Source organism: Haliotis rufescens, unplaced genomic scaffold, assembly GCF_023055435.1.
Source record: "Haliotis rufescens isolate VD_foot unplaced genomic scaffold, xgHalRufe1.0.p SCAF_13, whole genome shotgun sequence".
Classification (NCBI taxonomy): Eukaryota; Metazoa; Mollusca; class Gastropoda; order Lepetellida; family Haliotidae; genus Haliotis; species Haliotis rufescens.
In genome coordinates, this window is record NW_025963813.1 from 6,043,998 (window position 1) to 6,188,176 (window position 144,179).

The following is a 144,179-nucleotide window of genomic DNA, read 5'->3' on the forward strand; positions in this document are numbered from 1 at the left end:
CAATCCCCGTTACAGGCATTCGAATCTTTATATTACACCAGAGACCATAAAATATAGTCTATTCTATTCTCTGATTATACTATGTGTAGTTTAAATGTCGGAGGGTGTTGAATAATATTTTTTGTTTGATTGTTGTTGAACGCCACACTGAGCAATATTCCGGCTATATAACGGTGGTCTGTAAATAATCGAGTCTGGACCACACAATGCAGTGATTGACACCATGAGCATCGATTGGGATATGTATCAAGTCAGTGAGTCTGACCACCCGATCCCGTTAGTCGCCGATTATGACAAGCATGGGTTGCTTGGAACGTATTCCAACCCGGATCTTCACAGGTATTTTCTTTAAATAATAAGGTATCAAATTTAGTATAAGTAAGTATAGCTGTTGTATATATTTAAATATGTTTGTCATGAACCCAACCTTGTTTAAATTATATGGGAAGATGAGCGGTAACAATTTATGTCATTATTTCAAATCAGAATGATAGCATTGTTTGTAATAATCTGAAGGAATAACAATGACAATAATATCCTAATTATTTCAAGATATAATACTAACCCTTAACTGAAAACGTCCACTACAGTGTACACTCGGTGAAGAAGCCTATGAACATATGAACTTTTTACATACACTAATGGAAGTTAAGTTTGTGAAGATAGCAAATGATATTATTCGGTCGAACGTCAGCCAGAACTCCTTTATGGAATTCTGAGTCTACAGTCTGGGTGCTATGTACAAGGCTACTCTAATAAAGTTCCTGACGTATTTTAGGCCAGGGGTGGACACTCGCATTAATGTGGTGACTCATCATTGCATTAATTTTCTCGATTTACAGTATTCATGAAGAATATTTTGTATGGGACCAGACGCATGGTGGAATAGAGAAAATTATGAGGATAGACTTACTAGTAAGTATTTTATGATATTCATGCCAGCTCAAAATAAACTTTGATTTATTTTTATGGTATCCACAAGATAAGCAGGATTAAACTAACATCTTAAGATGACATTAAACTGAATTATATTTGCTGTTTACATATCAAAGTTTCCGAAAATGTTTAACTTACAAAAATTGTTTAGCCACAGCAAGACTATTCATTCGTGACATGTTTCATCTGATCTGCTGATTTATTTTCAACACTGTCAAATCTCCCTCCTTGTTTCGAGAGAATAATCACTCGACCTCCGGACATGGCACATTGAAACTTGGAGGTCAGGGATCACACCTCCCCTTTCTCCTAAAGGAGGGGTGGGGATGTATTCGGGATCTGTTAGTCATCAACCTCGTGTGTTTCAAGAGTTATGTGCGGAAGATTCAATGTTAAACAACAGCGACGCAGATGGTACTGAATGCAACGGAAACAAATCATTGAAACGTTGCCAGAAAACGACCAAAGGGAAGTCTCACCCCTGCTCGTCCATTGTGTTATAAATCCAGGGTGTCGAGGTGAGGCCTGGCGGTTGTTGCGAGACTTGGTTGTGTAACTGGAGGGAGGGTGGGGGGAGAGGTACGGTGGTAGTGATTGTTGCGAGACTTGGTTGTGTAGCCGGAGGGAGGGTGGTGCGAGAAGGGGAGAGGTAGGGTGGTGGTGGTTGTTGCGAGACTTGGTTGTGTAGCTTGAGGGAGGGTAGGGGGAGAAGAGGAGAGGTAGGGTGGTGGTGGTTGTTGCGAGACTTGGTTGTGTAGCCGGACGGAGGGTGGTGAAGGAAGGGGAGAGGTAGGGTGGTGGTGGTTGTTGCGAGACTTGGTTGTGTAGCTTGAGGGAGGGTAGGGGGAGAAGAGGAGAGGTAGGGTGGTGGTGGTTGTTGCGAGACTTGGTTGTGTAGCCGGACGGAGGGTGGTGAAGGAAGGGGAGAGGTAGGGTGGTGGTGGTGGTTGTTGCGAGACTTGGTTGTGTAGCCGGAGCGAGGGTTGGGGGAGAAAGGGAGAAGTAGGGTGGTGGTGGTTGTTGCGAGACTTGGTTATGTAGCTGGAGGGAGGGTTGGGGGTAGAGGGGGAGAGGTAGGGTGGTGGTGGTGGCTGCGAGACTTGGTTGTGTAGCCGGAGGGAGGGTGGGGTGTAGAGGGGGAGAGGTAGGGTGGTGGTGGTTGTTGCGAGACTTTTTTTGGTTATGTAGCTGGAGTGAGGGTGGTGGGTAGAGGGGGAGAGGTAGGGTGGTGGTTGTTGTTGCGAGACTTGGTTGTGTAGCTGGAGGGAGGATGGTGGGTAGAGGGGGAGAGGTAGGGTGGTGGTGGTTGTTGCGAGACTTGGTTGTGTAGCTGGAGGGAGGATGATGGGTAGAGGGGGAGAGGTAGGGTGGTGGTGGTTGTTGCGATACTTGGTTATGTAGCCGGAGGGAGGGTGGTGGGTAGAGGGGGAGAGGTAGGGTGGTGGTGGTTGTTGCGAGACTTGGTTGTGTAGCCGGAGGGAGGTTTGGGGGAGAGGTAGGGTGGTGGTGGTTGTTGCGAGACTTGGTTGTGTAGCTGAAGGTTTGTTTCCGGTTACATCAGCTTGTATGTCTGACTCTTAGTAAAAGAACTGATGCATTCTGTTTGGAAGGACATATGAGTGTTGATAGAAAAGTTTTGAGGTGAGGGGATGTGAAATAGGGTTAAATGTCGCGTTAAATTATCGCGTGTTTGTGTGTGTGGCTGTTGGTACAAGTCCTTATATTGTATAATGCTAACCCACCTATATACCATGCCACAGTTGAACATCAATACCCAACTCAGACACAGTATACTGACTCTGAGACGACCTGTCTTTGTTTTAGCCCCAAAGAGTAAGGCAGGGTAACAACAAGTACTATCTTATAATAACGTCTTTTGGTATGACGCGTCCGGGGATCGAACCCCGTCCCATCCGCTCTCCGGGCGGTAGCCCTACCAATAGACCACGGCAGCGATTAGAAACGTTTGGAGCCTCACAAGGAATTCAATAATGTTTTGCTGCGGACATCACATAACGACCAAGTTGCGTATCCTTGTCAATGAAGTGAATTGTTTGATGGTAATTTTATGGACGTTAAACGACTATTAAGTAGACACTTTAAAAGGTGAGGTGAAATAGGGTTTGCTTGCACGTCCAATATCATTGCACTTATATTGCGACGTGCTTGCACGTGTGTGTGTGTGGCTGCTTGTACTAGTCCGGACTGATGTCGCTTTATAGTGCTATCCCACTGAGATACCATGCCGCAGTTTAACATGAATACCCCACTCAGACACAATATACTCCAAGCCGACCAGTCTTTGTTTTAGACCCATAATGCCGAGCGCCAGACAGGGTAACAACAAGTATCATCTTTTAACGTAGTTTGATTTGACGCGGCTGGGGATCCCCGAACCGTCCGCTCTTCGGGCGAACGCTCTACCACTAGACCACGGAGGCGGTCCCAATTAAAAAATATAATTGTTGTGAATAGTATACTCAACAACAAAAGTTCCTGTCACACCAATATATCAGTGTATTTTTCAAACAAGTAAAGTTTGGTTTTCAATATTGTAGTACATGTATGGAATCAAATCACAAAATCGCAACTGCTACAGAAAAGTATAACACGTCCAATTTTAATTCTGGAAACCCAAAAGTCAAGAAACTCTACGGTCTTTTCCCAGTCTCGGTCAAAGGTATTTACAAAAATAAGCATGCTGTTTTCATGGGAACATACTAAGGAAGAAAAAAAGAAGTTATAAAACTCAATATTTACACCATCTCGCCCATGGGCCTGCCCATGGGCCTTTCCATGGGCGAAGTTTGGCCCGGGCGAACTATTTCAATATCGCTATTAAATCGTTGAATTAAGTTAAAATGAGTTAAATTTTGTGTATGATACTTGATGGAATAGAAGTTAAGTAGTTGCGAAACAAAAACATGAGTTTTGAGTAAAGGAAAATATTCTCGCCCATGGCCCTGCCCATGGGCCAAGCCTTTTTCTCGCCCATGGGCGAAATGTTTCAATATCGCTATAAAATCGTTGAATTAAGTTAAAATGAGTTAACTTTTGTGTATGATACTTGATGGAATACAAGGTAAGTATTTGCGAAACAAAACCATGAGTTTTGAGTAAAGGTAAATATTCTCGCCCATGGGCCAAGCCTTTTTCTCGCCCATGGGCGAAATATTTCAATATCGCTATAAAATCGTTGAATAGAGTTAAAATGAGTTAAATTTTGTGTCATGATACGTGAAGGAATGCATTAAAATATGTTTGTGAAGCAAACACATAAGTTTTGGGTAAAGGAAAATATTTTCGCCCATGGGCCAAGCCTTTTTCACGCCCATGGGCGAACTATTTCAATATCGCCATAAAATCGTTGAATTAAGTTAAAATGAGTTAAATTTTGTGTATGATACTTGATGGAATACAAGTTAAGTATTTGCGAAACAAAACCATGAGTTTTGAGTAAAGGTAAATATTCTCGCCCATGGGCCAAGCCTTTTTCTCGCCCATGGGCGAAATATTTCAATATCGCTATAAAATCGTTGAATTAAGTTAAAATGAGTTAAATTTTGTGAATGATACTTGATGGAATACAAGTTAAGTATTTGCGAAACAAAAACATGAGTTTTGAGTAAAGGAAAATATTCTCGCCCATGCATGGGCGAGAAAAAGGTTTGGCCCATGGGCGAGCATATTTTCCTTTGCTCAACAGTTTTAATTTCGCAAATACCTTAAGGGATTATAAGCATGACACATGATTCAACTCATTTTAACTTAATTCAACTAATTTTTGGCGTTATTAAAATATTTCGCCCATGTTTTCGTCAGTCCCTTTAAAGAATTAACTAATTGTTTACAAAGTATATTGTATCATGTGAAACACACTTTGTATTTATCATTACATTACTATCTTAAAAGGGCCTTTGGTTGGATGTTTCCTTTGCAGAAGTTTTACAAATTTCACCTTTTTGACATATTGCAACGATCTTTAATGAACCCGGCATTATCTCTCAAAACGTTTTGACAGTTTATCATACAAATTCATGCGCGTGTACACCAATTCATTGGCGTTATTTTTCAACGAATTAAAGTTTCTTTTTCACTTCCCATGTTATGTCTCGTTAATACATCACACTGGGAGATTATATGCGGTGCGATGTTTACAGGCGATTGGGTGAATATTATGACACGAAAGCAACTTTTAAATGCATTGTCTCTTTTGGTATGAAAATGGTAACAGTTCAGAAAAAAACAACAGCCTTCTTATGATAATTCTCATATTCTCATTAGTACGTTGTATCTAATTACAGTGTCGGCATTATTTACAGGTGATTCTACAATACCTGCTCTCGGTCAATTACGATCTACCACACCACGTGCGAATAAACAGTTATGCAGGTGTTGCTGCGGGCAAATACCTAGCCTGTATATGTATATTTTTTTGTGGATACATGTATTACATATTTTCGTTGATATGTGGATATATTAAGCACAAAGACAAAAAAAAAGTTTTATGAAAGATGAATTAGTGCCTTGATATATTCAACGAGATGTGTATCATCGTTTAATGGGTCATTCAATAAAAGTATGTTTGGAGGAGATATCAAAGGAGCCGCCCAATATACACAGTGTCGTCCGGTGAACTACCACCCCACCCTGTCCGTAAGAGTTATGTAATCGGTACACAAATATATTTGATGCGGTGTCAGCCCTGTTTCTGAAAATATATACAAGACATAAGATTTATAGACTAATAAAATCAATTGTAAGACCGCATAGACCATAAAACCGAATTAAATATTTCTTGGTATCATCTCTTGTGTATTAGATGATGGTAATGACCTGAAATGTTTTAACGTTAGATTAGGAAGGAGAGACATAAGTGTTTTATAATACTTGGGAACATGAGCAATAAGATGTAGCAACATAAACATGCATCGAATGGAAATGGGAAAATGGTGAAAACAAATTGAAATAGATTTTAATAAAACATTATTGTAATAAATAACTTGCAAAAGCGGTGCCCAAAATTGTTTGACCGTGTTATGTGCGTTGGAGACTGACGACTAGCAAGTAATTGTCATGCTGTACGCATGGTTCCATATACAAATTCAGAAATACAACCGGTATAAAACTGAGAACTGAGATGCCAAGTATTACCTGCATTCACACACGGAAGCAAAATACTTGTATGTATGCCCTCTCCTCTGAAAAGTCTATCACTAAAGTATTTGCATTGTAATAAATATAGTAATAATAAATCTGGGTAAATATGGTAGGTCTCCGACAGATATGATTTTCAGTTATTTTACACCTTTGATTGATACGGATTACGTAAATGTAGTCTTGTCACTGTCTCTAATGTATCTGCTTGGTTAGAAATTTCAAATGTCCTGATATAGCACTGTTCCTAAAATAAGCCAGTTTCTTTTATCGGGTATAAATAGTTGATTTGTCTTGTCACGCAGCCTTTTTTACTTGATCGAATGATTTCCACGAAAAATTCCGGCAGAGAGTTCTGTATTTTATTATATACATGTATTGTTAATTGTAGAAGATGCTTACATCACTGTATCTCAGAACGCAAAACTGATAACATTCAAACATTCAAACATGTAATTAGTACACAGTTAATTGTTACATATAATTTCCTGCATTTTCCTTTTTAAACAAAAAGCCTACATGTATACTGAAATCGGTGTCCACTGTTAAAAGGGTATTAGTGCAGTCAGCCATGGTAAATGGAGAGACAATAATAAGGTGATTAATTATTGTCTGTTGCAGAATATGCGGTAAAAGTGTAGTCATTTATACATATACACATTACACATATACAGATGAAATACACGATATGATACAGTGCAAGAACAAACTAAGATACGGTTTCTATTAAAAAGAATTATACGATTATGGGTTTAATTAGCATGTTCAATTTTTCAGGCCAACACGGTTGAGATACAGCATTGGCATACTCAACTGGAGTTGTTTTCTGCCGGTCGTAAGTTCATCGTTTGACTGAGCACACTTGTGTCGAGGTTGCGATATTTACTTCTCTTTGTTGGCAGCCTGCCACCGGCCTGAATTTTGAGAAAGGTCTCAGCATGGGACTGTTAATTTCTTCTTAAAAATGTCAAAAAGCTTACAAACTTGTAGATGTTGGGGCGGTTAGGACCAAACTTTTTTCAGCTCAGAGTGCCACTCTTCCCAGTGTTAGTGGTCCTGGAACCAATAGTGTCAAACAGGTTCTGCACAATACGTCCATCAGATTAAACTGTTCAGCAACATTGTCACTGAATTTCAGGTGAACGAGGGGAAAGGCAGACGCACGTGGATTTACTCTCAGATTATTATTGTCTTGAGTTCACATATTGGGGCATTTCATATACTAATTGAACAGAGTTCACCTGCACATGTCCACTTTCGTGAGACAGACTGTAACCAAAAATGCAATGAGCTGTAGCTCCCAATCCCTTATAACAACGACAACAACAACCGGGGTGAGGGCACAGTAAGGTTAAACCGTGTCCACCAGACAATCTCAGGTGGCTAACGCCATATCTCCCATATTTTTCAGCGCATAATTATTTTTTTACATTTTGAATAAAAGGAATTTTAAAAAATCATATTTTACAAACCTACACATTACCAAATACAAAACTTTATCATCCTTTCTAGACTTCGTTCCAATTAACCTGGGTCATATAACTCGCTCGCCAAGGTCGTATACGACTTTAAAGTGAATACATCTACAGTGTACAAGTAACTTTTAACTGTATCATATATACTCATGATAAGCAATTATTTTCGTTCTTAATTCGAATGAGCACATTCTGGGGCTAAATCTGCAAAAGGACAGACAAAATGTTTCTTTGTACAATGCAAACGATACAAACGTAGCGGCTGATAAACGAGACAATGACTTAATAATCTGCAATATATCATTTGTTCTCGTTTAATCTATTGTACATATTGAAGTGATTGTAAAGTTTCAAGGAGTACTTAAATGTTGTGGTATTATGAATGAATTTAGAATATCAATAGCGAAAAACAGTCACCATATGGGATGTACATGTATAACTTGTCTTCCAGCACCACGCTTGTGTCGAGGCCCGTGGGCATAAAACTAATCGGTCCTATAAAAGGAGCAACAATCCCGCGGTACTTGCTATGGTTCAATTGTCAGACGCCCTAATCATCGGACAGACCAGGCAAGTGTGACCAGTGTACCTGCCTGGTCTTACCTCCTAATTACTGAGCTGCCCGATACTGTCATATTGAGTGATAGAGATTAACCAGATTATGATTGTGTTTGTAAGTTGCGTTTGATCTGTGTCGGGTTGCAGTTGTTTTATTAGGCAAGACCAGGGGTAGATTTTTCAATGAAACCTTTCAACCGTTGAGTTTGTTTTGCATTCATGTCATTAAATACATTGTTAGGTAGAATAATAACACGTTATATAGATTAAACATCTCCCTAACCTGAGTATAATCTCACATGTACTCTAAGTACCGTACTATATTACTTTGAGGAGACATTGAGTAGGCATTGTATTCTGTCGGAATGACTTCACGCAAATCCCTGCGTCAATGGACCCGTGAACATCCGGGGTAGAACAGATCTTTAACAACCCATTTTTGGCGTAAAAGGGCGACAGCGCTTGTCGTAAGAGGCGACTACCGGGATCGGGTAGTCAGGCTCGCTGACTTGGTTGATGCATGTCACCGTATCCCAATTGCGTGGATCGATGCACATGATGTCAATCACTGGATTGTCTGGTCCAGACTCGATTATTTACAGACCGCCGTCATATAGCTGAAATATTGCTAAGTGCGGCGTTAAACAACTAACAAACAAACAAAACTTTGAGGAATTCACAACAATCACAAAGACAAGGTATGCATATCTTGCAATCAACCTGAATCCAGTTACTGGAATGTCAAACCCGGGCTTGGTTAAAACAAGAATTGCAGTTAGATCCGCTACATGTTGTAGATCTCCTGTAGTCAAGAGATGCAATACCGAGGCAGCAATGTCAATTTATGCGGGACAGACAACTACTCCAACATATATAAACAGAGCAGCCAAAGATAAAAATGAAACCATATCATGTACGAAAATAGAAATCATATCAACACAAAAAGAGAAAGTGTATGAGTACTAAAACTTGCAATAGATATGTGTACCCTACGTACACACATGAGTCCCATTCGACAGTCTACAACACCCAAATAACTGTCAAACAAGTTTGGGTACCCCTTGTGTTCAGGCAAGTTATTTAATTCAATAATTTTGTATTAAAATCCTTTTCAATTTGTTATTTAATTCGGTTTTATGGTCTAAGCTGTCTTACAATTGATTTATTAGTCTATAAATCTTATGTCTAGTACATATTTTCACAAACAGGGCTTTTAGCTGATATAAGGAAGATAACATCCAGTTGAATTCCTAGTTGACGTATTTACTATTTTTGTATCAAATATGAGGACTGTATACGACATACGTTAGTCTCTCAACGACGTTTCTACAATTAATATTTTGAATAAGCCGTTGATATGCCAGTTGTGACAGGGATGATGGTATGGTAGCTGTAGCAGACAGATTGACAGTCGTTGTTACGCTTACTTACTTACTTACTTTGGAGATTTAACGTGCGCTTTCCGACTGATGCGTATTTCGCACACGGGCCCGGCCCGGCCATTTAATGTGTTTCCGAAAGGGGCGAAAGTGGTCTGTGCAACCCAAGAGGGGGGTTTAGGGGTTGCTTATATAGAATTTGGGAATTTTGAGATTTGGAATAGATGCCGATGGGGTTGGGGAGAACTAAGGGAGCTGGGTATGGTGGATGTTTGTTTGTTTATGTGATTTTGCTTTGGTAGGTTATTGTGTTTTTAGATGCGTTTTATTAGTTCCGTTTTTATTAAGAATACGCCAAAGGCCTTGAAGATGTGTTTACACTTTTAATTTCTGATTTTGAGATGGGTAAGTTTAAGCTTATTTCTGGGATTTTGAGGGATAGTTTAGCTGTCTTATCGGCGTTTTCATTACCGTATATTCCTACGTTGGCGGGTATCCACAAGAAGGTTATTTGTTTGCCTGCCTTAGTTAGGTCGTTGGAGCTTTTAAGTATTTGATTTATTAATTTAGGTCGGTTTTTGGTATTTTTGTTTTGGAGGGCTTGCAGTCCACTTAGGGAGTCGGTAAGTATTAGGATTTTTTATTGTGGTTTTTGGATTCTTGATTATGGAGGGCTGAGGCCAAGCCCATTAGTTCTGCCGTGAATATTGATTGGTTGTTTGGGAGTCGGAAGGATTGTGTGGTTTTAGTTGGTTGTGTGGTATGGACTCCGAAACCTGTGTGTTTGGAGGTCGGATCTGAGGATCCGTCCGTGTGAATGTGACATCAATTTGGCCAATTTTCGTGTATGTATGCTAGTGTGGTAGTTTTAGCTATGTTTGGGTCGGTTTGTTTTTTTATTTGGCTAGCTAGTGTTGTGTCTATTTTGGGTATTTTAAGTTTAGGGGTGAAGATATTTGATTGTTTGCAGTTTTGTTTAAGATTTTTAATTTGGTGTTCATTTAGGTAGTTTGTTATTCTTTGGGATATTGGGGTAAGTAAGGGGTGTTTACGAGCTAGAGCTTGGTTTTTGGGGCTGATGTTTTGGTTTATTAAGTTTTGGATGAGAGGGTTTGATTGGGACGCGGCCCAGAAATTTAAGCTTAGCTGTTCCCTGCGTAGACTTAGTGGCATTTCTCCTGTTAAGGCCTAAAGTGAGGTGTAGGAGGTGCCATGTTGGGTGCGTGTAATTAGTTTGAGAGCCTGATATTGTATTGAGTCAAGTTTTTTAGATAGAGAGTTGTTTAGGGTGTTGTATATGGCGCAGCCGTAGTCTAGTTTTGATCTAATTAGTGATATGTAGAGAGAGAGGAGGGTATCTTTGGAGGCTCCCCAGTTAGAGCCAGTTAGGCATCTTAGGGTGTTTAGGTCTTTACTGCATTTAGTTGTTGGTTTTGGATGTGAGCATCCCAAGTGAGATGTTCATCGAAAATAAGTCCTAAGAATTTGGTTTGTTTTTGAAATTTGATTGTTTGATTGTTTAGCTGGAGGACTGGGCAGGCGGGTTTCATGTTTTTATGTTTGAATACTATTCCTGTTGTTTTTTTCTGAGTTAAGGGAGAAGCCCCATTTGTCAGCCCATTGTTGTATTTTATTAAGAGATTTTTGGAGTAAATTTTGGACCATTTTCATGCTTTTAGTGCGGATCCAGATGGCTCCATCATCCGCGAATTTTGATGTGTTTACTTTAGGGGATAGGCCCTCGAATAGATCGTTTATCATTATATTGAAGAGGGTCGGGCTGAGGATACTGCCCTGTGGAGTGCCATTTTCTAGGAGACATTGGTCCAATAGAGTTTGGTCTATACCCACGGTTATTTTACGATTGTTTAGGAAGTCCTGGATGTAGTTTATTATCTGACCTTTGAGTCCTATTTTTTTTGTATTAGCCCATCGTGCCATACCATGTCGAAAGCTTTAGAGAAGTCTAAGAAGATGCATGTGGTATATTGTTTATTTAGTTGTCCTGTCTTAATATCTTGTTCTAGTCGGGCGAGGTTATCTAGGGTTGAGCGGCCAGGAGTGACACCGCTTTGATCTGGGTTTATGATGTTATTTTGGGTTAAGTAATGTTGTAATCTTTTTTTAGCCATTGATTCCATTACTTTACATAAGTTTGAAGTTAGGGATATTGGTCTAAATGAGTTAGCTTGATTAGCTGGTTTATTAGGTTTAGGGATTGGTATGACTAGGGCCTGTTTCCAGGGAGTAGTAACCTGTCCGTTTAGGTAGATGAGATTGTATAGTTTGAGTAGTGCCTGGAGTAGTTTTAGGGGGAGTTTTTTAATTATTTGGTAAGAAGTTAGGTCTAATCCTGGGGCTGTGCCCTTTTTCCTGTTTTGGATTACGTAGAGGAGCTCCTCCATTGTGTAGGGTTGATTTATTTCTAGATTGTTATTGTTTGGTTCTTTTGTGGGTTTGTTTTCTGTTTTAAGTTTATCTTGGAATTTTTGACTGAAGTTGGTGTTACTGCTAACGGCCGAAAAGTGGTTGGCGAGATTATTTGCTTTTTGGGCGGGGTTGGTTGAGTTGTCAATTTTAGGGGGTTTTTTTATGTCGTTTTAAGCCTCTGATGGCGTCGATTTTGCGCCAGACCATTCTGGCATCTGTACGGTTATTTATACCTTCGCAGAATTTTTTCCAGTCTCTACTTTTGGCTATTTGGACTAGTTTTTGAACCTAGTGGTTTAGTTCGTGGGCTGTGTTTTGCTTTATTGAAGGCTGATTTACGTTTTCATCTAGTCTGTTCTATTTCCTCATTCCACCATGGTACCGTCGGTTTGCCTGTCTTAGATGTTTTGAAGGGGATGGAGGTTTTGGCTGCGTTTATTATATAGTCTCTTAGGTTTTTACAATAGGTTTCTGGATCATTATTTTCTATTTCGTTTAAGTTAGCTTCGTAGCAGATATCTTTGAATTGGTCCCAGTTAGCTTTATTGTAATGGAATTTTGGTTCTTGGTTTTCTGTTTGGATTGGTACGTTTGTATTTCCTATGGTTATGTTTATGGGGAAGTGGTCACTACCTAACGGGACGTCGTGCACTTCCCATTGAGTACTTTGGGCTAGATCTGCGGTGCATATGGTTAGGTCGATAGCCGACATTTTTTGGTTTATCTTATCGTACCTCGTGGGTTGGTTGCTATTAAGGAGTACTAGGTCGTTTGTTTCTATCCATTCGGAGATTAATTTGCCATGATTATCTATTTTATCATCTATGCTCCATGTAGGATGGTGAGCGTTAAAGTTTCCTAGGAATATAGTAGATTTATCGCTTATTTGGAGTAGTTTGTTTAGATCCTCAGGTAGGACTTTTTGTTCCGCCCAGTGGTAAATATTTATGATGTTTATGTTTCGGTTTCGGTTTCGGTTTCGGTTTCGTTGTTACGTGCGTCACTAGGTAATTAGTACGGCATTGACCTTGATGAGGATTACCTCTGTGGCCAGTGGCGGACGTATTTCAAACTCCTTACACACAGACACCACATCAAATATATTTGTGTACCGATTACATAACTCTTACGGACAGGATTGGGTGGTAGTTCACTGGACGACACTGTGTATATTTGGCGGCTCCTTTGATATCTCCTCCAAACATACTTTTATTGAATGACCCATTAAACGATGATACACATCTCGTTGAATATATCAAGGCACTAATTAATCTTTCATAAAACTTTTTTTTTGTCTTTGTGCTTAATATATCCACATATCAACGAAAATATGTAATACATGTATCCACAAAAAAATATACATATACAGGCTAGGTATTTGCCCACAGCAACACCTGCATAACTGTTTATTCGCGCGTGGTGTGGTAGATCGTAATTGACCGAGAGCAGGTATTGTAGAATCACCTGTAAATAATGCCGACACTGTAATTAGATACAACGTACTAATGAGAATATGAGAATTATCATAAGAAGGCTGTTGTTTTTTTCTAAACTGTTACCATTTTCATACCAAAAGAGACAATGCATTTAAAAGTTGCTTTCGTGTCATAATATTCACCCAATCGCCTGTAAACATCGCACCGCATATAATGAAATAATTATTTCGAGATTTCGTTAGAATGTGAGATATTCAGCTAGTCGTTATGCAATAAAAGACGAATCGTTTTTTCCCCCATTAAATACGCGCACGTGTACCTGTATATTGCATATCTATTGTCACTTAATTTCCCAGTGTGATGTATTAACGAGACATAACATGGGAAGTGAAAAAGAAACTTTAATTCGTTGAAAAATAACGCCAATGAATTGGTGTACACGCGCATGAATTTGTATGATAAACTGTCAAAACGTTTTGAGAGATAAGGCCGGGTCATTAAAGATCGTTGCAATATGTCAAAAAGGTGAAATTTGTAAAACTTCTGCAAAGGAAACATCCAACCAAAGGCCCTTTTAAAATAGTAATGTAATGATAAATACAAAGTGTGTTTCACATGATACAATATATTTTGTAAACAATTAGTTAATTCTTTAAAGGGAATGACGAAAACATAGGCGAAATATTTTAATAACGCCAAAAATTAGTTGAATTAAGTTAAATTGAATCATGTGTCATGCTTATAATCCTTTTATGTATTTGCGAAACTAAAACTGTTGAGCAAAGGAAAATATTCTCGCCCATGGGCGAACTATTTCAATATCGCTATAAAATCGTTGAATTAAGTTAAAATGAGTTAAATTTTGTGTATGATACTTGATGGAATACAAGTTAAGTATTTGCGAAACAAAAACATGAGTTTTGAGTAAAGGAAAATATTCTCGCCCATGGGCCAAGCCTTTTTCTCGCCCATGGGCGAACTATTTCAATATCGCTATAAAATCGTTGAATTAAGTTAAAATGAGTTAAATTTTATGTATGATACTTGATGGAATACAAGTTAAGTATTTGCGAAACAAAAACATGAGTTTTTAGTAAAGGAAAATATTCCCGCCCATGGGCGAGATGGTGTAAATATTGAGTTTTTTAACTTCTTTTTTTTATATTTTTTCTTCCTTAGTATGTTCCCATGAAAACAGCATGCTTATTTTTGTAAATAGCTTTGACCGAGACTGGGAAAAGACCGTAGAGTTTCTGGACTTTTGGGTTTCCAGAATTAAAATGGGACGTGTTGTATGCATTCCATGCAAAATTGACTTTTATGCAAGATCCATGCATCTCACTACCCAAGAATGGGTATGAAAGCATGTGCGTGAACGGAATTCCATATGCATTGTTTAGCATCGTGCTGACAACCACTCAGAAAAACATCAAAATTACGCAATTATTCAACATTGCGAAATGCCAGGCCTGTCCGAAAATGAGCGTCTTCGAGCAATTGGAATTCTTGAAGCAGGATCGAGTCAACGCGATGTTGCAAGACACCTTAATCTTCACATCTGATCTTCACGGGTCTCAATAGTACGGATAATCTCTGTTATTTTTGTTGATATTTCAAACGTAGAACATGGGATAGCATACGTTATTAACATCGCCTTGATCTCACTTTAAGTGGTGAACCACCCACAACAAGTTTCAATCACACTCACAAACAAGGTACATACAGGTGAAGACTAAGTTATTGTGTGCGCTACAAGCTACTGATGATTTGTCGAGGGACAATGGTCTTGAATGTTGATCATAGTTCCATTGGAATACGCAATAAAAACACATTACCCTCTGCGTTCAACATTGGTAAAAGTCATTCGTTGCTGATATGAATGACTGTATAATAATTGCTTATTCAGTGGTCAAGTACAAAATTAAAGAGAAATGAATTTCCCTCATATGTACATTAACTGTTTGTGTACATCAATCATTTTTGGGTCATGTTAGGCTTCAGGGATGATATTTTCACCGACAGTTGTACTATTCAACCATAACAAATACTGTGCAAATCACAATAAAGCTCTTATGGTCGTTGTTTACGCTTTGAAATGGTCAACTATTGCCAACTGTTAAATTCCACTTATCTCTGTATAAAGAACTCGCTGCATACATGGTCCATGTATAGGTTAATTACTGTAATTGGTTATTTGATATTCAGTTGCGTGATATGTCACAGAGGTAAATCTAATTCATATCAACTAATTTATTTGGCTTCTATCTTTTATATGAAACAAATGCTATAACATGGGGTGATAAACTTCATTGGCAATAGACGTAGCATATAATTGTCCGCATGAACAGTCTACTCTGTTCCAGATATGTTTAATCATTTTGTCAGCATTTAAATCGTTGCATTCCTGGCTCAATGATTCATTTGACGAAATCTTGTTCCCTGTTTTGAATTACCGTCAGATAGTTCCAGACCAATTATAAAATTTCCAGCCCTATGTGTTGCGCATAATTCCGAGATAATTCGAAGTTCATATTCTTGTACGAACACTTATCAAAATTCATTTATACCTAGTACTATGATGTACATATGTATATTAGTTCAAATTATAATAATGACTCCCTCTCTTCTCGAAACGGTCTTTGTTCTACGACAACCGTAAGTCGGTATGGGAAAAGAAAATATTTGTTTAATTGCTCAAAGTTCATAGTCAATGTCATATGATTATAGACAAGGAAGATAAGAAATTAAATATAAAGAGTAGCCACTTTAAATGACAGAAATTCTTTTAGTTAAATTTGCTCACAATTTGGTCTTTTCGCCGTAAATAGCGCCAAAATACTCTTAATTATTTACTTTCATGTCATTACTAATCTCACATAAGGTCAAAAGTTGTACAACGTTTAACAGATATGATTATGACATGTTGTATCCAAACATATCCAAACAAATCCAAACAAATCCAAGCTTGGAAATATGACCTTGACAAATTTTGGAATGGTCATATTTCCATTTGGAATGGTGGTATTTCCAAGTTTTGGATTGTTTGGAATGGATGATATTTTGTTCAGTGATGATTAGTTGGCGCCAGTCTAGACTGTCCAATCAACGTAAACCGTGATTTTACTTGACCAGTTGATGACACGTGTCAAACTCAAAGTGCCCCTGGTCCTCCACCCACCATGTGTAATACTTTAGCGTAGTTGATTGTTTAATTTGCAGTTATATCACTGTTAGGCTGAGTGATGAGAGAATACATTTTGTTGTTTTTGTTATCGATCGTTTCCATTTTCAATGTGGTAACCTTATAAGTGACTAACTTTTATATCATGATGAAATGAAACATATTAAAATAATCAGAGGGACTGGCGATCGCATTTTTCGCATAAATGTCATGCTCGCATAAATTTCATGATTTACTGAAGATAGATTTGAACATTTCTGAGCAACGATCATGTTTTGGTAAGGGAAGTAATCTTGTCTCCGCTTGCAATTGGATTCAGTTCCGAGATCGCAGCTTGACTGTTCGGTACGGCCGAAAGGCGGCATCCGTGTTGTTCACGGGGCCTCATTTGTCTGTATTCTGCTTATGAGCCGGGATGCGCATGAAACACGGGTGTCAAAACGAATATATTTACCAAATATAGAAGAAGAAGAAGAAGAAGAAGAAGAAAATTGTTTTATTAGAGTGTCACATGCTGCAGTACAAAATATATGGACATATAAACATTTCATTAAAAAAACAGCACCCGGCCAGTTGGCCTACGAGATACTAATTACATAATGGTACATTTAAAATATATAAAAAAAGAAAAGAAAAATTAGTTGTAACTTTGTATATTACTACACCCACACCCACACCCACATTCACATCCGCATTAAAATCCCGCTCAAAGCATACAAACAGGTAAGCATACAGACAGGTAAGCATACAGACAGGTAAGCATACAGGACGCTCACGGCAATCTCATACAAAACACTCACAGCAATCTCATACAGAACACTCCCAGCAATCTCATTCAGAACACTCACAGCAATCTCATACAGAAAACTCACAACAATCTCATACAGAACCTTCGCAGCAATCTCATACAAAACACTCACGGCAATCTCATACATTTCATACATCTATACACATATGCGTCCATATACACACAACTTAATTCATCAATCGTGTATACTAGCCTACATGTATAACCAGCCTACATGTATAACCAGCATACATACTAACATACCAACCTACATACATACCTATATCCTATCAAACATAAATCAATCCGTATTATACATACACAGGTCCATCCATACCTATGTCCGTTCAAACACACCTCAATCCAAATATACTAACACACATGCAACCGTACATCCATACATATCTATATCCATTCGAACACACCTCAATCCAAATATACTAACACACATACAACCATACATCCATACCTATATCCATCCATACACATATCGATCCATATATACATACACACATACAACCATACCTATATCCATCCATTCACACCTCAGTCCATATATACATACAACAATACAAGAGTCGTACTAAATACAATATGAACATACATTAAATACAACAGATAATATAGATGAGAGGCACTGTATACTTACGTACATAAACACACCCGCCTACACACCTACGTGCATATATTAGACAATGCATAACATTATGGATGGGATAAAAAGTAATTAAAATAAAAGCTAACAGTTTATATAAAGTTTACGGCGCCTGTACATTCTGTAGACAAGGGAGGCTAGGGGTTTACTTATACATGGAGTATTCATTAAATAACAGGTCTGTTGCAGTAGAGAACAGGTCGGGAAGGAGGGCTCCAAGGAGGTAATATAATTCCATAAATCATATCTTAAATCAGAATAAAAGTTACATTCAGTTAGAAAGTGGATTTCATCTTCGATTGCTTTAGAGTCACACATTTTACATATCCTTTCTTCCAAGGGGACTGTCGGTCGTGAAAATCTACCGGTCTCCATTTCAAGAGGTAAAGTTCCTGTACGTATTTTGGCGAGTGTACTTCGATAAGATCGGTCCATTATAAGTTGAGCATATGGTTCAGTGTTAAGCGAGCCCTTAAAGAGTCTATATGTTCTAAGTTTGTTACCGTTTATAAGCCCTCGATCGTCCCACAGCTGACGTAGCCAGTCGTGGTAATCATTGGATATAAGCCAAGTCTTTATGTAGTCCATGTCAGGGGGTGTTAAATTAAATATATCCAAAATAGGTAGTTGCCACGACTTGATAAGTGTAAAAACCTTATAAGTCCATGATTTACGATCATTACGTGACCATAGATGGACTTTACTACTCACTCGAATGTTGTCACAGTTTTGTAGACGATACCATAGTTGTAAAGATTCAAACTTTTGCTTGGTATAAGGCGAAGTCCAGCCCATATCCCCTCGAACTGACAAGTTTGGTGACTTACAGCCCACTCCGAGAAAGAATCTACATGCTCGGTTTTGTACAGCATTGATACAACTGAACTGACGTGTGCCCCACACAGCAGCTCCGTATGAGAGAATCGGTTGCACAAGGTTTTCATATAACTTATTAAATACATCGTAAGCCATTCCTCCACTTTATATGTACGGTCAATTAGCCAGTCCAAGAGACAATACCCTGGTTCTACCACCTTTAGGTGTAATTACGTCGCATGCCCCTGGTTCACGGTTCGTCTGATCTCCCGTCATAAAACCACAATGTTTATTTACTTGGAGCCTTAGACAGCGCCGACTTCCTGTGTACATGTACGTACATGACAATAAATGGTTTGACAGTTGTTTGACGGAATCAATCAATAATTATTGACAGAGTGATGTAATTTAATTTTGTCACTATTCACAACTCCTATTTTGATTTTCTATTGTTCAGCTGTATTTTCGATCAGTTTTATGTGTATAAAAAAAATTCTCTAGTATTTATAAACCAAACCTAAAAACATTATATAAGAACAATTGTGTTTTTAAAACGTAAGTTTTGTATTAAAACAATCATGCAAGTAAGATTTCAGCCGTAATATTACTTTAGTTACTCCACAGATTACACATCTTATATGCTGCAAACGCAGCGAATGCAATGCTACTACGTCACAGCTGCCTCGGTAATTAAGGGCTGGAATGTTTTTGTGAAGGCGGTTAGAGCAGACGAATTCCCCCCCCCCCCCCCCCCCTCGCTGTATAATGACGGTCCCTAACCATATATATATGTATTTTTCGTGTTTTTTGGCTTGATTTGATTGTCCTTTGTTGAAAACAAATGTTCAATTGTGAAAGCAAACCCCTTTCCCCTGAACGTTAAAAGACAGGAGACTTTGTTTTTGTCTGAAATATCAACGTTGAAGTCGTTTATATATTCGGAAATCCATATTATGGTAATTATTTATTAAATGCATTTCCTGTTTTGTATATATGTATATATTATTATGTTAATATGGACAATGGTAAAATTCATTATCACAGTTTAAGTGCTATTCACAAATGTATGTAATCTACTTCGTGATGAATGAAGCATGGCAATAAATGTATGCATCTGATTCTTCATTTGTTCTGTATTCTTTGATGAGAATGAGTTTCGTTAATGATGATCACTCTCACAGATTTTTTTATAAGAGGATAGGACTTTAACTGGAGAATAGTTATGAAAAATATATATATATATATATAAGTATAGGCGGTCTGTGCACATGTGGTGAAACTGATACCTCATTGATTTGATAATCGGGACTTGGAAATCATAGTGTGTCATTAAATTGATTTTAAAATATATGGTTTTGACTGTAGTACGTCCTGACATCATAATATTATGTTGTAAACAACTTATCTTTTCTTATGTTAAGTAAAACAATTATTGATAACTTCCTGAATTCCAATTGTTCAATGAACAGAATTATTCACAGCTCTGGAGTGAGACAATAAATTAGATGTTACCAAAGATTGTCCATTTTATGATCTTAGGCACATGTCGGCGCACTTACATGTGAGCCGTCTAGACGACTGTCTGTTTTGTAATTAAATGGCAGCTGCCATCCAGCCGAATACTTAATCTTGAGACCTATTAGTTGTCTCAGCACTACACAATCAGCAATCTAAAAAACAACAAAAAATCCTCATCCTAACCGACTCCATCAGTGGACTACAAGCCCTCAAAAATAAAAACACTAAAAACCACCCCAAACTAATAAATCAAATACTCAATAGCTCAAACAACTTAACTAGGGCAGGTAAACAAATGGAGTTCATTTGGACACCCGCCCACGTGGAATCTTTGGAAATGAAAAGGCAGATAAAGCAGCAAAATTATCCCTTAAACTCCCAGAAATAAGCTTAAACTTACCCAGCTCAAAATCAGAAATCAAAAGTCTCACTTAACAAAAAATCAACAAAAAATGGCAAAATATATACCAAAACTTAAATAGCCAAATCAGGAAAGTACTAAAACAACACCTAAATAAACACAAAATACTACACCCATCCAAAAAATCGACAGAATAATTACTAAACTACAAGCAGGCCACACCAAACTAAATAATCACCGTAAAATAGCTAATCTACACACAACAGGAAACTGCCCACATTGCAAACAACAAGAAACACCAGAACACGTACTCATTCACTGCACACACTACCGAACAACACTACAGACCACCTTAAATCTTAAAACCGGACTTACACTTGAATCAATCCTAAATCCAGAAAATAAATGAGAAAAATCAAAGCCTTAGGTTTATACCTAATTAAAACAGGACTAATTAGTCGCATTTTAACCCCAAATAAAATAATAAAACCAAAACTACCTTATCTAACACACACAGCTCCCTTAGTTCGTCCCCCACCCACTCTTGGCATTCTTTCCAAATCTCAAAATTTCAAAATTACTATATAAGCAACCCCTAAAGCCCCCCCCCCCCCTCCTGGGTTGCACAAACTCACTTTTCCCCTTTTTGGAAACACATTAAATGGCCTGGCCGGGCCGTGTGCGACATACGCTTGCAGTCGGAAGGTGCACGTTAAATCTCCAATATAAGTAAGTAAGTAAGTAAGTAAGTAAGTAAGTAAGTAAGTAAGTGTCTTTTCGAGTCAAGTGCGGGTCTCTCTCTCTCTCACCTTAGGGAGAATGCGACTGTAAAAGCCTCTCGCTAGACAGACAAGTAGTGAATGTTTGAGATAAATTTAATATTTATTATATATAGTTTAAACTCAATAAATAATTCATAGTCTTTTTATTGTTCAAATTACTGATAAAACATATTTTAACTTGTTCCTTCTAACCATATTTCCAAACAATTCCAAACTATTCCAAACCATTCCAAGCCATTCCAAACATTTCCTGTGTTGGAAATATGTATGGAAATGTTGCCATTCCAATTTTGGATTTTCTGGAAAGATCGATCCTTCCAAGCTTTGGAAAGTTTGGAATGAGCGATCTTTCCAAAGCATTCCAACGTTCATTCCAAATTGGAATTGACGCTATTTGGTCTTGTGAATCCAGTGATTAATATCATGAGCATCGACCTACGCAATTGGGATACGATGACATGCATCAACCAAGTCAGCGAGCCTGACCACCCGATCCCGTTAGCCGCCTCTTAAGACAAGCATAGTCGCCTTTTACGACAAGGATTGGTTACTGAGGACCTATTCTAACCCGGACCTTAGAGTGGCATTAGAAGCCCAAGTAACCGTTGTATCGAACTGATCAAAAACCCTACCGAATGTTGAGTAGTACAAGTAGTTTTCAGTACCTCGTTCTTAACCTTGTCATTGGCATGACATTTCTGCTTGGGTTCTCAATGACATTGAGGGGCACGACCCTGCTGAGTTCTTCGCTGACCTTCAATCGTTCTGCTGGCGTTAAACCTAGTACATAAATGTAACGGAGAGTAAGTCCTAGATCTGACAAATCGTAAGAAACATAAACAAATGCAAAGGCCTGTTTGTTTGTGGAACTGCATACATTCTACAACAAATACATGTCATTCTGGTCACAGGACACTGACACCATACAATGGATATTTCTGGGAACATATATATGTAACACGATATCATTTCAGACAGGTGTTACTGATTTTACTTCTAGCCATCTATATAATCAGGCAACAAACCTTCTTTGTTTACGATTTAGAAGTTTCGAGTGTGTTAAATACCTGTAAATTACACACAAAACCGAACACGTCAGCCACGGCTTTTGGGAGACAAACACACATACAGTTCGGTCATCGCTTCACAACATACATTCTTTTGCTCTGAATCCAGTAACCGAACCTTGTTTCACAACCCATTCTTTTCATTACACGCATTGCGTCTAACAAACAATATTTTGTTTTATAAAAGCCTACGGAAATTATTTTTCCAGTATATTCTGGGGCAAATTATTAAAGAAGTGTATGATATTTCCATCAAAGGAATATGGAAAATAAATAAATAAAATATATCGCTGCATTTGCAGGTGGGATTATTTTCAATATAGATGCTTTTGACGAAACTACATGTACATGGCCAAAGTTATGTAGCACAAAACAGTCTGTTCCCCCAAACGCTAAAAACTCTTTTGTCCTCAGGTTTTACCCACACATTCAATCGTTCACTGGACATGCTGTCAGTTCTTACAAAATAGGTGGATAATCAAAATATATTTCTTTGGCCCTACTTTCAAAGACCAAATGTTATGTTTTGTTTGTTTGTTGTTTAACGCCGCACTCAGCAATATGGTGGTCTGTAAATAATCGAGTCTGGACAAGACAATCTAGTGATATATATCATGATCATCGATCCACGCAATTGGGATACGATGACGTGCATCAAGAACATCACAGCGAGCCTAACCAAGCGATTCCGTTAGTCGCCTCTGAAGACAAACATGGGTTCCTAAAGACCAGTTCTCACCCGGATCTTGACGGGATTTTTATGTTCCGTAGGGCCGAGTGCAAAACCTTTCTGAACAAAAATCCCAACCCCAAGACGAACAAAATTCCCTGCCCCGAGAAATTAACAAGAAACGAACTGACACAGTTCGCATACTATTGTGAAATATATCCGTCATGCTTATATTCGACTTGCATTTGATGCAACTTGGTTAAGCGGCTTTCCCCAATCAACGAAAACACAAATAATTAGGAATATTCATACACCTCACTATTTAAAAAAATAAAGAAAAAAAATTGAGTTAACGCTGAGAATATACTCAAAGTAAAAATAGTTTATCATTAGACCTTTTTTCAAACATGCTTCAGACGTGTGGGATAATTGTGGTGTACAGTATGCACACAAACGGGAACCACTGCAACTTGATCCAGAGCGAAGAGTACCAATATGTATATCGAGAGAGTGTGTATCACGAAACTAAATGGCAACAGGTATTTTATTGAGACGAATTAATTGTACCTGAACATTCTGGAAAAAAATAATTCTGCCTCATATTGCAAATATTTTGGCTCATAAATTTGACATGTCCAGCAGTTATTTGTTCAGAATGCTTCTTTTCGGTGTATTACCAAACTCCTTCACATGCACCCCGACCTATCACAGTCCGCTCCACACCTCCATATTCTCCCTCCATCTCCACATCCACCGCCATGAATTAAAACCCCTCAACCCTCACACATCAACCCCAACTCTCCACATCCGAAACAATCTCATACCTCCACATCTACCCCCACCCAGCTTTCCATATCCCCCAGGCCACAATCACCTCAACCCACCCTACACATTTCACCCTCAGCTTTCCAATTCCCCCGGGCCACAGTCACCTCAACCAACCCTCCACATTTTTCCCCCTCAGCTTTCCATATCCCAGGCCACAATCACCTCAACCCACCCTACACATTTCACCCTCAGCTTTCCATATCCCCAAGACCACAATCACCTCAACCAACCCTCCACATTTCACCCTCAGCTTTCCATATCCCCCAGACCACAATCACCTCAACCCACCCTACACATTCACCCTCAGCTTTCCATATCCCCCAGACCACAATCACCTCCACCCACCCTACACATTCACCCTCAGCTTTCCATAGCATTCACCTCAACCCACCTCTATACATTGACTCTCACCATTCCACATCCACCCATCCCACCCCACCACACCCATCATATCCATCCCATCATCTTCATCCACCCCAACCACCCACATTCATTCCTACATATCCACCCTCACCATTCCACATCCACCCATCCCACCCCACCACAGTCATCACATCCACCCCATAACCTTCACCTCATCCCACCACAACCCCCCAAATCCATTCCTACATATCCACCCTCACCATTCCACATCCACCTATCCCACCCCACCATGTTCACCCCACCCCACCACAACCACCCAAATCCATTCCTACATATCCACCCTCACCATTCCACATCCATCCATCCAACCCCACCACACCCATCACATCCACCCCATCATCCTCACCACACCCCATCACAACCACCCAAATCCATTCCTACATATCCACCCTCCCCATTCCACATCCACCCTCATCATAACACCCACCCGACCCCACCTCATCCATCCCAGCCAGCATCCCTTCACCCCCGTTTAATCCACCAGTGCAATTGGGTCGGCGTATATCGACGTATATCATCACCCTTGTCATAAGTCTGTTTCGGTGCAACAGGACCAGAGTGACATTTAATCCTTTCCCTTGCCAGCATGAATTCAGAATTCTCGAGGAATTGCAACGTCAGGGTAAAATCAATTCCTCGCGCTTTTTTCGCCCTACGTCACTGATACCGTGCTTGACACACTTATAAGTGTCTTGACGTTATCAGTATTTGTTTGAATGTTTGTGTGAGCGATGTTTTTTTTGCATTAGTGTTTTTTTTTAAATTTCTCATTTTCCAATCCAGCATTGCCTTTTTATTTTGCACAAATAATTCCAATTTTATATCTTGCAAGACCATCCACCATGTACAGCTGTGGTTCCGTATCCCGCCATCCCTTTCTCGTTTATATCGTCTTTTCTACAACCTTGGGGCTACGGATCATCACAAAGAAAATTTTCGAATACAAATCGAGAATCAAATCCTTTAGGGTCTTTGGAAAACAAGTTGGCGGCCCATTTGTTTCAGATCTGGAATCCTTTTTCAAAGTTCACTTTCGATGCAATGGAGCATACTTATTTCGAGGTATGATATTAGTGGAGAGACTGGTGTATAGATTTTATTAATATCATGTATTCATTGTGTCCACTAATCTACTCTATATCAGATACAGAAGAAACTTGACCAGGTATGCTACAGTTTAGCTAAAAAAATATATTTGTCACGTTTCTATCCTGAATGGTTTTAACTCAAATAACTGTGAACTGCTTTGTTTAATAATGCTGAAAATATATCAAAATTGAGGTTGCTGGAGTGTTTATAATTTGACAGAGATCTAACGAACAGTAGTAAGCTTAGAACATACATGCAATTTAAGAATACTCTTTCTGTACCCTTGTGTACACATTAAGTTTTATGTATTCATTGTCTTATTGTGTCCCATAAGCCTTTAAAAATATGGCTGGACGTTACTTTTAAATTATATGTCATTTTTTTCTATTTACACAGCTTATGTTATAAACCATTTTTCTCTCTTATTATTCATGGGTCTCAAACTAGTATGTTTGCAAATTGTGAAGATGGTGTTAATCTCACTGCAGATAGACACGATCATAAGTTTACAGACTGAAACATATTGTAAGAATTTGTGTTTAGCGGTGAAATTTGAAAGTTATGACATCAAGAAATGTGTGTGTAACGAGCTGGGCACGAAATTGTTTTTTGGGTGTGGTCAGTTTCATTTTATAAAAAAATATGTATACTTTTTCAGTTCTTTGTCATAGAGCATACATTTCAGACATATTACTAAAAGGCGAAACGGGCATTATTAGCTGTACTTTGGATGCGAATATCTCCAGCTGGTATTTAATTTTTTATATGATTGTGAAAATTGGGGATTAAACATGAGTGAAGACAAAGAAACTTGTAAACGTTTTTTTGTACAACTGTCAACTGATGTTATCTGAAGAGCTCTTGAGAGATATACACTTATATTTCGCATTTATACGCTGTGTTAGATATTGGTTTAAACTGTTCGACTTGTCCTCCACACGCTGAAATCATTTAACATGTTATTACATGCACCAGAGAGGGGTAAAATTAACTGGGTTTCAAAATAACATATGTTCATTTGTCGACTTGTGAAAAACTCAAATTGTTCCCCTTTTCCCCTCGGAAACATCTTAAGGCTAAATATGAGCAAGACTGGCATCGTGCAATTTTCGGTGGTTCTAAAACACTACACACATAAATGTTTCAAATAAATGTTTAGGTTTGAAAAGTGCGTCAAAGTGATTTCACTTGATACGTTTAGGATAGCCTTGATATGACATATATCATAATTTAATAATTGACACCGGTAGATATTAGGGCATTGTCAGAAATGCCCGATTATGTCTATATTGTTATTGGGAATGTCCAATGCAATTCCCTATTTTGACTTGGAAAAGGGTTTTTTTTACTCTGAATCTTTAAGCATAGATCTAAAGTTATAATATGAAAGAGGTGAGACTTTAATTAGTTTGTTTCAAAATTAATATTGCAATGTGTTGCGTTCTCATGATAAGTACAATCATGTATGTGACAGGGGATATTATTGATAACAACTCATTTATTATACATAGATGTAGTAAATATGGCTTGATAAGTAGTGGTTGTAAGTGTGGTTGTAAACGCACTACTGACTGAGGCGTCACTTCTCAATAATTGACAGACAATTAAAACCAGGGAAACCCTCAAATAAGCCTCTTTCATACCACCCCATCTCCCTAAACCCATACAATCTGCAAAGGTATGGAAACAACTATTAATAAAAGTTTCCAATTGTGAATGTATTTTAAGGTCCAAAGCGGCTTTCCGCCAAACCGGCAACCTTTAGACCACATTTTACTTATGTAACAAGGAGTAAAAACAGTCCAAACCCAAAACAATACACATTGACCATATAACTTCTGTTAAGATTTTGACATTGCTTGGTATAATGGCTTTTTACAACAACAAAACCAACTCCAAAACAAGGCCATAGAGGGAAAAATTCTTAATTTCATACATTCATTTTTAACAGACAAAAATATAAAAGTAACATCAAACGTCTTGTCTGTTTTGTATGTACGCATTCATTGTTTTATTCTGTCTCATAAGCCTTATGACTGGACGTTACTTTTTAATGATATATCAATGTTTGTATATACACAACTTATATAACGTATATAATGACACTTAAATAAATTATTTTTCTCTCATTATTTGTAGGTCTCAACGTAGTATTTTTGCAAAACAGATGCGTGACCAATATACTTCAGATGCAGATCTTCACATGAGTACCTCATGTCTGAATAATAATCACAGCTTGTTTACAAATGAAGTTAATCTTCAATTGTTACATTCACAGCCAAACGCAGTAGTAACTGAGCGCCTTGAATCAATTTTACTGAAGCTGTAAAACCGTCTCCCTCTGTTGATATTATTGATTTGAGCGTGAAATATGACATCAGGGATGTAAATTGGTATCGTATAGAGAGATGCAGACGCAATTTGAAGTGCTTATTTATCAGCTACGTGAGTACCAATCCTCGGAAAGTTTTCCACGTGATCAAAATCATCGTCGAGTCACATGCCACATCATATGACAGATAAATGCTCGCACTCAGACTAACCTGACAGTCATCTGAAATATTTTGTAATCTGTTTTGTTGATCATTGAATAGAAATTGTTTATAACCAGGTAAATGCAACACGTTAAGAAACAATTGCATGTCTATTCTTTCACAGTTCCTCAGAAAGACTCCTCCTGGGCCCAGTCAATTCATAATCATGTATTATGGGAAGTAAGTTAAATGTATGTCTATATTTTATAAAATAATAACAAGACAACAACATCAAAGTGTATGCTTTATGGTGAATGTGGTAGATACCCATTATATATTTACTCTCAGATTAGATGTTTAAAATACAGGTTTAAAATTCTTCATGTGTATAAAATTAGCTTATTACATGCTTTCACATATAGATAACATTGGCAATTAAACATGGACATCGCATATAAGACATATTTTATTTTCTAATCGTTTTGGTTTTATATGGCTATGTCAGTCAGTTGGAAATGTAAATATGTTTCTCCAAGAATGTCAAGACTTTAATTTAGCCAGATATGTATACTCTGGAAATAAATAAAAACAACAAAAAACAACGGAAAAGTAAAATATAATCGTAACTATCTGACAGAGTGTTATCGACATGCGTACAAAATTAATACCAACAATGAATTGGTCATTTCTGCATGGATTGGGATTGATTTGTTTTGGTAGAATGAGGTACTGCAGAAATATGGTGAAACGATGGAAAAATCGCGAAATCACAACCGCGCTGAATCGACGTGCTACATCACGTGTTGGGCTATAATAGCGTTGGGTTTTCATTAGTATTCCTTCACAATCTTACAGCAAGTGAACAGCGAAAACATGCCACGATTAAAGACCAACGCAACAACACCACTGGCCGACTGCAAATAGGAGAATCATCTTCAGCTGTAGCCAGATTTTTCCACGTAGCACCAAGCACCATTACAAAACTGTGGAACAGTTATAAGACACACGGGACAACAGATCCGGCCCGGTCGACTACGTATCACTACCAGAGCACAGGACAGATTCATACGGCTACGTCACTTACGTGAAATAATAACCACGACCACCTCCACAACTACGACAAACACCAGGATTGCGAAGGATATCAGCCCAGACAGGTAGCAACTGATATGTTTACTCAAAACTGGAGGTCGTCACTAGATAACAGTGCACCTTACGACTTCTATAAAACCTTTAAATATTGTCTAACACCAGAGGTTTACCTGTACACTATAACAGACAGAAAAATTAGAGACACATTTATTAAACTTAGGCTAAGGTTAAATGATTTGATGTGCAACAGGGGTCGCTTCTCCTCTATTCCCAAGGATGTGCGTTTTTGTCCATTCTGCGAAAACCATATTGAAAACGAATTACGCTTTTTGTTTATATGTCCAATTTACGACAACCTAAGATTGAAATATATTCCTGATATCACTACGAACCACTATTCCATGAACAAAATATCATCCTTTAATGGTATCCCTAGTCAAATTTAACTAAGATATTACAATGCATCTATCAAAGTCTACGAGTGCGTAGTAAATTACTTAGTAAACCGGATATGTCCAGAAATAATTAGTTGTTTTGAAACTTTCGCATCTAGATCAGGAGATTCTACATTTCATTTTGTTTGTTTGTTTCTACTAGAAATGCATATACATTTAAATTGTCAAATTGTCTTGACATGATGGGTATATTACTGATAGATCCTTTTGTATTGAACGTCGTGCTATGGCTGAAAGCCTTTGCGACGTAAAACTTCATATTTCCATTCCATTCCTTTTGTATTCCTTTTGTATTTTATACTACTACTTCTGCCACTGTGGTTATTACCACTGTTATTACAATACCTCTATTACATGTCAAGCATCATATTAGTTATCCAATAATTATATAATGCGCTGTACAGCTGTAAATGATATTGTTTATCTGTGTGTGTATATGGGCCAATCGCCTTTCATACAATAAAGATTGATTGATGAAGATTTCAGCTTTAAATAACACTGGTTTGGGTATTTTCTTAAACTTAATCTAATTTATCCTATCCAATATTTAATAAGTCTTACAAAATATACTTATAAGGTCGATATCAAAAGCGACAGTATTGGGGAATCGACATACAACGCCTAATAAAAATAAATACTGTGCACTTTTTCAAAACTATCTCTCTGGTCAAATAGTCCTCTTCTATCAAGGTACTTAATGCAACTTGGGGAATGTCAAATTTCTTTATTACTTATTTTTCCTTTACAGTTTGTTCAGATATTTTATATAACAGACACTTGTCCAAGTAATCTTGATTGTCACCATCAATCCCATGCTTGTACAGTATTCACAACCTCAAACTGAAAGATATTCATTTCTAAAAACTGTTATGTTAGTTTAATCTGTATTAAATTCCATATCCATTCATAACAATTCAATCATATTTTGCATTTTTTCAGATACAAAATGCATCTTGAAAATATTTATTAGTATATAAATGCAGTACTTATTCGTTACTAAAAGTGTGAAAATGTATCAGGCTTAATCCGCATCCTTGTCTGACAACGCAGGTACTACCCAAGAAATATAATATGGTTTGTCATTATTACACACAACCGATTGCTTTTATTTGACTATATATGCGATATAGAATACATTATGCAATTATAATAAAATAAACAATATTTTCTGTATATACAATTTCTGTATTTACCATGACGAAAACCATTCTAAATTTCATATAATTTATTAAAATAAAATTAGTAAAGAATTAATAACATTAATAAAACATCACTGACATCATAACGTAAAAACGTAAAAAATTGATGTAAATAAATGGGTAATACATGCAAAGGCTTGCCATAGCCCCATGCGAGACTGAGGACAAGGCCGTATCCGACTGTGCAACGATAAAAACATAATGTCATGTCATGGAAACCGTGTCGCGTTGCTATTTATAGCTCAGGTTCCTGAATAACACAGTGTCGCTCTCAACTAAGAGAAACTGCCTTTCCCGTGAACTGTTAACTGCACAGGCTTGTCTGATGCAATCGGTAATATTAAAACTAGACGACGTGTGAGTGGGACGGCTGTTTTGCAGTCAACTTCAGGCGAGTCGACACGACCATGAGCACCGGTGAGTAAAACCACACAACTTCACATCAACATTCTCAGGATTTACTCGGTGATATTGCGGGATCGGGTGGTCAGGCTAACTTGGTTGATGCAAACCATCGTATCCGACTTGTGGAGATCGATGCGCATGATGTCAATCACTGGATTGTCTGATTAAGACTCGATTATTGCAGACTGGCGTCATACAACTGGAATTGCGACGTTAAATCCAACAAAACGAAACTACTGATTTAAATTGAGTTTGGTTTAACGCCGCTTTTAACTGTATTTCAGTTATATCACAGCGTACTTGTCAGCTGAAGGGGTGTAAGGCCTGGGTGACGCAGGGCGTGGGGTGTATAGTGCTGACGCAATCACTGACAAAAACCGTACGTTTTGGGATTGTTATTTCAGGAGACATCTACACGTCAGAGAAGAGGGGGGACGACAAAGGAGGGGATGGTACAAAGGAGACGCCCTTCAAGACAGTTCTCCAGGTAGACTTTATGTAAATTTGAATTATATTCAGATAATTTGAAAGGTAGTGAGTGAATATGGTTGACAATGTATTTTGTGGGAAGAGAGCCCGACGTGATGCAAGTGTTAGACATTACTGTCGTTTATTATCAGACCGCCGTCATTTAGCTGGAATGTCGCTGATTGCGGCGTCACACACACACACGCACGCATGAACTCGCGCTCGTTCACACACACACACGCATGTCTCAGAGCAGGTAAGATAAGTTAATTTAGTCTGTTATTAGAATGACACTTGTATACAATAAAGAGATGATTATTACCATCGTGTGGCATATGTTCGCATAATGTCATTTTATTACGAACATATAATATAATATACTAATATTAATACTATTTTATAAATAATATTTAATATTACTCATAATTAATAACACTCTGCTTATGATCTCTATGCATCTTCATGTATATGTAAGCATGTTTGTACCATATAATAGTCATGTTAATATTTCAGGCTATGCGCCATGTCGGAGGAGAGCCGTTCCCCACGATACACGTGGACGCGCGAGACGAGACGAGATCGACTGAGGTGAATATACTCATACTTATTTATAGATATAATGTTTAACAAAACAATTTTTCTCGTAAATATGAGATGATACAGCTTAATCTACAACGATTATAAAGACACAGATACTGTTCAACATGGATACTGATGCTAACTAACAAAACAGGGCACAACTGACAGACCCTATAGTTCCTTAGGATATTAACAAACACACCACATGATAAGAAGGTATGTATAAACAGAATGCAGATCTTAAATAAATATTTGTCATTTCAGGCTTATGACGTCATTTCCAAGTCTCAGTACAAAAAGTGTTTGAAACTTTGGCAGAAGGAGCAAAGCAGCGCAGAAAGGAGATCGACCAAAGAGGTACAGTATTGCTTTTGGGCAAATATTAACTCGATTATTAATACTGTATGTTACTAGCACTTAATAGAGACACCGTAAAAAAACTAAAATTGATAAAAAAACTCTTCCCACTTTAAATTGAATCGGTATTTAAGATTATTCACAAGCAAGTATGGTCTAAATTTTTCATTCAAACATACCCCATCTGACTACATAGTGCAGAATGTCATCAAATAATTATGAACAATGGTTAAACTTGCGATTTTACACCAATGTTTCAAAATAATAAATCAACAAAAGCGAATGTAATTACGTGTACAGTGACTGCTGAGCAAATCTGCAATAAATATTAACTAACCAGGTTTTGAGAAAATCCCTCGAACCTCAGAAACAACTTCTGTGTTCAAACGTAATCCAATACTGCCGCGGGCGACACTTGTGTGTTGGGTTGTTGTTCATTATTCAGACATTACCTTGCCAAGCGTTAACCGTAGCATGTGACAAAACACACGTTTTGCATGGGAACAGCAGTCTTCAACGTATATTTCCGTGACCTACAAGAAGGCATTGGTATTCGGCAAGTCCAGGAATGACACGGGTTGGTGGCGAATGTGGATTTTCCGTGAATCTGGAAAAACCCAAATCAGACTGCATTCGCCACCACCAGCATATTGCCACACACAACACGACGGCATCTTATCGGGTCTGCAGACACGAGCAGACAATGTCTCGTTCACATCCGCACTGGGTTATATACAGTGTGATTGAACACATTTAACTGTGTCTTGGGTATATTTTTAGATGCAAGACATATGTAAAATCAAAAATTATTTCTGAGGGATTCTTTGACGAAGTACTTGAAATCATACGCGCATTTTGATTGGTTTGTCGTATTTTCGCACATAACATTCATCGATAGGGGGACGAGTCTTCTTGCAGGTTACGGAAAGGGGCGAGTGGTGACGAATGTGGGTCACCGTGCATTCGTGAACAATTCGTCCCATTCCGCTACAAGCGGATGTCCTTGTTGTATGTCACGGAAACATGCGAGTGTTGACGAACGAATGCGTGGGGTGTTCTGATCCAGCTCAAAATTGAAATTCAGGTACCTGATTAAGGGATTAGGGCTGGGGGATTATAGTCTGGTAGAATGCCCTACTCATAAGATTAAGATCACGGTGAAGGTCTGTGGCAAAGCATGTTTGTCCTTTTCAAAAAGTCATATGTCATATTCTTCTGCATCACATGTGATGAGAACATGATATCAGTAACATGTCACGGTTACTTACGTTCAATGAATAGTATACCTATATTTTCCATCTCTTTTTTGACATTCTCATTAAAATCAGATCTTAGTTCTCGCTACTGCTAAACAAAGATCTGAGGACATCCCATTACGGGCCACGTCAGACCGATCTTGCGCGAACTTTGACCGACAAATGGCATGACCAATCAGAAGGCAGCTTTCTCGTGCTTTACGGCACTAATTTCAAATTGGCGTCTTCGCTTCGAAACGTATTTTGACAAATTCTCGATTACAAATTTGAAACCTGAACAAAAGAATATTCTTGCATGACTAATAGATGGTCTAGATTGTATGGATACAGTCGTTAAACCCGTAACTATCGTTCGGAGTTAAAAGTCTCGAGGCTGCATGATGATTGATCAGAAATCACATTCCCACTGTCACTTTCATAATCTGGTAAGCGATGCTCTGATTAGTCGTTCTGACGTGAGCCGTATTGGAATGTCCTCAGATCTTTGTTAAGCAGTAGCGAGAACTGAGGTCTGATTTTAATGAGATTGCTTTTTTGAATTCCACATGTGGACATCATATTTTTAATTATTTGTTTCAAGAATTTTCGGGAAAGATTTATTCCTTAGACACTGAAAGAACGATTTTTTCCTAAAGTTGTTCCTAAGACACCGTTTTCCCTAACCGGAAGTGTTGACATTAAACCGGATGTACATGTAACTTTCCTATATATAACGTTAGATGCATGGGACTTTAATGTAGTCTTGCATTGGACACATATTTCCCCAAACCGGTAGTGATGTCATTAAACTTGAAGTGCAAATAATTTCTTATAATTATGCAGTCAGAGGCAGGAGACTTCCTATTTTAGAGTAACTTTGGTGAAACTCTTGTTATGGTGTTGCTTCTAGTCTTGTAAGTACTTGCAAATGAATATTTCGTTTGATAATGGGGTCGTCGCTGTAATTGTACTGGTATGGTGCTGACAAACCAAGACTCGTACTGTGGGCAAATCTGGTATTGAAGTTCGAACCCACAATCATGTTGTGGCATGCCGGAATGCACAGCGACTCTAGTGTGTTGAACTGATGGTCTGACTGTGTTGCAGGCGGAGGACGCATTGCGGACGGAGAGGAACCTGGCAGAAGCCAGAAAGGTGACAATAAAATTGGATGCCAGTCTTCCAAAGCCGAAACAAGTGAGTTTAGATCACGGACTAGGTGCTTCACCACTTTGATAGCAAGGGCATAATATCAGTTCTTGGCTTAACTCTCGGAGAATACGGTTTGTTAAACCCTCGCACGGGCCTACAACTCATATTAACGTAATTTTAAAACAGACTGAGGTTGAGATGGGAAACTGTTGTTTTTCCACACATTGCCAGACGACAATTTGTTTAACGTTTCGTCTATTTGCGCCATCTACATGTGATGTCAATGTTGATAAAGTTTACGCAATACCGTTTCGCTTTAAGGAGTTTGAACTGCTGAGATTATAGAGATCGACGAAATATCTTTCGACATGTCGGCAAGGGATTTGCTTTAAAAAACAAACAAAATATATCTCGAGAAACTGGAAAAAACTGTTGGTTGTCACATTTTACTGAAAATTTTGTTTGCTTAACATGTTTGATGTCTTGCAAAAAATCTGCCCTGAAAATGGTTTGAGCACAGGCAAATTATATTTTGAAGCAATGACCTGTCTCAAACAAAACTCAGGCTATGTCATAGGCTTAAACTATTCGTTACCCCAGCTGTCGAAGATACTGATGCTCTCCCATGTGTTATCTGCAGTGTCTTAACACCATGACCCGTACTGTTGTCCGCAGCTTGTGTATTCCAGTCTGTTGTTGCAGATACGGATAAGGGAGGCTACTCAAAACCGCAATAAAAGGGTCAAGGTTCAAGGATGGGTACATCGCTTGAGAAGGCAAGGTATTATGTGAACAGTGGAAAACAAGATAATTGTATAAGATTATCGTAAGGTTCAACTCATTGGCAGAACTTGAGTGTCGGTGGATAGTATGTTTTGTTGCTTAACGCTGCACTCAGCAATATTCCAGCTACATGACGGCGGTCTGTAAATAATCGTGATTGACGAGCATTGATCCACGCTAGCCTGACCACTAGATCCTGTTAGTCGCCTCTTACGACAAGCATTGTCGCCTTTTACGGCAAGCATGGGTTGCTGAAGACCTATTCTACCCCGGATCTTCTCGGGTCTGGATATTGAGAACATTGAGTAAAATGTATGTAAATAATTAACACTTGTTGCATCTTATAGAATGTAGTGTTAGGTGAGGTGAGGTTCAGGTGAAATGGGCTTAAATGATGTGTTCAAGATCATTGCCTTTAAACCGCAACGTGCCGGGGATCGAACCACTAACCTGTCACTCACAGGGCAGGCGCTCTACCACTAGACCAACCTGACAGAACATATTTACGAACAGAAAACAATTTGTTCCATTTCAGGAAAGAACTTGATGTTTGTGGTGTTGCGGGATGGAAGTGGGTTCTTGCAGTGCGTGCTACATGACGTACAGGTAAGTTACTAGCTAGTGTCACACAGTGTGGTATAAAGGTGAAAAGACGTACTGCCTACATGACGTACATGTAAGTTACTAGCTAGTGTCACACTGTGTGGTATAAATGTGAAAAGACGTACTGCCTACATGACGTACATGTAAGTTACTAGCTAGTGTCACACTGTGTGGTATAAAGGTGAAAAGACGTACTGCCTACATGACGTACAGGTATGTTAGTAGTTGGTGTGGTATAAATGAGAAAAGACGTACTGCCTACATGACGTACAGGTACGTTACTAGCTAGTGTCACACTGTGTGGTATAAAGGTGAAAAGACGTACTGCCTACATGACGTACAGGTAAGTTACTAGCTAGTGTCACACTGTGTGGTATAAAGGTGAAAAGACGTACTGCCTACATGACGCACAGGTAAGTTAGTAGTTGGTGTGGTATAAAGGTGAAAAAACGTACTGCCTACATGACGTACAGGTAAGTTACTAGTTGGTGTGGTATACAGGTGAAAAGACGTACTGCCTACATGACGTACTGTGTAGCTTGACTTCTCCATGTCGTACAGGGTCGCTTGACCTCTAGCAGTCAGGAACTTTTGAGTAATATTGGTGGTAAACATGGTATTAAGTTAAGCATACATGGTGCAATGGCTTGCTTAACTGCTACTAGTCATGGTACATTTAAAACCTTGCGTACGTAAAGATAAGCATGACGTGCCCATAGACATGCCGTACAGGTAAGCAATACTCAATCACCGATACTGATAAGCATGACGTGCCCGTAGACATGCCGCACAGGAAAGCATGATGTACAGGTAAGCAATAGTCAATCATCGATACCGATAAGCATGGCGTGCCCGTAGACATGCCGCACAGGTAAGCATGACGTACAGGTAAGCAATAGGCAATCATCGATACCGATAAGCATGACGTGCCCGTAGACATGCCGCACAGGTAAGCATGACGTACAGGTAAGCAATATTCAATCACCGATACCGATAAGCATGACGTGCCCGTAGACATGCCGCACAGGTAAGCATGACGTACAGGTAAGCAATAGTCAATCATCAATACTGATAAGCATGACGTGCCCGTAGACATGCCACACAGGTAAGCATGCCGTACAGGTAAGCAATACTCAATCACCGATACCTATAAGCATGACTTGCCCGTAGACATGCCACACAGGTAAGCATGCAGCACAGGTAAGCAACACTCATTCACCGATACCGATAAGCATGACGTGCCCGTAGACATGCCGCACAGGTAAGCATGCCGCACAGGTAAGCAATACTCAAACACCGCTACCAATAAGCATGACGTGCCCGTAGACATGCCGCACAGGTAAGCATGCTGTACAGGTAAGCAATACTCAATCACCGATACTGATGAGCATGACGTGCCCGTAGACATGCCGCACAGGTAAGCATGCCGCACAGGTAAGCAACATTCAATCACCGATACCGATAAGCATGACGTGCCCATAGACATGCCGCACAGGTAAGCATGCCGCACAGGTAAGCAATACTCAATCAACGATACCGATAAGCATGACATGCCCGTAGACATGCCGCACAGGTAAGCATGCCGCACAGGTTAGCAATACTCAACCCTCAATACCGATAAGCATGACGTGCCCGTAGACATGCCGCACAGGTAAGCATGCCGTACAGGTAAGCAATACTCAATCACCGATACTGATAAGCATGACGTGCCCATAGACATGCCTCACAGGTAAGCATGCCGTACAGGTAAGCAATAGTCAGTCATCGATACTGAAAAGCATGACGTGCCCGTAGACATGCCGCACAGGTAAGCATGTCGTACAGGTAAGCAATAGTCAATCATCGATACTGATAAGCATGACATGCCCGTAGACATGCGACACAGGTAATCATGCCGCACAGATAAGCAATACTCAATCAATACTTGAGACACCAGACTCCATATACTGTGTGCATGTCATGATTATCATGTTACTGTAAACAGAACGTACTAGTGAAAAAGTGGTATTGGTTTGATTGACGTGCTGATGTTTAAACGAATGTGAGAAGGCATGCATGTTTATTATATGATGTGTATTTCTAGTGTCAGACCTACGAGGCATTGACTTTGGCGACAGAGGCTACCGTTGCTGTGTACGGCGTCATCAAAGAGTTGCCACCTGGAAAGACTGTAAGCATCAAGGCGTAAAACCCCACCCATCCTTCATTTTCATGTTACAGATGTAATACAATAACACATGCACACATGCACACGCACACACCGTTTGTCTCTGTTTACTAAACGATCACATCACCTACCAGAGTGCTAGGGTATCCCTGTTGTCCATGACAATTAACACTCTTAATTCTTGAAGTCTTTCATTGCTGTGGTTGAGTGAAAAGATGAAAACTGGTGATATTGTTGTGTGTCTGTTGGTTGTTTCTAATTTTACCTGATTTGATTATCATGATGTAGAGAAATGATATTTTTGACTCACTTGCTTCCGTAGTGAAGGCAACGTTAAGTGTTCATACTCTCAAGCATATAAATGATAAGACATCGTGGTCCACACAAGCCACATATCTATTGGTGTTCCCATTGCAGGCACCTGACAGCCATGAACTGGATGCAGACTATTGGGAGCTGATTGGAACATCCCCGGCAGGGGGCGCTGACAACCTACTGAATGAGGTATAACAACAGACTCTGCTCATAATGTACACTCTTAATCAAACTGAGGTTATACAATATATACTGTAACAAAGAAATGAAATAACACTTTCATGATACTTTAGTAAATCTGTCGTATAGTACAATGAATAATCCTTTGTTTTTGTAACTTCTTTTGAGTGGAATATACCGTATAGTAATATTTACCGATATTCAAGATATATTTGCAACATAAAAGAAATAGTTTTCAATATTTTTGAAATCAAAGTACCGAAAACATCTGTTGAAATACAAATAATACACAACCACAGCTTTTTACTCTCATTTGTATAGGGATAGGCTTGTCGGTCACATGTTTATCATGAATTTATCTTGTGTTTTTATTATTTATATATTTAATGTGTTTAATGTGTGTTAATTATATATGTTTGTTATATGTGTTAATAATATGTTATATGTTTACTGTGTGTTTGTTATTTGTTAATTAAATGTTTTATGTGTTAACTTTCTTTTAAGTGTTTATTTCTTTTCTGTTTTATTTTATGTGTTTATTCATGTGTTTATTGTTTTGTTTATTATGTGTTCCTTGTGTAGTGATTATTTGTTTAATAGTGTGTGTATATTATTTGTTTATTAAGTGTTTATTGTGTGTTTCCCCCAGGAGGCCCACGTGGACGTACAGCTGGACAACAGGCATATGATGCTGAGGGGGGAAAACGTGAGTTATACTAATTGCGAATTTATCCACCTTTTGATTGATTTCTTGTTTTGTGGACGACAAGATGACAATGGGTTACTTGGAAAAGCCAGAAGGGATGAAGGGCTCAGATGTTTACCACTTGTGACACCCAAGAGCAGGCGCATGGCGATGACAATCCTAGAAACATAATTAAGACTAACCGGGATTCGAACCCACCATCATAGGATTCTGACAAGCAGGGGAAGCAACTATGTTGATGTATTTCAGGCAGCTCCTTAAAATAAGTAATTAAAGATTCCACTTTTAAAAGTAACTGTAGCAGCAGTGGTAACATGGGAGGCAAGATGACCCTTCTTGTCTTTAAACAGGGGTGCCTTCAGGTGCAGGGTGTTTTTTGTTTGAAGAATTTTACTTAGTCTAACAAGTAGAATGTTGCCAAACATTTGCTGACTGAACCCGTATTTATCCCTAATCGTTATGGTGAAAATGCGACAAGAGACACACAGACACAGACACACACACAGACACACACACAGACACACACACACACACACACTCAAACAATCACAAACAACAATGTCCTGCAAAAAAAGTAGTTTGGCTCCACTATCTCTTTAAACCAGGGACCCCTACTCCCACCACACACACACATACACATACCTTCATCTGTTTCAACACCATTTGCTGTTGTGTTAAGTGTGCACCATTTCAGTTACTCGGCACTATGTTTCAGACGTCTCGGGTGATGAAGATGCGCTCTATCATCATGCAGTGTTTCAGGGACCACTACCAAGATCGGGGCTACTTTGAGGTTGGTATATCACTGCAGAATCTCAGTGATTGTGTTACTTATCGTGTTGTGGACAGACCTGCATATAAATTCACAATGAGATCGGCATTCAGACACAGACAAGATTCATTTCACTGGGAACGTGGAGATTTTACAAATGTTTCCAGCAGTACGGATTTTGCACTCTGTGCCGTGAAGCCCCCATGTCAGTCATCCTATCCTGAACGCAGTAGGTCGTCCTCGTCGTCTTGACTTCATGTGATACAGGATGCTGTGATATAGATGCCTGACCTCTCACTCTTACACTCCTGTGGGTGAGAATCCCATTTGAGAGTTTGTGATAGGCTACTCCATGGTGATGACCTAAGGTCAGAATATGACGGTCTACTTTCCTGATTATAATTCATTGATATATTTCTCGTGCTTCTGTCAAATACACCTTCGTCTGTGTCGAAACGCTATGGTTTTAGAGCGTTTAATACTTGTTCTTTGATCTTATCTAGTTAACTTTTTGAGCAATCGCCTTTATAATCCACAGACGTGGCTAAAAACGTTTTTTGTGGAGGGTTACGCAAGGTATGAGTAAGCAGTAAACCGGTTGACGTCACTCATGTGTTATGTATTAGTGCGCCACTGCGATCATTATGTAGCGGCCATAAATTTTCGAGTCCCGTGATGGGATTCGAACCACGGACCTTCTGATCAGAGGTCGGACGCCTTGTCCACATGACCAAAGAGGTTAACCCCGTCAGCAAACTGACAAGGTAAGGATGTCATCTGTGAGATGACTCCACGCCCTGCTACATACTCCCCTGTCAACAGAAGGCACGTCCCGGGCCGCATAGTAGGGTACTGAGGCTTATTTTGCTCAAATTTAATATGAACGTGCTCAGCCCCACGTTGGGCGCCAATGTAGCGGCCATAAAATGTCCGAGTCCCGTGATGGGATTCAAACCACGGACCTTCTGATCAGAGGTCGGACGCCTTGTCCACATGACCAAAGAGGTTAACCCCCTCAGCAAGCTGACAAGGTAAGGATGTCATCTGTGGGACGACTCCACGCCCTGCTACAATGAGAAAAGACAAAATGTGCATCGATTCGCTCGTTAGATTTGTTTTGAAACTACTCTTGAAACTAAGATAAATGGTATCTGACAGACACTCGTTTAATAATGTCTATCTATTTATCATGCTCCAAATTGGGCCTCCAGCACTGTATGCCAGTCGTATAAGGCAACTTAATGGATCGGTTAGTCAGTGTTGGTGATTTGGTTGAATGCGAGTCATCAACACCCCGACATCGTGGATCCCTGCTTATAATATCAATCACTGGTTTGTCTAGTCTCGATTAATTAATGGACGCCGTCATATAGCTGCCATGTGTACTAGTGCGGTGTTCAACAACAAACAAACAAGCTTCTTTGTGGTATTACAGGTGACTCCCCCGACCCTGGTACAGACGCAGGTGGAAGGAGGGTCGACGCTTTTCAAGATCCCCTACTTCGGGGAGGAGGTTCGTGCTGTACAGGCTTGTAAACTTGTTTTTACCTGACGAAACTGAAACTTTCTGATTGTACGGAGACATGAAAACAAGCATCAAAAGTGTCTGACTTTGTCATTGTATTAGATGTACAGATGTGTCTGACTTTGTCATTGTAATACAGAAGATTATAGTTTATAGCCACCCTACTATTTGGCTGTAGGGAATTTCAGGATTAGATTGACCTGATGCAAAGAATAAATCACCCACAGACCAAGTTCTGAATGACAACCAATTTGACCTAATGACCTATGTATAACAGTGTACAACTTGTATACACTGTTCCAAATAGGCGATGATGTAATGTCATTAAAATGGGTACATAAGTAACTCTTTTAATATTGAAAAAATGTACGAAAATGAAGTAAACCTGAATATAATGAACAAAGAAAATTATGAACAAAATATTTCTTATCTCTGTCGGGCAAAGACTGACACTGCATTGTTCTCCAGGCTTACCTGACCCAGAGTTCCCAGTTATACCTGGAGACATGTCTGCCATCTCTCGGGGACGTCTTCTGTATCGCCCAGTCCTACAGGGCAGAGAACTCCAAGACAAGACGCCACCTAGCGGAGTGAGTACCAGCTGAGTGTGAGAGTCTAATCATATTCCTCCATCGCTGCACCAGATTTTTACCACAGTGACCTTTTGATGCGAGTGTATCTTACAACGCACCCCTTGCCCGAGGTATATCCACATGCCTTTTGTCTTCCTGAGTATTTACAGCACCAAGTCATCATAATAATATATTGTTTCCACATTTCCAGATACACATGTCTTTTGTCTTCCTGGGTATCAGCACCCAGTCATCATAGTATTATATTGTTTCCATATTTCCAGATACACACACATAGAGGGTGAATGTTCCTTTATCGACTTCGATGGCTTGCTTGACCGACTGGAAGACTTGGTGTGCGATGTCGTGGACAGAGTGATGAAGGGCCCTCACGGTCAGATTGTATACGAACTGAACCCAGTAAGTAGCTGACGTTCATATGTCAATAGGTTCATGCTTGACACAACGTAAATGAACGTTTCTGTTCAGTAAGCCCTGTCCCTTACCTTATCAACATGCTACATGTGTTTTTTCATTCGTGAAGGACTTCAAGCCGCCAAAGAAGCCATTCCGGAGAATGCAGTACACTGAGGCTCTGACGTACCTCAAGGAACACGACACCAAGAAGGAAGACGGCAGCTTCTATGAGTTCGGAGATGTACGTAACACACATCATTGCGTTCATCTTCGTCTGAAAGCAATCAGCATATTTCAAGAAAGGTATTTAATAATTGCACGAAACAGGGAAAAAGCAGAGACTTCTTTTGTCGTAAGTTTGAACATTTACACAAAGTACTATGTTCTTTCCACAGGAATCCCAAGTCCTGATTTAATGTCGAAAAGTAATTCTTTTAAGTGTCAAACACCGCTCACTATGGTAGTTTCATGGAGAGGGGTGTTTGTCAATAAAACCAACTACCCCTCTGCAGCACTTCCATTCCTCAGTGTTGACAACAGGCATACCTCTATGTTGACAACAGGCATACCTCTATGTTGACAACAGGCATACCTCTATGTTGACAACAGGCAAACCTCTATGTTGACAACAGGCAAACCTCTATGTTGACAACAGGCATACCTCTATGCTGACAACAGGGATACCTCTATGTTGACAACAGGCATACCTCTATGTTGACAACAGGCATACCTCTATGTTGACAACAGGCATACCTCTATGCTGACAACAGGCATACCTCTATGTTGACAACAGGCATACCTCTATGTTGACAACAGGCATACCTCTATGCTGACAACAGGCATACCTCTATGTTGACAACAGGCATACCTCTATGTTGACAACAGGCAAACCTCTATGCTGACAACAGGCATACCTCTATGTTGACAACAGGCATACCTCAATGTTGACAACAGGCAAACCTCAAATATCGACAAGCATGACTCTGTGTTGACAAATAGTATTATACATTTTTAAGTGTGTGTGAATCTGAACCTGAGCTGCGTACAGAGAGTTATTTATTGTATAAACGTGTTTGGCTGGTGGTGTCTTTGTGCAGAGTTACGCCCCCTACCTGCCAGGATCCGCTGGTTAGATGTATCGATTAAAAGTTTTGGTTTGTTGGAACCTTGGTGGAAATTTGGGTTTCCATCAAAGTGGTGGTGATAAATGTGGCTTTCCTCGACATTTAACTGAGATGCAATAATATAACTGAAATATTGTTCAAAGTTGAGTTAACCCTACTCACCCACGTCATACACGCAACATACCAGGATTTTTCTCCGTAGTATTTCCAGTGCAAGCTATAACCCTTGATCATCTGTTACCCTCTAACCATCCATATTTTAATTAAAAGGAAGCGAGGTAGCCCAGTGGTTCAAGCTATTCTGAGTTCTGTGTGTGGAGTTACACCGATGCTAAAACACTAAATCCGTGTACACCCCCTTTCTCCCATGTTTAGGATATCCCAGAAGCACCCGAGAGGAAGATGACTGACCAGATTAACGAGCCCATCTTCCTGTGTCGCTTCCCAGCTGAGATAAAATCCTTCTACATGCTGCGAAGCCAGGGCGACCACAGACTCACAGACTCGGTAAGGCCACAGCGGGCAGTAGGGTGGCCAAGTGGTTCAGTCGTTCGCCAGTCACACCAGACACTGTTTTGATTCTAACAGCTGCAGTGGTGTGATTGCAGCGAAATGCATTGTCTGAAAGAAATATGTTTCCAGTCATATTTGTGTTTATTTCTTGTTTAAAAAGTTCAGGATTGATTGGGTAAACCAGGTTAGCTGTCAAACTCACCAAAGCTTCCCAACGTAAAAGAGACATGTTTAATAAATAATATTCCGTCAGCTTATCATGCCATCGGCTGCAAGTGAAATTCGCGGGCATCAGGAACCTGCATATGTTACGAACGCCTTACACTACGACTTTACTCTTTACCTTTACTCAGGTTGACCTCCTGATGCCCAATGTAGGGGAGATAATCGGTGGGTCCATGAGGATATCCGGTCAGGATGAGCTGGAGGCTGGGTTCAAGAGAGAGGGCATTGACGTCACGCCCTACTACTGGTACATTGACCAGGTGAGACAGCACTCTGGCATTATGTTTTCCCCATGGGGACCCACAGAAAGAATGTGAGAGTCAAGCAATCTATCATCACAGTAATGTAATTGCCTCAGCAATTTGTGAGGAACTTTGGAATGTCTGCTGACCACACGTGCTGAAAGTTGTATTACAATCAAGATCTTTCTGGTCAGAGCCGACATTTTCGGCGAATAGCACTGGGGTAAATATGTTCTCAGCACACTGCTGGTCGTACGTGGCAACAAAATTAGATCGTGTGGTCAGACTGGGTGAAGTGTTTTGATTCCGTGTCATCGTTCCCCGATTGCCTGGATCGATGCTTAACTTTCATTCACGGGTTTTCCTGATCCAGATTTGATTATTTACAGGCCACCGTCATATTGCTCAAACATTGCTGAGTATTTAGTGACAGCTGAACGTACTCATAAAATGTCCAACAGTTTGTGGTATTGTTTTAATTTGTATGTCTTGTATTGACATTTTTGTCTCATGGTACATGTGTTTACACATGATTTTCAAAACAATTTCAACTGGGTAACAAAAATGTTTGGTGTTTTGGCTTGTCATAAAAGGCGACTATGCTTTTCGTAAGTGGCGACCTATGGAATCGGGTGGCCATGGTCAGACTCGCTGACTTGGTTGATGCATGTCATCGTATCCCATTTGTGTGGATCGATGGTCATGATATCAATCAGTGTATTGTCCGGTCCAGACTCCATTAATTACAGAACGGCATCATATAGCTGGAATAATGCTGAGTGCAGCGTTAAACAACAAACAAAGTTAATACCTGTGTCACACATGGCCGATGTGACAGGAATATCATAGCGTGTTATGTATTTGGATGACACTTGCAACACCTTTTCCCCAGAAGATATTGCCTGGAATGTCCAAGTGAGACAGCCGGTGTATTTTCCCGGTGAGGACGCAAGTTAGAACAGGTCCTCAGCAATCAAACAAAATAAGATCAGGTGGTCAGGCTGAAGGATTTGTTCTGATTTCGTGTCATCCCTTAAGATATTGCCTGGATTGGTGTGCCCATCGCATGTTACACGTTTCTGGTGAAAGTTCACACTACCAGAGGGGTACAATGTGTTCAGCTGATGTCTCCCGCCGTGATATTGCTGGATTGTTGCTTAACGTGGCATATAGTAACTCATATGCACCTGTTTCAGAGGAAATACGGAACCTGTCCCCATGGGGGTTACGGTCTGGGTCTGGAGAGATTCCTGTGTTGGCTGCTGAACAGATATCACATCCGGGAAGTCTGTCTGTATCCCAGATTTGTCGGCAGGTGCAGACCTTGAGCGAAGTGACATTGGAGCACAGATATATGCAGGACACGTTTCACAGCATTCTGTTTGTTTGTTGCAAGTTTGTGTCATTCTGGTAATCAGTACACTGTTTGTAATTTTTAACAGCTTCCTTGATGTTTACATTGGGAAAATACCCCCCATTATATTCTTATACATCTCAGACTATTGGTTACCGCTCGCATTGTCACGGTAACCTACTCGGCAAGGCGTCAATGATTTATTAGTATTTCATTTCATTAAGGTTTTGGTTTTTCCATTGTTAAATCTTAATCACTTTGATTAAAAAGGGGGTTATAAAATATCGGCCTAATTTCATAATTTTATTTTCTGTTCAGTCAAGTCTTCCGAAGTATCTCAATGAATGCACATCAAATATTTAATCCTTTTATATACTTTAACTTTGATATGTGGTTTTAAACATGATAGAATATGAAACAGATAAATTTCTTATCAACAGATACTTCCTTAATATACATATATTGCAATAACAATTAAACAATGCTTTGATTGTGTGTCAGAATCTGTTTAAACACTGTGGTGTTAAATTATCTCCAGGCGCTCTCAATACAACTGTTGCCTACATAATGTATTGTGACCCTATTAAATAAACAATAAACATGTTTATATCACAATCAATCTGTGTTTGTGTGTGTGTTTCTGTCAGGTGATAATGGATCGGTCATTTATTACAGATGGTGATTGACCTTCACCCCTCCCCAAATCCCTAACGAAACTACCCCCCTTCACCATGTCCCGGCGTGGATCATTGTTCTCGCCATTGTTTGGTTTCTGGTTTCCCGTTTTTTTATCATTTATAACGAGTCGTCGCCGAAACGTTGTATTGTGGGCAGCAATGTACAGTAACAGTAACATTCACTAACTCACTCAACCACTCGGAGATGATGGCTCACGTAGCCAGTGAGTGCCGCGTTAAAAAAACTTGCGCCCTATTACTATCGGGTCTACATTTTACTGAGATAGGATTCTCCGGGTGTAGGGCTTGGTATTGCCTATCTTGGAACATAAGAATGTTAAAAGATTATTGCCTCTATGTAATACTCCATGCATTCAGTAACTATTTTTGTATTCCTTGTCTGCTGAATCGGGCTCTACTGCACACAATCTTTTGTTCTTGAACCGTCGATTGGTGAAGATGGGCACACGTCCGAGACACAGCTCTTTAAAGCAAGTGTATGACAGCCTGAATGTGAGTGAATGAATTTGGTTTTATGCTGCTTTTAGCAATATTCCAGCAATATCACGGCGGGGGACACCAGAAACAGGTTTCACACATTGTACCCATGTGGGGAATCGAACCCGGGTTTTTGGCGTGACGAACGAACGCTTTTACCACAAGTCTACCCCACCGCCCCCATGAGTGCCTAAAAAAGGTCACATGCAGGTGTGACTGCCTGTCAGTGGACCAGGCATTTCTGCATGTAATTGTAATATACTTGTTATCAAATGACATCAAATGTAAAAAAAAAAATTAAACGCTTAAATATGGAGAGAAATGTGAGAAATTAAGGCGAAAATTAGCCGATTTTGTACAGCGAATTACTCGTACGTAACTGTTTTTTCAGAAACATAATTTAAGTATCTTTTTAAAGCTTATTCATGTGTGCCATCGCTTTGAAATATGTCTACTCTTTGGTAACTAAGGTGTCACGCCCTGGGAAGGAGCTTGTTCGGTTTAAAGTCAAAGGGAGACCACTCAATCAACTCAATCAAGCATATGCATTTATCTCTGTGTTTTGTGGTGAGCAGAACACACGCTGATTGATCACTAGCGATTTCAGTTTCATTCAGGTCCACCCGGCGTTTTCCGTTACCTTCATACTACATAGATACGAACTTAGGATAAGATTTATGGATGAACAACTTCTTCATTAAAATTAGGAACCTCGTTTCGGTGTAGGTTCCAACACCGTTATAGGCTGTGGGCTAGGTATGACACACGAGCACCCCCCCCACATCCAAACCCAACTAATTTTTTTTAAAGCCCATAAACATACTAAACATGATTTTGTATGTTAACAAGAAAAAAGTTGGGACGAACTTGTTGTTACAGCCTTTCAAAGTATGGTACCCTATATCGTGTTTTCGCCCGGTTTTGCAGTATATCACTTGGGGGTATGATTATGTTTTCGGTTGTCATCTCACTAGTGATCCACTGATCTTCAAGTGTGATATACCACTGGAAGCCATATATAAGTACCTCTCCAATGAGGTATCAATAGTTGGTATTGAGTGAATATTGACCAACCCATGGCAAATCGAACGTCATATATCCCGACAAAACCAAATTCTTCTCGCAGAAACCTTTAATCCGATATATGTTCTAGGTACGTGTGCCTGATTCCACTTTAATCGTCTAACACGTGTTCCAGTACATCTCTTGAAGTACTTCTTAACATGTGATGTTACCAGGAGAAAATCTTTTGCACAATTTGGAACAAATTTACTCTTATAATATCAGAGTAGGATACCCAATATTGCATTCTCGGCTTAGCTACATCGGAACAACGCTTGGATGTATGCTCAGGATTTGGCTTGTCATCTTGTGTGTTATTCACCGATCTCGATGTGTTATATATACCACAGGAAACCATATATAAACACCATAATTTGATGTAGGCTGATTATTGATCTACTTGTGGACAATCAAACAGAATACTTCTTGACAACTCTGATATCACTCACTTTTGTATGCATATAAGAGGTTCACAGTATAATGCTCGAGTCAATTTCAGAACTTTGAATGAAATGGACCTATGTGTAACATATTCAAGATGGCAACTATAAAGCTGTGCAAAAAAACTGATCATAATGTTAATGTAATTTTAGCAAATATACAAATCAATTTCTTGGACGCTGGCTTGATATTTTGACAAATTTTGCCATTTCAAGTTGAGTTTCAGATTCTTTAGTACAGCTACTAGTTAAGGTGAATTTGCAGGGGGAACCACCGAAAGTGAAAGACGAATTCACTTACTAACATTTAATTCATACATAACTTAGCTACTTAAGTTTCCAATTTACAGAAAATGTCCAAATGCAAATCGTCAAAATCGTATATGAATGGCTTGAAATGAACAGGGACCATGCATTCACAGAAATAAATTATATTCCAATTACATACTTAAGATTCTCTTACAGAATACCCAAGTTAATATATATGGAAATGTCCCACCTTGTAACAATGTCATCACCGTGATTATGTGTCTTTTGAGGTTGAACTGTTGTGACTGAGACCAACATCTTATACAACCGGGAACAACTCAAAGACAGCTTTGACATGTCAACCTAAACGGAAACATATCCCCAGTGATCCAGAGCCAGTGTGCATCATACATGTACCTGGCTTGAAGTATGGCCCACTACAACGTCTGAGCAAAGCCATAGAAGATCGAAAAACTGAAGGAGAGATCAAGCGTAGAAGGATGGCAGAACCTCCAGAAACGCCAAATCAAATGGAAGTGTCATGTACAAGCCTGCTGGCAGTTCTGGAAGAAACCCATGGCTATCACAGAGAATATTATCAGCGTTTAACAATGAACCTTGACCGTTTGAAACAACCTGAAATTGAATCTTTGGAACTAGCTGGCCGCCCAATTCGGTGTCCATCCTATGAGCCCATCATCTTCCAACCTGAGTGCATCTTTTGTACTTTGTATTCATGAAAGAAATTCACACGGTGGTGCTTGTGGGTCATACCTAGCCCACGGCCTATTACCAAGCAAGTGAAACATAGATGCGACTCTTTGGATTTGAGAATCCGTGCCGTTGATGGTCAAAGGGAAGTAACTGTATATAATGTTTACCATTTTCTGAACAGATTTACCTCCCTTTGGGACAGGGGATATAATTCTTGATTTGTTGTACGCGGTAAGCTCCCTTTGATTGATGACGGTGTGTGAAGTTTTTTAGTGAAGACACTGTGCGGAATTAACGCAAGGGAGTGAATTCTTTTACAAACACGATTGCCTCCCTTTGACTATCAATATAGTCACTCCCCGACTGAAGTGAGATGAGGTGAAATGGGGTTTAACGTCGCGTCCAAGATTATTGCACTTATATAGCGACGTGTGTGCACGTTCACGGAAGTAAACCAGCTTACTTGCCGCACTGCTATCGGAAGAGTAACGGAGGTGACACGGGTTGGGAAGGACCGTTTTCGGTTACAGGTCAAAGGGAGACAACCCAATCAACGGTTGCGTGCACTCTTCTCAATATTTTGTAGTTATAATTTGGAGAATATATTCCGAGGGACACGGTTGTGGTTTCATTGGCTGAGCACTGATGATTGTAGGTCCATACGGGTCAACAAAGCCTAATTCGTTACCTGAATACTGCATCTTGACACACAAATCGGAGAATCAGTGCCGTTGATGGTCAAAGGGAAGTAGCTGTATATAATGTTTACCATTTGCTAAACAGATTTACCATTTGGAACAAGGGACATAACTCTTGATTTGGTGTACGCGATTACCTCCCTTTGCGAGACGGTATACGCCGTGTGAGAAGTTTAGAGACTAACACTGTATGGAGTTGGGGCAAGGGAGTTAACTCTTATATAAACTTGATTACCTCCCTTTGACCATAAACAGAACCGCTACCGCTATCGTGCGTTGAGCTTTAATTCGCGTAAATGAACATGCTGAGCGGAGATCCCAATGAATTGAAGTAGAGGGCTTAACAGAGGGGGGTTGGGGTGGGGTTGGGGTGGGGGTGGGGAAGGTTCATGGCCTTGGGCATCATTTTTGCCACAGAAATTGATTGTCATGCAGAAAGGAAAACATGACATATCATATTCCACTGTAATTAAATTCTGTATTTCCTCCAAAATTGCTTTCAACATTAAAGTTTGGATTTGGCTTGAGATCAATTAATCTTGACTTGAGAGCTTGATTTTAGATTGGATATCTTGAGACTGCAGGAGAGCTGGTAGGTCTGTGAGTACAATATGTTAAGCCAAATTCTTGACCTCCCAGCCGCAATATGCCTTGAAAATTGCTGAAGCGATGTAAAACCTAGTCTGTGTCCTAGACACCAAAGAAAATTATGAATCCAACTCAAGTCAACAATGATTTGGCAAGTCTAGATTGCTCTGACACTGAACTTAAGCATTGTTCTGGGCTCTATTCGGATTGTATTTATTTTATTTTGTCAATAACTTTATTTTTACCCTGTAAACTCACTAACTCGCTGTAAATAAAACGTGTTTATATTTATAAAGCGCAACACTGAAAGCATGTAGAAAATAAACCTTTGTTTATAGTATTCGTTCATATTATTACAGTTAATCTGACATGCCATAAAAAAATAAAAAACTTTAATACTATAAAGGAATCTGGAAAATATCGACACGGTGTACAGTTCTTATGGGAAGTCGATCGACAGCCATTTTTTATGGATCGATATGTAGGCTATCGATGTATATATACGCACGGTTTGGTGTGAAAAGGCTCAGTATATTTAAAAGAGGTATCTGTAGCAAAAAGCAAACCTCTATTTTACCAATCAGAATCAAGCATTCTTCTATGTCACGGAAGATTTTATGTACCATGTAATACAATGAGGGCAACATTATACTATTCAAATTTCATAGAACTGACATATTCTTGTAACTTTTTGACAAACGTGATTAAGAAGGTTTTGATTTTGCCCAGCAAAATGATTCTCACAAATTTTCTCACCTTGTCGGGACACAGGCGCTTCAATTGTGTCGATAAATTGTTTTTGATCAATTATCATCACGAATGTCAACGTTAGAAATACACTGTCATATATACTGAAATATGTAATAATATAGATAATGCATTTCTGACACTCGTGATATTAATTTATCTCGTAATATTTAAGCAACAAGTAAAAATCATGTGGGTTTTGGCTGCTGAAGCTTATTCCGTTAGACGGTTAATATTTTAGTATATACCGTTAAGTGCGGGGCTACAAAATGGCGGCCTCCACGAAAGGCGTGAATTGTTATCGATTGCTGTCATAATGTAACATTTTCACAGATTGTGTTGCGACTGATATATTCAACCATGCTGGGCGACATCCTGAGGGGGCAAGAAAAATCCCCACTGGTTTTAATTGAAGGTATAGTGTTTAGTTACTTGTACCAGCCACTGGAATGTCTGTAGTGTCCTGGTGTCACTGTTGGAAAAAAAAAAAACTGATATGGACAAGATCAAGCTCCAGTCTGTATATTTTACCATTTGCATGATTACGTGGTATTCTCTTGAACGGACTTCTCCACTTTCACGATCATTGTCAACATCATTGTTAAACAACAGTGACGTCACCGTTAAAACAACAAGCTGGGAGCCACGATGGGGTCCAACAGTCAACAGTTCAAGCTGTTTTGTCTGTCGGGCCCCATCGCCGCTCAAGGCTAGAACAACAGTATCTACCATTCTCACCTCATGAGATTTGGGGTTTACTGACCATTTCAATGATAAAACATCCGATCAGAGTGGTTGAACCTATTTGAAGTATGTGCATTGTTGTGATAGCCATATTTAAAAAGATAATATAAAAAACACCTACGCATAAAGTTTGAAAGTATTAAACTATCAACATGATTAATGGCTTTTTCTTTGTGGATGTACAATTTGCTTACTATGGGCTAGAATCTTGACTGGTTTGACACAAATTGGCATCTGGTGTTTACGTTTGCACCGGTGACACGACTGAGAGTTGGTGTATAATCATGATAATGTGGGTTGGCCCTGCCTTTTGCATGTGAGCCTCGCACTTGTGTTACGAAATACATGACTTGAGGCAAGTGCAATGTAATATAGGAACAACCCGAGCACAATATCAATCGCCTAAAAATTACTTGCTCATGTTGATAGGCCTATTATAAGCAAACTTGGCCCTGATCGTGAAAAGAGAAATTTAATGAAAAGCTACAAAGTCTTATATGTATCACAAATATCCCCATTCATAAACAGAATAATTATTATACTTGATGTTGGTAAATATGTCATTGTTAATTCCACATAATTTCAAAACTAGCTTTCAGTGCAGACAACTTCCATGATGTTCAGAAACAATGAAACGCCATGTTTGTTGTTTAACGCCTCCATCAGCAATATTCCAGCTATATGACGGAGGTCAGTAAATAATCGATTCTGGACCAGACAATCCGGTGATTGACATCATGAGCATCGATTTACGCAATTGGGATACAATGACATGCATCAGCCAAGTCAGTGAGCCTGACCACCCAATCCCGTTAGTCGCATTGGTAGACAGGCATTGGTTGCTGAAGAACCATTATAACCCGGAATCTTAAACAAGTGTAGCTGATTTTGTTTGTCTACAAAAAACTGGAAATGGCAACAATGAAAATTCTTCCTGCATGCTTATAATCATAATAATCTGTGTTGGAAGCCTAATAGATAAGTGGGGTCGTGCAACATTGTTTCAGATAGCTGTGATCTGCCAGGACGTCATGTTATCCTCAGTATTATCAACTGCCTTGCTCCAAGGTAAGAAAGTATAAAAGATCAAGATGATTTATATTAAGTATGTCCATATATATTCAAAAATGATATTGATATATTAAAAAAAGCATTTGTTTTAAGTTACATATCATAATAATATCTTAGTCTTAGAAAACTTACAGACAGTATCTATTTGTAAGTTTTGATGCACTGACAATGTAATGTATATACACTGATATACACTCGTTATTTGGAGTAGTACTGTAGTTAATCTGCTTTTTTTTAATCATGTTAATTCTTTTTTTAGATTGGAAAAGGTTATATTAATCACATACGAAAAACCAGCAAGGTACTTCAAAGACTCCTTGTCAAAAGACCTTCAAAGGAGGTGAGGCATTGAGTCAGTGTATGTTGTTTAGTCCAGTCAGACATATTTCACCATTATCAGGGTGGCCTAAAACTAACCGAGTCTGGGCCAGACAAACGTGGCTTGTCAAGCTTACAGATCCACCTCTGTGGTCTAGTGGATTGAACGTCTGCCTAGAGAGTAGTATGTCTCTGGTTCGATCCCTGGCCTCATCATACGAAAAGACATTAAAAAGATGGTACTTGTTGCTACCCTGCCTGGTGCACGGCATTCAGGGGATAAAACAAGGACAGGTCGGCTCGGAGTCAGTCTACTGTGACTGAGGGGGTATCCATGTTAAACTGTGAATGGTAATTGGAATCTGAGCAGAAAAGGAAGCCATAAATAGTTACTGAATGCATAGAGTTTTACATAGAGGCAATAATCTTTGAATATTCTTATGTTCCAAGATAGGATAAAAAACATTTTCATCTCTATATGCCATTGTTACGGTTCGTGGGATCACGGCTAACCTGTTACGGCCTTCTTTACTGTATTTCCAAGCTAGGCTACTGCTGCTGGACATTTACAACACGCTTGGTGACCTTGGTCAGGCTATGTTCATGTAAGCTGTTTTCACTCTCAGTTATGAACATCAGAGCTAAGATGTAAGAAGCAAACTGCCATAGCAAGCTAAGATTAATCAGATTCCTGTAATTCTGCATTGTTGGAAGGTAAAGATGCTCAGAATACTATTAAAATAGTATCATGATAGTCATTTTGACTGTGGCTGTACTATTGTAATAGAATGAAATACCCTCAGTAGTTGTGAGAATTGGGGGAACGGGTTGCCCAGTCATCTAAGGCGCCGCAATTCACCTTACAGGGTCACGTCCCTTGGACACAGCAGGAACCTATTATCGGGGGTTCAATTCCTGGTTCTCCCCGGTTATGTTTCTAGGTTTGTCAGCCTCATTCCTGTGCTTGTGGATGTCACCAAAGTGGTAAACCTTTGAGACCTCCATCACTTCGAGCTTTCCTCCCACATTTAGCAGACATGCCTTGATATGACTGGAAGACTGTTCAAAGTGGAGTTAAATCCAACTCACTCATTGGAGAATCTATTATCTTGTGGCCAGGCCTTGATGTGCACACAGAAGTGTATGCTGTTCGTGAGAGGTGAACCATGTATCGGGATGTCTGACTGAGTGACTTGGTTGATTGTATGTCATTGTACCCTGATCTCGTGAAGCGTACCGGTACATGTTTATATCTATATAGACCTTAGCCATAACACTATATTACTTACATGTATGTCGGCTTGTGGTCTTGAATACAATAAACTGAATTGAATTATTATTTTTCAATCACTAGATTGTGTGGTCCAGACTTGATTTTTTACAGGCCACCATCCGGTATCAAGAATATTGCTGTGTGCGGCATTAAACAACTAACAAAACACAGAAATGTGATGTGGGCTTAATTTATATAAACTGCTAAAAAAGTGAAGAGCCATAAAAAAAACTGCAATACTATGAAAGAATCCCATGAGCATAAGAATTAGTGGCACAATCCAAATTATTGTGATGGCTGTAGGTATGCGATTGCAGAACAACATATCTGATTTAACAAATGAATAAAATAGGTTTATATTGATTTGAATCAAGCTTGCTTGCTACAAACAGATGCTGTCCTCGCATTAAATGTTCCACATGATCAGCCTATCCAGGGGACATAACTCTGCTTGACGTTGCAACCAGATGTGTTGACTCAAGATGATGCAGTTGCATTACTTTTCAGAGTTGACATTGTTGACTGCAGCGATGACCCTCTGGGGTGGCAGCGTGGGGGATCGCCCTCCATTGATGGGGAATTTCTCAAGATTGTTGAAGGTGTTATTTCCCCAGGGATCAGGAGTGTAGGGCTTGTGATAGACTCGCTGACTCTGCACATCTTGAACCGACCGCTGCCATACACATGCCAGATTCTACATGCTGTGAAGAGTGCCAAAATTAAAGGTAAAAAAGTCAAGCTCCATCTGCCCACTGGTTAGAAAAAACAGTTTTACTTCCTGTTTGTAAATGACCTTTATGAAGTGTAAGATAATGGTTTATGTGGTAGAAGGGGGCACTGGTGGCCCAGTCGTCTAAGGCGCCCCGATTCGCTGTGCAGAGTTGCGTGCTTGGGCATGCCAGAAACCTATGATTGTGGGTCCGATTATGTTTCTAGGTTTGTCAGCACCATACCCGTGCTCATGCTCGTGGGATTCACCAAAGTGGTAAACGTCAGAGACCTGCATCACTTCGGGCTTTCCTCCCACATTAAGCTGACATGCCGTGATATAACTGGAATACTGTTAAAGCGCCGTTAAACCCAACTCACTCACTCACCCATGTGGTAGAGATGGACATTGGTAGGGGTAGACATCATTGGTCCATATGCAACTCATCTGTGGCTCATTTTGGCAAGGGGGCACGTTTGGCACAGTCGTCTAAGGCGCCGCGATTCGCTGTGCAGAGTTGCGTCTCTTGGGCACGCCAGAAACGTATGATTGTGGGTTCGAATCCCGGCTCGCCCCGATTATGTTTCTAGGTTTGTCAGCACCATACCCGTGCTCGTGGGTTTCACCGAAGTGGTAAACGCCTAAAACCTGAATCACTTCGGGCTTTCCTCCCACATTAACTGGAATACTGTTAAAGCGGCGTTAAACCCAACTCACTCACTCATTTTTGACAAGTGGTGATGTAAAGTAACAAGGGGATGAAACAACGAGTCCATCTGGATTGTTACTAGCCTCGGACTAGTGGTTGTGTCTACCTCTGTATGATGCACTATGTTACTCTGTCACATGTGAATAGACCCGTGAAGATTCCGGGGTAGAATAGGTCTTCAGCAACCCATACTTGCCGTAAAAGGCGACTATGCTTGTCGTAAAAGGCGACTAACGGGATCAGGTGGTCAGGCTCGCTGACTTGGTTGATGCATGTCATCGATCCCAAATGCGTGGATCGATGCTCATGAAGTCAATCACTGGATTGTCTGGTCCAGACTCGATTATTTTACAGACAGCCGTCATATAGCTGGAATATTGCTGAGTGCGGCGTAAAACAACAAACCAACCAACCAACCAATCACATGTGAATACATACGGCAATTTTGTAATTCCGGTTGCGATTTTTAACCAACCAATCAAGCCACGGCCTGCCACCGTTAAGAGGGAAACCTGCATCTACACAGACCAGTGAGCACATTGCTTTGTAATCAACAGGGCTCGTTTGATGTCTTGAAACTTTTGTTTCATTTGTTGACGAAAATTCGACAAACATCCCCCCTACACAGCATATTGGACAATACACCAATCAGTCCACATTTCAGACAAGTATTGATGAAACAGATCCTGATTTTGGAAGGTAATGAGTAGCCCTTCCATCTGCCTTTGCTGATTGAACCAAATGGATTGGTTAGTGAAGACTCGGTGACATCAGGGTTTGCGCTGATCCAGGAAAGTCTTGAATTTTGACAGTCGTCTTAAAAAAACCTTGAATTTAGTTTGGGTTTGATATACCGTTGAATTTTACAGAGGGTCTTGAAAATGGCAAAAAGGTCCTTGAATTATGTCAACTGAAGCTCTACACTAGAAATGTTTTTAAATAAATATATTTTACATTCTATTTCATGAAAACCTTCATGGATACGACATCCCAAAACAAATGTAAACCGTAACTTGATTGGTCCACGCAAGTGCATTCCAGGGAATACCCCTTCTGCAGCCAATCAAATTTGTGCGCTGTCCGAAGGCTGCCATTTATGTTGGGTACATTGGCTGCTGTGTCAGAATACCAGGTTGTAAATTTTAAAAAGCAATTGTTGTCTTTGCTGATTTTGTTTGTGGGGAAGCATAAATATATAATTTGTGTGAATTTAAGGTTGTGGTACTGTAATGGGAAAGTTTTTGAATTTTACATTATATATTGGGGGGTATATTGTCTTGAGAAAAACTTGAAAATGTCATTGAATATATCATGCTAAAGTCTGTGTGAACCAGGGACTTGGTTGATTGCATTTTATCATACAACGACGGTGTGTGTCCTTGCTTTATAAACCTATTCATTGGGATCGCTATTAAGTAAGAGACTTCTTTCTATAGGCATTAAAATCTATTGCGAGGTTTTACTTTCCAGTCGGGTTAAATCTCAGGGACGTTGTAATGTCCCTGGGATTTTATGTAATATCCGTGGGATTTTATAGGATATTCAAGTCATATTTGCTATAATATCCCAGGGACTTTATATAATGTCCTGGGTATTTTATTAATGTAACTTCCGTTCAGATTGTAACATGTAATGAAATGTAAAATCAAATAACAAATGTTTTCTTTATATTCCCGAGGATCGAACTCGCAACCTTCATATCTGTAGCCCAGTGAGTGTACCACGAGGCTACAGAGGTGTTGATAAGCCACACTGGTTTTTATTTTACTCGCGTTTCCTAAGGTTCATGGAAAGTATGTTCGAAACATAAAAATGTTGATAAATGTTGTGTTAAGTTGTCTTTTTTCGGTTTATACGTATGGAAAAACACTTTCCATCGGTTTTGGTAGACAGAGCATACCCTGGGGGTCGGGAAAACCACAGGGGCTTTGCTCCCTTTGTTTTTCCCTCTCCCCAGGGCATGCTCTGTCTACCAAAACCTCGTAAGCGTGTTTTCTCCAATACATCAATCACTAACAACAGGTTGGCCTCTGGTTCAGTTTTGGGTGGTGGGTATGTGATGGCCACTTTCATGAGGATGCCTTCATGTGTGTGGTTCTTCCTATATGATGTGATGTGTGGGACTGAACGTTTTTGTGCAGGTATCTACATTTTGAGTAGGTTCCAGGAGTTTTTTATCATGGAGCTGATCTTGAGTGCAGGGGGATTGTAATCTGTGATGAAGATGACTGGTTTAGTGTTTTCAGAGAGTGTCTTTTGGTTAGTCAAGATGAGTGTTCTCTCTTTAGTGTTTGCTCAGAGTTTGTTATCCATACAGATTTTCTTCGGGTAGTCTCTCCTAGGATCCGGGTTAGAATTGGTCTTCAGCAACCCATGCAGATGCAAATGATGGGATGGGGTGGTCAGGCTCTCTGATTTGGTTCAGGCAAGTCATTGTATCCCAGTTGTGCAGACTGTCCCAGATGATGACAATGACTGGATAGTCTGTGGTAGACTCGATTATTTACAGACCATCAACATATGGCTGGACATATTGCTGAACAACAAACAGACAAACATCAGTCTGGATCGTAATGTTGATGGGGTAAACGTTGATTTTCAAGGTTTCTACAGGGTGCCTGACCTTTATTAAAAATTCATTCATGTCCAATTTCCATGAACAAGGGCTTTGAAACCCAAGGCTTTCTTCTCCTCCTTGAATTAGAGCACTGTCCATGTATAAATTCGGCCTGATACTGGGATCCAGTTTACCCATGAATGTTATACTTTCTGTGTTACTGGGATTGAATCATACTTGTCATTTTTTAGCCCAGTTTGAGGTATTTACCAAGTCATTTTTATACATGTGGCCACCATGGCTGGACATCGGTAGATGTTTTATAAGCAAAAAGGTTATCACTCTAGAAATGATGAACAAAAGTGGGCTTGGGACAGATCCCTGAAGTACTCCATCTTTTTAATTATCCCCCTTCCCAACGAAGTTGGCGGGAGATATAGAAATGGGTTCCGTCCGTGAGTGCATGTGTGTGCGTGTGTGCGTGTGTGCGTCCAGAAATCGTTTCCGGAGCATAACTCAGAAACCGTTAAATATTTCTCTACAAAACTTTGCATGTCTATCAGACTCATGCTGAACTGGTGCCTTTTGCTATTTAGGAGTTTTATAAATTTTTATGTTTTACGTTTCCATGGCAACAAGTTGGACTTAGGTTCTGTAAGGGTGGTGTTCGTTTCCGGAGCGTAACTCAAAACCCATTCAATACTTTCTTACAAAACTTTGCATGTCTACTAGGCACATACTGAACTGGTGCCTTTTGCTACTTAGGAGTTTTATAAATTTTTATGTTTTACGTTTCCATGGCAACAAGTTGGACTTAGGTTCTATAAGGGTGGTGTTCGTTTCCGGAGCATAACTCAAAATCTGTTAAATACTTTCTAACAAAACTTTGCATGTCTACTAGGCACATACTGAACTGGTGCCTTTTGCTATTTAGGAATTTATTCAAGTTTTATTTTTTACGTTTCCATGGCAACAAGTTGGACTTAGGTTCTATAAGGGTGCTGTTCATTTCAGGAGCGTAACTCAAAAAACGTTAAGTAATTTCTTACAAAACTTTGCATGTTTCCAGACACATACTGAACTGGTGCCTTTTGCTATTTAGGAGTTTTATAAACTTTTATGTTTTACGTTTCCATGGCAACAAGTTGGACTTAGGTTCTATAAGGGTGCTGTTCGTTTCCGGAGCGTAACTCAAAAACCATTAAATACTTTCTTACAAAACTTCGCATGTTTACCAGACACATACTGAACTGGTGCCTTTTGCTATTTAGGAGTTTTATGAATTTTTATGTTTTACGTTTCCATGGCAACAAGTTGGACTTAGGTTCTATTAGGTCCAGGATTATAATTAAACAGGCATGTAAGCTGATTTGCACCTGAGTCGCAGGGCATAAATACAATATTTAAATTTGTCAGTAATTCATTGTCTCGGATAAAATTATAATTATATTTCATGATACATTTTTCACACATCTTTCCTTAACAACTTGTAAGGGACTGGTTATTAATTATGGGGGAGGGGGCCGATGAGATTGGATCTTAGGACTGGATCATATTTTGCTGACCCTGAATTTTATGTAACAATTTTAATGGGTCCCCAAATACATGTAACTTTTTTTCGTAACCACTAGGGCACTTCCTAAATAATAAGTTTATACAACCTTTATGTGCCAAGAAATAATCATTTATTTTTGTGTATATTCTGTGTAATGTCTGTTCTTAGTCAGGTTATGAAATGAGGCCATGATTAAATCACGGTAATCAACTGAACTTTGTTCTAACCTTACACTGCATGATACTGAAACAATGTGTAGAGTAGAGGCCGCAAGACTATGGTGGCCCATGCTGCTTGAAAACTGGTGCCGATGAAATCTCAGTGTTCTTTAGCGTCTCCACTTGTGTTCTTCTCTCTGGACCAGGCTGCATCTTGATTTATTGGGTGAAACTATCAACTGCATGTACACCCAATGGCAGCCATATGTATTTATGGAGATGGAGAAATGTTAGGTACACCAAACTGTGAAGTCTTGACGTTGCTGTAAACCTAACCTGGCTGTATGTATAGCAACATGTAAAAGTTCAGTCACTCAGCTGATAGAGAGGCAAGAAGAAGCCCTGCAACATTGTGACAAAACAATCAAGTTGGGGTGTTTGGATGGCCTGGTGATATACGCATTCGCTTGTCACAGAGAAGGCCTGGGCTCGATTTCCCACATTGGTACAATGTGTGAAGCCCATTTCTGGTGTCCTCCGCTGTGATGTCGCTGGAATATTCCTTAAAGGGCAAGTTCACACGGAAATGAACCTATTTTTCTTGTACTTTTTCCACATTAAAAGTGTTAACATAGAAGTGTCATAGACAAAAATATAAAAATATCACAATTCATTAACATATTTTTCGCATTAAAACGATTTATATTTTTCACATTTACCAAGTGTTCTATTTCCACAACAAAAACACCATGGCTTATGCCCCTTGCAATATGACGTCATTGGTGCCAATTGATAAACATTATGACGTCATCATGCTTTGTTAGAGCCGCTTCACGTGGTGTAGGTCCAGGTATGTGATTCTAGCGTCTCAGATGCCAGCCAGCATAGTGTTATGCTGAGTCACCACTGCGCCGGAGTGTGTCGTAGGCCATGTTGTTTTACCGCAAACTGGTACTTGATATCTTTTGCGTTGAGAATAGACAGGGACCCAATTGAATTGGCACCAATTACGTCATAATCTAAGGGGGATAACTCAGGCCTGTTTAGCTCGAAAAACGAAGGCCTCACAACGGCATATCATTTTCACACTATTGTGAGATTCCTACGTTCACTGTGAAAAAAATGAGTGTCTATTTTCAAACACAGATACTAATTAATTCTAAAATTGCGTTTTGTTTAGAAAAAGAAAGAAAGTGATTTTTGCGTGTACACTTCCCCTTTAAAGCAGTGTAAAACCTCTCTCACCATATTATTTGTTGTGGCCAATGGTTCTGTGTCACAAGTCAAGATAAAATTACGTTAAGCAGCGCTGTGACAGAGAGTATTTGTGACAGAGAGTGACGAGTAGACTAACACATGTCTTTAAAATAATAAAAAATATTGTTTCGAAAGAACCAGGATCGGGTGGTCAGGTTGCGGCGATCGATGCTCATGATATCAATCACTGGATTGTCTGGTCCAGACTCGATTATTTACAGACCCCCGTCATATAGCTGGAATATTGCTGAGTGCAGCGTTAAACAGTAAACAAACAAACCAACAAACATATGTGGAATCATATGGACTTGGTTAGTTTGATTTAGACTTGTCTTGGCTTTTAGTAAAAGAAAATATAAATTCCACAGTCATAGTGCAGGACTAGGTGACGAGGTAATAATGGTTTCGCTTTTTTAGCATACATGGTTGTGAAATTTTGCCTTGATATTATTATCTTTATTTTTAATCATGATGATGATGTCATGAAAATAAAATACCTCAGAAACCTTTTTAAATTTTCAGATTGTGAGATCTCCCAGACAGTATGTTTGCTACATCGTGATCTCCATGATGACACGGCAGTTGGACTCATTGAACATATGGCGACAACTGTCATCAAACTGTCGCCATGCAAGTCATGTGACTTCCAGCATTCATGTTGCATCGTGCACCAGCGGGCATCTGGCAAAGTCATGAAAGTGGTATGATGGTTACAAAATCATGTGCTTTGTTATTGGCCTTTTCCAGGACTAGACACACACACTGGTCCTCTTGACATATATTTTGGTCCACTAGACATATATAGTGGTCCACTGGTCTATATGTGCAAGTGACATTGTAGAAGCTGTAATTTTGAGTAAAGACAGAGATGGTTGATTGATTAAACTTCTTTATTTTTTCAAAGCAATGCATCATTACAGGTTCTTGTACATGTTTTAAGCAAGAGATGGTTTCAGTGCAGGCAAGCTCTTGATAAAGGTACCAGCATCGGTTCTGAAATGTCGCATACAAACAATAAGAATGCTGGAATCCATTCGTCAACTCATAAACTAACTGGTACACTCGACAAATACCAGTACTCTTTAATCATGATAATTGTAAGGCCTTATATTTGTTGACTGCCTCCGTGGTCAAGTGGTAGAGCGTCCGCCCGGAGAGCGGAAGGTCCAGGGTTCGATCCCGGGCCGCGTCATACAAAAAGACGTTAAAAGATTGTACTTGTTGTTACCCTGTCTGGCGCTCGGCATTAAGGGGCTAAAACAAGGACTGGTCGGCTTGGAGTCAGTATACTGTGTCTGAGTGGGGTATTCATGTTAAACTGCGGCATGGTATCTCAGTGAGCTAGCACTATAAATCGGCATCAGTCCGGACTAGTACAAGCAGCCACACACGCACACAAACACACATGTGCATGCACGTTGTTATATAAGTGCAATAATCTTGGCTGCGACGTTAAACCGTATTTCACCTCACCCCTTATGTTTGTTTGGGTTGGTTCATGCGACCGACTGACAAAGAAAACCCTGAAATTACCCAAAAATCAAAATCAAATGACCATGAGTTGTTATCACTACTGTTCGTAAGAAATGGTGACAATAAAATACAGTTGATCAGCTCATTCATTCAGAGACGAAAACTGTATGCTTTGACCACAGCGACAAAAAAAGATATACTGTATGTCACCCACCAGGAGAAGAGGGACCTAATGGGTGCTGGGATACAATTGTGCTCTGACGTCATAAAGATGTTTGACATCAACTTACTTAAGTGAAGATTGCCATGTGTGATGAATTTTCAACCATGAGATCCCTTATCTCATGGTTGGTCACATATTTTACAATGTTTACCTGGAAGTTTATCCCCCACTCCAAGAAAAGTAAACGGTTGGTCCATATACAGTGTTATTATTGATGTCAATGAGGAATATTGGTAATAACAGTCTGATACTGTTTAGTTTCTTTTGTGTCCAGATTTATTGACCTCAGAAAATAACCTGGCAGGGATAGAAATGCATATTTTTTCAAGTGTATAGGACACTCATTAAGAAGTTTCAGTGTACCCTTTGGAACGGAAGTGTGACAACGAGAAGAACACTTTCGATCAATCTTCATTGAGATTGAGGGCGGTCGGGTAGCCTAGTGGTTAAAGCGTTCGCTCGTCACGCGGAAGACCCGGGTTCGATTCCAAACATGGGCACAATGTGTGAAGCCCATTTCTGGTGTCCCCCGCCGTGATATTGCTGGAATATTGCTAAAAGCGGCAAAAATACAAGGAATTTCGTAACCTGCCTGATTTCTCGTTTTAAGTTTATGACGTGTTCGTATTTGGCAGGTAGAGAACTTCAACATGGATGACAAGTTCCAGCTGAAGGAGGTTTGTGAGGCCACGCCCACCTTCACGATGGTCATGCCAGATTCCGTCTCTCAGGTAAGGAGAGTCATAGTATGCCTCTGATGTAATACACAGATTTAGAGATATCGCGACAATTAAAATTTCATCACATTGCTTTGCAGACCATTGTGAAGTCATTTGTTACTATGACATCACAATCAAACTGTTACATATGGCTACATATCCATGTGAGCTATTTTTTTTTTAATCTCACCAGGACACTCTGAACTCAGTGCAGAAATATTTTTGTCTGTTCATTCTCAAACTGGTTACAAAGTCAATATGAGCTTTTCCCATAGGTCTGCGTCTGTTGTCTGTCTATCCATACCTCTGTGTGTCCTTCCATCTGGCTGTTAGGACAAACCCCCCAAAATCCCTAAACTATGCAACCTGTCAATGCTTCTTTTACAGAAAATGTTAAACATGTCCCTGGATACAACAAAGTAGATATTTAAAAAATGGTCAGCTTTTTTTAGCACATCTCATAAGAAGGCAAAAGGTCAAGGTCAGGAGATATGTAAATCCTACTTAGTGGTAACATATTTTCATATTTTGGATACAGCCCTGTTTTGAAATGGTTTTGATCTAAGGTCAAAATCCACATTCAGATTTTTGTTACATATGGTGATATCATGGTCTACCTGACCCATGAAGATCTGGGGTAGAATAGGTCTTCAGCAACCCATGCTTGCCGTAAAAGGCGACTTTGCTTGTCGTAAGAGGCGAGTAACGGGATTGGGTGGTCAGGCTCACTGACTTGGTTGATGCATGTCATCGATCCCAATGGCCTGGATTGATGCTCATGATATTAATCACTGGACTGTCTGGTCCAGACTCGATTATTTACAGACTGCCGCCATATAGCTGGAATATTGCTGAGTGAGGTGTTAAACAACAAACCAACCAGCCAACCAACCAACCAACCAATCATTGTCTACCTCTATTATTGTCTAACTTTGCTGTTGCATGTGTCTGAACAAACCCTCCCCAGTGTCACCTTTAAGGTCACTGTGAAACATGGTTGACGCATGCTTCCACTTGAATACAGTGGTAAGAGTATTGAACGAGGATATCCCACAAGGTACATATTCCACATGGTCCTGGTAAATTCTTTCAGCATGTGATCATGTCAATTGTAGGTCAAGGTTATCTTTGAGGTGCTTGTGAAACGTGGTTGTAGCATTTGTTGCCAGTTGTTGGTGCCCCGTTACTGTACAACCCTGAGACTTGGTAATTGTTTTATCCAAAGCTGTCTTGATAAAGGCTTTGAGTTATGTTTTCACAATGGAAGTGCATGGGGAATGCTAATATTAGGAGGCTTTGAGGAAATATCAATGTCTCAAATTATCAAAAATTATTGTTAGCAGTGGTCTTTTTGATACTCTGTGTTAATTTGTCAGCTTTTGCATGTTTAGGTTTCTTCAATGTATATGTATAATTATATTGCCTTTCTGTCCTTTTTTTACCAAACACTGAATTGTTTATCAGATGTATAATGTTTGAATGTTGAAATTCTTTTAACACGTCCCATTTTAATTCTGGAAACCCAAAAGTCCAGAAACTCTACGGTCTTTGCCCAGTCTCGGTTAAAGGTATTTACAAAATTAAACATGCCGTTTTCATGGTAACATACCAAGGAAGAAAAAATGAAAAAAAAATTGTATAAAAACTCAATATTTAGACTATGTCGCCCATGGGCAGGCCCATGGGCGAGAATATGTTCCTTTACTTAAAACTCATGATTTTGTTTCGCAAATACATTAAATGTATTTATTGAAGCATCATGACACAAAATTTAACTCATTTTAACTTAATTCAACTATTTTATAGCGATATTGAAATATTTCGCCCATGGGCGAGAAAAAGGTTTGGCCCATGGGCGAGAATATGTTCCTTTACTTAAAACTCATGATTTTGTTTCGCAAATACATTAAATGTATTTATTGAAGCATCATGACACAAAATTTAACTCATTTTAACTTAATTCAACTATTTTATAGCGATATTGAAATATTTCGCCCATGGGCGAGAAAAAGGTTTGGCCCATGGGCGAGAATATGTTCCTTTACTTAAAACTCATGATTTTGTTTCGCAAATACATTAAATGTATTTATTGAAGCATCATGACACAAAATTTAACTCATTTTAACTTAATTCAACGATTTTATAGCGATATTGAAATATTTCGCCCATGGGCGAGAAAAAGGTTTGGCCCATCGGCGAGAATATGTTCCTTTACTTAAAACTCATGATTTTGTTTCGCAAATACATTAAATGTATTTATTGAAGCATCATGACACAAAATTTAACTCATTTTAACTTAATTCAACTATTTTATAGCGATATTGAAATATTTCGCCCATGGGCGAGAAAAAGGTTTGGCCCATGGGCGAGAATATGTTCCTTTACTTAAAACTCATGATTTTGTTTCGCAAATACATTAAATGTATTTATTGAAGCATCATGACACAAAATTTAACTCATTTTAACTTAATTCAACTATTTTATAGCGATATTGAAATATTTCGCCCATGGGCGAGAAAAAGGTTTGGCCAATGGGCGAGAATATGTTCCTTTACTTAAAACTCATGTTTTTGTTTCGCAAATACATTTAATGTATTCATTCAAGTATCATGACACAAATTAAACTCATTTTAACTTAATTCAAGGATTTTATAGCGATATTGAAATATTTCGCCCATGGGCGAGAAAAAGGTTTGGCCCATGGGCGAGAATATGTTCCTTTACTTAAAACTCATGTTTTTATTTCGCAAATACATTTAATGTATTCATTCAAGTATCATGACACAAAATTTAACTAATTTTTACTTAATTCAACTATTTTACGGCGTTTTTAAAATATTTCGCCCATGTTTTCGTCAGTCCCTTTCAAGCATCAACTAACTGTTTGCAAAGTATATTGTATCATGTGAAATATACTTTATATTATATCATTACATTACTATTTAAAAAGGGCATTTGGTTGGATGTTTCCTTTAGTTCTACAAATTTCACCTGTTTTACATATTGTAGCGATCTTTAATGAACCCGGCCTTACCTCTCAAAACGTTTTGACAGTTTATCATACGAATTCATGTGCGTGTACTCCAATTCATTTGAGTTATTTTCCACAACATTAAATTTTAGTTAGTTTCTATTTCATTTCCCATTTTATGTCCCGTTGATACATCACACTGGGCAATTACGTGACACTAGGTATGCAATATACAGGTACGCGTGCGCGTATTTTAATGAAAGAAACTATTTGTCTTTTATTGCATAACGTTTGGCTGAATATCTTACATTCTAACGAAATCTCGAAATAATTATTTAATTACATGCGGTTTCGAACTGACCAGTGGGAATTATGTTTCAATGCGATTGAGGAAAACGTGAGTGAATATTGTGACACTAAAGCAACTTTTAACTGCATTGTCACTTTTGGAATGAAAATGGTAACAGTTCAGAAAAAACAACAGCCTTCTTATGATAATTCTCATTAGTACGTTGTATATAATTACAGTGTTGGCCTTATTTACAGGTGATTCTACAATTCCTGCTGTCGGTCAATTACGATCTACCACACCATGCGTGAATAAACAGTTATGCAGGTGTTGCTGTGGGCAAATACCTAGCCTGAAAATGTTTATTTTTTTTAGGATACATGTTTTACAAATGTTCGTTGATATGTGGATATATTAAGCACAAAGACAAAAAAATGTTTATGAAAGATGAATTAGTGCCTTGATATATTCATCGAGATGTGTATCATCGTTTAATGGGGTCATTCAATAAACGTATGTTTGGAGGAGATATCAAAGGAGCCGCCCAATATACACAGTGTCGTCCGGTGAACTACCACTCCACCCTGTCCATTAGAGTTATGTAATCAGTACACAAATATATTTGAGGCGGTGTCAGTGCGGAAGGAGTTTGAATTACGTCCGCCACTTGCCACAGAAATCCTCAAAGTATAGAAACAATAAACAAGGTCAATCCGTACTAATTACCTAGTGACGCACGTAACAACGACTGTCAATAGGGAAAATGGTGAAAACAAATTGAAATAGATTTTAATAAAACATTATAGTACTAAATAACTCGCAAAAGCGGTGCCTAAAATTGTTTGACCGTGTTATGTGTGTTGTAAACTGACGAATAGCAAGTAATTGTCATGCTGTACGCATGGTTCCATATACAAATTCAGTTATACAACCGGTATGAAACTGAGAACTGAGATACCAAGTACAACCTGCATTCACACACGGAAGCAATATACTTGTGTGTATGCCCTCTCTTCTAAAAAATGTATCACTAAAGTATTTGCATTGTAATAAATATAGTAATGATAAAACTTGGTAATTTGGTAGGTCTCCGACAGATATGATTTTCAGTTGTTTTACACCTTTGATTGATACGGATTACGTACCTGTAGTCTAGTCACTGTATCTAATGTATCTGCTTGTTAGAAATTTCAAATGTCTTGTTATAGCACTGTTCCTAAAATACGGCAGTTTCTTTTATCGGGTATACATAGTTGATTTGTCTTGTCACGCAATCATTTTTACTTGTTCGAATGATTTCCACAAAAAATTCCGGCAGAGAGTTCTGTATTTTATTTTATTTTTAGAAGATTTTAGAAGATGCTTACATCACTGTATCTCAGAACGTAAAACTGATAACATTCAAACATGTAATTAGTACACAGTTAATTGTTACATATAATTTCCTGCATATTCCTTTTTGAACAAAAAGCCTACATGTATACTGATATCGGTGTCCACTGTTAAAAGGGTATTAGTGCAGTCAGCCATGGTAAATGGAGAGACAATAATAAGGTGATTAATTATAGTCTGTTGCAGAATATGCGGTATAAGTGTAGTCATTGATACATATACACATTACACATATACAGATGAAATACACGATATGATGCAGTGCAAGAACAAATTAAGATAAGGTTTCTATTAAAAATAATTATACGATTTTGGATTTAATTAGCATGTTTACATTTTCAGGCCAACACGGCTGAGATACAGCATTGGCATACTCAACTGGAGTTGTTTTCTGCCGGTCGTAAGTTCATTGTTTGACTGAGCACACTCGTGTCGGGGTTGCGATATTTTCTTCTCTTTGTTGGCAGCCTGCCACCGGTCTGAATTTTGAGAAAGGTCTCAGCATGGGACTGTTTATTACTTCTTAATGATGTCTACAAGCTTACAAACTTGTAGATGTTGGGTGCGGTTAGGACCAAACTTTTTCAGCTCAGTGTGTTAGTGGTCCTGGAACCCATAGTGTCAAACAGGTTCTGCACAAAACGTCCATCAGATTCTACTGTTCAGCAACATTGTCACTGAATTTCAGAACTCTGGCATGATATAATAATCAAGGATTTCGAAGGTGAACGAGGGGAAAGGCAGACGCACGTGGATTTACCCTCAGGTTATTATTGTCTGGAGTTCACATTTTGGGGCATTTCATATACTAATTGAACGGAGTTCACCTGCACATGTCCACTTTAGTGATACGGACTGTAACCAAAAATGCAATGAGCAGTAGCTCTTAATCCCTTATAACAACGGTAACAACAACCAGGGTGAGGACACAGTAAGGTTAAACCGTGTCCAACAGACAATCTGAGGTGGCTATCTCCCATCAAGTCAGCTCTGTTTTTAAGCGCATAGTTATGTTTTTACATATTGAAATAAAAGGAATTTGAAAAATTATATTTAACAAACCTACACATTACCAAATACAAAACTTTATAACCCTTTCTAGACTTCGTTCCAATTAACCTGGATCATTCAACTCGCTCGTGAAGGTCGTATGCGACTTTCAAGTGAATACGTCTACAGTGTACAAGTAGCTTTTAACTGTATCATATATACTCATGATAAGCAATTATTTTCGTTCCTAATTCGAATGAGCACATTCTGAGGCTAAATCTGCAAAAGGACAGATAAAATATTTCTTTGTAAAATGCAAACGATACAAACGTAGCGGCTGATAATAGAGACAATGATTTAATAATCTGCAATATATCAAGTGTTCTCGTTCAATCTATTGTACATATTGAAGTGATTGTAAAGTTTCAAGGAGTACTAAAATGTTGTGGTATTATGAATATATTTAGAATATGAATAGCGAAAAACAGTCACCATATCGGATGTACATGTATAACTTGTCTTCCAACACCACGCTTGTGCCGAGGCCCATGGTCATAAAACTAATCGGTCCCATAAAAGGAGCAAATAGTTTCGCAGATACTTCTTGCTATGGTTCACTCCCAATTGTCAGACGACCTAATCATCAGTCAGACCAGTCAAGTGTGACCAGCATACCTGCCTGGTTTTGGCTCCTAATTACTGAACTGCCCAATACTGTCATACTGTGGGCAGAGTAAGCGGCCTCGTTGAGTGATACAGACTAACCAGATTATGATTGTGTTTGTAAGTTGCGTTTAATCTGTGTCAGGTTGCAGTTGTTTTATTAGTCAAGACTAGGGGTAGTTTTTTCAATGAAACCTTTTAGCCGTTGAGTTTGTTTTGCATTCATTTCATTAAATACATTGTTAGGTAGAATAATAACACGTTATATGGATTAAACATCTCCCTAATCTGAGTATAATCTCACATGTACTCTAAGTACCGTACTATATTACTTTGCGGAGACACTGAGTATAATTTTTTAGTAGGCATTGTATGCTGTCTGAATGACTTTACACAAATCCCAGCATTCAATAGACCCGTGAAGATCTTCAACAAACCATTCTTGGCTTAAAAGGGCGACAGCGCTTGTCGTAAGAAGCTACTACCGGGATCGGGTGGTCAGGCTCGCTGACTTGGTTGATGCATGTCATCGTATCTCAATTGCGTGGATCGATGCACATGATGTCAATCACTGGATTGTCTGGTCCAGACTCGATTATTTACAGACCGCCGTCATACAGCTGAAATATTGCTAAGTGTGGCGTTATACAACTAACAAACAAACAAAACACAAAAAGAGAAAGTGTATGAGTACTAAAACTTGCAATAGATATGCGTACCCTACGTACACACATGAGTCCCATTCGACAGTCTACAACACACGAATAACTGTCAAACAAGTTTGGGTACCCCTTCTGTTCAGGCAAGTTATTTAGTTTCGATAATTTTGTATTAAAATCCTTTTCAACTTGTTTTCATCCTTTTTCCCTATTCCATGCATGTTTATGTTGCTACATCTTATTGCTCATGTTTCCAAGTATTGTAAAACACTTTACTGTTTCTCCTTCTTAATCTAACGTTATAACATTTCCGGTCATTGCCATCATCTAATACACAAGAGATGATACCAAGACATATTTTATTCGGTTTTATGGTCTATGCGGTCTTACAATTGATTTTATTAGTTTTTAAATCTTATGTCTAGTAAATAGTTTCACAAACAGGGCTGTTAACTGATATAAGGAATGTAACATCCAGTTGAGGACTGAATACGACGTACGTTAGTCTGGTAACGACATTTCTACAATTAATATTTTGAATAAGCCGTTAATACGCCAGTTGTGACAGGGATGATGGTATGGTAGATGTAGCAGACATATTGACAGCCGTTGTTACGCGAGTCACTAGGTTATTAGTATGGCATTGGCCTTGTTGATTGGTGCTATACTTTCTGTGGCCACTGGCAGACGTAATTGAAACTCCTTCCACACTGACATCGCACCAAATATATTTGTGTACGGATTACATAACTCTTACTGACAGGGTAGGGTGGTAGTTCACGCGAAACGGACGACACTGTGTATATTGAGCGGCTCCTTTGATATCGCCTCACAACATACTTTTAATGAATGACCAATTAAACGATGATACACATCAGGATCGCGGAGAAAATACAAGCTTCGTTCGCGTTGAATATATATATCAAGGCACAAATTCATCTTTCATAAACTTTTTGTGTCTTGGTGCTTAATATGTCCACATATCAACGAAAATATTTAATACATGTATCCACCAAAATATACATGTACAGGCTAGGTATTTGCCCACAGCAACACCTGCATAACTGTTTATTCACGTGTGGTGTGGCAGATTGTAATTGACCGACAGCAGGAATTGTAGAATCACCTGTAAATAAGGCCAACACTGTAATTATATACAACGTACTAATGAGAATTATCATAAGAAGGCTGTTGTTTTTTCTGAACTGTTACCATTTTCATTCCAAAAGTGACAATGCAGTTAAAAGTTGCTTTAGTGTCACAATATTCACTCACGTTTTCCTCAATCGCATTGAAACATAATTCCTACTGGTCAGTTCGACACTGCTTGTAATTAAATAATTATTTCGAGATTTCGTTAGAATGTAAGATATTCAGCCAAACGTTATGCAATAAAAGACAAATAGTTTCTTTCGATAAAAATACGCGCACGCGTACCTGTCACGTAATTGAACAGTGTGATGTATCAACGGGTCATAAAATGGGAAATGAAATAGAAACTAACTAAAATTTATTGTTGTACACGCACATGAATTCGTATGATAAACTGCCAAAACGTTTTGAGGGATAAGGCCGGGTTCATTAAAGATGTTGGGTGCGGTTAGGACCAAACTTTTTCAGCTCAGAGTGTTAGTGGTCCTGGAACCCATAGTGTCAAACAGGTTCTGCACAATACGTCCATCAGATTCTACTGTTCAGCAACATTGTCACTGAATTTCAGAACTCTGGCATGATATAATAATCAAGGATTTCGAAGGCAAAACCTTTTCTCGCCCATGGGCGAAATATTTCAATAAATCTGTAAAATAGCTGAATTGAGTAAAATTGAGTTACATTATGTGCCATGAAAATAGTAAGAACACCTGCATGTATTTGCGAAACAAAAACATAAGTTTTAAGTAAAGGAAAATATTCTCGCCCATGGGCCAAACCCTTTTCTCGACCATGGGCGAAATATTTCAATATCGCTATAAAATCGTTGAATGGGCCAGACTTCGCCCATGGGCAGGCCCATGGGTGACATACCGTATTTTATTGAGTATAGTGCGCACCCATGTATAATGCGCACCCCCCTCTAGCGGGTTCAATATTTTGGAAAAAAAAAGAAATTTGAATATTATGCGCAGAATTTTTTTACACCGTACCCTTTCAGCGAAGTCCGGCAAACGAACGGGTGCTGAGAAACTTCGTCAGTACAAATTCGAAATTTGAGATAAAAAATTACCAGACATGTTTATTTACTGTTTAAATAGTATTTATTGTTCTGCTAGGCATTGTTTTATATTTAGGGATTAAGATTACCTTGCGTATTTTCTCGTAAAGTAAGCTGGAAACAGCAATCAGCTGTACACACGTTTTCTTGGAATCGACCGGTGATTCGGTCAAGGCACACCCAATGATATAACTTTATAAGATTTTTAATGCTAGGATCGGCAACAATTGTATCTGAAACTATTTTATTTATCAGGAATAATATATTCCATTATTTTCTTAATTACATGCAACCTTACTAAACATATTTAAAATAATAATAACCCTAAGCGAAGCAGCCGATCGCTATTCCCGGGTATTATTTTTTACATGGAACATGTCTGACCAGTCACCGTCAAGGCTCACGCGCACGTGATCACATGATCGCGAGAATTTCATGTTGACATAGAATCGTCAAACAAAAACAAATATGACTTTTAACGAGTCAAAGTATGTCATTTATGATATATGTATCCATTCTCTGTCAACTAAAGTTTGTTTCAAGGCGTCAATAGCGGTATTCTGACCGTGTTTGCTGTTAATAACGGTGAGTTGTGCGATCTTCCGATCGCTTCACACACGATTTCGCCGAAATTAATAAAAACAATATTATAAGGAATTTTGAATAAAATCAATGAAATAAGTTACAAACATAAGTCCAGATATACAAAGAACACTTTTATAGCCAGACAGTGCAATTACATGATTAATTTGCGTACTTCAGTATGGATTTGTTGACATGGTATTCCCGGTGTTTCGTGCTCACGGTAATGTCTTTCCATGGGGCAAAAAAACATCCAAACTCATAATTCGTGTATAATGCGCACCCCCTTCTACACAGCTGTATTTTTTCGAAAAAAAAGTGTGCACTATACTCAAGAAAATACGGTAGTCTAAATATTGAGTTTTTGAACATTTTTTTTTTCATTTTTTCATTAAATTTTGTGTCATGATACTTCAATGAATACATTTAATGGGCCAAACCTTTTTCTCGCCCATGGGCGAAATATTTCAATATCGCTATAAAATCGTTGAATTAAGTTAAAATGAGTTAAATTTTGTGTCATGATACTTCAGTAAATACATTTAATGTATTTGCGAAACAAAATCATGAGTTTTAAGTACAGGAACATATTCTCACCCATGGGCCAAACCTTTTTCTCGCCCATGGGCGAAATATTTCAATATCGCTATAAAATCGTTGAATTAAGTTAAACTGAGTTAAATTTTGTGTCATGATACTTGAATGAATACATTAAATGTATTTGCGAAATAAAAACATGAGTTTTAAGTACAGGAACATATTCTCACCCATGGGCCTACCCATGGGCCAGACTTCGCCCATGGGCAGGCCCATGGGCCACACTTCGCCCATGGGTGACATAGTCTAAATATTGAGTTTTTAAACAATTTTTTTTAAACATTTTCTTCCTTGGTATGTTCCCATGAAAACGGCATGTTTAATTTTGTAAATACCTTTAACCGAGACTGGGCAAAGACCGTAGAGTTTCTGGACTTTTGGGTTTCCAGAATTAAAATGGGACGTGTTTTTTTCTATTTGACAAGTGTGCAGGTGGAAGGTAAAGGGAACAGATTATGTTTGATTTTCAGGATTTATTTTTTATGATTATTTTCGTTACTCCACTACCAGACTGGGCTGCATCATTTTCATCATTTATTAGAGGGGCTGATGATATAGTTTTTGAACAAATTGTTTTTGCAGCTTTATGTAGAACAAGATAATTTATGTTTGTAATTTTTTGTCTTATATATATTGTGACAATTTTGTCAAAGAGGTATCAGGGAATTCTAACAGTGGAATATGACACAGAGTAAATCTCCCTTACCCAATGGTTGTCTCCCCCTTGGTGATTCCAGGGAAGAGTAAATCTCCCTTAACCAATGGTTGTCTCCCCCTTGGTGATTCCAGGGAAGAGTAAATCTCCCTTACTCAATGGTTGTCTCCCCCTTGGTGATTCCAGGGAAGAGTAAATCTCCCTTACCCAATGGTTGTCTCCCCCTTGGTGATTCCAGGAAGAGTAGGTCTCCCTTAACCAATGGTAGTCTCCCCCTTGGTGATTCCAGGGAAGAGTAAATCTCCCTTACCCAATGGTTGTCTCCCCCTTGGTGATTCCAGGGAAGAGTAAATCTCCCTTACTCAATGGTTGTCTCCCCCTTGGTGATTCCAGGGAAGAGTAAATCTCCCTTACCCAATGGTTGTCTCCCCCTTGGTGATTCCAGGAAGAGTAGGTCTCCCTTACCCAATGGTTGTCTCCCCCTTGGTGATTCCAGGGAAGAGTAAATCTCCCTTACCCAATGGTTGTCTCCCCCTTGGTGATTCCAGGGAAGAGTAAATCTCCCTTACTCAATGGTAGTCTCCCCCTTGGTGATTCCAGGGAAGAGTAAATCTCCCTTACCCAATGGTTGTCTCCCCCTTGGTGATTCCAGGAAGAGTAGGTCTCCCTTACCCAATGGTTGTCTCCCCCTTGGTGATTCCAGGGAAGAGTAGGTCTCCCTAACCCAATGGTTGTCTCCCCCTTGGTGATTCCAGGGAAGAGTAGGTCTCCCTAACCCAATGGTTGTCTCCCCCTTTGTGATTCCAGGGCAAAAGAGGTCCCCATGATGATGGTATGTTTATCAAAGGTCAAGGCCAGGTAGAGGGTGTTTAGGGTGATTGGCAGCTCTAGTTTCATATAAAATAGTTGTCTAAACAAAAAGCAAATCATTCCAGGCAGATCCTGCTGCAAACCTGCCCTTCAACCTGAGTCTGACAGACAGTGAGAAGGCAGCTCGGAGCCAGGTGAAGCTGCCCTACATCAAGGATAACAAAGGGTAGGTTTTGGGGTCATTGAACGAGAGCATCATCTTTATGCACTCATTCTTGGTTTTGTTGTGGAGATTAGTTGGGTCCCCACTCCCCAGTAACCTATTAATGAGTTGACTTATGTATGTGTGAGATTGTTGTTTAATGCCCCACTCCACACTATTCCTGCAGCCTGTAAATAATCTGGACCAGACAATTCAGTGATTGATATTGTGAGCAAGAATCCACACCGTCAGGATATGATAACGACACCCCCAATGAACCAAGTCACTGAGTCTGACCACTTCATCCATTAAGGTGCCTCTCACGTCCAGCATGTGTTGCTAGGTATTAATTATTAATTACCACCCAGAATCCCTACCGGGTAGCTGACGAATGAGGATCAGGTGGTGTGTGATTAGGGCTATTGAATGTCAATACGTAGTGACAACATGGCTTGTAGCTGATTCTGCCATCCATTGTGGGCCAGGAGTAGTCTGCATGACTCAAAGATAGCTGTAGCTGGTGTAATGTTGTCTGGGATGTAATACAACACCCCTCCCATGTGACACTCCAAACAATGTAGCAGTCAGCATAGCATAGCACATTTAGAATTCTTAAACAGCTAATGTGCAGTGATCTACATGTTAATAGTGTGATTAAGGCCATAAGAATCCTTATATCACACCATGATACATTTCTGTCACAACGGGGGCGGTCGGGTAGCCTAGTGGTTAAAGCATTCGCTCGTCACGCCGAAGACCCGGGTTCGAATCCCGACATGGGTACAATGTGTGAAGCCCATTTCTGGTGTCCCCCGCCGTGATATTGCTGGAATATTGCTAAAAGCGGTGTAAAACCAAACTCACTCACTCACTCTGTCACAACGCTTTGAGAATCTTATTACATTCATAGGCTTTTCCTTCTTACACCGCCCTGGTTTGATTCCCCACGTGTATGTGATATGTAATGACGATCTCTTGTGTCTTGTACTTTCGTTTTTCTGCTTGAGAGGATCGTTTGAGAGTAATAGATCAGGTTTTAATGAGGTTGAGTGACAGGAAAACCTATGAACACAATAGTTGCTTGAGTAAATTATCTCTCCACGTTTGTTGGTTCCAGGGGCGAGCCCGAGACTCAGGTATGGGGGAAGATCTTCTATCAGCCTGATGATGCCGATGACTTTGATGAGGAAGACCCAGACGAAGACCTGGACATCTGAACAGCTGGAACTCTTTTATTCTTACAGCCACAATGCTGACATCCGAATTACCAGAACAATGTTATACAAACAGCTGGACATATCAGTCCAATTATATTGGTTGTTGCCTTTATTTTGAGGGACATGTTTTAGGCTGGAGCCAGACATGTTTTTATGCTGGAGCCAGATATGTCTGTTTGGTGTGCATCTCATGTTTTCCAGGAGAGTAAGCATAAACAAATTTGAGAAAGGGTATACTCGAGCAAATAATTTGCGATTTACAATGGACTAAAACTCTAAAACAACTTCATACTTTTATGAAGTCCAGCTTAACTCAGGGGTTTAATTCCATATTATTATTTTTTACCCAGTCAAATTACGCACAGACATACACACATATCTATTTTAAGGCCAGATTCTTTTTCAAACTTTAACTCCAAAATATTGAATTGTGAAATAAAAAAAAATAAAAAAGTTTTTTGTTTTATTTCAACCACTAGAAATAAGTAAATACAAAAACAACAACTTATTTACTGTCGCTGTCAATATGAATAAATTATTTAGAATTCTAAATTCTATTTGTTACAAATTTCTCTTAATAACTCCCGGTCCCCATCTCTATTTTGTTTCAATATTTTTTCTGACCTACTTTTGAGAAAATGAAAAAAACATTGTATATGGGCATTTATATATTTATTTTTTCAACCTACTGACCTGAATTTTTGGGCAAAATCCCACAACACCCCACATCCCAATAAGGTATAACAATTATATTGCGCTATTGGTTTGAAAACTGAACATTAATGTTGACAATACCATGTCAACCATCTGAAACCTTTTAAAGTTATTAGGTGTTAGATATAATTATTACACCGAAGGCTCAATCTGATGTAACAAAGGTCATGCATGTTGCCTTGTAAACATTGTTAATTCATATTGTCTCTTTGATCTGTATTATTGTTGTTCTGAGCGTGCAGATATATCTAGTAACATTGATCCTGAGTTTGAAGCCAAGATTCAACCACACTATTATTGGTCATTTCACTTCAGAGGCAACCTAATTAACCTTCATCATCCACGGTGTAGTGGATAAAGCATCTGCCTGAAGAGCAAAATGTTGCTGGTTCGATCCCTTGCCCGCATCATACATTAACTTCTTGTTACCCTGCCTGGCGCTCAGCATTAGAGGGATAAAACACACACAGGCCTGATATCATCTCAATTTGATAGTGATTCATAAACACATGCTTATGAGATAGTCGGAATCATACATGGGACTCTTATGATTATGGAAATGGTTATTGTCGCTTTTATCAGAATATGTCCCAAGTTTAGTGGCTTGGCTGATTGCATGTCATCGAACTTTGATATCACTACTGAAAGCAGCTAACCGATAAACATCAAGCAAACGATCAACTTGGGTACATAATTTCTAGGTTGTTCTTGGTGGTGTCTGTTGTTGCCGTAAGATGACACTCTCACCCCAACTATTATTAGCCCAGTGGTCTCAGTTGTCGCTGGTTGCTTGCCATTTGTTGGAATCCCGCTTGGAATAAGCAAGTGAGCAATAACCGGAAGTTGGTTTAGTGGACCTGTGTTACTTTGCGGCTTTTCTCATTATGAGATCATGACATGCATGAAACACAGACAAAAGCGAGGTAAAGCTTCATCTTACGATCCTCAGACCAAAACAGTCAATCATATTATCGGTATCTGCTTTGTGTATAGTCAAGGGAGTATATTTGTGAACATAAAGACAGTGATGTTTCATCCTGGGTATGTTGTAAACGTGATGATGTTATTTTGTTGTACTTTACATGCAAAATGTGCTATTTTGAGATTAAATATGTACAACATTTAAGAATATGTACGTTCTCAATACAAATACGGGGTGTGGACGCCCCTGTGGTCCAAAACGCTGGAATTTGCTATGCAGAGTTGTGTGCCTGAGCCAGGACCAGGTGACCAAACTTTTTGACAGGGAGTCTTTGTCTCAGTGGTCTCCCTAACATCGTCAGAACTTCACGGGTTTGTATACACTACGTACCTGCATCACCTGACATTTCTGCCAATGTGCGGTGTAGTGGTAAGGCGTTTCAGTTATGACATGGGGCCGTGTGTAACTGACAGTTAGTGCGTGGATTGTGTGGGAAACCCCGTCGTCAAATATTAAGCAGTGTATGGATTAGACGTCCTCATGTTGAAGAAGAAATAATGGTTCATTGGTCAAAGCAACCCCTGGAGATTCCTTAATATCTGACCTATTTTGACCTATGTACCCAACAGAAAAATCTCAACAATATTTTAACAGCGCGTCTTTATAATTTTGTATTCGGAACTCCCCGATTATGTTCGTTTTAGCGATAAAGACATCATAAATACTTGCCTAAATGCTTCGATCACGCGTACCGAGAATTTAGAAACCTCTACGCTGTGATGAGTTATTTAAGGGTTCACTTGTCGCCGGCGACCCCCTATGCCATGGCAGTGTCCTCAGAATTTCACTCAGAGGTATTGCATTGAGTCAAAGATCTGATTTATGAGGTTGACTTTCGACACCTATGTTTGCATTCGTCGCCGTTACTCACAAGAATGTGATGGGCTTGTCCAGGAATGATACAAGTTTATCTCGAATGCTGTGTTGGTAGATTTGGTATCACGAAGTAATCTGGTTGCGATGTCGTTCAGCGCAGCAGTTTGTGCTGTTTTAGGCAACACACGATGATAAATACTGTAACATATCCGGTTATGGGTGCGCATCCGTAACGTCCTTTAGGAATGTAAATAAACTTACATACATGACTACACCCCGTAATATTTTGTCTTGGAGAAAAACAAGTACAAAAACTTCATTTTTCGCCATTTGTAGACTGGACGCTTAGGCTGCCAGAAGGACATGGTACCAGTCTACGCCATTTGTATTTATTCTATTTAATTCAAATATTTACTATTACCCAAAAGGAATGGGATCGGTGAACAGGTCATTTAACAATTAATAAGAGCAAATTGTACGTAAAATTCGACATCGAGGATTAACGAATGTCATGTTTACTGGCATTCAGTGGCAGCCTACGAGAATTCGGTCATTGCCTGTCGATTCGTTCAGGTCGACCTTGGCATAGTCAAATGACGCAGTTGACATTTTCATGATATTTAATATTTCCATTTCACGATATGTCTCTGCGTTTGCGCATGGCCCCAGTTTTCAGAAAGTTAGAAAAAGACTAACTGCGGGAAACTGATTTTACTTAGTTGCAGAAAAGTTAGTGTTCAGATATGAAATGAAATTCAAACGTTAACAGTTGGAGAATAACATGGATTAATATGTGACAGGAGTTGTCAGCCTTTGCATTGTATCAAAACCCGGAAGAATTAGTTTTTCGTTTCACCGATAATCAATTGGCCAACCAACAACATACGCCATGAGTTAGGCAAAATACCTGTCTTCTAGTTCTAATCCGTAGGGGGCACGGGTGGCCCAGTCGTCTAAGGCGCCGCGATTCGCTGTGCAGAGTTGCGTCCCTTGGGCACGCCAGAAACCTATGATTGTGGGTTCAAATCCCGGTTCGACCCGATTATGTTTCTAGGTTTGTCAGCACCACACCCGTGCTCGTGGGTTTCACCGAAGTGATAAACGTCTGGGACCTGCATCACTTCGGGCTTTCCTCCTACATTAAGCTGACACGCCGCGATATAACTGGAATACTGTTAAAAGCGGCGTTAAACCCAACTCACTCACACTCTAATCCGGAATCTGGAATGTGCCATGTTTTATCGAATTTGTAGCACAGTCGATAAACATTAAAAAAGTGTAAGACAATTTAGGCTGAACGAATTTTTATTATTCATATCATGTACATCTTGCAAGAGGATGCATTCTGACAGTTCCTGACAGATCCTACTGTATGTCTTCAGCAATGTTCTGAAACAGAAAAAGATATACACGTTGCAATTTTGTCTTATGACACCGGACGTAACTCGTCATCTTTAAGCAAAAATAATTAATGTTCGCATAAATGTGTGTCATTACGTGTAGTAGAATCATAATTTTATATACTGATGGAAGAAAGAAAAGCAACAGCAATATTACCAGATAATGTTCACTGCTGTGTCATTAAGTGGACAGTTAGTATATGATGTTCAGTGTTGAGTCATTGAGTGAAATATTATTAGTGGTTTGAGTGCTGTACGTACGGTATCACACAGTGCAGTATGGCGGAATGTCGAACACAGTGAAGTCCCTGATGCCGGGACGAACGTCGTTGTACCCGAGAGTTTCAAGAGCGTTTCCTCCTGGACGGTTAGAGTATATTTCACAGTTAGTACATTTGCCTTGGTGTTATTTTACGCTGCAGTCAGCAATATTTGAGATATTACGCGGCGGTCTGTACATTGTTTACTCTGGGCTAGGAAACCTGTGGTTGATCTTATGCCATCCGATTTCCTTTTATTTACAAATCTTGGTTATTTTATCTTCTTCTGAGCTCTTTCGAATTTGGGAAAAATGTTCTGTCTTATAATGATCAGAGAAAATCCTACAAAACAAACACCAGCCTAAAACACAAGTTTTCGGTTATTCACCTTGCTTCTTTCAAAAGTAGAATCGAAAGGACGATGAATGTCCCTTCGACATGAATATTACTCGCCTTCGAATAAGTGTTCAAAGTCAGTCTAATTATACTTAAATCTTTTACTGCGATACTATATCTCCGTGCGTGAAGATCTGACAATCGCTGAAAATGAAAGATGCGTGGGTTCTTGAGCCAATCAGATGTCGTCTTTCTAAAACGTTTCGGTTTCGGTTTCGCTTCACCATCTCGATTAAAAAATTCGATTTTAACGAACGAAAACCCACAGAAACGCCAATATCCACAACGATCAAATGGTGCGACCTTTATTATCTTCATTCGGACAGGGGGCACGGGTGGCCAAGTCGTCTAAGGCGCCGCGATTCGCTGTGCAGAGTTGCGTCCCATGGGCACGCCAGAAACCTATGATTGCGGGTTCGAATCCCGGTTCGCCCCAATTATGTTTCTAGATTTGTCAGCACCATACATGTGCTCGTGGGTTTCACCGAAGTGGTAAACGTCTGAGACCTGCATCACTTCGGGAATTCCTTCCACATGAAGCTGACACGCTGCGAAATAACTGGAATACTGTTAAAAGCGGCGTTAAACCCAACTCATTCACTCACTCACTCATTCGGACATGGTCGTTTAACTTCCTTGTCGAGATGCAGAAATCAGATATGCTGGTTTGAAGGCTTCGCTCATTGGCACCAAGGATTATAAGCCTTGACCCAGATTGGCTGATTAGAATACTCACCTTCACGCAGAAAGACAGTGTATAGGAGTAAAAGATCATATTTTAATGACATTGGTTCAACTTGGCTTTAAAAACTCACTCATTCTGTCCGTAATGAGCTGTGATGTCGTGGTATAACCGAAATTCAGTTCAAGGCGGCGTTGAACCCAACACACGCACATTTTAAGCATATGACATGCCCTGATATAAATGTTCAAAGTGGAGAAAAAATCAACACACTCACTCATGCTTTCCCCCATTTAGCTGACAGGGCTTTCTGTCAGAGAAATACTCTTCAAGCCGGCGTTAAACAGCTCATTCACTTTAAACCATTTGGCCGACACTCGACGTTATTACAGATACACTGTTCAAGGCGGCGTTAATGCTCACTCACTCAGCCCTTTCACTCACTCACTCATTCTTTCACTCACAAGTACTTACCTTGGCCGCCGATTGTGGTCGTGGTGATGACGATTGGTATACAGTCTTTCCGTGTGACGGTAGTCACGACGTTCTGATGTTCCCCGTTGACGGTTGTGCGATTGTAGGAGTATCCCTTTGAAGACAGCCTGCCAACACCGTAGCCATAAAAGAAAGGGCCCAAGGAGACGGCGCCGCCTGTGATTACACATAGTATTAAGATAGGAGCAGACCGTTTCATGCTTATAGTTGAGAAAGTGGATCCTTTCATCAGCACATATGCAGCTATCGTCGTTAATTCATAACCGCGACATTTCGTGATTCTATTTCAAGTGGCGAGGACTGTATGTATAAAACAAATGCTAGCCGAGTTTAACACTAAACATATTAAGGACAGTCTTAAATCCTTAATGGAAAAAAGCTTTTGCGTGTTTTATCTACATCTATACCAAATTTAAACAGATGCAATGGGCTGACATCTCACAACAGACCAACATATCTAAACATGTTTGAAACACTTGTGGCCGTGAGGGAGGGGCTCCCTTACAAAGTGGACTTGACAAGCAAAAGTACTGAACATGTAGTGTGGCTGAGGTGAGGTGAAATGGGGTAAATAACATCGCGTCCCAGATTATTGCACTTCTACAGCTTGTACTAGTACAAGTCCGGACTGATGCTGATGTATAGTGTCAATCTTAATGCATACCAATATCTTTTAAATGTATGGTTAAGACACGTCTTGAAGATCTATTCATCCAACAATGACATTCTGATATAGAGGCATCCTCAAAATCTAGATTCTATAAACTTATCAAATACAAAACAAAAACAGAATTCTACAAGGATAATTTCCCAAAATATACCACATGCCACTGTAACATTTTAGATTGTCTTGTCAAAGGGTACAAATTGAAAAAGGTCGCTGGACAAAAAAATAAAAGTTGAAAGGACATGTCCATTCTGTAATGCAGTGACATTGCTGATGAGTGTCATTATATCTTAATTTGTGAAAAGTTTGTTAACCATCACCCGAAATATATCTATTCTTATTATACAAGAAATCCTTCCATATTTAAACTAGTGAAATCGTTTGCTGTTGTTAATCTTAGTGCTCGATATTAAGGGGATAAAACAAAGACGGATCGGTTCGGAGTCAGTATAATGTGTCTGAGTCGGGTTTAACAGCGGCATGGTATCATGCTTGCACCCGTGAGTGGTCACGAATTGGTCAGCAATGTTCCAGCAGTGGTTGATAATGACAAACACACAGAAAGGCTTTTCATAACGTCCAACAACCGTCTTTCGTCGACTCTTGAGACATGCAAAGGGTACCGGGGGCCTACATTGACCGAATCCACACCATGTTATCTGTAGATAAAACATTCGAACATTTGTTGATATATTTAGAAATGACTTACTTGGAACACAAACACCCTCCTGGTCCTTGAACTTTCTTTGAAGGTGGAATGTTGTACACGTACGTGCCACTGTATCTATACGGTAACCAGTTCTCTGCAAACAAAAATCATTATTACCTTTTTACGAATTTTGTGAAAATGCAAGGCATAGGACAAAGTAGGCAAGGGCCCAACTTCAAGTTTTAAAGTACTGAAAACTTGGAAAGACTTGTTTGAAAGTTGGCAGACTTGTTCATGAGCAAATCCTATATCCAATATACATTTTTAACCATACAATTTACTGTCTTGATCTACATCTCAAACAGAAACACTCAGGTCAAAGTCTTTCTGATGTTCCAAAGTTAGAAAAGACGCAAACTGAAACAAGTCTTTGTGTCATATACCCATGCTGATAATTATTGCCACCCCAGATCTGAGACGCATGTATCTTGGAGGTGACAATATTTATTATACGTACATGGAAGTGTAACCTCACCTATTAATATGGCGTTGTAATAAGTCCAAACATGAACTGATAGAAGTATAATTCCAATAAATTTGATAACTGAGTTTTGCCCATTTCTAATTTTGTGGAGATGTGGCCTAATCATACTTGGTCATTTGTGCTTTTATGAATGCTTCCAGTGATATCGTCAAGGGACTGGATATTTTTTATGTATTAGTGTAACGGTGAAACATGAATAAATGTTTCAAATAAAAAAATGAAACATAATGTAGGCACTAAAACACTCAAAAGGTCTCGCCAACCTTCCTGTAATTGTAAAGCTTTCTTGAGGTCTCGCTTACCTTCTTGTGGTGGTAACACTCTCTGGAGGTCTAGCTTACCTTCGGGTAATCGTAAATCACTTTGGTGGTCGAGACGAATCCGTCGCTGAGATCACCGCTGATGACGTATCTTTGGTTGATACCGTCGTAGATGAATGAATACAAAGCCTGAAAATAAACAATAATACCACTAGGGGTCATTTTGCATTGTCAGTTTAGACAGATCTGAATCAAGGCAATATTTCTTAAATCTCAATTTAATCGAGGCAAATATGTGAAAGAAGTTGCAAAATCAGAAGGAGGGCCATCATCTAGAAGGTCCTAACACTAGAAACAAGAAACAAACCTCGAACAAGACAAATGCACCTCTACCTGAGATTATGCATGCCAAGATATCTAAAAGTTACTTCTAGTTTCGAAAACACACTTAATTCAACAAAATTTCAAACCAGTCCCCTGCCACCACCAAGCCATCTTCCCGAGGCAAGCGTGTTCCACAAGCCCATATCAAAGCCTAGTTTCTACCCTTGCCACATCACGAGTTGTGCCCCTTGTAAGGAAAACGCGATATCCAATCAGATCGCTGTTCTTATCTCGTGTAGCTTCACAAAGATGGCGACTACGATAGGCGACGACCTTGTCGATCAGATAACGAAAACATTCGCGATTTCATCCCAGACACAAAAACTTAGGCAATGGTTGAGGGTTTTAAAAGATGAAAAAGACATAATCGTGTCAACAAAGACAGACAGCGGTAAATCAATTTCATGCGAAGGTGTACCATTCGTGGATGTTGATTTTGTGAAATGTTCTCTGATTGGACTATTGATATGTACGATAGTCCAATCTACGTATCTGAAACCGAAATTAACTTAATAATAGATACTATTCGTCACGACTCAACACTTTCCGTAACCTGCTCGAAGACTCGTCCCCCTGTCGATGAATGTTATGTGCGAAAATACGACAAACCAATCAGAATGCTCGAATGAGTTTTGATTTTAGATATGTTTTGCATTTAAATATATACCCAAGATACAGGTCAATGTGTTCAATCATACTGTAGAATACTGAAAATACCGATGTGTTTTCAATAGCATCTGGAATAGCAATGATATATGTGGGAAATATACGTGAATCAGTTGACAATTCTTTTAGCTATGCCCGTTAACGCTGACCTTGACCCTCACGTGCTTTTATTTATAATTGGAATCATTGGGTCTCGCTCTGTGATACCGACCATTTGATATTTGGGGGATATTTAAAAATAAAAATAAAATGTTTCTGAAAAAAATGAAAAAAAAAACTACAAAATTTGTCCACAGGTTTGCCTAAATTGTTCGTCTCCTCCTTCGCAGTGACAATAATTGCGTGTTTTGAAGCCGTGACTGAAAGAATATACTACTCGAAAGAAGTTAACACATAATTCTTTCATATTACTATATTTAATCTGTCATTGCATGACATATTAACTATAGGTTATTCTTTGACGTGTTTCTTAATTGGAGATGTGATATATACCACAGACCTTTTGAGTAGTTTATATCATATCTCTAATTTAATAACATCCTTCCCTCACCCCCACCCCATGACGAAAAATATATGTTGAGTCACTTACAAACACGTCATACCAACCCGCTTGGTTGGCTCAGGTAATAAAACCATGCATTTCTGTGATTGAGGGTCAAGAAAAACCTCACCACTTCAATTCCATACCGAAATTATATGGATATTATTTTTGAAATCTCATTTGCCTTAATCTGCAACTCACGGTAGGCACCTACATGGACATTCTTTGCCTGTGAGGGAGTGGCCTAGGCTGTGTGGAGTCACAGTGGAGGCAAATAAAAAGGCTCTCTGCCAGGGAAGTTGGGCTAATTGTAAGAAAAGCACATGGAACAGACAGCTTACTTTGCTTCTTCACTGTATATAGGGCAAACTGAGTGAGCAGAGTGATAAGAGAAAACAATAACATAAGAAATGTAACTCTCATACACTTACTACTGTAGATGTTGCCTGTTCAGATAAGGTAAATACATGTACCGGTACATGAGCAACATGTTGGAAATATCCCTGAATATAGTCCTGTAAAATTTCTTCGAGCAAATGGCAATCGGCTTGTTCCGGAATGACTCAAATGATCACGAAAGCCTTTTATTAAGAGGTCAATTCAAAATTATGATTGAGGAACCTGATTTAATTTTACAAATAATAATACAATGTATTCATAGAACAGGGTTCGTTAGGTTATATCGCTGCTTTATTACAGCCAAGGCATACATGATAATCTTGTCATTCCAGGACAAACCGAAGCATTACCTTGAAGTTACGGAAAGGGGAGAGTGATTTCATATAATGAGAGGCGTTGTACTTACAGCCTTTGCAAACGTGGAGTTGACAATGGTGACATGTTGCACCGCACTGAATCTCACTGGAGGACAGCAGGTGCTGGCACTGGCTGTCACAGAAAGACCAGCGAAGAGTAAGGCTGCTTGCAGGATCATTTTGGATGGGGAATCGTTGCAGATGTATGCGCCAAGTCCTCTATCAAACTCGCCCTGACGAACGAACGAAAATCGAAGCTGCTTCGCTTTTATGCATCCTGAGGAGCATTACGTGGTGCAGAATTACAGCTCAGATGACATGTTTATGCGTCATGTTAATTCCCAGTTTATATAAGTTGTAATATACACGCAATTTACATACAATGCCAGACTATTTGCAATCAATGCATATATGAATAATAATCTGTGTTCTTGAAGTTTAGTTGAAGAGGGTTCAAAATATGAAACTTGTCAAACGACGTCCCTGATACGTTTGCTTCTTTTATATTTTTTTACCTTCAAATAACCTCATACGAATTTACGAAGTGCAGATAGGTTTCATATACAAAGGTTAAAGAGCTTGAATGAGAGAGAGATGACGGTATTGTAATGTAAATCCACACACGAATGGCTCTGCATTTGGCATTTATAATGCCAACTGGACCTTTTTTTATTACAAAAGGGAAGTCCCACAGAGATGCTGGCAAAGCGGGGTCCTTTTCACGATGGTTGTTGGATATTTTTGTTGTCATTTCTAAGCTCCACCACAAAGTTTGCGTGGAAAATAGGAACGGAGTTCGTCCGTCCGTCCGTCTGCTTCTCAAAGGAGACAACTTTCAACAACAAAAACTATTTAAGTCAGAGACATTTCACACATTTATGTTAATGGTCATGATCTCAAATGAGTTCGAAAATTAGTCATTTTTTACAGAGTTCAGGCGCTTGCTCCGTGCTTTTCAACTTCGTGCTTTTCAACTTTGTGCATGCTGCGTGAAATGGGGACCAGTGTTCTCAAACTGCTAAAGTTACATAAATACTCATTTGTGTGCTGATCTAAGAGATACTTGTCAAGATTGAGTTAAAACAATGGTCCCGGAAATCATTTGTTTACACAGTTACGACCCTTGATCCATGTTATGTTACTGAGTGCATTGTGTGTGCTATTGGACAAGATTTCTCAGAAGTAACGGAAGTAACAAACACAGGTTTGTTTGTTTTTGTTGTTGTTTTTTTTACAAACTATAGGTTTAGAGAATATAGTTCACATGTAATCTTAAGTGCATACATGTTACAAAGTATAGATTCTATTGTTAATAATAACTATTCCAGTGTCAGGATGGCAAGACATCTTTGTTGGATTGTGTAAGTTCGTGGGTTTACATTAGTGAATGGTGACAGAGTGACCAAAATTTCATGAACTGCGTGTATTGAGATTGTGAATATGATATATTTCTGTCGATGTAATATGAGTTGGTTATTTCTTGCGTGATGTTTTGGAAATATGGAATGGAGTTGGAAACGTTGGACACGTTTTGACAAGTTTTATTTTATTTTATTTGACGCCAAATGGCGCATAGTGCTGCATATAAACTGACGTCCAAAAGAAACTTTACCAGAGTTTGAAATCACTCTTGCTCAAAAACAACAAAACATACATGCATGAAGTAAAGTGTATTGAGAAGATCAATATATCAACACAATCAACACTGAAAATGACAATCATACCGCGTCCGAAGATGACGTCAGAGCCCCCCAAAGTTGGGTGTGGTACAAAACTCGGGCTTTCAGAATCATGGACAATAGGCAGAGTACATAAACAATCGCTCACGTTCAATAACAAGTCATTAGTAGCGTGTGTGACCACCAAATGCCTCAAAACACGCAAAAACTCTTCGACGCACAGAAAAAGTCAGTCGTCTGATGAGGTCAAGTGGGATTTGACGCCTTACTTCTTGGAGGGCCAAGATCAGTTCTTGCCGGTTGGCTGGAAAGTAGTCGTTGTCGAACACGACGATCCATCAAGTCCCAGAGGTGTTCTATGGGGGACATGTCGGGTGAGCGTGCAGGCCACGGCAGGACGTTGACGTTGTTGGCTGCGAGGAAGTTAGTGACAATTCTGGCTGTAAGGGCTCTAGCGTTGTCATGCTGATAAATGACACCACGTGGCTGCTGTTGGAGAAATGGTAGGACAACTGGACGAAGAATGTTATCCATGTAACGCTGAGCTGTAAAGTTTCCGTCAACGATGACCAGCGGTGTCCTCTCCTGCCCACAGATCCCTCCCCACACCATGACACTCCCTCCACCATATGGTACGACCTCCTGCACGCAACACGCCGCTTTTCGTTCACCCCTTCGGCGGTAAACACGTTGTCTTAAATCAGCCCTAAACATACAGAATCGTCAGTGAAGACAACGCTCTGCCAGTCACGTCGTTGCCAACGTCGTACAGTCTGGGCCCATCTCAATCGCAGACGACGATGTAACGCTGTCAATAGCTGTAAGCCCTGATTCCATGAGCCCTGAGTCTCCTGGCCACTGTCTGTCGACTAACCCTGTGACCTAAGGCATTTTTCGCCGATGTCGTCACTGTCAGGAAGCGATTTCGGAGGTGCAAGGTACGCAAGTACCGGTCATCATGGGGCGTGGTCACCCTGGGTCTGCCTGTTCTTGGCCTGTCAGCGGTCCGCCCTGTCGGTCTGTAACGTTGCATCAAGTTGGTAACGGCAACACGGGAGCAACCGAAGGTTCGTGCAATATGGGCGTGGGTGGCTCCCATCTGTACCATACCCAAGGCTCGTTCACGTTGTTCGACTGTGAGTCGTGGCATTTCTTTTGTGTTTTTTTTATCACTGTGGATGTCTGACTTGCCGTTGCAATCGTTTTATACCCTTACCCGCACGTGCATTTGCAGTTGTCCGTGGTGCACGTGTTTTTCACTTTTTCGCGTGTTATCTCGCAAACATGTAACAGACGATTAACATTTTCTGCATACACTATTGTTGTATTTAGGTTATGTGTTTTAGGTAGACTTCATCGAAAAAAAAATATACTTTGTCTGAAATTTATATTTTCAGTTGGTAAAGTTTCTTTTGGACGTCAGTTTACAAACATGTACAAGTACATATAAACTGGGCGGCAAAAGAAAGTATAGGTCGAGTTCCATGATCGATGAAAAAATAACAAGAAGAGGGTTTGTTGTGAATTATAATATATTCTAGGGAGGGGTAACAAATGATTGATCAACCACAGTTTGAATGACATTGTGCAATCACAGGTAATGTAAGCTCAAGGTAAACAATGGTGGGATAAGAAATTTCATTTTCAAAAGTTGTCTGAAATGTCACCAAAACATTGTCAGACACACTACAAGTTCATTGTCGACACAGTTGCCTTCAATAGCGTGTATGACCTCCAGCTGATCAATGCATGCTGTGATACACCGCCTCATCGATGATGTCAGTCTTCTGATGACGTGGACTGGAATCCGTTGCCACTCGTCTCTCAGGGCCTGCTGCAATTCTTGTATGTTGACGGGAGGCTGATGGCGTGCTCTAATCTGTCTGTCAAGATGGTCCCACAGATGTTCAATAGGAACGTCAACGTTCTGCTGGTTTAGAAAGTTCCGAGTCAGTCTTGCAGTACGGGGCCTGGCATTGTCGTGTTGAAACAATGTCACCTGCTGTTGGTTGTGTAAGAACAGAAGCACAACTGGCTGCAACACTTGGTCTCTGTACTGCACAGCGTTCAGGTTTCCCTGTATAATCACCAAATCAGATCTTCTGATCTCCACAAATACCGCCCCACACCATGACACCTCCCCCGCCGAATGGATGGACCTCTCGAATACACGCTGGAGCCAAACGTTTCCCTCTGCGTCGATAAACTCGTTCTCTGCCGTCATTTCGAAACAAGTTAAACCGACTTTCATCAGCACTCGACGCCAATTTCTCACTTGCCAGCGTCGATCCTGCCTCGCCCATCGCAGTCTCAGGCGTCAATGTTGAGCAGTCAGTACCATTCTTCTGAAAGGACGATACGCTCGGATTCAAACAGCACGAAGTCGTCGTAGTACTGGACGTTGGCTAATGGGATGTCCCAACGCTGTTGCTCCCGTCGCCGTCGCCGTTACGAATCTGTTTCGCAGGTGAATGAGCCGTATCTGACCGTCTTCCATTGGTGCAGTCACTCGGGGTCGTCCGGTTCTAGGCCTGTCCTGTGTCCTCCCTGTCTGCCTGTACCGTTGAATCAGCCTGGCTCCTGGCAATGGTGTGCAACCAAACCTTCTGGCAATTTGGACCTGTGTTGCCCCCATTTCGGCCATACCGGTGGCTCTCTCTCTCTGCTCCTGTGACAGTCTCGGCATTTCTTGTGTGTGCTTTCATCGCGTGTGGTTATTCCCTGCATACGAACGCATTTATACAGCTAACATGCACGTGCAGTTTATGCCATAGGCGGGAAACCTGTTTCACCATTTTTTGTCACCGCACGAGCGCCGTCAAAGGTGGCGCGTTCGGGTGAGGTGTTTTTTGTTTCCTGTTCCTTGGCAGTCATATTCCCAATACCAACTTTCCACTCGTTATTGCTGTTTTTAGGAAAATTACAAATTGCCAACCTATACTTTCTTTTGCCGCTTAGTTTATATCAATAATGGGTGAGTGAGTGAGTTGGGTTTAACGCCGCTTTTAACATTATTCCAGTTATATTACGGCATGTCAGCCTAATGTGGGAGGAAAGCCCGAAGTGATGCAGGTCTCAGACGTTTACCACTTTGATGAAACCCACGAGCACGGGCATGGTGCTGACAAACTTAGAAACATAATCGGGTCAAACCGGGATTCTAACCCACAATCATAGGTTTCTGGCGTGCCCAAGGGACGGAACTCTGCGCAGCGAATCGCGGCGCCTAAGACGACTGGGCCACCCGTGCCCCCATATATTAATAAGGTGCTTATCTGGGTAGGTTTCTCTTTAGGTATAAAGATACACTTTTAATAACTGCAGGGTTCAAGGATGACAGAAGTCTGACTAATTTATCAATGGAAGGATTAATATAATAATACAATAATACAATGCCTTTGATATCTTATCATGCCAATTCTGCAACTCCAGATCTTTACATATCTGTGAAAACGTGCTCAAAAAAGCTTTAACATTACCACAATCCCGAGTGACCCAGACATATGATAAACCAGTTACGAATAATAACTTAGGAATGTGTGTTTATTGCACTAATATCATCAAAGATCCGCAACATATCATAGCAAGCCCTTGGATACCTGGAACTTTCTGAGTCTTTCTAAGTCTGAACCAATAACCTATACATCGACTATGAAAATAAACACACATATAACCTCTGCCTACTTCAATTAATTTTGCACTGCTTGACGTGCGTCTAGAGACACCCATGCGCCTTTTTAATTAATTTCTCTGTTCCTTTTCTATTGACTCCCTAAACGTGAATCCCTAAATTTCTGAACCATGCAGTAAGATTGGTGCAATTTTAGTAAAAAACAGCGACGAACAAGTTCTCAAAAATCTATGAACAGGAAAGCTAGCTTTATAGGCTTGTGTAGCCAGAGTTTGACATACTTTGGACCACACTAATCTTGAAGAGTAATAATGCCCAGATATTTATAATAAAACCACTTTTGTACACTACGCAAGTAACTGCCATTTCTAAACACTATTATAATCGACTTATCCAAATTTACCTCTAATCCCAATTTTCAAACAATAGACTTCAAAGAAATTTAACTTTCTTTGCAAACCAATCACAGAACAAATATACCCCTCATGCCACGGATGATATCCAAGATATCGTTTGAGTATTGGTTGTATTTTTTTATCAGGAACTCTTAAAACTCCTCTTCATTAGATTTTATTACAATATTTCTACTGATTTTGTCTGGTTTTTGTTTCCATACAAAACGAGTTCTTTTTATGGTGGTGGCACGTGGTCCTGTGCACAGCGCACAGATCACAAATCAGGTGAAGTTAAGCAACGTTGATCTCGGAGAGTAGTTGGATGGGTGACCACGTTCGGCACCTTGACTCCTGAGGGTTTCTAGGGCTTCGGTCCTGTCCCACACTGAAGCACATGTACCACATGTGGTGTCTCCTTCGGCAAGTGACTTTGTTCGAAATGTGACTCTGTTCCCCCAGCAGTGAATGGGTACCCGGTAGGATGAGATGGTAATGTGGCTGTTAACCTTCTAGCGCTTCACAGGCAGCTTGGGTTGTATACTCCCCAGGGAGCTGAGAATGAAAATCGAGTGCTCACTGATCCATTGACCGGGGTAATAATTGTGTAGCGCTAATAATACCGAGAAGAGTAAAACTTTATGGACCTATCTAAATTCCAACTTTTGCACATAGGTTTATCAGAGAAGCGTTGTGAGCCTATCCACAACGTATATGTTTAAAGAATTGTCATTGTGTTTTGGAGACATTTTTTAGTTCCATCTATTATGAGAGATGTTTCGTCTGCGAAATGGGAAATTATTTATTCTGTCTCATCAATACTTATTCCGTTTATATTTTCGTCAGTGCGTAGCATTATTGCCAGATTTTCAGCGCATAACAAGAATATATAAGGAGATAAAGGGTCACCTCGTCTACATCCACTTGTTACCTGAAACAAATCTGAAGCAAAACCATTTACTAAAACACTAGATTTTATATCGTGATAAAAGGTGCTTACCTTAAGGTCCAAAGATAAAAAAAAGTCTGAGCTTCTTGGATGAAATCCCAGTCTTCTGAATCGAACGCCTTTTCAAAGTCTATAAGTAATAATAATCCTGGGATTTCCAAGCATTCACTCAAGTCCGTAATATTATAAATTAATCTGGTGCATTCTCCGATGTATCGTTTTGACATAAAACCTCTTTAATCCTCGTTAATTATTGTTCGCATGACTTTTGACTAACTTAAAATTTTCCCTCTTCAAGGTTTAATGATCGTATCAGATATTTATGCAGATCTAGTCAGAAAAAAATTGTAGAATTGTACAGTATATCCGTCAGGACCCGGCCTTTTTTCATTTTTCATGTTTTTCTAAGATGTTGTCTTCAATGCCTAATTGTTGTGGTGTGCTTAGTTTTGGAATATTAAGGTACATTAGGTAAGTTTTGAACATATCATCTGGGTTTTCGTTTCTACATGTCTGTTTAGTCTTACTGTTGGTAATATCTCTGGGTTTCGTTGATTGTTTCATTTGTTTCAGTTATGGAATGTCCATTCTAGTTTAGCTATGGCCTTATTCAGATAGTTTCTTTTTTCTGAGGATAAGAAGTATTCAGTTGTTTTTTCGACCATTTCCCTCCACTCTGCCCGAGATCGGATGGTTATTCCTTCTGTTTTTATATTATTTATTCCTTCCAGTTTAGTGTTTGCCTCTTCAAGTGTCTTTAATATTTCAGGTTTAATTTCTATATCATTAAAGGTATCTGGATTGATTTGCAATTCTTCGATATGTTTTTGTAGGTCGTTTTCTTTCTGTTCTCGCTTTCAGTTCATTTCAGAGGAGTATTTTATAGTTTGAACTGTTATCATCAACAGTAGTGTTTCGAAAGTTGGTCATCAATATTAAATCTGGCATTGCCTTGTTCATCGACACCTGTTTTATGTTGTTATATTGTATTTTTAATTACTTCTTTAGTTTTTTCCATAAACGTTTTGTCGTTGAGTGGGGAATTATTAAACTTCCAAAAGTTTCATATTCTCTCGATACTCGTCACACCGACGACCCGGGATCGATTCCCGAAAGGGTACAATGTTTGAAACCCATTTCTGGTGTCCCCCGCCGTGATATTGCTCGAATATTGTTAAAAGCGGCGTAAAATCAAACTCACTCATTCATTCTCTCGATACTATTACGTTTTTAACGAAATCCAATGTATACAGTCATCTGATCTGTAAGCAGGGTCTGTACCAACTTTATCTACGGATTTTTCAAGGTCTCTTGTGAACAAGATGTAATCTGATCTGGCTTCTTTTATGGGTTTGGTTTGTCTCCACGTACATGGTCTCTCGTCTGGGTTCATATCTCTCCAAGGGTGAAAAAAAGGATTGTTCATCTGGCGTTTGATTTGTTTACGTTTTTATAGTTGTACAGATCAATGTCTGGGTTTTGGATAAAATTAAAAAATCTCCACAGATGGAGCAAGCGATCCGCCTCAAACTGGTTGACAATATCTATCATATCTGCGAATAATGCTGGCGTGTCAGTATTTGGACCGTACATGTTTATTTTAAAATATGTTTTCTTTCTCTTAATTGCATTTTAAGAGCAAGAAAATTACCCAATTCATTATCATGAACTTCTTTAAACATTATAATTTCAAAGTGTTCGTCCAACATAAAGGCAACCCCTCGAGCGTTACTTTTATAACAACTAAATATAATGTTTGATCCCCAGTTTTGTTGAATGTTCTTGTTCTTAGTGGATGTCCTGCAGGCAATCTATGTCTGTTTTTCTTTTTTTTCAAATTTTTAAAAACATCAATAATTCTTTGTTCTTGTTCAGCCTTAGCAGTTTATGCTGATTATTTTAATATTGTCAACCGTTATCTAATCTTACATTATTGTATCTTTGCATGTGAACTCTACAGGTAAGAGTATGTTGTGTACACTGTATATTCTGTAATAAGAACACGAAAGTAAGAAACAGATAGGAAACAAAAAATACATTTACTCACAAGTTAATATGGTCTGCCATGTTGCGGAGTTGATGTTTTCAAGAGTCATTGATATTTCTTCATTTGATATACTTTTGGACACAAGGAAACAGGCGGCGTAGTTGATTTGTTAGAGTTGAGTGCAGACTTGTTGATAGTGGTGATATCATATCCCCACAAATGCAGATCGAGAAGAAAGGTAAGCCGAACCCGCAAACCGCACTGAGCGGTCTTACATTAAGGTAAGCGTAACAATCTTTGTCAGCGCAGCTTTGTCAAGAACTAATTTGTGTAACAGTGTTCACAGTGAGTGAGGATTACCGGGTTATTCAAGACCGGTATGGTTTGACTTTATTGAATTAATTGTTTGTTGTTATGGTTTTATTTTTTTAACTGTAAATATCATTAGAGGGCTTATTTTCAAGTTGAGCGAAAGTAAGTTTTATTTTGACTATTTCAGTTATAGTTAGAATTATTATGAAAATGATGAAAATAAATAAATTTTACACTACGATTACCTATTATCGGGTAGTAAATAGTGATTTGGGCCTGTATTGTTTCGTTTTTGTGTACATCTATAACCACATATACATACTTGCATACTTAGGTTTTGCCAACTGTAAGGAACTAAAATTGGCCATCCCTTTGAGTTCGTTTTAACCGTAGTTTTCGGTATGTATAATTGTATGTTTTCTTGACCATAGTCTATAGTATAAAAAAAATATGATGGACCTATTATGCATGTATGTTTCCATGGTTGTAGTCTTTTGTATAAACAAGAAAACAAGGTAGGCCAATTATGCATATATGTTTCATTGTTCAGGCATATAATGTAAACAAAACTTTATTATTATGGATGACATGGTGGGGTATATAAGCATAATTATATGTTTTTTGGCCATAGTCTATAGTGTAAACAAAACGTGGCTGCCCTGTTATGTGTGGGGCGTTCTATGGTCATTACATATAATGACAACAGAACATAGTTAGGCCTATGATGCTAACATGTTTCTTGGCCATGGTCTATAATATAAAAATAAACGTCGTAGGCCTATTACGCATATATCTCACTTTTGTAGTCTAAAGCGTAACAATCTTTGTCAGCGCAGCTTTGTCAAGAACTTATTTGTTGTAACAGTGTTCACAGTGAGTGAGGATTACCGGGTTATTCAAGACCGGTATGGTTTGACTTTATTGAATTAATTGTTTGTTGTTATGGTTTTATTTTTTTAACTGTAAATATCATTAGAGGGCTTATTTTCAAGTTGAGCGAAAGTAAGTTTTATTTTGACTATTTCAGTTATAGTTAGAATTATTATGAAAATGATGAAAATAAATAAATTTTACACTACGATTACCTATTATCGGGTAGTAAATAGTGATTTGGGCCTGTATTGTTTCGTTTTTGTGTACATCTATAACCACATATACATACTTGCATACTTAGGTTTTGCCAACTGTAAGGAACTAAAATTGGCCATCCCTTTGAGTTCGTTTTAACCGTAGTTTTCGGTATGTATAATTGTATGTTTTCTTGACCATAGTCTATAGTGTAAACAAAACATGATGGACCTATTATGCATGTATGTTTCCATGGTTGTAGTCTTTTGTATAAACAAGAAAACAAGGTAGGCCAATTATGCATATATGTTTCATTGTTCAGGCATATAATGTAAACAAAACTTTATTATTATGGATGACATGGTGGGGTATATAAGCATAATTATGTTTTTTGGCCATAGTCTATAGTGTAAACAAAACGTGGCTGCCCTGTTATGTGTGGGGCGTTCTATGGTCATTACATATAATGACAACAGAACATAGTTAGGCCTATGATGCTAACATGTTTCTTGGCCATGGTCTATAATATAAAAATAAACGTCGTAGGCCTATTACGCATATATCTTACTTTTGTAGTCTAAAGTGTAAACAAAAACTTGATATGCCTATTACGCACATATGTTTTATGGTCATGGTATGTAATGTAAACAAAACTTGGTAGGCCTTTAGTGCATTCATGTTTCACTATCATATTCCAGAATGTAAACAAAACATGATAGGCCCATTGTGCATATATATTTCATGGTCATGTTCTGTAGTGTAAACAAAACATGGTAGGCCTATTATGCATGTATGTTTCCATGGTTGTAGTCTTTTGTATAAACAAGAAAACAAGGTAGGCCAATTATGCATATATGTTTCATTGTTCAGGCATATAATGTAAACAAAACTTTATTATTATGGATGACATGGTGGGGTATATAAGCATAATTATGTTTTTTGGCCATAGTCTATAGTGTAAACAAAACGTGGCTGCCCTGTTATGTGTGGGGCGTTCTATGGTCATTACATATAATGACAACAGAACATAGTTAGGCCTATGATGCTAACATGTTTCTTGGCCATGGTCTATAATATAAAAATAAACGTCGTAGGCCTATTACGCATATATCTTACTTTTGTAGTCTAAAGTGTAAACAAAAACTTGATATGCCTATTACGCACATATGTTTTATGGTCATGGTATGTAATGTAAACAAAACTTGGTAGGCCTTTAGTGCATTCATGTTTCACTATCATATTCCAGAATGTAAACAAAACATGATAGGCCCATTGTGCATATATATTTCATGGTCATGTTCTGTAGTGTAAACAAAACATGGTAGGCCTATTATGCATATATGTTTCACGGTCGTGTTCTAAAATATAAACAGGACATGGTGGGCCTATTATGCATATATGTTTCATGGTCGTGTTCTAAAATATAAATGGGACATGGTGGGCCTATTATGCATATATGTTTCATGGTCGTGTTCTAAAATATAAATGGGACATGGTGGGCCTATTATGCATATATGTTTCATGGTCGTGTTCTAAAATATAAATGGGACATGGTGGGCCTATTATGCATATATCTTTCATGGTCATGTTCTGTAGTGTAAACAAAACATGGTAGGCCTATTATGCATATATGTTTCACGGTCGTGTTCTAAAATATAAACAGGACATGGTGGGCCTTTTATGCATATATCTTTCAAGGACATGCTCTACAGTGTAAACAAAACATGGCAGGCCTATTATGCATAACTCTTTCAAGGTCATGTCCTATAATATGAACAAGACTTGGTAGGCCTTTTAGTATTATACAAATATGTGGGTCTAATATGCAAACAAAAATAATGGGGCAAATATGCATAAATGTTTTATAACCATGTTTCTCATTTTCATTCGCCATATTAGTACTGGGCAAAGGTGTCAGGGATAGGCACATTCACTAGTGTCCAGGAGGTATTTGGCTCGTCATTCTTTTTCACCTTTTATTCATACCCTGGTATACAGGCCCTTTTCCTTTCTTAATTCATACGCTTTTTTGTTGAGGACTGAGCTGATCTTTTTCATAGATATCAGGAGGTCTGTTTGAACATTCATCTTTGAGCCATACACAGCCCTCCTGGCCTCGGACACCTCATTCCTGTCTTTAATCGACATGAAAGCTGCAATGATAGTTGGTGGCCCTTGCGTTTCACCGACTTTTCCTGATACCTCTGTGTCGATGGACATCTTTGAATTTCACATGACCCATATATTCTTCTGATAGTGTCTGAGAATGTCAATCAGAAACTGCCCCTGAACCTGTTTCACTATCTTCTTGATTTATTTAAGGCATTCCGTTAAACAGTAAGTTTATGTTTCTGTAATGCAGGTCTTTTCTCTCCGCCTCACGACGGACCGAGGCCCTTGAAACTCTCAGGGTCCAAGGATCCGAACACGGTCATCCACCCAAGGATTTCCAGTGACTAACGTGACCTGTGGTTTCACGTCGCTTTGAACAAAATTTCAGTTATTTTAGAGCGTCTCGGCTTGATGAGGGGAAAAATCCCTAAGTGTATGGTGCTGGGAGTCGAACACGCGATTATAGTCTACAGCCAACTGCGCCGTCTGAAACGACAGGGCCAACCGTGTGTCATTTGAAAAGAGATGTCGGAGACCGGAATTAATTTAAATAGAAAGGCAAAGTGATTGTTTCTTGTTGTCAAAATGCGTTTCGTTGATGGAAACCAACACAGATAATAACGATAACTATTTTCTAAGGCAACGAGGAAAGATATTTTTTCATTTTGAGCAAAGCAAACCACATTGCCATTGCTACTTTGGTTTTAGAACCATTGGAACAAAATGTCGCGTTGTCGCATTGTCGCGTTGTCGTGCATTTTAACACCTTTTTAACACATTTTTGATCGAGCGACAATGCGACAACGCCACATACTTTGACCTTGGAAAATGTCGCGTTGTCGCATTGTCGTGCTTTGGTAAAATAAAAAAGATTATTCAAAGTGCGACAATGCGACAAATGGCCAAAATGTCGCGTTGTTGCATTGTCGCGTTTTGGTTAATTTTGACACCTTTTTGCTTGTTTTTGGAAGGGCAACAATGCGACAATGTCTCTTCTAGTATGATATCGGCGACATCTACTCTTGTTTTCAAGTTGGCTACTTCTATTTCAATCTTATCGATGGCGCTCTGCGTTGCTGTGTTAATGTTGTCTATTTTGAGCGATATATTTGCTCAGATTGGAGAATTAGTTCTTTTATTTCCTCCAGATTCGTTGATCTTCGTGACAAGTGTAGATGCAGTTCAAAAAAGTGTTCACAAGGGAAAGCATATGAACAGATTGACTTTTACATGTATCTTTTCATTATCTACCTCACATTTGACTCAAGTTTGAGCAATTAGTTTGGATTTCCCGCATCATTATCGTGAGCTCGAGTCAAACACGTTTCGGCTTCATGACGACTTTGACCTCTGTGAAAATTTGCATGCTTATCTGAGAGGTACTTGTCAAGACTGAGTTCTAAAACTGGTCCTGTATAAATTATATTTTTACAGAGTTACGGTCCTTGGTCCATGTTATTTTACTTGGTGCATTGTGTCTGCAATGGGAACACGTTTTCCTGGAAATAACTGAAGTTACGACTGTCATCAAGTCTGAGTTATGTTTCCGGTTTGTGTGTATTAATTTGACAGTTAATCAACTTTTCTGATGACATAAAGAGACCCAAGTGCCTATCTCTTGTAAAACCTTTACAGCACTCTATTTATAGTTGATATTCTCTTCTATATGAACAAACAAACTTCTAATGTGCCCCATGGCAGGTAATAGTGATAACAGTGTTTTCATGTTATTATTGTTGTAACGCCACACTGCATCCATGTGATTGGTGTTTCCAGCACGATAAGGAAGACTGTAATATAAACACGAACGATGCTGGTAATGTTGAGGTAAATTTGTGATAAAATTTATACTTGGCAACTATGTGGATCGTCTCTGGCGATCGCGACGAGCATGGGGACGTGGGAAGATGATTTCCGGAACAGGGTGGGTTGTATACTCCACAGGGAGCTGAGAACAAAATATTGATCGAGGTCACTGGGTTGTATTCCCGTCGCTTATTTCTTTCCGAACATAATTTGAGGCGTGTGGCTAACTTGTTAATAATATAAACTAGCTTTGAATTCCCCGGTGAAGATTCTATCGGAAATGAGTTCGAAAAATTGGTGTCGTACATTTATTTTTTACAGAGTTATGGCCCTTGCTCCATGCTTTTCAGTGAGTGAGTGAGTGAGTGAGTATGGTTTTACGCCGCTTTTAGCAATATTCCAGCAATATCACCGCGGGGGACACCAGAAATGGGCTTCACACATTGTACCCATTTTTGGAATCGAACCCGGGTCTTTGGCGTGACGAGCGAACGCTTTAACCACTAGGCTACCCGACCGCCCCCAATGCTTTTCAACTTAGCGCATACTGTGTTAAATTGTGGACACGTTTTCTCAGCAACTACTGACTTACATGAAAATAGGTTTACATGCTTATATAAGAAATATTGTAGTAACTATCATCTAACAGTCAACTTGGATAAAACTAAGGTAGTGGTATTTAAAAATGGGGGTATTTTATCAAAATATGAAAAGTGGTATTACGAGGGTCAAAAACTTCAGTGTGTAAGTTCTTATAAATATCTCGGTACTATTCTTTCAAAAACTCTCTCCTGGTCTTTGCATGTTAACAGTGCTGCTTTACAAGCTAAAAAGGTCCTATTTGGTGTCATTAAATCTCTAACAATGCTTCAACCTCTTCCTTATGACTTGTTTTTCAATTTTTTTTATTCTAAAATATCTCTAATTCTTTTATACGGTGCCGAGATTTGGGGTGTAGATACTTACAAAGAATTAGAGCAAATCCAGGTACAAGCATGTAAACGCTTTCTTTGGGTTAAACAATCTTCATCAAATCATGTGGTTAGGGGGAATGCGGAAGGTATCCTATGTACATATGTGCTTATAAGCGTGTAGTTACTTATTGGTACAGAATTTTACATTTGCCTGAAAATAGATTAGTTAAGAAATGTTATAGATTATTAGTACTTGATGTTAATAATTGTAAGATCAACTGGGTCTCTAAAATCAAAGACATTCTCTATTCGTTTGGTTTTGGCTACATATGGGAGATGCAATTAAGTTATAATAGTAGAAGTTTTATTTCGGAATTTGTAAACCGTTTAAAAGCCTCATCTGAGCAAGATTGGCATGCAGCGGTTTCATCTAGCACTAAATCCCAGAATTTTATTGAGGACGAATATCATTTTGTGCTTATATGCAATGCTTATAGTGATTTAAGAGCTGAATATATTCCTCCTAAATATTTTACAACCCCTTCTAAAAATAAATTTAATGCTCTTATGTCATTCACTAACTTTAAAATCATACGAAATCTAGCAGTCTACGTTTACAAAGCGTTTCGACTTCGTTCATTGCATACAGTCTAAATATATATTTGTATATGCATGTGTATGTGTATGAATGCGTATGGATATGGATATACATGTAAAATAGTGGTAATTCTTTTTTCTCCCTCTCTCTGTAAATAGTTCTGTGTAATAGGCCTACGGCCTAACACTTTTTGTGAATAAACAATATATATATAAGAGATACGTGTCAAGACTGAGTTCGAAGATTGGTGTCGTACATTATTGTTTTGCAGAGTAATTGCCCTTGCTCCGTGCTTTTCAACTGAGTGCATAGTGTCTGCAATGGGGACAACTTTTTTTCAGAAAATACTGATGTTACATGAATGAAACTTTGCAAGCTTATCTAAGAGATACTTTTCAAGTATTGTTTCACAGAGTTATGTCCCTTGCTCCGTGCTTTTCAACTTAGTACATACTGCGTGAAATGTGGACGCAGAAAGTCCAAGAAACAACTGACGTACGTGAAGCGGCGTAAGTGGCTATCTCTTTTAGAGGCTTTGTAAATCTTTTGTTTAACGAACAAACAAAATTCTAATGTGTCCCATGGAAGGGTTAGTGATAACGCTGTTTTCTTGATATAAACAATTTTCTTGCAGCTTACATATATCAACTACATGTATTATGTCATGTGTATCATAACATTCGCCAACACGCTCGCTAACCCGTTCGCCAATACAATCACTAACACCGTTTAACGTTCAGGTAGACCGAAGTCCGGTCAAATTACGCAGTTGCTATTTTCATGATGTTTAGATATTTCATTTCACTTTACTTCCCTGGGCGTGTGAATGACACACGTTTTCCGAAAGTTAGAAAAAGATATGAACATTTCCTATAAGGGTAACAGCGACAACAGTGTCTCAGTCACACACAAAAATATTGTTCCGTAACCTGCCTGAAAGCAAGTTGGGCATGGATTAATATGTGACAGGAGTTGTCAATCTTTGCATTGGACCCAAACCTGGAAGAATTAGTTTGTTGTACAACCGATAAGCGATTGGCCAATCAGCAACATACGCCATGAATTAGGCAAAGTACATGTCTTCTAAATCTAATCCCGAGTCTGGCATATACCAAGGTTTATCGAATATGTAGAACTGTCGATTGACATAAATAAAGTGAAGGACATTTTTTTTTAAAGAAGTTTTATTATTCATATCATGTACATCTTGCAAGATGATACATTCTGACAGTGACTTTAGAGAGACAGATCCCACTGTATCTCTTCAGTAATGTCCTGAAACAGAAAAAATATACACGTTTGTGGAGATGCGGAGGAACTGTATGTTTACCAAATGTGTTTTCAAGTTAGAAATGCCCATTGTATCACATTTGTGATAATAATAAAAAATGAATACAGTAATGTCTTATGACCCCGGACGTAAGTCGGCATCTGTTAACAAAAATAATTAGTTTCCGCATAAATGTGTGTCATTACATGCTGTAGAAACATAATGTTATATACTGATGAAACAAAGTAAAATCAAACATAGAAATATTACCAGACAGTGTTCACTGCTGTGTCACTGAGTCGAAAGACAGTATTTAATGTTGATTGTGCCATTGAGTGAAACGTTAGTATATGATGTTCAGTGTTGTGTCATTGAGTTAAATATTATTATTTTATTGAATGAAATGTTAGTAATTGAAAACTAATCACACGTTATTTTTGATGTACGTACGGTATCACACAGTGCAGTAGGGCGGGATGTCGAAGACAGTGACGTCCGGGTTTCCCGGATAAATGTAGGCGTACCCGAGAACTTTAAGAGCGTTTCCACCTGGAGAGACAGTATATATTTTCCACAGTCAGTACATTCGCCTTGTTGTTTCACACCGCAGTCAGCAATATTAGAGCTGTATCACAGCGGCCTGCAACTCTGGGCAAGGCAAACCAGTTGTTGATCGCACACCATCGGAGGTTAAAGACACCCGATCAATTTTATTGGCCTCTCACTACAGTGACCAGTTCTGGCATGGAAATCCCACGGGTGACAAATTTTAATATCTGTGAAACTCGTGTTTTGGAATATATCAGGATCGCTGTCAACGTTTTCAGACTGTGAGTGTCTATCATTTTGAAAATATTTGACATAAATGGTTTGACAGAAATATGGCCCCAGAAACTGAATTTTGATGAACCGTTCTGCGAATATACTAACTTTATTAAAACAGCAGATAAGATGGCAAATTTCGGAAGACATTTAGGTAGAATTTGTGTAATTTCTCGTAAAACAGAATCTCAGAAAGTGGTGTATATCTATTACTTGACAGGTCACTGTTTGGACTTCAAAAGACGTTTTTTCAGCTGTGTGTATATTCACCCAGAAGGATCTACATGGTACGACAGTAGTGTTGGATCTAAGAACGGTATATTGCTATTTCAGGATGAACTGCTGGACATCCTAGGTGATGTTGGTGACGTTTCGTGCATTTAATGCAAGAACTAGCAAAGAGCCAGATTATGTTGAGGATGATACACGATCCATGGCCAGGATACTTCAAACTAGGACTTTCTCTTAGAAAGGTTTAATCTGTGTAGATATTCAAACGATACTGTTCTTGATAATTTTGGGAAATGTTTCATTATTTTGTATGCTCTTTCAAATGTACACATTATGAATGGCCGCTGTGGAAGTGATTTCGGGAAAGGTGACTTTACATTTGTTGACAATGCTGGGGCAAGTGTAACGGTATCGATTAGCACCATAGATTTATTTGACTTGTGTGAACATTTTGATATTGAGTCACGCCACGAATCACAGCACCTGACTATCACAATGTCTTTAATATTATTAATAAACGCTTGGTATTGTGGTCGGAAACACTTGATAAGATCGAGGAAGAGCATGCAGGTTTTCGGCAAGGTTACTCTACCACTGATAACATGTTTCTCATCCAGGCTCTGATAGATAGGTTAATTCAACGTAAACGTGGAAAAGTCTACGTTATATTTGTAGACTTTTCTAAAGCATTCGATTCAGTCTGTAGAGACAAGGTATGGTATCTATTTAATTCATATAGTGTCAGTGATAAAATGGGTAAATTGCTATGTGGTATTTATAAGGAACATAAATCATGTGTTAAATTAAACGGCATGTATTCAGATTCTTTTATTATGCCATACTGGTGTACGCCAAGGATGTGTATTAAACCTTTTTTTGTTCTGTATTTTTATTAATGAGCTTGCAGCCCAAATCTAAAGAAATTATGATGATGGTATACAATTACATCCTGAATATTTATGTTACTATTTGCAGATAATATAATCATGTTCTCAAGTACAGTAAAAGTTTACATACTTTGATAAATCAGCTAGAATTGTACTGCGATACGCGGAAACTTAATATTCACTCGGATGAGACAAATATTGTTGTATTTAGCCAGGGAAATAGAAATGGTACTTTCGGGGACAATTACTTTAAACTGAAACCTCATATGAATATCTTTCAAGTAAATTATCATGGAACCGACAAATACGTAATGCAGCAATCCAAGCTGAAAAGATGTTATTTGGAATTGTACAAAAGTGTGAACATTTTAGCGACTGTGCTTATAAATCTTTCTTCCAATATTTTTTCACAAAAATAGCTTCTTTTCTTTCCTATGGTTCGGAAATATGGGGTTTGGCAGAGGCTAAAGAAATTGAATCCGCGCATGTAAAACATTTCTTGGCATTGAACATAGTACTTCTAGCGTAATGGTTTATGGTGAATGTGCTCGTATGTCCTTGTACATATATCACTATGTAAAAATCATAAGATATTGGTTAAAATTACTAAAAATGCCAGAAAGTAGATTACCCCAAAAATGTTATAATATGATGTTATTGTATGAAAAGATTGGAGATCAAAATTGGGCATACAATGTTAAATGTTTACTGTATAAATGTGGGTATGGTTACATCTGGGACAACCAATGTTTCTTAGAGAATCATGCCATGTTCATATCGGAAATAAGGCAGACATGCACTTTCAAACATGGAGATCTACTGTAGATGTTTCTAGCAAATGCGAATAACATAGATATTTTAAAAACGGCTATACGAAATCTATCTCTATTTATATAGCATTCCATGTTATTAAGAAATGTATCCTTGTGATATTTTTAACCGCTTCCACATTGTCATGTGTTCCTTACTTGGGGCCTGTGGCCTTACAGCTATAAATGAATAAACTGAATTGAATTATGCACTGTTTAAATCGGCGTTAATGTTCGCTCCATCACTCGCTCACTCCCTCACTCAGCCAATAGCGCGGTCACTCACTCACCTCAACTCAACTCACTCATACTTAGGGAGCAAGGGTGGCCCAGTCGTCTAATTCGCTGTGCAGAGTTGCGTCCTTTGGGCACGCCAGAAACCTATGATTGTGGGTTCGAATTCCGGTTCGACCCGATTATGTTTCTAAGTTTGTCAGTACCATACCCGTGCTCGTGGGTTTCACCGAAGTGGTAAACGTCTAAGACCTGCATCACTTCGGGCTTTCCTCCCACATTAAGCTGACACGCCGTGATGTAACTGGAATACTGTTAAAAGCGGCGTTAAACCCAACTCACTCACTCACTCATACTAACCTTGGCCGCCGGTTGTGGTCGTGGTGCTGATGATTGGAAAACAGCCTTCCTTTGTGACGGTAGCCACGACAGCCTGATGCCTCCCATCGGCGGTGGTGGTGTTGTAGCTGTACGACAATGAAGCTAGCCTGCCCTGGCCGTAGCCATAATAGAGAGGGCCCGACGAAACTGCGCCACCTGAGATTAAACATAGTATTAAGACTAATGTCCAAAAGAAACTTTACGCTCGAAAATGTTACATATTTTTTTTGAAAATATAAATGTTTCATGATATGTTACTTAAACATATCCCTACTGCCAAACCAAACGTATTCGGTGAAATAAACGTGAAGTTACCAGAAATGAGGTTTCGTGAATGCACGTGCAAACTGTATGTATAACACGGCTCACGCGATTCGTTACGAACACAGTATCGAAATGCATACGAAATTAGGCCCCGTTTATCAAGCACATCAAGACTCAGCTGTTTCCGTGTTACCGTCAGCAATTTAATGCAACGTTTACGACAGACTGGTCGGACATCGGACAGGCCGCGAAGCGTCGACAACCCGTGACTACGCCCGCTGAAGACCGTCACATCCGGGCAACGCATTTAAGAAACCGGTTCACCACAGCAACGTCAACGGCAGCGATCGCAATGGGACACCGGGTCAGTCGACTGACCAACGATTAAGTACATACGGTATTTGAACTCGTTGACCATACCACGGCCTGACGCATCAACACCGACCTAACCGGTTGATATGGGCCCGCCGAGTTCGCCGTTTGCAAGTGCGTGAGTGGAGTCGAGTGATGTTTTCTGATCATCATCATCATCATCATCATCATGAACATTTATTTCTCAAAATAGAACAACCCCTGGTGGTACAGGAGAAAAAAGGTTTCTTAACATGATAATAATTCATATTAAACAACATATCGGTTATACTGTACAAATATTTGGCGATAAACATTTTGCCTGAACATTTGTACGAACATTTAAACAGAAACACTTACATAAACAAACACACATATACACAGTTACACTCAAGGGTACTTATCTATTATACATATGAATTTTGCAAGGTTCTTGATTTCTTTTACATTTCTGGGACTCAACATTTTTTCGTATTTTATTATATTCGGAAACTGCGCATATATATTCGAGATAAGTTTAGATCTAGATTCACGGAACGCTTCACATTTAAACAGGTAGTGGAATTCATCGGCAACAGCTGGCGACATACACAGTTTACATGTCCTAAATTCTCTATCTAATTCTCTAATTCTCCAAACCAACGGCCAACATCGACAGGTAGATTATGGTTACAGGTTCTATGTTTTAGAATAGGATAAAAAAAATGTTTAGATAGGAGAAGAAAGTTTTCAAATGACGGGATATCTTTTACATATATAAAATAATACCCTTTTGAACTTCTCTCGACGTCAGATCTCCAATTTTTATAAAACAGATCTTGTCTGCGCAGTTAGCCACTGGCTGGAAACGCTTTGTTGGTCATAAAATACAGAGGACAGACCACACTTATTAAGTATTTGCCTCACATTTCTTATCCAGGCATTTTGTTCATTATTAGATAAAAAATGTAAATGAGCAAACTTACAGATAATTTGCAATAGTTTCGGTGCAGGTCCGGGTTTACAAAGTTTGTGTCAAAAGTTAACGACCCGTTTAGTTGCATAAATCGAAAAAAGATATTCTATCTAGTTCTCCATAGACCATAATATTTGGAGTAGCATTTCTAAAAAAGCAGTCGAAAGCAGATTTTGTCTGCACAGAATTGATGGTAGGCCTCGTGTATACAGAAGACAGGGTGAGCGTTTAGCGCAAAATTGTGTCCAACAAGTTCGCGATGCACTCATTGCTCAATATAACGACTTGCAGTCAACTGACCCGGATTGTAAACACGTGATGAAAACTCAAAGACGATGGTTGTCGATAGCAACACGTGTATTTCTTGAAAAGCGCACTTTGCGATTTTGTCATTTCTGCAAGTAATATTCCTTATATCCGGACGGGCTTGCTTTCACTTTATATGTATATGCATATCAGCGTTATTTAATATTCGCGACACTTTAAAATCGAACCCTATTATCTCGAACCTAGCGGGTCCGTGTGGTATTTTCCAGATATGCAGATATTCAGGATCCGACAGATCAAGTAACAGTATTTTACTGAGGGTTCACAAATTGGTCAGCAATGTTTCAGCAATATAACATTGGCCTGTAGGTGATCGAATGCATCTTCCCGAGGCAAGAGAGTTAACTGACTTTAAAAGTCCAGTTTCCACCCTTGTCGAACTAGGTTGGAATTCCTGGGCTCGATCGTAGCGCCACCAGTGGCTATTACGAGTAATGTCCTTTCTATGCCTCTCCTATTGACCAATCAGATTCAACCTCTCGTATCACTTGCATTTGCTTCAAACAAAACGGTGGCGCCCAGTCAAGACGATCTGATCGATAATCAAGATCTATATTGTGATCAAACGAGTCTTACATCGCGAAGTGCATCAAATCACGTGATCACCTTGATTAAAAACATGAAAAAGATATAGAAAATATCTGTTGACAACGAGTTAGCGGTGCACATGTTTTGCAAATCCTGCAGTCGACCGAAATCTGCATGACACTTTACGAACCGGATTTCGATTTCGGTGCGCGATTTTGACTGGACTATACATAGGCTCGTTAGTCCAGCCAAAATCTAACTCCATAATACCAGCCTAGTTCGGCAAGGGTGGAAACTGGACTTTTATAGTCAGTTAACTCCCTTGCCTCGGGAAGATGGATCGAATGCGGACCAGGCACAGCAGTAGTTGATTACTCAATCAGTATGTCCATACGTAACGTCCTCCAACCGTCTTCAGTCGACTCTTGAGACGTGCAAAGGATACCGGGGACCTACCCTGTCCGAATTCCCACCGATAGATAGAAGATTCAAATATTTGTTCATGTATTTTGAAATGACTTACTTGGAACGCAAACATTTTCCTGCTCTTTGAAATTTCCCCCAAGGGGGAATGTTGTACAAACACGTGTCTCTGTATTTATACGGTAACCAGTTCTCTGTAAACAAAATGCAGTGATATTTGTTACGAAATTTTTACACAAATACAAAGGATATAGTAGACAAGGGCCCAACTTGAAGTTTTAGACTGCTATAAACTTGGAAATACTTGTATCAAAGTTGGCAGACATGTTTATGAGTAAACCATACAAATATACTTTTTTAACCACACATTTTATGTCTCGATCTGCACATACAAAAGACACTCAGGTCAAAGGCTTTCTCAAATGTTAGAAAAAAAACACGTATTGAAACATGTCTTTGTGTCTTATTTCGAAACCTTTCTTTATTAAACCCATTATTATTGTCACCCCAATACTAAGACGCATGTATGAACATAGTAGTCTGAAATCTGGCGTTGTAGTAAGTCCAAACATGAACTGATTAATGTTTAATTCTAATACATGGGATAAGTTTCATGAGTTTTGAGTTCTTAAATAATGAACTTATGTCATTTTGTGCTATTTCGAAGGCTTCACAGCGGTAGCTTTAGGGACTGGTTATCGTACTTTGGTTATCGTCATGGGGGAATGAGATTAAGGGGATGAATAAATGACAAGTTCTATTATTTTTCAAATAGAAGAATTATTAATTCGAACATTCTTCTGGGACTGGAGATGAGAAAAAGTTACTTAAAACGGACGTAAAGCACTCTAGCGGTCCCGCTTACCTTATTGTAGTCGTAGATTACTTTGGTGGTACCGATGTAGTCGAAGTTGAGGTCACCGCTGATGACGTATCTTTGGTTGACACCGTCGTAGATGAACGATTGCAGACTCTGAAAATATACAGTAATACCACTCAGAGTTACGGTGTTAGGATTTTGTATTAAGGTTAAATATATTTTTCGGCAACAACTGCAAAACCTGATAATTTTTTTAAACGACATACGCTCTCCAGTTGATGGAATTCAATTTATTTTTGAACATTTTGCATTTGCTACTCCTCGAAAATAGGTCACTGTGATAGAATTGTCATCAATAATCCATACATAAGTATTCAACTCATATAACCACATCACCCACGAGACTAACACATATCGGCAGAAAAGGGCATTTTAGTGAAATTGGCTTTACGAATGACCCTCAATATTATTCGTAGGTCACTCGAACAAGACACAAGACTGAAATGTACCGTGTTTTATTTACTTAGAGTAAAACTTCTTGAGTGATCACTCTCTCAGGTGCACATTTTGTAAGGGTTGACGTTGAGGATGACGTATCGTTTGACATGGCTGACCATCAAAGAGCTATACATGACATCACATTCCTGAGACGTGCAAGCATCACGCGGTTACAAACTGCTGTGTTTTCATTGTTCAAATATGGGGGTCGAACCTGATCCTTCGACGTGACGTGCATACACGTTTACCGCCAAGCCACCCCACCACTCTTCCCTTCCGTGAATATGAATACCCGAGGTCTCACGTATACAAACACAAACACGTACCTACTTATCCACAATGGACTTTGAAAAGATATTCTTCAGCCGAAAACATTTGAAAAATAAATCTGAACTCTTTGTTGTCTGTATTTGTAGTGTGTGAGCCGCCCTTTTCTCCACTGCTAGCTGATGCACAAGCGCCATACTCCGTCTCAAATTAATCTGAATAGCTTGATACAATGCAATTTAGAATTCCGCGGGGTTCCAAATATTTTATCAATTACTTGCATGCACATTTTGAAAACATATTCCGGTTGATTATATGAAATATAGAAACCCGAACAAGGATATATGTAATGCTTCTCCTGTATTTTTTAGTTTTTCTTATCAAAGGGTTGTTAAATGTTTTGAACTTGAACACATTTATGGGTAATAAAATGAAACACAACCGTATATAACCGTATTCTATGTATAATCTTCTTAGTGTTTAAAGATCTTAGGAATGTTTGATTATTTTACAAATAATGTCATGCCATTCCATCTGTGGCACTGTTGCCGAGGCCGCCTATCATACAAATCATTTGATGCGGGGTTCGAGCCCTCGTGACGACAAAAATATGAAATCTGTCAGAAGAGTGTAAAAACAAGAAAAATAGTTCCGCAAAAGTAAGTATATATTATTTGAAATGTGGATTCAAACTACAAATATTATGTATTATAAGTGATATTATTAGTATGATTAATATAAGTGTCATGGGTTCATTCGCTACCCTTGCCTTGTTTCTGAAGTTGCATCATCACCTCTTACTCGTCTATTTCTAACCTGGCACAGGTTTTCTCTAGCTCAGGAGAGGAATTATATTGAGCGACCGCTTGTAGCGCCCTGCATAACCGATTGAGCTCAAAACGAAGCTTTGGTAAAAGGGGTCCAGGTTATGTTATATCCTGGAATTGAAATATATAGACAATCTCACACTCTTGTCTTTTGATACCAAACATATTAGCACCCGTCAATAAAAGTGTTACCATCCGAGGCTTGCGTAGGTGTTTTAAACTTTATCTACGTGTTTTGATACATTTGATATCAAAAGACGAGAGGGTAAGATTATATTTATGATTCAAAATCATTCTTTCAAATTATTCTGTTTGTATACGCAAACAAGGAGTTTCTTGAATGTTTACTAGCTTTAGCGGCATCATGTTAATATACCTCTTGAAGTTCAAGGATTAAATATAAATACCACTCGTGCCCATTCGAAATATTCGCATGATTTTATGTATCCTATACATTCATTACATAATGATAATGAGTAAAAATGGAAAATACTCGGGGGAATGCAACTTGAAAATAAATACAAACAACTCTAATCTAAGATACTACATTCAATTTGTCCATGTATTGACTACCTCAATAAGACAAAGGATAATAATGTGTGTGATGTGTTGATACAAGAAGACATTATCTTTTTTATTTCCAAAATGTTTTGAAGTGCGAAGAAGCATTCCCTTGAAGTTTACGGAAAATTAGAGAATGGTTACATTTGTCAACCAAGGTTGATAGATAATTGATAAATTGACCTATAGAAGGCTCGAATCGCCGTTTGGCATGTCCCGAAATGACATGAGTGATAACGAAAGCCTCTAATAAAGAGGATAAAATAAAATAAAAGTGATTGAGGAACCTGCTTTAATTTAACAAATAATATAACAAGTTTGTAACGTTATATGCTACGCCAGACCTATGAGTCATTGATACACATTTAGTCGAATGAAGAACAATGATGACATGAACGTTTTATCTATTATGCTGTCATATTCTTTTCGATCTGTACAGACGACATAATTCTGACTATTTTATTACAGCCAAGGCATTCCGGAATAAACCGAAAGCATTTCACAGAAGGAAACGGAAAAGGGAGAGTGGTTACATTTGAGAACCAAGGATGACCGGCGTTGTACTTACACGCATAGAGGACGTGGAGTTGACTGTGGTGACATGTTGAAATGCATGGAATTGCGGTAGTGGACAACAGAGGCTACCTCCTTGACCGGCAGTCACAGACAGACTAGCGAGGAGTATTGCTGCTTGCAGGATCATTTTGGAGGGGAATCGTTGCGGGTTGTTATGCGCCAAGTCCTCTGTCAAACTCGCCCTGACGTACGAACGAAAATTCGAGGCTGTTTGGCTTTTATCACCACAGGGGAGCATCACGTGATACAGAATGTAGCATTGTCATTCCCAGGATATATGAAATGGTAATTGTTGCTAAAAGCGACATTTCCTTGTAAATTAGCTCATGTCACATTTATGTCACATTTATGTCACATTTATGCCACATGTTCATTTCACATAAATAAAGAAACGCCCATTAAGATTCCAGGTCAAAGTCCTCAGGAATCTATGTTTGTACATAAAAAGGCAAGTTGGACAGACAAACAGAAAATGAAACTCATCTTCAAACACATTTAAATCACACTGCTCACAAATTCGCAATTCTCTTGCTATGTTTCTGTCTCTGCCTTCGATCCTAAGTCTTTGACAGCTGCATTTAAATTGTGCTAAAGTTATGCTACATCTTTTATATTCAATATCAAACAAATAGTATTCTAGGTACATATGTGTCTTAAAAAGCTTGTAATAATTGCATTTTTCTGAACTTAAAACATACGATGACCATTTCTTAAAGTAGATATCCTAAAGTATTTGACGTTTTGATACTGAAATCGAATCTGGTTTGTAAGGCTCACATTGGTTATGCCAAACATGCATTCATTTCTTGACGACTTTACATCATATACCCAAATGCGAATTCCATGTTTTTCATAAATAACATTATTTTATAGCATTTTCATGGTAATCTATCAACAGGCATTTAATAAATCTTGACTCAATACTTAAGAATTCTAACATATTGAAATAGGTAAAGTGTTACAGGTCCATATTCACCATAAAACTTAACACTCGATGTACATATTTTTCGTTTTTATAGATCTGTATTCAGCATAACCCTAGACCTCTGCTCCATTTAAAAGTAATAGGAGTAATTTTTGCATCAAATATTTTTTAAGGTTTGTTATGAAAGATCAGTGAAAATTGTAAAACTATGGAAGATTCCCATCACTATATTATTGGCCCGCATTGCTGCATTACTGGTTTGGCGATTCCACGATAATCTGCCTGTGAAATGTTACCCCCAGAAGTGACAATGTGTAACGGCTGTGTGTTGAAGAACCATTTCCCCTGCTTGAGTTCATTTCCCTTTCTACTGACACTTTCGTTTTTCAGTGTTTACTTGGAGTTTACAATAAGAACAGTACAACTTGAACACAACTTGAACATCAGCAAAAAGCAACTATCTTAACAATATCTGGATGCAGCTGTATAATATCCTTAGTTTGTGCAGCAAGTTCATTGATAAAAAACAGAACAGGAAGAGGCTAAGAATACAACCTTGGTGTACACAAATGTTACATGTAAATGCATCAGAATATATTCCACGGTTTTTAACACATGACTTTATATTTTGATAAATATTACATAATAATAAACCTTTTTATTATACCATTTGAAAGAAACAATGAGAACGTTATATTTCTGTTTACAGAATCAAACACCTTTTAAAATCTACAAAAATTGCATAACATCTTCCACCTTTCCCCTGGAAATGGTTTGTAAAGATTTCCAATTCTTGTATATTCCATTAACGGCCGCAAATATTTATCTTTTCTGAGTTTGTTGAGGCATGTACATCTCTCTTTTTCGGGAACTGACATTCCCAATCAAACCATTGTCGGGTTTTCTTATCAATGTGAACTTCCTTTTTTCATTTTGTCACCAGCGTATGAGAGTGCCTCTCAAATAAAGTCTATATTTTTTATAACAACATCAACTGCTTTTTCAACAAATAATAAAAACTGAAGATAAATTATTAAGATTTTTGTCTTCTTGCTCAGTTCTCCATATAAATCTAAATATACTTGCACAATTAATATCATAATCATCGGTGCCTGAATGAAGCGTACGTAAAGATATTGCCAAAGGAAAATTTTGTGACTCGTATGTTGAATGCTTCACAGAGGTCAAACGTGTGAAGGGCAGAAATAATATCTTCATTTACGCTTGCCCTTGTGCTAATAATGAATGTATAGTCCCCAATACCAGCGTCACTGCCACAACGACCATTCATATTATGAATATTTATCAAATCTCTTCTCACGACCTTCAAAATAATCCAAAATGTCGTCTTCCACAATTTAGTCTATATTTGATCTAGGAGACGGTGTCAGTATCGCATAAAGAACTGACAAGTTGGAGATTCCCGCTTTGCACAGTGGTGTAATAAAGGGGACAGTTTTCTTTCCAAGTTGTCAAAGTAGAGATTTAAGCACAACATCAGACAAATCGTCTGTTAAAAAAGGTTACAGTTTGCAGATGTGTTGACGTTTAACGTGTCAACTAAATCAGGCAGAATTCGGGACTAACGTCACGGTCAGATTTATGTTTCCCTACTATTTAGGCTGCGAGTTTATAGTTTCTGAACTCGTTAAGGTTATAATTCTGCCCCCGTTCTGCGTTTGTAGGTTTACTGGACTTGACCGGTTTGCGTTATAGTACATTTGTCGGCTAAAGGTTCGTGTACTTATATTTATGCGATAATTATTACTTATGGTTCAGATAATGTCAATCGAAAAAAGAAAAGACGGTGATATTTGCGTTGCTATCGGGCATGAGAAGTGTTTTTTTATGTGTTTTTTTTATAAATATAAAGGATTTCTATGCAATGCCATTAAAACAACTTAAACATTATTGACTGGCATAGAAGGAAGCACATGGTGCCAAAACTGTCGACATTCAACATTTAAGCAATCATCGACAGATCACATGAGAAATATATGACAGAACAGAACAGGACATCATACACAGCACACTTCGACACAGCGCATATAAAGTTTGTGACGGTGAATACTGGAGACTATATGAGGCATAATATAAGGCGTAACATACATCGAGACATCACCTATATATATGAAGTGTGTCACCAGTGGTGAATCTTGTCCTTTAGTCCGTGTTAAAGACATGTTGTGAAATAAATAAATATTAATATGCGCCCTTCAATTTCAACAAAGACCTTTTTACTAACCATGCATATTTGAATAATAATGTGTGTTACTCTTTAGCTGAGTAAGGTTCAAAATATGAAACTCCTTAAAAAATGTCCTCGCTAGTTTTATTTCTTTTTAATATTTAACCTTAAGGAAACTTAAAACGAAGTGACAAAAGTGAAGGATGACTACCGATGTTATGACCGCTAACGATCTTGAAGGACGATAGGTTAATTTGGAAAATTTCAAAGTTGACGTTTTGGGATCAGTAGTGCGTAAGACTCGCCCATTGTCGATTTGAGGGAGTCCATCGCATCCTTCTACAACGAATCCTTCGGCAACGCATGGCCAAGTTCAGGCAACGTGGTCGGCGACCTATGATGTTGACGCACACGTCTCCCTATCATGTCCTAGACGTGTTCAATAGGCGTTAGGTCTGGGCTCGTTGCTGGCCATGGTATTCTATGGATGTTGTGCTGCTGGAGGTGAGCTTTGGCGATTCATGCACGGTGATCCCAGGCGTTGTCGTCCTGAAAGACAAAAGTCGACCAACACGCCTTGCAAAAGGGACAACAAACTGTCTGTGTTGTGCCGATAGTACTGTCCCGTGACCCACCCTTCTTTGCACAATGCGGAGTGGGTTTCGGTTTGTTGGCACTTGTTCCATAGTCTGCTAATTGGCCACTGCACGCTGATTTCTGCCAGTTTCCAGCTGCCAATCGCCCGTAGACGCTCCATGCAGAATCTGCATCGCCTGTTGATACACGAATGAATGAAATAAAGTAAATCACAACTGTATGATAAACAGAATCAATAAATAAGTGAGTGAGTGAGTGAGTTTAGCAATATTTCAGCAATGTCACGGCGGGGGACACCAGAAATGGGCTTCAAACATTGTACATCGAACGCGGGTCGTCGGCGTGACGAGCGATCGCTTTAACCACTAGAATACCCCACAGCCCCCAGAATCATTAAGATTGACAAAAATAATGGTCCACAGATATCAATCGACCTTCCTTGTCGAAACTGTCGAAAATAAGTATAATGTCAATGCAATAAAATAACCAGTCTATATTATCCGCCGAAATAGATTCCAGTTGGCGGAATGGACAAAATAGCTGTAAAAAATATATGAATGGGCCACTGAAAATCAGTGATGACACCAATGGTTTCGCGAAAAGAGTAAGCACATCCTGCCCTACCGGACATTCACACAGAATACTGCCATGCGACACACCAGTGAAAGAGGTGATTGATGAACTAGAAAATCCAATGACATAAATGTAACCCTACGGAGACAGTGAGGCGCTACTACGTGATGCACGAGCAAACTATAGGGTGTGTTTGGTGTTACGTCTTACAGAAATATTCCACAATCATTCTTAGGACAAGCAACACGCAAGGAATGTTTCAAATGTTAACATTTGTTAGCCTTTGCGTTTCATGATCTATGAGTAAATATCTCACAGCCACGGCACAGGCGAACATTTCACTGTAATATTGGGGACCGGTCGTGTATACACAAAGAAAAAAGTTAAGCGCACCCTAATGTATTTCATTATTGTTTGGTCCCAATATTTGTAACAGTCATGGAAGATATAATTACGGGAAGAATTATGTTTTCTCGAGATGATGTAATCAGTCATGTGTGACGAAAGCCCACGTGCCATGCATGGTATGCCCGTGCAGCATGCTACCCTCGAGTATCTCTTAAAGCAGTATATCCAAACGTTTTAATTGCTTTCATAAGCTCGGTTTTCAACAGTTATTCCATGACATTGTGTGACCATGGCACGAAGGCGATTATCAAACACTACAAGATTGCAAATAATCGGCATGCATATCGCAGGAATGTCTTGTAATGCCATTGGTCGGAATTTGGGGTATCATCACACTGTCGTAAGCCGTTTAGTCGAGAAACATGCTAAGACCGGTGATGGACAGGACCGTCCCAGATCCGGAAGACCTCCTGTGACGACACATCGCGAAGACACGGACCGTCTTCGTCTCATACGCCGAGAACCTTTTTTTGACAAGTACTCGTCTGAAATAGCCGTGGTTGCCCAATTGTCGTTTCAGCACCAGAACCGGCTGGAAGCAGCAGGACTGAGGGCTAGACGAGTCATAAAGACTCCCTTGTTGAGAGATCACCACAGAGCTGCTCGTTTAGCATAGTGTATTGCGCGACAGAACTGGAATCTGAGGACTTGGAGACGGATCCATCGGTCAGACGAATGTCGCTTTCTGCTCGACGTCACTGATGGAAGAAAGAGTGTTTGGAGGCACCGGAACACTGCCTACATCCCTAGGAACATTAAACCGACTGTTGCACACGCGGGGGCTCGGTCATGGTTTTGGGGTGTATCTCTCATGATTGCAGGTTGGATTTGGTCACTTAACAGAGGCTCAGTACATCCGGGACGTTTTGAGGCCAGTCGTCGTTCCTCATTTTGACAACCACCCTTTTGCTACTCGACCTCAGTACATGGGTGACAATGCCAGGCCTCATCGTTCTCATGCAGTCGTGGATAACATGAGAGCCAATGCAATAACGACTCTACCCTGGCCAGCAATGAGCTCAGATTTGAAGCCCCTTGAACATGTTTGGGATATTCTGGGGCGGCGCATAAAGGCACGAGATCCTCCGGTACAAGCAGCATTACACCAGGAGTGGTTGTTGTTGACCCATCAACAGATCCAACGTCTGACTGGAGGCATAAGACGTTGGGTGGAATGCGTCATTCGGGCACGTGGCGGTTATATCCGCTACTAATCTGTTTCACGTGTCATGTCAAGTAGAGACTTTAAAGAACATTTTCACATGAAACATCAAACGTAACTCGTTTACTTTATCCTGCAGCTCCATACTCTTTTGAGATATTGTCTAAGGTCAAAAACAGTACCTGTGTTACCATGATGTTTTTGTCAGTAAATTTCAATAACAGCTCACCAATATCTTCTTTATTTGTTGTCAATTAAATGTTTGTTCTATCCGATGACATTAGTATCGCCAGCTCCTCTGGTTAGTCGTCCCATGCCTTGATTTTTGCCATTTGTCATGGTTCAGAAATAGGGGTGTGCTTAACTTTTTTCTTTGTGTACATTACAGGGATCAGAGCTTTATTGCACTGATGTACTAACAATAATGGTTGTCATATTTTTTCATAACCCTCCCTGAAAATACAAAATGCAAAAGTACAAGGAGATGTTACAATAATATATAAGTTGTCTTGATAAGCTTCTAAAGGTACTGTCAAAGATCCACACGCAAAGCTTCAATTGTTGGGCACACGAGGAAGTTTCGTTGGGCTGATTTAAGAAGGTTTCTAAAAGTCTATTGGAGTTCATGACAAATGTTATGTTATGACAAATTAATGGATGATACCAGTGGTTGTGTTTATTATTGTATTGGATGAATGGTTGAACTTTTGTTCCGCATATGTTTCAACTTAGCTATCAACTCACGATGAACATTAATTAAAGGGTTTTGCTCCACACTTAAAAAAAACCAAATACATGTAATTTATATCTACATGTAATCTGACTGTTATGTCTTGTCTTGAACGCATGAAATCTTTATGCGAACTGTCATCTTTATTTTTCAGTTGCCTCCATTAAGATTTGATTGACAGAATATACCTATTTTTATAACACAAATACCTACATATCAACGTAAATGAATGTCCTAACTGTGAGTGCAACGATACTAGACTGCTAATGGCTTCTGATAGAATTGGTTATGAATTTTTAACCTATTGCTTTTAATGGAAACAGAATCCTGTCTCATTAACCGTTGCCAGTGAAACGACCATTCGAAATACGAATGCGAGTGTGAACGTTTGAGTCTTTTATATGAAAATGTTAAAGGGATGCTATTTTAATCATACCAGTCCCTAAATGCACCTGGTAATACTGACAAGTCCATAACTGCACCCTTATTCTACTGATGACACTCACCAGTCTCTAATTGCACCTGATAACACTCAACAGTCCATAAATGCACCCCATTCTATTGATACCACTTACCAGTCCCTGAATGCGCGCCGTTTTATCACATTATGAATATTCCAGCAGCTTGTCTAGTGTTTCTGTATTTATAACATATGTGTTTGCCTGAACGGCATACGGTATACAGTGAAATTTCAATGGTACTGAGTTACATTGACGTCCATGTGTAGTCATTGATGTCCATGTGCAGTCGTTGATGTTCATGTGTAGTCATTGATGTCCCTGTGTAGTCATTGATGTCCATGTGTAGTCATTGATGTCCATGTGTAGTCATTGATGTCACATGTGTAGCCATTTATGTTCATGTTCAGTCGTTGATGTTCATGTGTAGTGATTGATGTCCAAGTGTAGAAGTTGACGTTCATATGCAGTCAATGTTGCCCATTTGTAGTCAGTGATGCCCATGTGTAGTGATTGATGTTCATGTGTAGCCATTGATGTTAATGCGCAATCGTTGATGTTTATGTGTAGTGATTGATGTCCATGTGCAGTCGTTGATGTCAAAGTGTAGTCGTTCATGTCCATGTAGTCAATGACGTCCATGTGCAGTCATTGATGTCCATGTGTAGCCATTGCTGTCCATGTGTAGCCATTGCTGTCCATGTGTAGTGATTGATGTTCATGTGTAGCCATAGATGTTCATGTGCAATCGTTGATGTTTATGTGTAGTGACTGATGTCCATGTGCAGTCGTTGATGTCCATGTGTAGTTATTGATGTCCATGTACAGTCGTTGATTTCATGTGTAGTCATTGATGTTCACGTGTAGTGATTGATGTCCCTGTGTAGTCATTGATGTCCATGTGTAGTCATTGATGTCCATGTGTAGTCATTGATGTCACATGTGTAGCCATTTATGTTCATGTTCAGTCGTTGATGTTCATGTGTAGTGATTGATGTCCAAGTGTAGAAGTTGACGTTCATATGCAGTCAATGTGGCCCATTTGTAGTCAGTGATGCCCATGTGTAGTGATTGATGTTCATGTGTAGCCATTGATGTTAATGATCAATCGTTGATGTTTATGTGTAGTGATTGGTGTCCAGGTGCAGTCGTTGATGTTCATGTGTAGTGATTGATGTCCATGTGCAGTCGTTGATGTCAAAGTGTAGTCGTTCATGTCCATGTAGTCAATGACGTCCATGTGCAGTCATTGATGTCCATATGTAGCCATTGCTGTCCATGTGTAGTGATTGATGTTCATGTGTAGCCATAGATGTTCATGTGCAATCGTTGATGTTTATATGTAGTGACTGATGTCCATGTGCAGTCGTTGATGTCCATGTGTAGTCAATAATGTTCACGTGTAGTCATTGATGTCCACGTTTAGTCAATGATGTCCATGTGTAGCAATTGCTGTCCATGTGTAGTCAATGACGTCCATATGTAGTCAATAATGTCCATGTGTAGTCAATGATGCCCATATGTAGTCAATGATGTCCATGTGTAGTCAATGATGTCCATGTGTAGTCAATAATGTTCACGTGTAGTCATTGATGTCCATGTGTAGTCATTGATGTCAATGTGTAGTCAATGATGTCCATGTGTAGTCATTGATGTCGACGTGTTGTCAATAATGTCCACGTGTAGTCATTGATGTCTACGTGTAGGCATTGATGTTCATATGCAGTCAATGTTGCCCATTTGTAGTCAATGATGTCAATGTGTAGTCATTGATGTCAATGTGTAGTCAATAATGTTCACGTGTAGTCATTGATGTCCACGTGTAGTCATTGATGTCAATGGGTAGTCAATGAAGTCCACGTGTAGTCATTGATGTCCACGTGTAGTCAATGATGTCCATGTGTAGTCATTGATGTCCATTTGTAGTCAGTGATGTCCATGTGTAGTCAAAGATGTCCATGTGTAGTCATTTATGTCCATGTGCAGTCATTTATATGCGGGATTGATCCTGTACCCAAAATTATTGTGTGGTCTTTGATGTCCATGTGTAATCTTTGATGTCCCCGGCACATGATTATCCGGTTGTTCCTTTGCATCGGCCATATCTCCTTTCAGTGGTGGGATTGATCCGGTGACTCCATCTCCTATACTACGACTGTCCAGTGACCCTTCCTTGCGCAATAAGGAGTAAGGTTCGGTGAGTCATCGTGATGCTGAAAACTGACCAGCAACGAGGACTCCATGGAAGTCTATTGTCGTCTGTTTGTTAGGCGTACGTGGTCGTCGAGCATGGAGATGAGCGGCATGTATACGATTTCTGATCCGATCCTTTTCTCTTGAAGTTGAGGGGGGCACGAGTGGCCCAGTCGTCTAAGGCGCCGCGATTCGTTGCGCAGAGTTGCGTCCCTTGGGCACGCCAGAAACCTATGATTGTGGGTTCGAATCCCGGTTCGCCCCAATTATGTTTCAAGGTTTGTCAGCACCATACCCGTGCTCGTGGGTTTCACCGAAGTGGTAAACGTCTTAGACCTGCGTCACTTCGGGCTTTCCTCCCACATTAAGCTGACACGCCGTGATATAACTGGAATAATGTTAAAAGCGGCGTTAAACCCAACTCACTCACTCTTGAAGTTGAGCTGTTCCATAGTCTGCTCATCACAGACTGTAAAACATTGAATAAAATCAAGTAAACTGCAACAGACTCACAACAGAATCAATACGATTAACAAAAATAATTGTCCACAAAGATTAATCGAACCTTGAAAGTGTCAAAATCACGAACGACACCTTACGAACCATTCGTCACCACTCGCCCCTTTCCGTAACTTTTATGAAGACTCGTCCCCCTATCGATGAATGTTATGTGCGAAAATACGACAAACCAATCAGAATGCGCGTATGATTTCAAGTACTTCGTCAAAGAATCCCTCAGAAATAATTTTTGATTTGACATATGTCTTGCATCTAAAAATATACCCAAGACACAGTTAAATTTGTTCAATCATACTGTATAATTCCGCACGTCCCGATGTGCTTTAAATTTCATCTGAAATATATATAATATATGGGGAAATATATGTGAACCATTACGCAACGAATTGACAATTGTTTTAGGTGTGCTCCTTTGCGCTAAGACGGAACCCGGTCGCAAAAATGGCCACGAGTGGGACACGAGTCGCTATTCGGCTTGTCCCGGAATAACACGAGTTGGTCACGAATGCTTACGAACGTTTGTGGCGCTACTGCGTGAGGTTCGTGCAAACTTAAGGATGTGTTTTTGGTGTTTTACAGACATAAACATTGTTGCATTGGATGTTTCTCGTCAACACTTATCTTTATTCAAATACTTGGTGTTAGCATTTACATTTCTTGATCCACTACTTTCTTTGAAGAGTATATATCCCACAGCCGAGGGGTAGGCGACCATTTCACTGTGAGGACCGGTCATTTATAACAGGGTCAGAGCTTTTTGTGAACTGATGTACTGAAGAATGACCTTTCCCTAATCCTAATGTATGTCATATTTTTTTATGACCCTCCCTGAAAACATAAAATGCAAAAGTACATAATATATTTTATAGTAAGATGTAACAAGGAGATGTCGTTAGAGAATCTTTAAGTTGTCTTGACAAGCTGGCCAAGCGTTCTGTCAAAGATCCCCATGCAACGCTTCACTTGTGGGGCACACGAACAAGGTAAGGTGAGGTGAAATTGGGTTTAACGTCGCGTCCAAGATTATTGCACTTATATAGCGACGTGCATGTACGTGTGTGTGTTTGTGTGGCTGCTTGTACTAGTCCGGACTGATGCCGATTTATAGTGCTAGCCCACTGAGATACCATGCCGCAGTTTAACACGAATACCCCACTCAGACACAGTATACTGACTCCAAGCCGACCAGTCCTTGTTTTAGCCCCTTAATGCCGAGCGCCAGACAGGGTAACAACAAGTACCATCTTTTAACGTCTTTTGGTATGACGCGGCCGGGGATCGAACCCCGGACCTTCCGCTCTCCGGGCGGACGCTGCACACGAGCAAGAGTCACAAGAGTTCGAAACCTCCAGGTTATGACAAATTACTTTTGTCCTAATCTCCCACGAGAAAGTGAGAAGATAGATGTGATTTTCAAGAGTCATATCCGTGGTTGTGTTTATTTGAAGCCATATATTTCATCGTAATACTCAGTTTTGTTAAATGTGCGACAATAAAATCATCTGGCACAAATACTCTGCAAACTTAATACAGCATTGTAAAAATGTAACTAATTTTATAGAATTTTTTAAACAACATGTAAATATATACAATTTCTAAACTGGCTAAATAAACGCGTCACGTTCATCGTCACTGAAATAAAACACCACCCAAAAACATGTACTCGAAACATAGAAGTACCACTGAACTTATCGCTAGTAAATAATATCACCGAAAACGCGAATGCCATACATGTTGGTTAATATATGTAAACTTAGTCATATTCAAGAGATATTAAATTGGTTCGATGCACAAACGAACAAACTGGTATGTTGTGAGAACAGACGCTCATGAACGCATCACATGTGACGTCATTGATCCATGCCTCGAGATGCGCCAGTTGGCTCGTGCAGGATTAGCGTGTAAAGCTTGGAAATCACGCAGCATATCGAGATAAGAATGAAGACACTCTGTGGTAAGACTTGACTGATTCTTAGTTTTGTCATTAACTTGTACACATTCTTGTGGTGGTGAGTATATATTGTCCAAATATTCTGTAAATCCCTACAGTGTTAGTTGTATGCAGTCTCGCCGAAAAATGTCGTTTGCACGGAGAGCGAAAGATCGGTAGTTCGATATCAACATACGTTAACATATGGTACTTGTTGTTTCCCTGTGTGGCGCTCAGCATTAGGGGTCAGTATACAGTGTCTGAGTATTCATGCTAAAACTGCGAGAGTGGGGTAGCACTGCAATACTGGCATTTGTCATGATCAGGACTAGTACATACATATTGTTATAAAATTGAATCCAATAACTTTGACCTCGACGCAAAAAACCACCATTTCACCCCACCACCCTTTAACTTTGGCCATTCAGCAAAGCGGAATGGGGCGATGGGATAGCCTTGTGGTTAACGACTTCGCTCATTACACCGAAGAGACCCTGGTTCAATTTCCCACATGGCAACAATGAGTAAAGCCCATTTCTGATGTTCCTCATGTGATATTGCTGGAATATTGTTAAAAGCGGCGCAAAAGCTCACTCGCTTCACCCAATACGACATATTATCAAATGCTATCAACTCACAAGGAAGATTAATTGAAGGGTTTTGCGCCACAAGTAAAATAGAAAAGGATTTATTCTGACTGATATGCTTTGTCTTGAACGCATACCTTTATGCGAACTATCTTCTCTATTTTTCAGTTGTCTCCAAATTTGATAGACAGAATAAGCATACATACATGTTCTCATTGCCCCTATGATTTCCATATCAACGTAAATGTGAGTACATCGATACTGGCTTGAAAGATTCTCCTGTTGACTTAAAAAAGAAAGTTGTAAATTCGAAACAAGAACTGGCTCTGAATTTTGAAACTATTGCTATGAACGACAACAGACACCTCTCTCATTAAACGTGTTGCGGGGGAAACGAGGTTTCGAAATACGAATTCTCGTTTGAGTTTGTGAACGTTTCATATAAAGGGCGTGAATAAGAGAGAGATGTTGATATTTTATTGATAAATATGGACCTGAATGGCTCTGCATGTTGCATTCATAATGCAAACTTGAACTTTTTTTATCACAAAAGGGTAGTCACACAGAGATGCTGGTAAAGCGGGGTCCTTTTCACGATAGTTGTTGAAGACCCTGATTTGACATTTTTATAATCAAATATTTTTTTAATTATTTTGAAGTTTAGATATACGGCTTTTCCATTGGATGAGAGGTCGGTCACATGACCGAGAAATTGACGTTCAAAAGTGTATGAACGACACAGTTTGACGTTCAAACGTTTTTCACGAGACCTTGTTCTTTAAACGACGTAAACACTGACGGACTACTTCCACATTCCTGGGGGAACCCCTGGGAATTACCTAGCACGAATACATACAGAAGCGTTGTTTCTGATCATTAACGCCCTTTTATCTTGAACTCGAGAAACGTCAGAGTGTTTGGCTGCATGGTCGTTCACGAATATCCTCCCTACGACCCATCCTAGTGAACAAAACGAAGAAACGCACTTCCAAAGTATCGTAGTATCGACTCAATCCGTGTCTAGACATCAGTGACAGTTTACAGCAATCAATGAATTTACCTGAGCATCTCTTAGATACATCTTTACAATCACCTTTCAATGACCGGCCAGTTGATCACTGATGACTGAAACACTAACCGCCACAGGTTCATTAACAACTTCTGAAATCCCTCCCTTCACGTTTATCGTGTCGGCCATTTTGACGTCTTGTCCTTGATGTAAATGTATTACGACGTGATGTCATTGGGACTGACTTACTAGTGTACTTCTTTACACCATTGTCAGATATTCCTCATCCAATGATGACATTATTAATTTTTAATAGTTTAGTTGTAAAGAAACTACAAAAGTTGTTCCCGTAGAGCATGTTAAGCATACAAACGCTCATGTTGTCAGTGTAAACATGAAGTCACACGTATCCGATACTAAATACCATTGTATATGGATCTAGGCCTACATCATTTGATGTAAAAATAGGGATATAATAAATTATAAGAATTGACACTCACTTTGTTAGGGCCAAACATCGTGTACAGGTTTGCCCTCACTCTATGAAGGTTCATATTCCAATGAACTCACACAAAGTGAAAGTGAATTCTTAAGTATCTTGCAGCGTACGTAGATGAACAATTAATTCATGTGTATCTTCAAATACACCAACACGCTTACTAAACACCCACGAAGAACGTTTAACGTCAGGTGGACCGCAATCCAATCCAATCACACAGTTGCTGTTTTCATGACGTTTACAAACCAATATATTGCCCTGGGCGTGTGCACGAAAAAGGCATGAACACGTCCCATTTTAATTCTGGAAACCCAATAGTCCAGAAACATTACGGTTTTTACCCAGTCTCGGTCAAAGGTATTTACAAAATTAAACATGCTGTTTTCATGGGAACATACCAAGGAAGAAAAAATGAAAAAGAAATTGTTCAAAAACTCAATATTTACACTATGTAAAGAAGAGTGGTCCATGGGTAGGCCCATGGGCAGGCCCATGGGCGAGAATATGTTCCTTTACTTAAAACTCGTGTTTTTGTTTCGCAAATACATAAATGTATTTCTTTCAAGTATCATGACACAAAATTTAACTCATTTTAACTTAACTCATCGATTTTATAGCGTTATTGAAATATTTCGCCCATGGGGGAGAAAAAGGTTTTGCCCATGGGCCGGCCCTTTGCTTAAAACTCATGTTTTTGTTTCGCAAATACATGCAGGAGTTCTTACCATTTCCATGGCACATAATGTAACACATTTTAACTTAATTCAACGATTTTATAGCGATATTGAAATATTTCGCCCATGGGCGAGAAAAAGTTTGGCCCATTGGCGAGAATATTTTCCTTTGCTCAAAACCTGTGTTTTAGTGTCGCAAATACATAAAGGTGTTCTTAGAAGTTTCATGTCACATAATTTAACTCATTTTAACTTAAATCAACTATTTTATAGCGTTATTAAAATTATTCGCCCATGGGCGAGAATATTTCCTTTTGCTCAAAACTCGTGGTTTTGTTTCGCAAATACATAAAGGTGTTCTTAGACGTTTCATGAAATATAATTTAACTCATTTTAACTTAATTCAACTATTTTACGGCGTTATTGAAATATTTCGCCCATGTTTTCGTCAGTCCCTTTAAAGCATCAATTAATTGTGTACAAAGTATATTGTATCATGTGAAATATACTTTATATTATATCATTACATTGGTATTTAAAACGGGCCTTTGGTTGGATGTTTCCTTTATAGGAGTTTTACAGATTTGACCTGTTTTATATATTGTAACGATCTGTAATGAACCCGGCCTTACCTCTCAAAACGTTTTGACAGTTTATCATACGAATTCATGCGCTTGTACGCCAATTCATTGGCGTTATTTTCCACAACATTAAAGTTTAGTTAGGTTTTTTTCATTTCCCATTTTATGTCTCGTTGATACATCACACTGGGCAATTACGTGACACTATGTATGAAATATATACAGGTACGCGTGCGCGTATTTCAATGGGAAAAAAACGATCCGTCTTTCATTGCATAACGTCTGGCTGAATATCTCACATTCTAACGAAATCTCAAAATAATTACTTAATTACATGCGGTGTCGAACTGACTAATGGGAATTATGTTTCAATGCGATTGAGTAAAACTTGAGTGAATACTGTGACACGAAAGCAACTTTTAAATGATTTGCCAGTTTTTGTATGAAAATGGTAACAGTTTAGAAAAAAACCCAGCCTTCTTATGATAATTCTCATATTCTCATTAGTACGTTGTATCTAATTACAGTGTCGGCCACATTTGCAGGTGATTCTACAATACCTGCTCTCGGTCAATTACAATCTACCACACCACACGTGAATAAACAGTTATGCAGGTGTTGCTGTGGGCAAATACCTAGCCTGTATATGTATATTTTTTTGTGGATACATGTATTACATATTTTCGTTGATATGTGGATATATTAAGCACAAAGACAAAACAAAGTTTATGAAAGATGAATTAGTGCCCTGATATATTCAACGAGATGTGTATCATCGTTTAATGGGTCATTCAATAAAAGTATGTTTGGAGGTGATATCAAAGGAGCCGCCCAGTTTACACAGTGTCGTCCGGTGAACTCCCACCCCACCCTGTCCGTAAGAGTTATGTAATCGGTACACAAATATATTTGATGCGGTGTCAGTGTGGAAGGAGTTTGAAATACGTCCGCCACTGGCCACAGAAATCCTTAAAGTATGGTAACAATCAACAAGGTCAATGCCGTACTAATAACCTGGTGACGCACGTAACAACGACTGTCAATCTGTCTGCTACAGCTACCATACCATCATCCCTGTCACAACTGGCGTATTAACGATTTATTCACAATATTAATTTTAGAAAGTTCGTTAAGAGACTAACGTTTGTCGTATACAGTCCTCTTATTTGATAAAAAAGTAAGTACGTCAACTGGGAATTTAACTGGATGTTACATTCCTTATATCAACTAACAGCCCTGTTTGTGAAAATAAGTACCAGACATAAGATTTAAAGACTAATAAAATCAATTGTAAGACCGAATAGACCAGAAAACCGAATAAAATATGTCTTGGTATCATCGCTTGTGTATTAGATGATGGTAATGACCTGAAATGTTATAACGTTAAGTTTGGAAGGAGAAATATTAAAGTGTTTTATAATACTTGGGAACATGAGCAATAAGATGTAGCAACATAAACATGCATGATATGGAATAAGGAAAATGGTGAAAGCAATTGAAAGAGATTTTAATAAAACATTATTGTACAAAACAACTTGCAAAAGCAGTGCCCAAAATTGTTTGACCTTGTTATGTGTGTTATAGACTGACGACTAGCAAGTAATTGTCATGCTGTACGCATGGTTCCATATACAAATTCAGATATACAACCGGTATGAAACTGAGAACTGAGATGCCAAGTATAACCTGCATTCACACACGGAAGCAGTATACTTGTGTGTGTGCCCTCTCCTCTGAAAAATATATCACTAAAGTATTTGCATTGTAATAAATATAGTATTAATAAAACTTGGTAATTTGGTAGGTCTCCGACAGATATGATTTTCATTTTTTTTTACACCTTTGATTGATACGGATTAGGTACATGTAATCTAGTCACTGTCGCTAATGTATCTGCTTGTTAGAAATTTCTAATGTCCTGTTATGGCACTGTTCCTAAAATAAGGCAGTTTCTTTTATCGGGTATAAATAGTTGATTCGTCTTGTCACGCCGTCATTTTTACTTGATCGAATTTTGTATTTTAGTATTTCCATGTATTGTTAATTGTAGAAGATGCTTACATCACTGTATCTCAGAACGCAAAACTGAACATTCAAACATGTAATTAGTACACAGTTAATTGTTACATATAATTTCCTGCATATTCCTTTTTGAACTAAAAGCCTACATGTATACTGTAACCGGTGTCCACTGTTAAAAGGGTATTAGTGCAGTCAGCCATGGTAAATGGAGAGACAATAATAAGGTGATTAATTATAGTCTTTTGCAGAATATGCGGTATAAGCGTAGTCATTTATACATATACACATTGCACATATACAGATGAAATACACGATATGCTACAGTGCAAGAACAAATTCCCTGAATTTTGAGAAAGGTCTCAGCATGGGACTGTTAATTTCTTCTTAATGATGTCTACAAGCTTACAAACTTGGAGATGTTGGGGCGGTTAGAACCAAACATTTTCAGCTTAGAGTGCCACTCTTCCCAGTGTTAGTGGTCCTGGAACCCATAGTGTCAAACAGGTTCTGCACAATACGTCCATCAGATTCTACTGTTCAGCAACATTGTCACTTAATTTCAGAACTCTGGCATGATCAAGGATTTCGAAGGAGAACGAGGGGAAAGGCAGACGCACGTGAATTTACTTTTAGGTTATTATTGTCTTGAAATCACATTTTGGGGCATTTCAGACACTAATTGAACAGAGTTCACCTGCACATGTCCACTTTAGTCAGACAGACTGTAACCAAAAATGCAATGAGCTGTAGCTCTTAATCCCTTATAACAACAACCAGGGTGAGGGCTCAGTAAGGTAAAACGGTGTCCACCAGACAATCTCAGGTGGCTAACGCATCAAGCCAGCTCTATTTTTCAGCGCATAATTAATGTTTTTACATTTTGAATAAAAGGTATTAAAAAATTCATATTCAACAAACCTACACATTACCAAATACAAAACTTTATAACCCGTTCTATACTTCGTTCCAATTAACCTGGATCATTCAACTCGCTGGCGAAGGTCGAAGGTCGTATACGACTTTAAAGTGAATACTCAGCAATATCTCAGCTATATGGCGGCGGTTTGTAAATAATCGAGCCTGGACCAGACAATCCAGTGATTGATAACATGAGCATGGATTTACGCAACTGGGATACGATGACATGCATCAACCAAGTCAGCGAGCCTAAACACCCGATCCCGTTAGTCGCCTCTTACGACAAGCATAGTCGCCTTTTACGGCAAGCATGGGTTGCTGAAGACCTATTCTACCCCGGATCTTCACGGGTCAGTTGGAGAATGACATTGATTAATATGTGACAGGAGTTGTCATCTAAAGCCAAGGTTTAGTGAATTTGTAGCACAGTCAATAAACATAAATGAAGTGTAAGACATTTTTTTCTGAAAGAATTTATTTTATTCATTTCATGTACATCTTGCAAAGCGATATATTCTGACAGTGATTTGAGAAAGACAGATCCTACTGTATGTCTTCAGCAATGTTCTGAAACAGAAAAAATACAGCCGTTTGCGAAGGTGCGGGGAACTCTATTTTGACCAAAGGTGTTTTCAAGGTAAACATTGCATTGTATCAATGTCTAATGACCCCGGACGCAACTCGCCATAATTAAGCAAAACTAATCATTTTTCGCATAAATATGTCATTACATGTTGAAGAATAATGTTATATACTGATGGAAAAAAGTAAAGGAACGCACAGCAATATTACCAGACAAGGTTCACTGCTGTGTCATAGAGTGGCAAGTCAGTATTTAATGTTGATTGTGCCACTGTGTGAAACGTTAGTATAAGATGTGCAGTGTTGTGTCATTGAGTGAATCGTATCAATTTAGTGAGTGCTGTACGTACGGTATCACACAGTGCAATATGACGGAATGTTGAACACTGTGATGTCCCTGATGCCCGGACGAACGTCGTTGTACCCGAGAGCTTCAAGAGTGTTTCCTCCTGGACAGTTAGAGTATATTTCACAGTTAGTACATTTACATAACGCGACGGCCTGTACATAATTAACTCTTGGCTAGGAAACCAGTGGTTGATCTCACGCCATCGGATTTCGTTTTGTTTACAAATCTTGGTGATTTTATCTACTTCTTTCGAATTTGGGAAAAATGTTCTGTCTTATAATGATCAGAGTAAATCCTACAAAACAAACACCAACCAAAAACAGTTTTCGGTTGTTCCCTTTGCTTCTTTCAAATGTAGAATCGAAAGGACGATTACTGTCCCTTCGACATGAATCTTACGAGCCGTGGAATAAGTGTTCGAAGTCAGTCTAAATATACCCAAATCTTTTACTGCGATGCGATATTTCTCTGCGTGAAGATCAGACCTTCGCTGTAAGTGAAAGATGCGTGGGTTCTTGAGCCAATCAGATGTCATCTTGTTTTCTAAAACGATTCGTTTCGCTATACCATCTCGATTCAAATTTTCGATTTTAACAAACCAAAACCCAGAGAGACCCGCTCAGAAACTTCATGGTGTATTCACATCTATCAAATGGTGTCGTCTTTATTATCTTCATTCGGAACTGGACGTTTAACTTTGTTGTCGATGTGCGGAAATCAGATATGCTGGTTTGAATGCTTCGCTCACTGGTGCCAAGGATTAACAGCCTCGACCCCGATTGGCTGATTAGAATACTCACCTTCACGCAGAAAGGTATTGTATGGGAATAAAAGATCTTATTTTAATGAGATTGGTTCAACTCACTCATTCTGTCCGCTATAAGCTATGACGTTTTCTAATAAAGTTGACACTGAGTTATGTAAGACAAATGCTCTTCGAACTGGGGTCAACCATCTCACTCACTTTTAACCATTTGACTGACACTCGGCGATATTACTGTTCAAAGAGGCGTTAACGCTCGCTCGTTCACTCACTCAACCCAACTCAAGTACACGTACTTACTCATTCTCTCACTAACATGTACTCACCTTCGCCGGCTGTGGTTATAGTGCTGATGACAGGAAAGCATTCTCTCACTGTGACGACGGCCACAACATTCTGATGTTTCCCTTCGGCGTTGGTACTATTGTAGGTGTATGCCTTTGAATTCAGCCTGGTATCACCGTAGCCGAGAAAGAGAGGGCCCAAGGGAACGGCGCCATCTGAGATTACAAATAATTTTAAGATAGGAGCAGACCATTTCATGTTACTGGTTGGGTTGGTTTGGTTGGTTGGCTTGTTGTTTAACGCCGCACTCCGCAATATTCCAGCTATATGACGGCGGTCTGTAAATAATCGAGCCTGGACCAGAGAATCCAGTGGTTGATAGCAGGAGCATCGATCCACACAATTGGGAACAATGACATGCATCAACCAAGTCAGCGAGCCTGACCACCCGACCCCGTTAGTTGCCTCTTACGTTACGGGTTGGGAAGGTGGAATTTCCCAAAAATGCTCTAAAAAGTAATTTGTCAGCCAGCGGAATCGAATATTGGTTACACCGTGATTTTTTTTCAAAATTATTTACATATTTATATACTTCTTTAGGATTGTACTTAAAACGTTTCGCTTCGAACATACAATATTGTGTACCCAGTTAGAGATGCACCCCCTGCTAAGTGTAAGGTCTCGCAGTCACATGACTGCCTATCCCTACCCGGATTGTAACCACGTGCTCAAAACTCAATGACGATGATTATCACGAGGAAAATGGATATTTCTTGAAAGGCGCTCTTTGCAAGTTTGGTCATTGCTGTAAGTAATGTTCCTTGTTGACGGAAGGTCTAGCTTTCACATTATAAGTATCACCACACATGCAGCTATCGTCGTTAATTCATAATCGCGATATTTCGTAAATTCTATTTCAAGTGGCGAAGACCGTAGGAATCAAACAAATGCTAGACACGTTTATTCGAGTTAAACGGGTTCGAGGTAGATTCGTCGAAATCCAATGGAATCTATTTGGCATTGTGTTGGGTGGACATGCACAATTCAACCACCCCCGTGGTGTAGCGGATGAATTGTCTGTCGGAGAGCGGAAGGCCTGTGGTTCGATCCACATACCAATGTGGCCGCGTCATACCAGTGAGCGTTAAAAGGTGGTACTTGCTGTTGTTGATCTTGGTGCTCGATATTTGGGGGATAAAACAAAGACGGGTCGATTCTAATGTCGAACCGGATGTCGAATTCGTTACGCGATTTTGATTGGACTATGCAAAGACTCGTTAGTCCAGCCAAAATATATCTCCATAATTCCAACCTAGTTCGGCAAGGGTGGAAACTGGACTGGTCAGTTAACACCCTTGCTTTGGGAAGCTGACCGGGATGTTCTACTCTGTCCGAGCTCTCACCGAGTGCTCCATAGATAGAACACTCGAACATTTGTTGATATATTTTGAAATGACTTACTTGGTACACAAACACTCTCCTGATCCTTGAACTGTCCCTTAAGGCGGAATGTTGTACACGTACGTGCCACTGTATCTATACGGTAACCAGTTTTCTGCAAACAAAAATCATTATTACCTTTTTACGAATATTGTGAAAATGCAAGGCAAAGGACTTAGTGGGCAAGTGGTTTCAAATTAAAAAATTAACATGATTTAGACACAAAAAGTAAGGTCTCCCTTTCCCTCTTGTAAAGTACTCAGGAATTCTCCCAAACCTTCTTGTGGTAGTAAAGCTCTCTGGAGGTATCGCTTACCTTCTTGTAGTGGTAAAGCTCTCTGGAGGTCTCGCTTACCTTCTTGTAGTGGTAAAGCTCTCTGGAGGTATCGCTTATCTTCTTGTAGTGGTAAAGCTCTCTGGAGGTCTTGCTCACCTTCTTGTAGTGGTAAAGCTCTCTGGAGGTCTCGCTTACCTTCTTGTAGTGGTAAAGCTCTCTGGAGGTCTCGCTTACCTTCTTGTAGTGATAAAGCTCTCTGGAGGTATCGCTCACCTTCTTGTAGTGGTAATGCTCTCTGGAAGGTATCGTTTATCTTTTTGTAGTGGTAAAGCTCTCTGGAGGTATCGCTTACCTTCTTGTAGTGGTAAAGCTCTCTGGAGGTATCGCTTACCTTCTTGTAGTGGTAAAGCTCTCTTGAGGTCTCGCTTACCATCTTGTAGTGGTAAAGCTCTCTGGGGGTATCGCTCACCTTCTTGTAGTGGTAATGCTCTCTGGAGGTATCGCTTACCTTCTTGTAGTGGTAAAGCTCTCTGGAGGTCTCGCTTACATTCTTGAGGTAACGTTCTCTGGAGGTCTCGCTTACCTGCTTGTAGTCGTAGATTACTTTGTTTGTTCCGAGGTATGCGCCGGCGAGGCCACCGCTGATGAGGTATCTTTGGTTGACACCGTCGTAGACGAATAAATAATCAGCCTGAAGATATACAATAATACCACAAGTTGTCATTTTGCGTTGTCGGTTTCGACAGATCTGAACAAAGGCAATATTTCAAATTAAGCGAGGGAAGTATGTGAAAGTGCTTGCAAAATCAGAAGCCGACATACATTCGTTACCATTCTTATCCTACAACCTCCAACAAGATAAATATACCTCTAGCTGAGATAACGGATGCATTTCCTCTCCAATGAGATTTAAAAGTTTCTTTGGGTTCAAAAAGATGCCTAATTCAACAAAATTAATACCAGTTAGCAAATAAACTCATAAAATGCACTTCAAGATTTAATAATACCAGTATCCTAATGAAAGGAACCTTTAAAACAGAAAGTCCCGTGACTCTAGCTATCTTCCTAAACTTGCAATTGACACTTCTGGCACTTTCTAGTGAAATACGAATTTAAAACCGAAAACAAACTTGATAATAGTTGACTATCTTTGACCCTCACATGTTTGTATTTATAATTGGAAACATTAGGGTGGCTGTATGCAACCTACCATTTGATATTTGGGAGGATTTCAAAAAAGTACAAATGTTCCAGATAATGTTCGAGAAAATTGGAACAAAATAATTGTGGTTTGGACCAGCTCACATAGCTCACTTAGCTCACATAGATGCAGACGAAACTTTTCGAATGGCCATTTCTGTGAGTGAAGGTCAAGCAAAACCTTACCACTTCAACTCCCTACCTTAATTATATGAATAGTATTTACAAAATTTAACTGCTTTATGCATCATAAATACTTCCTGGGTTATCGGTTAGAAGCTCCTTTTCTCAGATATGATCTTGAGAATTGCGTTGACATTTGACATTGCTGACCAACAAAGAGCTATACATAACATTACATCCCTGAGACGTGCAAGTATCATGCGTTGGGCTTCACACAGTGTACCCATGAGTGATATCGAACCCGGACCTTCGACGTCGCGAGCGAACGCTTTAGCCACTAGGCACCCAATCAACCTTCCGTCAAAAGGAACATACGAAAACATGTCCGTGAACACGAATCGCCGAGGTCTCAAACATAAAAAACACATACATGTACCTACTTATCCACACCCGACTTTGAAAAAGCCCACTCTTTGTATGGAAAATATTTGAATATCTGTGTTTGTAGTCTCCACTGCAAGCATGGCAAATTGGGTCCAGGGTATATTTTATCATGGAATTGAAATATATAGACACCTCACCCTCTTGTCTTTTGATAGCAAATATATTTACACCCGACGATAAAGGTGTAACACTCCAAGGCTTGCCTGGTTGTTGTAAACATTTATCTACGAGTGTTGATACATTTGATATCAAAAGACGAGAGGGTAACATTATATTTATGATCGAAAATCATTTCCCCGTCTTTTTCTGTTTGTATACATTAACAAGCAGTCTTGAACCTATAAAATACAGCAAACCAGCTTCAGTGGCATAATATCAATTTACCCCTTGAAGCAAAAGAAATAAATATAAATAGTTATTTGTGTAAAGACATTATCTATATTTCCAATTTTGTGTGCCCTTTTGGTCAGATTTATTCAGGTGGTCTAGAGTCAATATCCATAACAAAAGATAAGATAAGTATAGGAACATTCTATTGCATTGAGTAATAATATATGAGTCATTTTAATATATTCCGAAAGATTAGCTATAACACGACAGTGTGTGGGTATGGTGTCAGGTGTCACGGTGTGGGAAACAAAAAATGATGACAATAAAGACAAAAACGAAAAAAGAAAAAGGAACTTTAGGGATATGTTTATTAGTGATGTCATTGATTATGACGTCATGGTGGCCGTTGACGTCACAATTGTCACCTTCTGTGGAAGAAAGTTTTAGATGATAACATATTATACACTGGATAGTAGAGGGTGCCTGTTTCATTCAAATGCCACCTTGCAGAAGAACGCATGTACTTTCTGAGGAGAACAGGACATATTCGTGTGCATAGTGTCCAAGTGTCTCATACTAAGGATATTATCAAATGGCCGATTTGCGAAATAACCATGACAACAAGCATGTGATACATCTGAAGCATACACCACAACTCGCTCCTGTCACATTCGTCTTAAACCGCCCCTTTCCGTAACCTTCAAGAAGACTCAACCAGCTAGCGTTCAAATATGTGCGAAGATACGACAAACCAATGAAACTTAACACTTTGGTAAAGGAATCTCATTTGAGTATATATACTTTAGTTTACAGGAATAGTTTGTTTACAACAATGTACCAAAGTGACTCTCACTATTTGTCTCACCATTCTGAAGGACAGATGGTTGATATATGGCCTCAATACGGCACAAATTAGGGCTGGCGTCCAAATTTACCCACCACCCCATTACCCGACCTTACCCGGGTACTCGCTGTAGATATTTAGAGATAGTTACAAACTGTCCGATTTGGAAGAGTGTGACCTTAGCCCTGGCAAAATATATTTAGATACACGAGTAAAACGATCTGGTCGTGCATACACTGAAGTTTACTGCATGAAGTTTTATCTTTTTTCAAACATGTAAAAGTCAGAAGGAATGGGTGCATTGTCAGAAAGAAATGGGAACATTAGTGACTTATAATGTAACCATAGAGTTTTAGATAATTTTTGGCATTAAACAAACTATCACGTGACTAACCACGGGTCCGGGAAGTCCTGTGGGTATCCGGGTCCTACTCAGGACCCACCCGACCCGAGTACCCGAGTTACCCGTCCCAGCCTTAGCACGAATCGTCATTCCGCTTGTTCCGGCATTACATGGGTGATTACAAAAGCCTATAATTGAGAGGGTAATATATAAAAAATGATTGAGGAACCCGGATTCTGTCCAAACAATTGTTAACTATTGTTGAAGCCAAGGCATTCCTGATCAATTGTGTCCCTCCGAAAGCCGAAAGCATTCGAGAGAGTGGTTACATACGACTACCAAGGTTGATGGGAGTTGTACTTACACGAAAATTAGTCGTTGAGTTGACAATCGTGACATCTTGATATGCAGTGAATCGCACCGGTGGACAACAGACGTTGCCACTGACAATCACAGACACTCCAACGAGGAGTATTGCTGCTTGCAGGATCATTTTGGAGGGTTATCGTTGGAGATATATCTGCGCCAAGTCCTGTGTCAAACTCGCTCCGAAGTACGAAGCTGTTTCGCTTTTATCCACACAGCAGAGCATCACGTGATGCAGAATTGGAGCTCAGGTGACGTTAATGTAGCAGTTTTTGATTCCCTGGACATATTAAATGGTACCAGGTCGTATGACAAATCAAGTCACGGTCTAGTAACCGCACAGCTTCCCTCTCTCTTTATCGCCCAGCGTTGTCACCGTTCGGCAAAGTCCGGCGATTACCATACTCCGGTGTCTGTTCTTTCATTGTTTGAGAATTGGTGACCCAGCTGTATAATCACAAACTTGTATCTTGTATGAATTTGACAAGTATGTTGAGGTGTTGTTGTTTGAAGGTGAGGTGATATGAAGGTGATATATATAACGCCGCGTCCAACATTATTGCACTTATATAACGTGTGTGTGTGTGTGTGTGTGTGTGTGTGTGAGAGTGGCTGCTTGTACTTGTCCGGACTGATGCCGATTTATAGTGCTAGCCCACTGAGACACAGTATAATGACTCCGAGGCGACCAGTTCTTTTTTAGCCCCTTAATGCTGAGCGCCAAAAAGCACCAGGGTAACACAAAGTACCATCTTTTAACGTCTTTTGGTATGATGCGGCCAGGGATCGAACCCAGGACATTCCAGTCTCCGGGCGGACGCTCTGTCACTATACCACGGGGGCGATGTTGTTTTGTTTGGAGCATGAGAGGGACTGATATGTTGGAATCGCGTATGTATTGTTCGCTGCTTTGGAATCTCTTGGGTTTTGCCCCATTTGAGCTTTAAGTTGGTAAAAGACAACTGGTTAGACGATTATTCGACAGATAATTTGCTGGGCTCACTTTGACAAGAAGGCATGTGCACAATTTAAAGCCCGTGATGAAGTGTTACTCTGTGTGCCCACCCAAGTACGGTGGTACTTACACAGTTAAACGCCAGGTTAATGAGGTAGGGTGTGTTGTCAGTACACCAGATCGAGGCAGGAAAGAACGATATTGTCATGTTAATTTGCTGAAGGCGTAGCGAGCTGGACGTGCCTAGCAGCCAGTCAGTGTAGTCACTCTCAAAGAAAATGATGGTCAAGAAGTTATGGTAACCAAACTCCGAACCAACCAGGTCCTGGCTTACTTAGGGAACAAGCAAAAGCATCTTCCGGGCCAACATAGAGAAGAACTGCAGACTGTGATCACTGATCACGTGGGCTTGTTTCCAGAAGCTCCTGGTACTACCAACGCGATGGTGGACATGGGCAACGCCATTCCCGTTAATCAGCATCCCTACCGCATTAACCCTCACAAAAGTGAATTGCTAAAGGAGGAAATCATCACCTTGCTGCGACATACAGGAAACATGAACACGTCGTGTATTCCCGTATCTGGTCAATGGACGAAAAAACGACTCTTTTTGTACGCTTTCTAATCATCGGTTTTCCGTCCAAAACGTCTTTATGTGGCATCGGAATTTACTGTGTGAGAACGATGCAATCAAGCTCCTCCCTTTTCTTGATTGACTTTGTCAGTGAAGCAACAGCATCTACTGGTTGTTCTATTTCTCAGATTTCCTTGGTCAGCTCTCTCGTGTAAGATTACGGGCCTGAGTTTGACGCGGTGCTCGTATCGCTTAGCGGAAGTGCTGAATTCAACCGTTCTACGCATACGGATTGTTTAAGACCTTGTCAAATCTTTCCGTTCTGTGCATGTGTGATTTCGCGGATCGCGATCGTTTACTAGATTTAGCATCAAGGATTAATTGTCATGTAACCTAAGTACATTGACTCAGGATTCCTCTTTCTTATTTGAACATGGCACATACCTTAAACCTGATCTGAATACTGTGTTTGAGTGGGGTATTAACTGCAGGTGGTATCTCAGTGCACTAGCACTATAAATAGTCCGGGGGCGGTCGGGTAGCCTAGTGGTTAAAGCGTTCGCTCGTCACGCCGAAGACCCGGGTTCGATTCCCGACATGAGTACAATGTGTGAAGCCCATTTCTGGTGTCCCCCGCCGTGATATTGCTGGAACATTGCTAAAAGCGGCGTAAAACCATACTCACTCACTCACTATAAATAGTCCGGACTAGTCTCATATCAATATAAGAAAATAGAAATCATATCAATACAAAAACAGAAATTATGTGAACACCAAACTCACAACAGATATGTGTACCCTACTCACAGACAGGAGTCCCAAAGGTGACAGGTCAGCCGAAATTGCTTTGGCAGAAGGCGACCTCTTGAACACTTAATGCAACAACAAGAACAACACATGGTACACAACTGGTACAAGCAGCCACACACACACACGTGCATGCACGTCGCTATTGTCGCGGGGTTGTGCTCCAATGTTCAGGGGTGTCACAAAATAAGAATAAAGTGATAAAGCAACGTGGTAATATGTTTAGGTTTAACAAATGCTATATTTGGGATAACACTTTCTTAGTTAAGTACAGATTCACTGCCAAAAAAGTTTTATCCCAAATGTACCATTTGTTACATTTGACCACTTTCGAAATGGCATTGTGTATTCATAACTTTCGGCTATGGGATCCGTGCCAATTTACACTTGTCAGAGGGGTACACAAAGTATGTGATCTAGACTACCGCTTGTCGGACTTTCATTTTTGTGGAAGCCTCGGTGGCTGAGTTGGGTTAGATCGCTGACTTTGTGTGCTGGCGGTTAGGTGCCTCACTCTGACAGTGGGGGTTCGAATCCCGGACGGGACGGAACCCAAACAAATACGAGAATCTATACTTTACTAAGAGAGTGTTATCCCAAATAAAACATTTGCTACATTTGACCACTTTCTCAATGGCATTGTGTATTCATAGGTTCAGGTTTATTAAATAACTACTAATTTTTGCAATAGTTGACAAATATAGACAAATCCAATCTGCGCTCACACAGATCACAAATTAATTCTGTCAGCGCAAATATATGTTTTAGCCAAAAACTATATTACAGCTATAAAAAGGAGGGTAGCTAAAACAACACACTTGACAAGGTACGGACCAGGTGTGTAGACTGCCAATTAAGTCGGCTGCGACCAATCAACACCTGAGTCAATTGACTCAACGCTCTTGTGAGTCAATGTCCTCGGCTCAGTAAAATAACTGGAAATAAACAGCGAGAGCTTATCCCTGAAATAAGTCACTTTGACTTAAGACGATTAAACGATCAATGGACCGTGACATGAGCAAACATGAGTGCAATAATCTTGGTAGCGACGTTCGTTTCAGTCTATTTCTATCCATCATGGTCTTCGGACGTATCATCACTCATCCACTTCTTTGAGTGTACACCATCTTCATCATCATCATCATAAACAACAAAACTCGTCAATACAACTCCAACTACCACTAACGTTTCCTGTACAGCCTGACCCCACGCCAACCGCCGAGGCCAGCAAGCATCCCTGACTACTGCCGCCATCATTCGTCGCTCACGGACACGCCTCCATCAACACGGCCTCTTTAATCAAGTTTTTTCTCTCCCAATTTATTTTTCGGGGTCATCCTTTTCTACGGCTGGTAATTATGACCTCCCCCCTCCTCTCCACATACTTATTCTCCACCCATGATAAAGTGACTTTCAAGGTAGAGCCCCTCTCAAGAAAATAACATTATTCCCCTAATTTCTGACCTGACCTGGAATTCTTACTCCCTCCCCAACCCTTAAAGCAACACCACACTCCCTCACCAGCAAACAGTAACATTAAACAAAACAACCAAACAGTAAAAGATCTTACATTTCACCACCTGACATAATACAAAACATGCATGATACGTATGATAGGTTGTTCTCACGCGCACACGAATATACCCCTTGGCAAAATCGTCTTGACCTCCATGAAAAGCTAGACCATTTAAGGG

General features: G+C 39.3%; 5 protein-coding genes across 7 annotated transcripts; 2 read left to right on the top strand and 3 right to left on the bottom strand.

Moving 5' to 3' along the window:
- The first annotated feature begins 29,039 nt into the window (after positions 1 to 29,039).
- LOC124117168 (asparagine--tRNA ligase, cytoplasmic-like) lies at positions 29,040 to 47,081 on the top strand. Of its 3 annotated transcripts, none has more exons than XM_048394132.1 (18): positions 29,040 to 29,179; positions 31,578 to 31,660; positions 32,155 to 32,229; positions 32,485 to 32,577; positions 34,920 to 35,009; positions 35,667 to 35,745; positions 36,283 to 36,353; positions 38,434 to 38,520; positions 38,935 to 39,021; positions 39,662 to 39,718; positions 40,434 to 40,511; positions 41,926 to 42,003; positions 42,484 to 42,605; positions 42,872 to 43,007; positions 43,132 to 43,245; positions 44,504 to 44,635; positions 44,995 to 45,126; positions 46,305 to 47,081. In XM_048394132.1, exons 3-18 carry the CDS (start codon positions 32,158 to 32,160, stop codon positions 46,434 to 46,436), a joined length of 1,560 nt encoding a protein of 519 aa, XP_048250089.1. In that variant the 5' UTR covers positions 29,040 to 29,179; positions 31,578 to 31,660; positions 32,155 to 32,157; the 3' UTR covers positions 46,437 to 47,081. The 3 variants fall into 3 exon arrangements, 2 of the variants coding, with proteins under 2 accessions (XP_048250089.1, XP_048250088.1); XM_048394131.1 differs by lacking the exon at positions 29,040 to 29,179 and adding an exon at positions 31,011 to 31,185; XR_007220324.1 differs by lacking the exons at positions 29,040 to 29,179; positions 46,305 to 47,081 and adding an exon at positions 31,006 to 31,185 and having other exon boundaries at positions 43,132 to 43,307; positions 44,995 to 45,114.
- A 5,272-nt stretch (positions 47,082 to 52,353) lies between these two features.
- On the top strand, positions 52,354 to 79,980 carry LOC124117170 (elongator complex protein 5-like). Its single transcript, XM_046478925.2, has 8 exons — positions 52,354 to 52,550; positions 53,887 to 53,947; positions 54,210 to 54,290; positions 56,049 to 56,266; positions 63,009 to 63,187; positions 64,818 to 64,913; positions 76,847 to 76,947; positions 78,041 to 79,980. The coding sequence occupies exons 1-8, from the start codon at positions 52,496 to 52,498 to the stop codon at positions 78,138 to 78,140; spliced, it is 891 nt and encodes a 296-aa protein (XP_046334881.2). The 5' UTR covers positions 52,354 to 52,495; the 3' UTR covers positions 78,141 to 79,980.
- A 1,959-nt stretch (positions 79,981 to 81,939) lies between these two features.
- On the bottom strand, positions 81,940 to 88,616 carry LOC124117175 (ependymin-related protein 1-like). The gene is made up of 6 exons (XM_046478929.2): positions 88,402 to 88,616; positions 86,087 to 86,194; positions 85,262 to 85,355; positions 83,865 to 84,041; positions 82,314 to 82,412; positions 81,940 to 82,041 (listed from the first exon to the last, which is right to left on the bottom strand). Exons 1-5 carry the CDS (start codon positions 88,528 to 88,530, stop codon positions 82,318 to 82,320), a joined length of 603 nt encoding a protein of 200 aa, XP_046334885.2. The 5' UTR covers positions 88,531 to 88,616; the 3' UTR covers positions 81,940 to 82,041; positions 82,314 to 82,317.
- Positions 88,617 to 104,965: 16,349 nt separating this feature from the next.
- LOC124117158 (ependymin-related protein 1-like) lies at positions 104,966 to 115,034 on the bottom strand. The gene is made up of 6 exons (XM_046478904.2): positions 114,823 to 115,034; positions 112,147 to 112,254; positions 111,382 to 111,475; positions 108,413 to 108,589; positions 105,520 to 105,618; positions 104,966 to 105,074 (listed from the first exon to the last, which is right to left on the bottom strand). Exons 1-5 carry the CDS (start codon positions 114,955 to 114,957, stop codon positions 105,524 to 105,526), a joined length of 609 nt encoding a protein of 202 aa, XP_046334860.2. The 5' UTR covers positions 114,958 to 115,034; the 3' UTR covers positions 104,966 to 105,074; positions 105,520 to 105,523.
- Positions 115,035 to 133,260: 18,226 nt separating this feature from the next.
- LOC124117157 (ependymin-related protein 1-like) lies at positions 133,261 to 140,344 on the bottom strand. The gene is made up of 6 exons (XM_046478902.2): positions 140,148 to 140,344; positions 137,083 to 137,190; positions 136,244 to 136,337; positions 134,824 to 134,997; positions 133,736 to 133,834; positions 133,261 to 133,370 (listed from the first exon to the last, which is right to left on the bottom strand). The coding sequence occupies exons 1-5, from the start codon at positions 140,274 to 140,276 to the stop codon at positions 133,740 to 133,742; spliced, it is 600 nt and encodes a 199-aa protein (XP_046334858.2). The 5' UTR covers positions 140,277 to 140,344; the 3' UTR covers positions 133,261 to 133,370; positions 133,736 to 133,739.
- Positions 140,345 to 144,179: the final 3,835 nt, after the last annotated feature.

Bases quoted from the DNA above. Each gene is read 5' to 3' on its own strand.
- LOC124117158 (XM_046478904.2), bottom strand. From the start codon at position 114,957: ATGATCCTGCAAGCAGCAATACTCCTCGCTAGTCTGTCTGTGACTGCC. The intron at 108,590-111,381 runs GTAAGTCATTTC...GTTTAATCTCAG, and splicing joins GGAAAATGTTTGCGTTCCAA to GTGGCGCAGTTTCGTCGGGC. The intron at 105,619-108,412 runs GTTAGTATGAGT...CTGTCTCTCCAG, and splicing joins GACCACAACCGGCGGCCAAG to GTGGAAACGCTCTTAAAGTT.
- LOC124117168 (XM_048394131.1), top strand. The intron at 38,521-38,934 runs GTAAGCATCAAG...TTCCCATTGCAG, and splicing joins AGTTGCCACCTGGAAAGACT to GCACCTGACAGCCATGAACT. The intron at 42,004-42,483 runs GTTCGTGCTGTA...ATTGTTCTCCAG, and splicing joins TCCCCTACTTCGGGGAGGAG to GCTTACCTGACCCAGAGTTC.
- LOC124117175 (XM_046478929.2), bottom strand. From the start codon at position 88,530: ATGATCCTGCAAGCAGCCTTACTCTTCGCTGGTCTTTCTGTGACAGCC. The intron at 84,042-85,261 runs GTAAGTCATTTC...GTGTAATCACAG, and splicing joins GGAGGGTGTTTGTGTTCCAA to GCGGCGCCGTCTCCTTGGGC. The intron at 82,413-83,864 runs GTAAGTACTTGT...CTAACCGTCCAG, and splicing joins GACCACAATCGGCGGCCAAG to GAGGAAACGCTCTTGAAACT.
- LOC124117157 (XM_046478902.2), bottom strand. From the start codon at position 140,276: ATGATCCTGCAAGCAGCAATACTCCTCGTTGGAGTGTCTGTGATTGTC. The intron at 137,191-140,147 runs GTAAGTACAACT...GTATATCTTCAG, and splicing joins ACTCAACGACTAATTTTCGT to GCTGATTATTTATTCGTCTA. The intron at 136,338-137,082 runs GTAAGCGAGACC...TTTTGTTTGCAG, and splicing joins TAATCTACGACTACAAGCAG to AAAACTGGTTACCGTATAGA.
- LOC124117170 (XM_046478925.2), top strand. From the start codon at position 52,496: ATGCTGGGCGACATCCTGAGGGGGCAAGAAAAATCCCCACTGGTTTTA. The intron at 53,948-54,209 runs GTAAGAAAGTAT...TTCTTTTTTTAG, and splicing joins ATCAACTGCCTTGCTCCAAG to ATTGGAAAAGGTTATATTAA. The intron at 63,188-64,817 runs GTATGATGGTTA...CGTATTTGGCAG, and splicing joins CTGGCAAAGTCATGAAAGTG to GTAGAGAACTTCAACATGGA.